This window comes from Lolium perenne, chromosome 4 (genome assembly GCF_019359855.2).
Source record: "Lolium perenne isolate Kyuss_39 chromosome 4, Kyuss_2.0, whole genome shotgun sequence".
Taxonomy (NCBI): domain Eukaryota; kingdom Viridiplantae; phylum Streptophyta; class Magnoliopsida; order Poales; family Poaceae; genus Lolium; species Lolium perenne.
In genome coordinates this window covers 320,053,904-320,198,082 of record NC_067247.2, presented here as the reverse complement: position 1 = coordinate 320,198,082, position 144,179 = coordinate 320,053,904, and positions in this window count along the sequence as shown.

Genomic DNA, 144,179 nt, shown 5'->3' with positions numbered 1-144,179 from the left:
TCGTCGTTTCGAAGCATCTCGTGATGATCGGGTGTTATAGATTCTACATGTGCATACAACGGATGCAAGACAGATTTGCACAAGCGAATACTAAGGTTAAACTTTACGAGCCTAGCATGTACAGACATGGTCTCAAAAAGTCGTCATGATTCGATGGATAAAAATTATGAGTGAAAATGTTCATCACATTAAAAGGTTACTAATAGTGAAATCTGGAACACTTGTCATGTGATGATCAACTTTAAAGTAAGAACCTCAAGGTTATTGTTATTTGAGCAATGGACCTAGAAGTTATTGAAAGTGAAGTGTTTTCTAAGAATGAGGAAAGCTAAAAGAGAAACTACAAAAGATATTTTGGCAGAAAGAAAGAAAAAGACTAGAAAGTCTAGCTCAGGTGTATATAGATGATATACATGTTATGAATGTATTACTAGTTTGGTCACACAATGAAATTATTGGGTATTTGTACTAGATTGGTTGGTATGAGATGTCATACAATACAATTCACTACAAGAATACGATGGCCTAAGTGACTGACAAGGAATATGATAGGAATGCACGTCTGGAACAAAAATAAAGTATTATTATGTTCGTCGTTGCCATTCTATCTAGCCCTTCAGATTTATAATAAAGAACTTCATAATTGTTGTTTTGTTCTGGTCAAATGAAAACAATGAGTTGTTCAAATTTTGACAGTATTCCATGTACGATGGATAAGTTATTATAAATCTTTATGGTGAAACACATATGCATAACACTAACACTAAAATGCTATAAGGCAAATGATTTGAATTCCACTTATTTGTGGAACCGCCATTTAGGTCATGTTAGAAAGGAACACATGAAGAAACTCCATGCAAATGGATTTTTGGAGTCATTTGATTTTTGAATCGTTTGGCGCTTGCAAATCTCTTCTAAAAAGAATGACTGAAATACCGTTCATAGGCCAAGATTTGAACGGGAAACTAACTTAGTGGAAACATACATGATGATGTATGTGCTTCACTGGGCATAGTTGTGTGCGGGAGATTCTTCTACTTCATGAAAACTTCCAATGATGAATTGAGTATATATATGTGGATATATTCAATAAGGAAGAAGTTTGAAACATTTGAATGGATTCAAATAATTTTCAGCATGAAGTGGAAATCATCGTAATAGAAAAGTCAAATATCTATGATTAGACCACGGTGGAAATATTTGAATTACGAGTTTTAGCGAACATCTAAGAGAGTTATGAAATTGTTCTACAACTCACATTTCTTGGAGTATCATAGTGATGATGTAGTATCCGAGAGATGTATCCAAACCTTGTTGGGTTAATGATGAGATAAAATAAAATGATGCCATTATATTTTTGTGGATTATGCTTTAGAGACTACCGCTTTTACACTGAATAGAGCATCATCATGATCCGTTGAAATGACACCATACGAGCTATGGCATGGGTATGAACCTTAATAGTCCTTTCTTAAATTTTGGTATGCATAGCATATGTAAATAAGATTACAACCAAAATCGGATGAATGTCTTTGTTGGTTATCCGAGAGATTTGATTGGGAATTCTTTCCACTATGGAGACGAAGACAAAAGTGTTTGTTGATGTTTCTTACTTATTTCCAAGAAATTGTTTCTAGCGAAGTATTTGAGTGGGAGGACAATAGAACTTGATAAAGTTTATGAACCTGAGCATAATGATCAGAGTAGCGCAACATCGAAAATGGTTCCGGAAGCGGCCACGACGATCATGGCTCCCATGACTACAAAGTGTTTTAGCCATGGAGATCGAAGTACATATTGAACCTTTGTAGGTATGGTTTACTTTGTGATCAAATAAATGATTTGTGGACAAAGGATTGATTTTGAACAATGATAAACCAACTACAAACAAATAAGTTATGATGGGCCCTGACTCCGTTAAAATGGCTATACACCATGAAATCCAAGATAGATGAATACTTTTTGAAAGTGAATGGATCTATAAAATTGATGGACTTGGATGGAATATCCTTGAATAAGCTCGACTTTTCGAAAGATTGTTTACGACAAAGTTCAAATAGTTTACTACGATAAGATTAGATCTTCCGTAGCGATGCTTATAGTCTATGTGGATTATTCTAGTAATCGCTACATATTTCTTTTATGAGATATGCTAGTAGGATGGCAAAATACATTACTTAACAGAAGTGTGTATTAAAGGTGTATACAAGATACAACCAAGAGCTTTGCTGGTCTGTGGAATACTAGATAGGTATACAAACTTCAATTGGATGAAGTGAGTATCGCAGAGTTGGAATCTTCACCGGATGAAATAGTCAAAGAGTTTTTGATTTCATCAAAAACGAGGAAGATGCTTGCATTTGCAAGAAATTAAGTGGGAGCACTGAGACATATTTATAATACTTATGTAGATGACATATAGTTGGTTATAAATGATGTAATTATATACTTGATTATAAAAGGTTTCATTGAGAATTAACTTCAATGAAAGGATATGGACTGAAACATATTTAGTGTCAAGATCTATGAAGATAGATTGAAACACATAATAAGTTTAAGTCAAAGTACATAGAATGGATATTGAAGTAATTCAATATAGATATTAAGAAAGTGTTCTTTTCATGTGAAGGTTTAACGAAACTTGAGTGTATCTGACACTCAATGAGTAAAACCACATGAGTGATTTTAGATCACGATTAATATGTACACAATCAGATATCCTGTGCTCTAAAGTGTTATGAGCATGTACCAGAATGATTCATGTGATGATCATTGATCGACAGTAAGAATATCCCTGAGTGCTTTAGAAGAACCAAGGATATATATAGTTTTATATGGGGTAATGACAAACAAATCGCTGTAATGTGTTGCACCGATATTAGTTTGGTCACATATAAAAATGAAATTCAAATCTCAATTAGGCTAAGTGTTGTTTAAAAGGTAGCACAATGCTAGATTTAGAAGAGTTCTAAATATTGTGACGGATTCCACAAACGAAGGCAGAGTATGTCATTGTTTTGACAATGACTGAGGATGTTTAAGTCGAGGAGTTCTTTGAGAACTTGGTGTAGTTCCGATAGTGTCATAACTTTGAAGCTATATTGTCTGTGACAATATTAGTGACATATTTCAGACCACAGAATTAAGGTTCCTCCAGAAGACTGGACATATATGATTAATGCCGACTCATTTGGAAAATGAGTGATGCGTTGAGACGCAAATGAATTGCAAAATACATACGTTTCTGAGCGTGTCAGATCCGTTGACTAAAACCTCTCCCGTGAGCAAAATATGATAAAGCACCAGAAGGCCAAGGTGTTATATCTTTACAAATGTAAACTATATTATTGACTCTAGTGCAAGTGGGAGACTGTTGGAGATATGCCCAAGAGGCAATAATAAAATGGTTATTATAATATATCTTTGTGTTTATGATAAATGTTTGCATACCATGCTATAATTGTATTAACCGAAACATTGATACATGTGTGTTATGTAAACAATATGGAGTCCCTAGTAAGCCTCTTGTATAACTAGCTTGTTGATTAATAGATGATCATGGTTTCGTGATCATGAACATTGGATGTTATTAATAACAAGGTTATGTCATTAGGTGAATGATATAATGGACACACACCCAAATAAGCGTAGCATAAGATCACGTCATTAAGTTCAATTTGCTATAAGCTTACGATACATAGTTACCTAGTCCTTCGACCATGAGATCATGTAAATCACTTATACCGGAAGGGTACTTTGATAACATCAAACGCCAGTGCGTAAATGGGTGGTTATAAAGGTGGGATTAGGTATTCGGAAAGTATGAGTTGAGACATATGGATCAAGAGTGGGATATTGTCCATCCCGATGACGGATAGATATACTCTGGGCCCTCTCAGTGGAATGTCGTCTGATTAGCTTGCAAGCATATGAATGGTTCATAAGAGATGACATACCACGGTACGAGTAAAGAGTACTTGTCGGAGACGAGGTTGAACAAGGTATGGAGATACCGATGATCAAACCTCGGACAAGTAAAATATCGCGAGACAAAGGGAATCGATATCAAATGGTTTAATCGATCACTAAAGTTATCGTTGAATATGTGGGAGCCATTATAGATCTCCAGACCCCGCTATTGGTTATTGGTCGGAGAAGAGTCTCAACCATGTCTACATAGTTCACGAACCGTAGGGTGACACACTTAAGGTTTGATATCGTTTTTAAGTAGATATGGAATATTGAATGGAGTTCGAATGTTTGTTTGGAGTCTCGGATAGGATCCAGGACATCACGAGGAGGTCCAGAATGGTCCGAAGAATAAGATTCATATATAGGAAGTCACTTTCCAAGTTTGGAAATGATCCGGTGCATTTATGGAAGGCGCTAGAATGTTCTAGAACCTTCCGGATGAAATCACCATGGAAGGTGGCGTCCCGGTTGGACTCCACCAAACCCAACCAGCCAACCAAGTGGGATGGTGTAGTCCATGGAGGACTCCACCTCCTTGGCCGGCCAAAGAAAGGGGGAAGAGGAGAGTCCCTGTCCCTCTAGGTTTCGTCCATAAGGCAGTTTTTGAATTGGGGTCTTATTCGAAGACTTTGGGCTAACCCTTGGGGTTCCACCTATATAATGAGGAGGAGAGGGAGGGGCAGCCCATGACTTGGCCGCACCACCTAGGGCTTCCCTGGCCGGCGCCCTAGCCCCCTCTCTCTCTCAAACCGTAGCACACCTCCCTCCTCATACACCTCCCACAGCGCTTAGGCGAAGCCCTGCCGGAGATCTCCACCACCACCGTCACCACGCCGTCGTGCTAGCGGGATTCCGAGGAGGATCTACTACATCCGCTGCCTGCTGGAACGGGGAGAAGGACGTCGTCATCAACACCGAACGTGTGACCGAGTATGGAGGTGCTGCCCGACTGTGGCACCGTCAAGATCTTCTTCGTGCTTTCGAAAGCGGCAAGTGATCGACTACAACAACAACGAGATCTAATCTTGTAGGCTTTGGAAATCTTCGAGGGTTAGTCTCATGATCTTCTCGTTGCTACCATCTTCTAGATTGCATCTTGACTTGTTATTCGTTCTTGCGGTAGGAATTTTTTTGTTTTCTATGCTACGAATCCCATCAGTAACCTGAGGGAACCTTGAGAACATATGGGCTGACCCTTTTCACCACATACCCTTGATACGTCTCCAACGTATCTATAATTTCTGAGGTTCCATGCTTGTTTTATGACAATACCTACATGTTTTGTTCACACTTTATGTCGTTTTTATGCGTTTTCCGGAACTAACCTATTGACGAGATGCCGAAGAGCCAGTTCCTGTTTTCTGCTGTTTTTGGTTTCAGAAATCCTAGTAAGGAAATATTCTCGGAATTGGATGAAATCAAGGACCACGATCTTATATTTCCACGAAGCTTCCAGAACACCGAAGATGGACCAGAGGGGAGGCCCAGGGCCCCCACACGTGGTGGCGGCGCGGCCAGAGGGGGGGCGCCCCCCTGGTGTGTGGACCCCCCGTGGCCCCTCCGACTCCGACTCTTCGCCCATATAAGCCTTCGTGACCTAAATCTTCGACACCGATTGACGAAACTCCATAAAACCTTCCAGAGCCGCCGCCATCACGAAACTCCAATTCGGGGGGACAAAAGTCTCTGTTCCGGCACCCTGCCGGGACGGGGAATTGCCCCCGGAGTCATCTCCATCGACACCACCGCCATCTTCATCGCCATCGATGTCTCCATGATGAGGAGGGAGTAGTTCTCCCCCGAGGCTGAGGGCTCTACCGTAGCTATGTGGTTCATCTCTCTCTTTGTGATCTAGTTGAATATCATCTATGTGCTACTCTAGTGATGTTATTAAAGTAGTCTATTCCTCCTCCATGATGTAATGTTGACAGTGTGTGCATCATGTAGTACTTGGTATAAGCTATGATTGTGATCTCTTGTAGATTATGAAGTTAACTATTACTATGATAGTATTGATGCGATCTATTCCCCCTTTCATAGCTATTGTTGATAGTGTGTATGCTATGTTAGTACTCGGTATAATTGCAATGGTCTATCATGCACTCTAAGGTTACTTAAATATGAACATCGGATGTTGTGGAGCTTGTTAACTCTAGCATTGAGGTGCTCTTGTAGCCCTACACAATGAATGGTGTTTGTTATCCAACAAGAGAGTGTAGAGTAGTTTCAGTTATGTGATCAATGTTGAGAGTGTCCACTAGTGAAAGTAGGATCCCTAGGCCTTGTTTCCAAACATTGAATCTCCATTTATTTACTGTTCTACTGCATGTTTACTCGCTGCCATATTTATTTCAGATTGCTATTACCACTCATATTCATCCATATTACTTGTATTTCACTATCTCTTCGCTGAAATAGTGCACCTATACATCTGACAAGTGTATTAGGTGTGTTGGGGACACAAGAGACTTCTTGTATCGTGATTGCAGGGTTGCTTGAGAGGGATATCTTTGACCTCTACCTCCCTGAGTTCGATAAACCTTGGGTGATTCACTTAAGGGAAACTTGCTGCTGTTCTACAAACCTCTGCTCTTGGAGGCCCAACACTGTCTACAAGAAAAGAAGCGTGCGTAGACATCAAGCTATTTTCTGGCGCCGTTGCCGGGGAGGTAAGGTAAAAGGTATTCACATCCTCCGACTACTAAGCTATTTCCTAGCACTGTTGCCGGCGTGTGAGTGCTCGAAGCTATTTCCATTAGATCCTACAGTTGCATCTTTTTGTTTCTCGTTTTTATTTTCACTAGTTAGGCATAATGGAAAACAACAAAAAATTTAGTGAGCTTTTTAATCTATTTCCCGAGTTAAGACATGAATTATTTGATGCGAAAATTAAAAAACCTATGGAACCTTGTTTGCATGCTAGTAGCAATGTTATTAGTATGAACGCAATCACTGCTAATGCTATGGAGAAGTCTAAGCTTGGGGAAGCTAGTTTTTATGATCTTTTTAGCTTCCCATCTTTAGGGGAGAAAATTTGCTCTAATAAAACTTTATCTCCCATATGCGATAACTCTAATGATGCTTGCGATATTTTAAATCCACCTACTACAAGTACTGCTTTCAAGATACCCATGAAAATTATTGAACGTGTTATGGATAACCGCTATGAAGGGGATGGAACTGTCCATCCTGGAGATCATTTACTGTTTTTGCATGAATTATGCGGGTTATTCAAGTGTGCAGGTATCTCTATGGATGAAGTGAAGAAGAAATATTCTCTATTTCGCTGTCTGGTAAAGCGGCGCATTGGTATAAATTGCTGAAGAATAGTCATTCTCTTGGTTGGGAGGAAATTGTACCTCTCTTTTATTCTAAATTTTATCCTCCTCATGAAGTGCATACTGATAGAAATTACATTTATAACTTTTATCCTCGTGATGGAGAGAGTATTTCCCAAGCATGGGGGAGATTGAAGTCACTAATGCTCAAATGTCCCATTCATGAGCTCCCCCGTGATGTTATTATTAATAATTTTTATGCAAGGTTTCAGGACACCACAAGGACTATCTAGATGCCTGTTTGGAGGGATCTTTCACAAGCAAGGAGGTTGAAGCTAGGTGGGATCTTCTTGATCGGATTGACGAGAACGCTGAAGATTGGGAGAACGACAAAGGTAAAGAGTCAGGTATAAATTATGATTATGAATGCATTGAAACTTTTATGTATACTGATAAAATTCGAAATATGAGTGCTACTTATGGTCTTGACTCTCAAATTGTTGCAAATCTTTATAAAGCTTTTGCCTCTCATTTTGAATTGCCTAAGAAGAATTTTGATAAGTATCATGAACCTCTTAAAGATGCTTGCATGAAGGGTGAAATTGTTGTTAATGATTGCAATAAACATGCTCAAACTCCTAAGAATGCTATTTCCTATAAGCATGTTAATTTTTGTGGAATGCATAGACCTTGTGGAATTAATCAAATTGAAGATGAATATTGTATCCATCATATTAATGAAAAAACTTGAAAGTAGCCAAAACTAGGATACAGTCAAGGAGAGGCTGTACTAAAGACTGTTTAACCCTGTAGTGATGCAACCATAGGTCACTCTGAAACCCAACTTTCCATCTGCCCAAAGAGAAAGGGATGTCCTGAAAAATGAACTCATTTCGGGCCTTCCAAATATTCCAAACAGCACATGCAAAGATCTCAACAAAGCAGGGCCCTTGAAAGTTGTTTTTGACCTCCCAAAACCCTTCAGCCAGCGTTTTGTTGATCGGCCACTGTCTCTTTTAGGTGTCTTCCAACCTCCTTGTTGTAATCTCCTTTTCTTTTGGGACCTTGTCTCCCCTTGTACAGTTTGCCCTTTTGTGCATATATATATAAAAAAAAATTACACCGTAGGGGATTCCCCTACGGTACAGGTGTCAAAAAAAAAACTTGAAAGTGGTCTAGGGCTCTAGATGATCTTGGTAAAAAAGTTTGTGCCCTCTATCCTTTTATTTGTGAACTTTGCCATAGAGCGGGTCATTTTAATTTTCAATGCTCCTCCAATGATAATTCGAACCCCATGAGTGCTGCAAATTTGTATTGTGATGATGAAATTACTCCTAATCAGCATGATGAACTTACATTATTTTTGTGGTGTGAAGAGTTATCAAAAAAATCTCTTTGTTACATATGAGTGATCTTGATATTGATGATGTCTTGCATGGGTGTTTTTCTTATTGCATTGATAATTTCCATACAAATACTTACATACAAAATATTTTAGAAGATGACACTTTGCCAAAATATGATAGGACCGCTGTGTGTTTTGAACTTATTAATGAAAAGTAGGAATCCTCCCAAGTTTCTTCTATTGTTTCTGGAAATAAATCAGGTTATGTGGAGAAGCCTCCCTTCAAGCCTCTTCCTCGTAAAGAAGGGAACGAGGAGAAGGAAGAGAAGAAGAAGAAGGGAACAAAGAAGAAGAAGAAGGGGAATAAAGAGAAAAAGGTAACGGCATATCCCCGCGTGTATGAGATCACGATAGGTAACCGTAAGTATGTTGCCCCTAATGATTATTATGATAATGAATCTGAGTACAATGATCTTCCTATGCCCTTTACCTACATTAGTGATCATGATTTGAAAGAGCATACTACTTTTGATATTGAAAATCTCTGGGAAACTAATTCTGAAAATGATGATGTTAATAATTGCCATAGTATCAGTACTATCCATGCTTCCTCCCATAATGATATAGAAAGCTCTAAGCTTGGGGATGAGGTGTTTGAAAATCCTTTTGCTACTGGTCATTATATGTTTGATACATCTCCTTCTAGTAACAATGATGGTATGGTCACAGATGAACATACTGTGAAAGATAACTATTCTATTTCTTATGATGACACTATGCCTCCAATCTTTGATGATTATTATAAAGAATGCTATGATATAGGTTATAACTATACTTATGAAACTTGTCATAGTTATGATTGGATTGCCAAAAATAATTCCCTTAGTATGCAACTTGTTTACCATGTTCAAATTCTTGATAATGATCCTGCTCCAATTACTATTAATGAGAAGAATTCTTCTTATGCCAAAATTAATGATACTTTATGCATAAGAACCATGATAAGAATGTTTTAATTGATGGTTATATTGTGGATTTCATCAATGATGCTACTGAAAGTTATTATGAGAGAGGGAAACATGGTTATATGCATCTTAATAATATTAAGTTTCCCCTCTTTATGTTCAGAATCTTGAAGTTACTCGTGTTTTATCTTCCTATGCTTGTCACTTTGCTATTCATGAATTTGTTTATTTACAAGATTCCTTTCCATAGGAAGTGGGTTAGACTTAAATGTGTTTCGAATTTGCTTTTTGATGCTCTCTTTTGCTTCAACTACTATTTCTTGCGAGTGCATCATTGAAAATTGCTGAGCCCATCTTAATGGCTATAAAGAAAGCACTTCTTGGGAGATAACCCATGTGTTTATTTTACTACAGCAAATTTGTTTTATATTTGAGTCTTGGAAGTTGTTACTACTGTAGCAACCTCTCCTTATCTTTATTTTATTGCATTGTTGTGCCAAGTAAAGTCTTTGATAGTAAGGTTGATACTAGATTTGGATTCCTGCGCAGAAACAGATTTCTTGCTGTCACGAATTTTGCCAGGGTTCTCTGTAGGTAACTCATAAAAATCTGCCAATTTACGTGCGTGATCCACAGATATGTACGCAACTTTCATTAGTTTTGAGTTTTCTCATCTGAGCAAGTTTAGTGCCCCAGAAAAATTCGTCTTTACGGACTATTCTGTTTTGACAGATTCTGCCTTTTATTTCGCATTGCCTCTTTTGCTGTGTTGGATAGATTTCTTTGTTCCATTAACTTTCAGTAGCTTTGGGCAACGTCTAGAAGTGTTAAGAATGATTGTGTCACCTCTGAACATGTGAATTTTTGATTATGCACTAACCCTCTAATGAGTTTGTTTTGAGTTTGGTGTGGAGGAAGTTTTCAAGGGTCAAGAGAGGAGGATGATATATGATCAAGAAGAGTGAAAAGTATAAGCTTGGGGATGCCCCCGTGGTTCATCCCTGCATATTTCAAGAAGACTCAAGCATCTAAGCTTGGGGATGCCCAAGGCATCCCCTTCTTCATCGACAACTTATCAGGTCACCTCTAGTGAAACTATATTTTTATTCCGTCACATCTTATGTAATTTACTTGGAGCGTCTGTGTGCTTTTATTTTCATTTTCTTATTCTCTGAATAAATTCATGCTTGTGTGGGAGAGAGACACGCTCCGCTCGTTCATATGAACACTGGTGTTCTTAGCTTTACTTTAATGTTCATGGCGAAGGTTGAAACTGCTTCGTTTATTGTTATTTGGTTGGAAACAGAAAATGCCTCATATTGTCTTGAATAATTTGATACTTGGTAATTGTTTTGAGCTCTCAAGTAGATCATGATTAAGCTCATGCACCATGTAGTTTAAACCTATTAGTGAAGAACTACCGTAGAGCTTGTTGAAATTGGTTTGCATGATTGGTCTCTCTAAAGTCTAGATATTTTCTGGTGAGGGTTTGAACAACAAGGAAGACAGTGTAGAGTTTTATAATGCTTGCAATATGTTCTTATGTAAGTTTTGTTGTACCGGTTCATACTTGTGTTTGCTTCAATAACCTTGCTAGCCTAAGCCTTGTATTGAGAGGGAATACTTCTCGTGCATCCAAATCCTTGAGCCAAAAACTATGCCATTTGTGTCCACCATACCTACCTACTACATGGTATTTTCTGCCATTCCAAGTAAATTGCTTGAGTGCTACCTTTAAAATTCCATTCTTTGTCTTTGCAATATATATATTTCATGGAAAAAATAGCTTAAAAACTATTGTGGTATTGAATATGTACTTATGTATCTTATTTCTTATAAGTTGCTTGTTGAGCGGTAACCATGTTTCTGGGGACGCCATCAACTATTACACCTTTGTTGAATATCATGTGAGTTGCTATGCATGTTTGTCTTGGCTGAAGTAAGGGTGATTTATCATGAGTTGAATGGTTTGAGCATGCATATTGTTAGAGAAGAACATTGGGCCGCTAACTAAAGCCATGATCCATGGTGGAAGTTTCAGTTTGGACAACAATCCTCAATCTCTTATGAGAATATTATCTGTTGTTGAATGCTTATGCATTAAAGAGGAGTCCATTATCTGTTGTCTATGTTATCCCGGTATGGATGTCTAAGTTGAGAATAATCAAGAGCGAGAAATCCAATGCGAGCTTTCTCCTTAGACCTTTGTACAGGCGGCATAGAGGTACCCCTTTGTGACACTTGGTTAAAACATATGTTATGCAATGATAATCCATGTAAATCCAAACTAATTAGGACAAGGTGCGGGCACTATTGGTATACTATGCATGAGGCTTGCAACTTATAGGATATCTTATACATAACACATATGCTTTATTACTACCGTTGACAAAATTGTTTTCTTGTTTTCAAAATAAAATCTCTAGCACAAATATAGCAATCCATGCTTCCCTTTGCGAAGGGCCATTCTTCTACTTTTATGATGAGTCAGTTTACCTATTTCCTTCCATCTTAGAAGCAAACACTTGTGTCAACTGTGCATTGATTCTTACATACTTGCTTATTTGCATTCATCATATTACTTTGCGTTGACAATTATCCATGAGATATACATGTTGAAAGTTGAAAGCAACTGCTGAAACTTGTATCTTCCTTTGTGTTGCTTCAATGCCTTTACTTTGAATTTATTGCTTTATGAGTTAACTCTTATGCAATACTTTTGATGCTTGTCTTGAAAGTACTTTTCATGAAAAGTTTTGCTATATGTTATCTATTTGTTAGCAACTATAGATCATTGCCTTGAGTCACTTCATTCATTTCATATGCTTTACAATAGTATGATCAAGATTATGTAAGTAGCATGTCACTACAGAAATTATTCTTTTTATCGTTTACCTACTCGGGGGCGAGTAGGAACTAAGCTTGGGGATGCTGATACGTCTCCAACGTATCTATAATTTCTGAGGTTCCATGCTTGTTTTATGACAATACCTACATGTTTTGTTCACACTTTATATCGTTTTTATGCGTTTTACGGAACTAACCTATTGACGAGATGCCGAAGAGCCAGTTCCTATTTTCTGCTATTTTTGGTTTCAGAAATCCTAGTAAGGAAATATTCTCGGAATTGGACGAAATCAAGGCTCACGATCTTATATTTCCACGAAGCTTCCAGAACACCGAAGATGGACCAGAGGGGAGGCCCAGGCCCCCCACACGTGGTGGCGGCGCGGCCAGAGGGGGGCGCGCCCCCCTGGTGTGTGGACCCCCCGTGGCCCCTCCGACTCCGACTCTTCGCTCATATAAGCCTTCGTGACCTAAATCTTCGACACCGATTGACGAAACTCCAGAAAACCTTCCAGAGCCGCCGCCATCGCGAAACTCCAATTCGGGGGGACAGAAGTCTCTGTTCCAGTACCCTGCCGGGACAGGGAATTGCCCCCGGAGTCATCTCCATCGACACCACCGCCATCTTCATCGCTATCGCTGTCTCCATGATGAGGAGGGAGTAGTTCTCCCCCGAGGCTGAGGGCTCTACCGTAGCTATGTGGTTCATCTCTCTCTTTGTGATCTAGTTGAATATCATCTATGTGCTACTCTAGTGATGTTATTAAAGTAGTCTATTTCTCCTCCATGATGTAATGTTGACAGTGTGTGCATCATGTAGTACTTGGTATAAGCTATGATTGTGATCTCTTGTAGATTATGAACTTAACTATTACTATGATAGTATTGATGCGATCTATTCCCCCTTTCATAGCTATTGTTGACAGTGTGTATGCTATGTTAGTACTCGGTATAATTGCAATGGTCTATCATGCACTCTAAGGTTACTTAAATATGAACATCGGATGTTGTGGAGCTTGTTAACTCCGGCATTGAGGTGCTCTTGTAGCCCTACACAATGAATGGTGTTTGTTATCCAACAAGAGAGTGTAGAGTAGTTTCAGTTATGTGATCAATGTTGAGAGTGTCCACTAGTGAAAGTAGGATCCCTAGGCCTTGTTTCCAAACATTGAATCTTCGTTTATTTACTGTTCTACTGCATGTTTACTCGCTGCCATATTTATTTCAGATTGCTATTACCACTCATATTCATCCATATTACTTGTATTTCACTATCTCTTCGCCGAACTAGTGCACCTATACATCTGACAAGTGTATTAGGTGTGTTGGGGACACAAGAGACTTATTGTATCGTGATTGCAGGGTTGCTTGAGAGGGATATCTTTGACCTCTACCTCCCTGAGTTCGATAAACCTTGGGTGATTCACTTAAGGGAAACTTGATGTTGTTCTACAAACCTCTGCTCTTGGAGGCCCAACACTGTCTACAAGAAAAGAAGCGTGCGTAGACATCAACCCCCATGTTCTAACCAAGATAAAATGGATGCATAAGTCCAACGGGGAGCCGCCGCTGTTGCCCAATCAATGTTGTAGACCGCGTGGTCAACAACTTAGGGTTTTCCTGGAAATCGAGCCTCAGAGGGAGGGAATGCCCCCAAAACTAACACATGGTGTGTACACTAACATGGTGGGGTGTTTATTGATCCAATGTTGTACCCCAGGGTGCGTCCGGCTACACGCACATGCGCTAATGGCATGTAGGCATGTTCTGGACGTATATTGGGGGACTCCCGGGAGGGGGTAACCTGAGAGAACCTTGAGAACATATGGGCTGACACTTTTCACCACATACCCCCATGTTCTAACCAAGCTAAAATGGATGCATAAGTCCTATGGGGAGCCGCCGCTGTTGCCCAATCAATGTTGTAACCCGCGTGGTCAACATATTAGGGTTTTCCTGGAAATCAAGCCTCAGATGGAGGGAATGCCTCCAAAACTTTTGTGTGAACAAATGGTGTGTAATCTCGCATGGTGGGGTGTTGTTTTATCCAATGTTGTAACCCCCTGTGTGCGTCCGGCTACATTCACATGCACCGACGGCATGTAGGCATGTTCTGGACGTATAGGGGGAACTCCCGAGAGGGGCTAACCAGAGGGAACCTTGAGAGCATATGGGCTGTGTCGGGGGGATGAAACCCGGTAGGTAAAGAGTATGGCGAACATGCCTGAGTCAAGTGACTAGAAACCGGTTTACATAAGTAATCCGGACAAGTCTGATACGCGTACAGCACGCGTCCGTTGGGAACCCCAAGAGGAAGGTGTGATGCGTACAGCGGCAAGTTTTCCCTCAGTATGAAACCAAGGTTTATCGAACCAGTAGGAGCCAAGAAGCACGTTGAAGGTTGATGGCGGCGAGATGTAGTGCGGCGCAACACCAGGGATTCCGGCGCCAACGTGGAACCTGCACAACACAAACCAAGTACTTTGCCCCAACGAAACAGCGAGGTTGTCAATCTCACCGGCTTGCTGTAACAAAGGATTAGATGTATAGTGTGGATGATGATTGTTTGCAGAAAACAGTAGAACAGTTGCAGTAGATTGTATTTCAGTATAGAGAATTGGACCGGGGTCCACAGTTCACTAGAGGTGTCTCTCCCATAAGATAAGCAGCATGTTGGGTGAACAAATTACAGTTGGGCAATTGACAAATAAAGAGGGCATGACCATGCACATACATATTATGATGAGTATTGTGAGATTTAATTGGGCATTACGACAAAGTACATAGACCGCTATCCAGCATACATCTATTCCTAAAAAGTCCACCTTCAGGTTATCATCCGAACCCCCTCCAGTATTAAGTTGCTAACAACAGACAATTGCATTAAGTATTGCGCGTAATGTAATCAGTAACTACATCCTCGAACATAGCACCAATGTTTTATCCCTAGTGGCAACAGCACATCCATAATCTTAGAGATTTCTGTCACTTCCCCAGATTCACGGAGACATGCACCCACTATCGAGCATAAATACTCCCTCTTGGAGTTACAAGCATCTACTTGGCCAGAGCATCTACTAGTAACGGAGAGCATGCAAGATCATAAACAACACATAGATATAAATTGATAATCAACATAACATAGTATTCTCTATTCATCGGATCCCAACAAACACAACATATAGAATTACAGATAGATGATCTTGATCATGTTCGGCAGCTCACAAGACCCGACAATTAAGCACAATGGGGAGAAGACAACCATCTAGCTACTGCTATGGACCCATAGTCCAGGGGTAGACTACTCACACATCACTCCGGAGGCGACCATGGCGGCGTAGAGTCCTCCGGGAGATGATTCCCCTCTCCGGCAGTGTGCCGGAGGCGATGTCCTGAATCCCCCGAGATGGGATTGGCGGCGGTGGCGTCTCTGGAAGGTTTTTCGTATCGTGGCTCTCGGTACTGGGGGTTTCGCGACGAAGGCTATTTGTAGGCGGAAGGGCATGTCAAGGGGCGTCACGAGGGGCCCACACCACAGGTCGGCGCGGCCAGGGCTTGGGCCGCGCCGCCCTGTGGTTTGGCCACCTCGTGGCCCCACTTCGTCTCCTCTTCGGTCTTCTGGAAGCTTCGTGGCAAAATAGGACCCTGGGTGTTAATTTCGTCCAATTCCGAGAATATTTCCTTACTAGGATTTCTGAAACCAAAAACAGCAGAAAACAGCAACTGGCACTTCCGCATCTTGTTAATAGGTTAGTTCCAGAAAATGCACGAATATGACATAAAGTGTGCATAAAACATGTAGATATCATCAATAATGTGGCATGGAACATAAGAAAATATCGATACGTTGGAGACGTATCAGCATCCCCAAGCTTAGTTTCTGCTCGTCCCGAGCAGGTAAACGATAAACAAAGATAATTTCTGGAGTTACATGCCATCATAACCTTGATCATACTATTTGTAAGCATATGTAGTGAATGCAGCAATCAAAACAATGTAAATGACATGAGTAAACAAGTGAATCATATAGCAAAGACTTTTCATGAATAGTACTTCAAGACAAGCATCAATAAGTCTTGCATAAGAGTTAACTCATAAAGCAATAATTCAAAGTAAAAGTATTGAAGCAACACAAAGGAAGATGAAGTTTCAGCGGTTGCTTTCAACTTGTAACATGTATATCTCATGGATATTGTCAACATAGAGTAATATAATAAGTGCAATATGCAAGTATGTAGGAATCAATGCACAGTTCACACAAGTGTTTGCTTCTTGAGGTGGAGAGAGGTAGGTGAACTGACTCAACAATAAAAGTAAAAGAAAGGTCCTTCAAAGAGGAAAGCATCGATTGCTATATTTGTGCTAGAGCTTTGATTTTGAAAACAAGAAACAATTTTGTCAACGGTAGTAATAAAGCATATGTATCATGTAAATTATATCTTACAAGTTGCAAGCCTCATGCATAGTATACTAATAGTGCCCGCACCTTGTCCTAATTAGCTTGGACTACCGGGATCATCGCAATGCACATGTTTTAACCAAGTGTCACAAAGGGGTACCTCTATGCCGCCTGTACAAAGGTCTAAGGAGAAAGCTCGCATCGGATTTCTCGCTATTGATTATTCTCAACTTAGACATCCATACCGGGACAACATAGACAACAGATAATGGACTCCTCTTTTATGCATAAGCATGTAACAACAATTAATTTTCTCATACGAGATTGAGGATATATGTCCAAAACTGAAACTTCCACCATGGATCATGGCTTTAGTTAGCGGCCCAATGTTCTTCTCTAACAATATGCATGCTCTAACCATAAGGTGGTAGATCGCCCTTACTTCAGACAAGACGAACATGCATAGCAACTCACATGATATTCAACAAAGAGTAGTTGATGGCGTCCCCAGTGAACATGGTTATCGCACAACGAGCAACTTAATAAGAGATAAAGTGCATAAGTACATATTCAATACCACAATAGTTTTTAAGCTATTTGTCCCATGAGCTATATATTGTAAAGGTGAAGAATGGAAATTTAAAGGTATCACTCAAGCAATTTACTTTGGAATGGCGGAGAAATACCATGTAGTAGGTAGGTATAGTGGACACAAATGGCATAGTGGTTGGCTCAAGTATTTTGGATGCATGAGAAGTATTCCCTCTCGATACAAGGTTTAGGCTAGCAAGGCTATTTGAAACAAACACAAGGATGAAGCGGTGCAGGAAAACTCACATAAAAGACATATTGAAAACATTATAAGACTCTACACCGTCTTCCTTGTTGTTCAAACTCAATACTAGAAATTATCTAGACCTTAGAGAAACCAAATATGCAAACCAAATTTTAGCATGCTCTATGTATTTCTTCATTAATAGGTGCAAAGTATATGATGCAAGAGCTTAAACATGAGCACAAATTATAGCAAATTACTACATGTATCATTTTCCAATTCCAACCATATAACAATTTAACGAAGAAGAAACTTCGCCATGAATACTATGAGTAGAACCTAAGGACATACTTGTCCATATGCTACAGCGGAGCGTGTCTCTCTCCCACACAGTGAATGCTAGGATCCATTTTATTCAAACAAAACAAAAACAAAAGCAAACATACGCTCCAAGAAAAGCACATAAGATGTGATGGAATAAAAATATAGTTTCAGGGGAGGAACCTGATAATGTTATCGATGAAGAAGGGGATGCCTTGGGCATCCCCAAGCTTAGACGCTTGAGTCTTCTTGATATATTCAGGGGTGAACCACCGGGGCATCCCCAAGCTTAGAGCTTTCACTCTCCTTGATCATGTTGTATCATCTCCCTCTCTTGATCCTTGAAAACTTCCTCCACACCAAACTTAGAACAACTCATTAGAGGGTTAGTGCACAATCAAAATATACATGTTCAGAGGTGACATAATCATTCTTAACACTTCTGGACATTGCACAAAGCTACTGAAAGTCAATGGAATCAAAATATCCATCGAACATAACAAAATAGGCAATGCGAAATAAAAGGCAGAATCTGTCAAAAACAGAACAGTTCGTATTGATGAATTTTATTGAGGCACCAGACTTGCTCAAATGAAAATTATCAAATTGAATGAAAGTTGCGTACATATCTGAGGATCACTCACGTAAATTGGCATAATTTTCTGAGTTACCTACAGAGAATTTTGCCCAGATTCGTGACAGCAAAGAAATCTGTTTCTGCGCAATAATCCAAATCTATTATGAACTTTACTATCAACGACTTTACTTGGCACAACAAAACACTAAACTAAGATAAGGAGAGGTTGCTACAGTAGTAAACAACTTCCAAGACACAAAATAAAAACAAAGTACTGTAGTAAAAACATGGGTTGTCTCCCATAAGCGTTTTTCTTTAACGCCTTTCAGCTAGGCGCAGAAAGTGTGTATCAAGTATTATCAAAGGATGGTGCATCTACAGCGGGGTTTGGAGTTTTCTCAGCCAAGCATAGTATATTGGATACATAAGTTTTAGCGTCTCCCTTTTCATTAGTCTTAGGCTTGCTACTCTCATCAAACAAATTTTCAGGAACAAGCCAAGCATAGTTATTTTCTAGTGCATCATTCATCGCTAGGAGCTTACATGGTATTGGTGCTTTGATCTCCCCACCATCATTAATATTATTAGTGTACCTTATTCTATCCATGTCCATCTTTTCAAGGAGACTAACAAAATTGGTGCAAGAACCAAGCATATCATATTTAGCAAAGACCTTTCTAGCCTCCCTTGCTAGACCACCAAATTCTCTAAGAAGGGTTTCTAAGACAAAATCTTTCTTTTCCCCCTCTTCCATATCACCGAGTGTAAGAAACATGTGTTGGATTATAGGATTGAGATTAACAAATTTAGTTTCCAAGATGCGAACTAGAGCAGCGGCAGCAATTTCATAAGTAGGAGCAAGATCTACCAAGTGTCTATCTTCAAAATCGTCAACGGTACTAACATGGTTGAAAAATTCTTCTATATTATTTCTCCCAACTATAGACCCGCGCCCTACCGGCATGTCTTTTACGGTAAAATTAAAAGGAAACATGTTGAAACAAGTAAAGCAAATATAAGTAACTAATTTTTTTGTGTTTTTGATATAGCAAACAAGATAGCAAATAAAGTAAAACTAGCAACTAATTTTTTTTGTATTTTGATTTAGTGCAGCAAACAAAGTAGTAAATAAAACTAAGCAAGACAAAAACAAAGTAAAGAGATTGGGATGTGGAGACTCCCCTTGCAGCGTGTCTTGATCTCCCCGGCAACGGCGCCAGAAAAAGATTGCTGGCGCAGAGTTGACGTGGGAGTTAGAGATCTCTGTGGTGTAACTTTTCTTCAGGTCCCCGGCAACGGCGCCAGAAAAAGAGCTTGATACGCGTGCAGCACGCGTCCATTGGGAACCCCAAGAGGAAGGTGTTATGCGTACAGCGGCAAGTTTTCCCTCAGTATGAAACCAAGGTTTATCGAACCAGTAGGAGCCAAGAAGCACGTTGAAGGTTGATGGCGGCGAGATGTAGTGCGGCGCAATACCAGGGATTCCGGCGCCAACGTGGAACCTGCACAACACAAACCAAGTACTTTGCCCCAACGAAACAGCGAGGTTGTCAATCTCACCGGCTTGCTGTAACAAAGGATTAGATGTATAGTGTGGATGATGATTGTTTGCGAAAAACGAGAACAGTTGCAGTAGATTGTATTTCAGTATAGAGAATTGGACCGGGGTCCACAGTTCACTAGAGGTGTCTCTCCCATAAGATAAGCAACATGTTGGGTGAACAAATTACAGTTGGGCAATTGACAAATAAAGAGGGCCTGACCATGCACATACATATTATGATGAGTATTGTGAGATTTAATTGGGCATTACGACAAAGTACATAGACCGCTATCCAGCATGCATCTATGCCTAAAAAGTCCACCTTCAGGTTATCATCCGAACCCCCTCCAGTATTAAGTTGCTAACAACAGACAATTGCATTAAGTATAGCGCATAATGTAATCAGTAACTACATCCTCGAACATAGCACCAATGTTTTATCCCTAGTGGCAACAGCACATCCATAATCTTAGAGATTTCTGTCACTTCCCCAGATTCACGGAGACATGAACCCATTATCGAGCATAAATACTCCCTCTTGGAGTTACAAGCATCTACTTGGCCAGAGCATCTACTAGTAATGGAGAGCATGCAAGATCATAAACAACACATAGATATAAATTGATAATCAACATAACATAGTATTCTCTATTCATCAGAACCCAACAAACACAACATATAGAATTATAGATAGATGATCTTGATCATGTTCGGCAGCTCACAAGACCCGACAATTAAGCACAATGGGGAGAAGACAACCATCTAGCTACTGCTATGGACCCATAGTCCAGGGGTAAACTACTCACACATCACTCCGGAGGCGACCATGGCGGCGTAGAGTCCTCCGGGAGATGATTCCCCTCTCCGGCAGGGTGCCGGAGGCGATCTCCTGAATCCCCCGAGATGGGATTGGCGGCGGTGGCATCTCTGGAAGGTTTTCCGTATCGTGGCTCTCGGTACTGGGGGTTTCGCGATGAAGGCTATTTGTAGGCGGAAGGGCAGGTCAAGGGGCGTCACGAGGGGCCCACACCACAGGTCGGCGCGGCCAGGGCTTGGGCCGCGCCGCCCTGTGGTTTGGCCACCTCGTGGCCCCACTTCGTCTCCTCTTCGGTCTTCTGGAAGCTTCGTGGCAAAATAGGACCCTGGGCGTTGATTTCGTCCAATTCCGAGAATATTTCCTTACTAGGATTTCTGAAACCAAAAACAGCAGAAAACAGCAACTCGCACTTTGGCATCTTGTTAATAGGTTAGTTCCAGAAAATGCACGAATATGACATAAAGTGTGCATAAAATATGTAGATATCATCAATAATGTGGCATGGAACATAAGAAATTATCGATACGTCGGAGACGTATCAAAGTCTAATATTCATCGAAGATAAGGGCGACCGGATTAAAGGTCGCCTGGATTGTACGGTCCGGTAGACCAGGAGGGGTATACCGGAATAAGAGATGCCGGCATGAACTAAGCCGGATGAATCAAGGTTAAGCCAAAGTCTCATGAAGGACAAGAGGCGAAGCTCCGGCTTAGTCCGGATAAAACTATAGTGTGATCCGGCATAGGGGCAACGGTCATATACCGGTCCCAGGGTCAAAGATCCGGTCCTATTAAAATAGGACATTGAGGAGATATGCAAGATCCACTTTATGACGAAGCCCCGCTAGCTTCCAACTGAAGCCAGGGCACAGAGGTGACGAAGGTGCTATAGTGTGCAAACCAGCAGAGGTCAGCACACAGAAGACACATGCAAGGACTTCACGGGCTGAGGGTCATGGCTACAATCCAAGACCGGCTAATGTAGGCAAAGATTCCCCTTTTTCCCCTAGTTCCTTCTCTTGTAAGCATCTTCTCCACTATATATGGAGAGGGGTAGCTCCCTTGCGAGGGAGGTTTCCACTAGCTCTATAGTTCATCACACTTTTCCCTCTAGACTTCATATTGCTCTTTTGGACAAGAGCTAGAATAAGACCATATAGTTCCATGTTGAGCTCATATAGTACAAACATGCAGGAGTATAGGTGTTACCTCCTCACGAGGGTCCTGAACCTGGGTAGATCGTGTGTGTTTGTGTTTCATTCATTTTCATCTCCCCCTCCTTCGGATCCCTCAGAGTGCATTTGGCCCCAAAATAAGCGTACCCATGGCACCTGTCTGTTCACCACGACGACAGTTGGCACCCACCATGGGGCTAGCAGCTGCTCCGCCTGGGGTTCATTTCTGAACGGGGTTCATCACTGCCACCAGCGAGCCCATGGTTTGTGGCCTCATCCAGAGGCTCGGCTCGCTAGACTTTGTCAGCGACAATGCCGGCAGCTTCGCCAACGGCACGGTGTTGACAGGAACGACGCCATCATGTTCTTTGGCGCGCACCGAGTCTACGTCGGCAGCAGGTTCCCTACAGAGGTGTTGGTGGCTCCGGATCCACCGGTATCTCACGCCCTCCGCGGGTCGCGTACCGATTGCACCGCTGGCAGCGTCAAGGTGATGATGGTGTCCGCGGTTGATGGCGGCAAAGGAGCAGCTGGTGGCAAGGAATGCCCACAAGTCCGGCCGCACGGCCAAACAGGCACTAGAGCGAGACCAGAACATCGCCGGTACCTCCACAGTGCCTCCGGTAGCGAATCCCCTTCAAGCCGCCATGGACGTGTTGTCCATTCCCGTCGCGCCCAATGACGATGTGGCGGCAACTCAAGCCGAGCTCGACACTTAGCGCAAGACCCTCCTTGCTGGGGCCAATGAGGTGGTTCATGCCTTGCAGGCACTCAACATCACCCTACGTGAGTACAGTGTAGCGCATGGCTTTGCTTCTGTAAGCGCAGATCCAACTAGGGTAGCTGCTACCCTGCTTAGAGGTCGTAACTTAGGTAAGGATTTACGTCGGGAAGGTCATTCCGGTAGATCTATGTCGGCGTCCCTTTTGCTGGTAGAGAAGCCGAAGTATAGCACACCTGATAAAATTTTCAGAGTTGCTCAAGCCGTAGTAGAGGAACTAGAAACTTTGTCGGGTGATGCTATGATAAAACAACAGGCCAGGCATGGGTTAAGGAGTTACTTGCTATGGCTGCGAAACAAACTGCAAAAGCTGCCCGAAGTAAGTCGGGTGCCGCTACGTCCAAAATCGTTCATGCGGTTGGGGGAGCAGGAGGAAAGTCACAGGGGCAAGCATCGTCCCCTCATCCCGATAGAAGAAGAGAAAGAAGCATTAACACCAAACAAATGACGGTGTATGATCCGGTTTTGCTGGAAAACAGAAACCTGGGTTGAACAACGCCGGTGGAAAGAGCCAAGGGGCATTGCTATGCTGGGAATGGTCATGCTGGAAATGGTGAAGCCAGGCAAAACTATCACCTAGGAAGAGCGGCGAATGCCAGTGGTGGAATGCCGCCTCTTATATTTCCATGAGTCGGTGGTGAGATACCAAACCAGCATGATGACGGAGATTCTGACATGGAAAGAGCGGGTTACCCGAGAAACCCTCTGGGTGACCGCATTGGGGAAAGATTCCTACCACCACATGATGCACGGCATCGCTTAGACCGGATTTACCTTTCCGAGATGGTTGAAGCTGAAGTTCCTCCGGGCCCGACATGTTTCCGTCCCCGGATCATGAAGGAAGAACACTGGTTTGCAACTTCCAGTTGCCCCAGGATACAAGAACATATGATGGCAGCACCAAGCCGGAAGATTGACTCACCGATTAAACCACAGCGGTATATGTGGCTCGAGGAAACCGCCGTTGGGCGGTGAGAACCACCAAATAGATGCAAAATATGTGAACTCACAAGTAGCAGCAGTAACACGCAAATGATCAGGATAGCGTAAACATGAAAAGCGTTTGTCTACTTCCAGTTTCCAAGTAAGGTATGCATCGGGATTATATCTGCCCTCAAATGGCGGAATATTCAGTTTTAATTTAGCAACATGATCATCATTACGTACCGTTCGTAGAGGTGGGCGAGCGTTGCGGTTCAGTTGTCGTGGACGACCAGGTGCAGGTCAAACCGATAATTATGCCAAAAGAGACACTCGAGAATTATGCCAACCGAGACACTCGGGGCTCAAGCGAAAAAATAACATAGAATTTTGCCTTTGGCTTTACACAAGTCTCGCAAGGATAAGTTACAATATACACGATTTACAAATATATGGGATGTTGCGGTTTTGTTCAAACTAAACACATCTGAGGAAAGAAAGAATTCCTACACAAGTCTATCTATGGTCACGTTCTCCCTTGCGGCATGAACAAGTTGTGTTGAATCATCATACTGAAACTCCTTAAAGAAATTGGCGTCTACTCGAAGAAATCTCATCGATCATTATTTCGTCTACGGGAGACACAATTGCATTGTGTTTATCAACATTTATCGTCCTCTTCGACGTCTTACGGTAAAAAGTGTCGATAATATTGCTAAAGTCCAGCTTCGAGTGGCAAACCTTCAACCAAATAAGGGCGAACTTAGAACCAGCCATCAGATGAGCCTTCGTAAAGTCATGGATGCTCCGTGAATCCCTGAATTTACTCATAACCTCAGAGGAAACATAGCATTGTATACCATGGCAAGCGAAGAAGTCACAAAATTCCTGAATTTGGGCGGCCCGATCCTGGAATTGAACGATACGGCGAGTGTGTCCTTCATCTGCCCATAAGTCAATGTTATTCCATCTAGCAAGTTGAAGAATGACTTCAACTCGTGATTTCACCTGTTGTTCTTCGGTGGCGGCATCCAGAAACGAACCTACAAGCAACACAAGGAGCAATACATCGTGACAAAGGACCCAAAGAACAGAAAAATAGAGGCAAAGTTAAAGCACAACATACCCACCATATCGTGACTTGCATCAATCACCAGGTCAAGCATATATTTCTCGCGCTCTATAGCCCATGAAGCATCGGCAGTGGCAGATTCTTTTAATTCAATGGCCTCCCGTGCTTGCCGAAGAGCAGCTCGTTCACAATCCGAAGACTTGTGAGATTGGTCCATAACGATGACAGCTTGTTTCTTCATAGTTTGCAGCTGCTGCCGAAGATCGGCCAGTTCTTGGTATAGTGAATCAGCACACGAGGAATCATCCAGGATAACACCACCAGGAGCTCTCGCAGAATGAGAAGTGGCGGGTACAGTGTCGGAAGGTCCAGCAGGAAAAGATTGACATCAATCATTCTGCGAAAGAACATTTTTCATTGATATTCAGAACATTTACATAAAGAAGATCCTTGCAAAAGATGGCCCCTAGCGAGCCCTACAAATCTTCGGAGGAAACAGAAGGTGGCACTAGCTACAAAAGAGAAAATAAAAAAGAAACACGGGTTGGTCTACTTGACCTCCATCCGTGCAGTGCTAGCAGAAGCAGTGGACGTCGGGTCAAGGAAGGCGATGATTTTCTTTGACTGAGGCTTGGATTCTTTCACCAGAGCCTTCCACTTCTCCTTGTTTATGCCTTTAGGAGCTCACCCAGTCGACTTCCTGGCCGCTTGCAGTAACCAAGGCAATTGTCCCTTCGACTCCGATCTTCAGGCTACCCTGACGATAGGTTAGAAGAGGATCTTCCTTCGCCAGGAAGCGGTGGGTGAGCTCGGAGAAGATTTCTGGTTGCGTGTCCTTGGGGAAGAAGTGGGGTGATGACCCACAAGTATAGGGGATCGCAACAGTCTTCGAGGGAAGTAAAACCCAATTTATTGATTCGACACAAGGGGAGCCAAAGAATATTTGTAAGCCTTAACAGCGGAGTTGTCAATTCAGCTGCACCTGGAAACAGACTTGCTCGCAAGAGTTTATCAGTAGCAACAGTTTTATAGCAGTAGCAGTACTAAAATATAAGCAGCGGTGTAATAAAGACAGCAGTAGTGATTATAGTAAACAACAGGATTAAAATACTGTAGGCATAGGGATGGATGAACGGGCGCTGCATGGATAAGAGAACTCATGTAATAATCAAGACAAGGCATTTGCAGATAATAAGAAAACAGTATCCAAGTACTAAATAACCATAGGCATGTGTTCCGTATGTAGTCGTACGTGCTCGCAATGAGAAACTTGCACAACATCTTTTATCCTACCAGCCGGTGGCAGCCGGGCCTCTAGGGAAACTACTGGTAATTAAGGTACTCCTTTTAATAGAGCACCGGAGCAAAGCATTAACACTCTGTGAACACATGTGATCCTCATATCACAGTCTTCCCCTCCGGTTGTCCCAATTTCTGTCACTTTGGGGCCTCGGGTTCCGGACAACAATATGTGTATACAACTTGCAGGTAAGATCATAAAACAATGAATATCATCATGAATCAATAACATGTTCAGATCTGAAATCATGGCACTCGGGCCCTAGTGACAAGCATTAAGCATAACAAGTTGCAACAATATCATAAAAGTACCAACAACGGATACTAGGCACCATGCCCTAACAATCTTATGGCTATTACATGAACAATCTCATCCAATCCCTACCATCCCCTTCAGCCTACAGCGGGGGAATTACTCACACATGGATGGGGGAAACATGGATGGTCGATGGAGAGGCGTCGGTGGCGATGATGGCGATGATCTCCTCCAATTCCCCGTCCCGGCAGGGTGCCAGAATGGAGTTTCTGATCCCGAAATAGAGTTTTCGATGGCTGCGTTGTTCTGGATGTCTTCTGGCAAAATTGCTCGAACCCCTGTGCATTTTTAGGTCAAGGGCTTTAAGTAGTCCAGAGGGGAGCGTCGGGGGCTAGCCGAGGCGGCGTCCCCATATGGCGGCGCGGCCCAGGGGCCCACCGCGCCGCCATGTGGTGAGCGCACCTCGTGGCCCCCCTCTGTCTCGTCTTCTGGCTCCGTAGGTCTTCTGTGAAAATAGGCCCATTGCAATTATTTCCGGGGATTTTCCTGAAAGTTGATTTTCTGCACAAAAATAAGACACCAGGGCAATTCTGCTGAAAACTGCGTTAGTCCGTGTTAGTTGTATCCAAATACACAAATTAGAGGCAAAACAATAGCAAAAGTGTCCGGGAAAGTAGATACGTTTTGGACGTATCATCTCCCACCAAGCTTAGCTTATTGCTTGTCCTCAAGCAATTCAGTTAACAACTGAGTGCAATAAAAGAACTTTCACGAACACATTTTCTCATATGATGTAAATATTCTCATTGTATGGACAAGTACTTAGGCAATTCATGAAAAGATAAATGCAAACAAAGTCATCTAATAGTTATGTCAATCATGAAAAAGATACCAACAAATTAATAATAAGCATCATGAAACATATCTATCAGTAGGACTGCAATGCTCATAAAAAATATGATAAAGGCACCTCTGAATTTCATGGAAAGACTATAAGTAAAGATTATCAAAGATAAAAGCATCAAAGTTATACCACAGATAACCATATTCTGGGACAAACATATTACACTAAGAATGACAATTATGCTCTCAAGAAGGTGCTCAAAGAAAGGATGGTGACTCATCATAAAAGTAAAAGATTGACCCTTCGCAGAGGGAAGTAGGGATTAACATGTGCTAGAGCTTTTCATTTTTAAAACAGAAGTAAAATTGTTTGGAGAGGTGTTTGTTGTTGTCAACGAATGGTAGTGGGCACTCTAACTACCTTGTCAACCAGACTTTCAAGAGCGACTCCCATGAAGGACGTTATCTCTACCAGCAAGGTAGATCATCCTTCTTCTCTTTTGTTTACACATGTATTTTAGTTTCATTATGGATGACACTCCCCCCAACCTTTGCTTTCACAAGCCATGGCTAACCGAATCCTCGGGTGCCTTCCAGCATTCACATACCATGGAGGAGTGTCTATTTGCAAATTAAGTTGCTTACTGATAAATCAGGGAAAAACATGTGAAGAGAATTATTAATGAAAGTTAATTAATTGGGGCTGGGAACCCCATTGCCAGCTCTTTTTGCAAAATTATTTGATAAGCGGATGTGCCACTAGTCCATTGGTGAAAGTCTGTCAGGAGTAAATGACAATGTTGAAAGATAAAACACCACATACTTCCTCATGAGCTATAAAACATTGACACAAATTGAGAAGTACTTCGAAGGTTTTAAAGGTAGCACATGAAAATTTACTTGGAATGGTTTGAAATTCCATGCATAGGTATTTATGGTGGACTCTTTGGAATAACTTAGTTTTCAGGGATTTGGAAGAACAAGCAGCATTCCCGCTCAGTACAAGTGGAGGCTAGCAATAGACTGGGAAGCGACAATCAAGAGAGTAATAACCGTCATAATCATGCTTGCGACAAAATAAAATTAACGGAGGCATAAAAGTGATACAAGAACTCTGAAGCAAAGTAGATCATCGAGGCTTAATTTACTTTTGTTTTTCAGTCATATGCATGCGTGGGCATGTGCCAAGTCAATTCAAATGAATTATTCAGAGGAGGATACCACAAAGTCATACCTATCTATGAATAAAACAATGCAAGCAAATATTTATGACATGCTACTCATTATTAAAATTGAAGCTAAACATGAGAGATCATGAACTACTAGACTTTCATTAAATGACATATACCTCACATGAACCAACTAAGCATGCTCACATGGATGAGTATATGTACAAAAATGAAAACAAATAGAGTTCATACCAGCCTCTCACCAAAGTCGAGTTGTCGTAGATCGTCATTATTGCCTTTCACTTGTGTGGCTCGAATAATATGAAATGAAAAACCAAGCTCCAACCACCGAAGAGCGCTGAACTCCATAATAAACTTTACAAAACCGAAGAAGAGCAACAAATATTTTTCGTGTTTTCGAATTGGAAACAAGAACGAAAGTAAAATCTTTTTGGATTTTCTCATAGCAAACCAATGATAGTAAATAAAGCAAAATAGGAACAAGAAACCAAATAAACAAATGATAAAGAGAAACAACATAAATAATTTTGGTCTTTTTGTGTTTTAGAAAAGAAAGAAAAGCAAAAACAAGAGAATCAAAACTAAAAGAGTCACACAAAAGCAAAGTGGCAGAAATCTGCCAAAACTTGACAGCAGTACAGTAATTATTTTTTTCGAAAATCTTCTGATGTTCAACTCAAAAAGTGCTCAACTAATGAAAGTTATATAATAACCTGGGGAACATGCACAAAAATTGTCCAGAATCTTCTGATGTTCTGGCTATTTTTAGGAACTTTTTAGTATCAGTCCAGAATCTGTTTTTTAGACAGCACTTCCCCAAATATCATCTTCCTCATATTAGAGGCAACCATCGACACACAAATGAAATAAAAAGGTAAAAGTAAAGGTTACTACAGTAGTAACAACCTTCAAAAACTAAAATAAGTACCTACTGAAATAAAAATAACCGAAAGAGAAACAACCAAAGGAAGCGAAACAAGTATATACAAATGACCGGCAATTGTAATATGCAATGAATGAGTGATGCCAGCATACCTCCCCCCAAGTTTAGGATTTTGGCCTAAGTGGAGATCAACCCTAGCGGGGTTCAGGGTTCCACGCCGGTGGATCATACATGGCATGGTCGTAATAAGATCCCTGTGCAGAAGAAAAGGATGAAGGCTCCACATGCCCAAAATGCTGATGTGAAGAGCTTGCTACGTCGGATGACAAGTCGAGGGGTTCCTTGGCCTCCTCCATGCCGTCCCCTGTGTGATGGCCGCACCCCTCTATGTAGGTATCAAGTTCATCTTCTGTGACCGACCAACTTTTCCTGGAATCAAGGTTAAACAAAGCAGGTGCAGGCAATCCAGCTAGCCTTTCAGATTTAATTACTCTCCACTTTTTCTTGAAAAAGGTTATCTCATAGGACAGGTTATTCAAATTAGACCAATTAGAAAGAAAGTCATGTTTTATCATGGAAACAATATCAAGTTTCTCTATAGAGAGCTGAACATCAAGAGAATGAGGTTCTACACCATGCATAGCTAGCAAACGAGGGGCAATGAGACCTCCACAAATTCCTCCTTTATCATGGTTCGTAGCAATCCTAAAAGCTATTGAAGTACCCAAATTATAAGTTCTATCATGTTGCAACGCAGCAGCTAATAAAACCAAGTCATGGATGGATAACTTATTTGCATTCTTTCTAGCAAGAACGCACTTGGTGATAAAGTAAGCAAAATAGCGAATAGATGGGAGTTGAATACTACGAATTTTACCACTCTCATCCGAGAAGCTTCTCCCTTGACAGATCATCTCGTAGATTCAAGAGTTGTCGTGGCAGCCCCCTAATCTTCTCATGTGATCCCCACTGTGGCACTTTAATAGCTGCACAAAAATCATCAAAGGGCAAGTTGATAGTTTTATTGTAGATTTTATATTGAACCATGGGGTTAGGCTGGGACCAATGGAATTCAGAATCCTGCACCACTGACATGATTAGTTTTGCATATTGGTAAGGTTCACCAACAACAAAATCCTCTAACCCTGCATTAGAAATTAGATTTTGAACATCCTGAAAAATTCATGCACTCTTCATGAAATCGGTGCATGGATAGTAGGAGGGAAATACCCCCTCTTCACGGTGGACACTCATAACTTCATGCACCTCCAATTCATGTTGGTTGATTTGGTGTCTATTCCACTCCATTTTCTGAAATTTTTCAACAATCATCATAAAAGTTGATTTTGAGACATATAAATGAGGGAGACTACTATAGGAACTTGATAGAGTACTAAACATGCTTCAAAACTAATTTCTACAACTTAGAACAAGCATGCAAACTCACTTAACATGTCACCTACAGTAGCAAAATACTCAAGATATACTCAACCAAACAAAATTCTATTTGGATAATCGGAGGAGTCACATACCGGAGAACAAATGCACCAAATCTCAGCAGCAAAGATAGGCTGAGCAAGGAGATCGAAAATCTCGAGCAAGAACAACAAGAAACTCGGGTTTGAACAATGGTGGTGTGTTTTCCCGTGGAAGAGAGTGGAGTGGTAGGTGGATAAGTGAGTGGAGGGCCAGGTGGGGCCCTCCCCACAGGGCGGCACGCCCCCCTTGCTGGCCGCGCCGGCACATGGGGTGCAGCCCTGGGGTGCCCCACTGGTCAGCACCAGGCACTCACAGGTTGCAAATTTAAAAATAGGACCAGTGGTATAATTTTTGTAAATTTTTGAAAACTTCGAAAAATGCACATTTTTGGGTGTTAAAATAACTGTTTCAGGGCAGAAAAAGATTTTCAAAGTTTTAAGCAACTAAAGCATCTTGCAAAATAGGTAGTATTACAGAAAGTAAAATAAGTGTGGAGAAAGAAAGAAATGTTGCTTAGCTCTTCCATGCATTTAAAATGTACTTGTTAACAAGGTTGATCAAGTCTTGCCACCAAATAAAATTTTCATGACATAAGAAGAAATAAATCTCAAATCAATCATGTTACCTTATATTGTATTGATATGGACCCAATCATAATATTTTGATATCCTTCTTTAGGCTCATATATAGGACAATCAATAACTCCCACTTTGATAGTTCTCAAATTAGAAATTGTATTAACTCCATATACTTTATCAATCCTCTTGGGAAAATAAACAGTATGCTCCTTGTCATCAACATTGAAAGTAACTTTTCCTTTATTGCAATCAATAACAGCCCCTGCAGTGTTAAGAAAAGGTCTTCCAAGAATAATAGACATATTATCATCTTCAGGCATTTCCAACACAACAAAATCAGTTAATATTAAGCAATTATTAGCAACTTGAACAGGAACATCCTCACATATACCAAAGGAATAACAGTAGATTTATCAGCCATTTGCAAAGATATATAAGTTGGTATCAACTTATCTAAATAAAGTCTCTTGTAAAGAGAAAAAGGCATAACACTAACTCCTGCTCCCAGATCACATAGAGCAGTTCTAACATAATTATTCTTGATGGAACAAGGGATAGTCGGTATACCTGGGTCTCCCAGCTTCTTTGGAACCTTGCCATTGAAAGAGTAATTAGCAAGCATAGTGGAAATCTCCTCATTAGGAATATTTCTTTTGTTAGAGACAATATCTTTCATATACTTTGAATAAGGAGGCAATTTAATAGCATCAGTCAAAGGTATTTGCAAGAACAAAGGTTTCATCCAATCACAAAATTTATTATAGTGTTCTTCCTCCTTTGATTTTAGTTTCTTAACAGGAAAAGGCATTTGCTTGTGAATCCAAGGTTCTCTTTCATTATCATGTTTCTTAGCAATGAAATCTTCTTTAGTGTACTTTTTATTTTTAGCATGCTTTTCAGGTTCATCTTCAACCTCTTCTTTATCAGAAGCATCATTCTTTTCATTATCTTTATCATGTTCATTACCACTTTCAGTTTCAGCATCAGAAATAGAAATACTATTTGGATCATTAATAGGTTCAGAAGATTCTACAACAGTTTTATGTTTCCTCTTCTTTTTCTTAGAAGGAGCACTAGTTTCTTTAGTTTGTTGGGAATCTTGTTCAACTCTTTTGGGATGCCCCTCGGGATATAGAGGATCCTGAGTAGAAACACCACCTCTAGTTGTTACTTCACAAGCATGTTTTTCTTTAGAAGTATTTTTTAACAAGTCATTTTGCACTTTAGTGAGTTGATCAATTTGAGTTTGAACCATATGAAAATGTTTAACAAGCATCTTAACATCATTGGAGGTTCTCTCCACAATATCATGCAATTTACTAATAGCTTGAGAATTTTCCATCAAATGATTCTCTACTCTCATATTAAAGTTATCTTTCTTAACAACATAATTATCAAATTCATCTAAACATTGATCAGGAGGTTTTGAGTAAGGAATATCTCCTTTATCAAAGCGTTGAAGAGAATGTACCTCAATTGTGGATGAAGTGGGAGTTATCTTACATAAATCTTCTATGGGAGGTAAATTCTTCACATCTTCAGATTTAATACCTTTCTCTTTAATAGATTTCTCGGCTTCTCTCATATCTTCATCACTTAATTTAATCATACCCCTCTTCTTCAATATTGGTGTTGGGGTTGGTTCAGGTGTAGTCCAATCATCATGATTTTGGCTTATTCTAGCCATTAATTCTTCAGCTTCGTCTGGAGTTCTTTTCCTGAAAACACAACCAACACAACTATCCAGGTATGCCCTAGACTCAATGGTTAGTCCACTATAAAATATGTCAAGTAAGTCATGCTTTTCCAAATCATGTCCAGGCCGAGCTCTAAGAAAAGAATAAAACCTTGCCCAAGCCTCAGGCAATTTCTCTCCATCTTCCTGGTCAAAACTATAAATTTTCTGCAAAGCAATATGTTGAGCACTAGCAGGAAAATATTTTCGAAAGAAAAACATCAAGCAAACCACTTGGACTATCAATAGAATCAGGAGGCAAACTATTATACCAAGTTTTAGCATCATCCTTTAATGAGAAAGCAAAAATTTTAGCAACAAAATAAGTACGCTTCTTGATATCATCAGAAAACAAGCTACTCAAAGTAGAAAGCTCATTCATGTGCTCTACAGCACTTTCCTTTTCACTACCACAAAAGGTGTTTTCTCAACAATAGATATATGAGATAAATCAAGAGAAAAATCATAATCCTTATCCTTAATGTTAATAGGAGATGTGGCAAATTTAGGATCAGGAGACAGTTTATATCTAACAGCATGTTGTGCAAGAAGCTTTTTAATGTTACTTACACTAGTAGTAGCATTACATTTATCAATAAAATCATCATCAAGTTCCACATAATCTTCATCAAGATCATCACTAGAGTGTTCAACAGACTCAGGTGAATTAACAGGTGTAACAGTATTTTCATTAGGAATTTCAGTATTTTCAATTTGTCTAGACCTAGCAATTGTAGCATCTAGAAAAGGACCTAATGAACCATTATCATCAAGAACAGTAGAAGCATCATCAAGATTATAAGAGGAATTTTCAGATTCAGCAGAAGTACCAACATGTGAAGCTTGCGGTGGTGAAACAAGTTGACTTATCAGAGATGGTGAATCAAGAGCAGCAGAGGTACTCAGAGTTTTACCTTTTCTTGTAGTGGATGGTAATATGGCGACTTTAGTATCGCGAGGTTTACCCATGAAGGAGGATTTGCAGCGAACAATATCAATTCAGGTGAACTTGCAAATAAAGCTATGCTCCCCAGCAACGGCGCCAGAAAATAGTCTTGATGACCCACAAGTATAGGGGATCGCAACAGTCTTCGAGGGAAGTAAAACCCAATTTATTGATTCGACACAAGGGGAGCCAAAGAATATTTGTAAGCCTTAACAGCGGAGTTGTCAATTCAGCTGCACCTGGAAACAGACTTGCTCGCAAGAGTTTATTAGTAGCAACAGTTTTATAGCAGTAGCAGTAGTGAAATATAAGCAGCGGTGTAATAAAGACAGCAGTAGTGATTATAGTAAACAGCAGGATTAAAATACTGTAGGCATAGGGATGGATGAACGGGCGCTGCATGGATAAGAGAACTCATGTAATAATCAAGACAAGGCATTTGCAGATAATAATAAAACAGTATCCAAGTACTAAATAACCATAGGCATGTGTTCCGTATGTAGTCGTACGTGCTCGCAATGAGAAACTTGCACAACATCTTTTGTCCTACCAGCCGGTGGCAGCCGGGCCTCTAGGGAAACTACTGGTAATTAAGGTACTCCATTTGATAGAGCACCGGAGCAAAGAATTAACACTATGTGAACACATGTGATCCTCATATCACAACCTTCCCCTCCGGTTATCCCAATTTCTGTCACTTTGGGGCCTCGGGTTCCAGACAGCAATATGTGTATACAACTTGCTGGTAAGATCATAAAACAATGAATATCATCATGAATCAATAACATGTTCAGATCTTAAATCATGGCACTCTGGCCCTAGTGACAAGCATTAAGCATAAAAGTTGCAACAATATCATAAAAGTACCAACAACGGATACTAGGTACCATGCCCTAACAATCTTATGGCTATTACATGAACAATCTCATCCAATCCCTACCATCCCCTTCAGCCTACAATGGGGGAATTACTCACACATGGATGGGGGAAACATGGATGGTCGATGGAGAGGCGTCGGTGGTGATGATGGCGATGATCTCCTCCAATTCCCCGTCCCGGCAGGGTGCCAGAACAGAGTTTCTGATCCCGAAATAGAGTTTTCGATGGCGGCGGAGTTCTGGTTGTCTTCTGGCAAAATTGGTCGAACCCCCATGCGTTTTTGGGTCAAGGGCTTTAAGTAGTCCAGAGGGGAGCGTCGGGGGCTGGCCGAGGCGGCATCCCCATATGGCGGCGCGGCCCAGGGGCCCACCGCGCCGCCATGTGGTGAGCGCACCTCGTGGCCCCCCTCCGTCTCGTCTTCTGGCTCCGTAGATCTTCTGTGAAAATAGGCCCATTGCAATTATTTCCGGGGATTTTCCTGAAAGTTGATTTTTCTGCACAAAAATAAGACACCAGGGCAATTCTGCTGAATATAGCGTTAGTCCGTGTTAGTTGTATCCAAAATACACAAATTAGAGGCAAAACAATAGCAAAAGTGTTCGGGAAAGTAGATACGTTTTGGACGTATCATGGGGGAAGAAGCGCTTCAGCGCAGCCCGTGCAGAAGAGATGTTGGCGCGCGCCAAGTTACAGTTTAACTCAAGATAATCGAGTATGTTAAGGAGATGATCGTCGGATTCTTCCTGTAGAGCATACTCCTCACTGTAACATCCCAAGAATTTCAAAATAAAACAAATGAATTTCACTTGTTCCAAATTTTGGAACCAACAAAAACTTTTATTAATTAAGTAGGATACATAGTGATCTTGCTTAATTCTTGTGCTATTGCTATGATTGCTTGTTATTAGTATTTGAAGTGATCTTAAACCCTAAACCTCACCCCTCTTTTCACCATCCTAGCTAAAATAATTTAAAAGGAAATAAAATAAGAAAAAGGCATATGTGCCTATGGCTATATTTATAAAACTTAACCCTAAGCTTTTCTACTTTGCTTAGAGATTTGGAAAACCTTCATACACCTTACCTAGTACTTATCAAACCTAATCCAAGTGGTTTCCAAAGAAAATAAAAAGAAAATAAAAATGCCATAGAGGCATATGAGAGTAAAATAGCAAATTTGGGAAACTAAGAATATTGACCCTAGGACTTGTTGTGAATGGTTGGATCACTTCCATATACCATTTCAACACTCAACAACACCAAATGGGTCAATCCAAGTCAAAATTTAAAATGAAATGCAACATATGCATAGAGGCATATGTGACACATAGCCATAATACCCAATTCTTGCCCTATGACTTTAAACCTTGACCAAATGGTGTGCAACCATTTCTAAACTTCATATAACCCTAAATTGACCCTAACCCATGTCCAAGTAAAGCAAGGTGAACCCTTTTCAAAAATAATAAAAAGTGACACATCACCTCTTATGTGTTATGGCCATTTTTGCAAATCTTTGACCAAGACCTTTTGAAATGGATTCAATGGTTTGAAAATGTTTCTAAACCAATAAGAATCACATTAGAGTCAACCAAAGTCAATTCAAATAAAGAGAAATCACATAGTGAGAAAATCCCCAAATTTCACTCACATACACTTAGCCAAAATTGCAAATCTTCAACCAAGGCCACCATTGCTTGATCCCTTGCTTGTAGAATACTTATATATGATAAACAAACACATTTGCATCAAAGAAACAAGAATCAAATCAAAGGAAAATTCAAAACTCACATACATGTGATAATGGTCATATGACCCATTTATAAAATCTTCCCTACTTTACACCCCTGCATTTGACTTTTCTTCAACTAAACTTGGTCAACTATGACCATGTCATCCAAGACCAAGTCAAGGTCAACAACTTTCATGTTGACCATCTCTGCAAATGTTGACCAGGTTGACCAGAATAAGATTGACAAGAGAGGACTTTAAATTAATGAGAAGATAACCCCAAATTTGAAATCTCACAATTCTTCACCAAATTGACCACCACCACCACCATTCTTTCTCTTTAATTATATCTTTGAGCTCCACCAAAAAGAAATCCAAAATTCCATAAAAATGTTCTTGCGGCCATTGTGTCGAGCACCTTGTGTGCATATTCTGGAAATCTGGTTACATGCTATTATCCACTAGATTTTAGCCTAAACCTCTTTTAGATTGTGATGATCACACCCCTCTGCAACCCCTGCATCAATGCCATGTCCTTGCACCACCGTTTAAAGTGGAGAAAATGAGAGAAAGGTTCACACCGTGCACCATGCCGGCCACCATGCCATTCATCCTCTCCATCTCTCTCTGGCCCCTTGTACCATGTCAACTAGCTAGCCTGCTCCTCAATGAACCTGCTGATACGAGCCCTAAGCCAGGAGACACACGCTACGGTCCAGAACGCGCGCGCCCAGACAAGCCCAGGACGTGCCAGCGCACGCGGTGAGCGCGCCCAGACGACACCCTGGACGCCGCAGTACATCCACTCGCCTGCACGCCCTCGTCCTCCCCTCGCCTTGCCCTCTTGCACGCGCAATCACCATGCCTACAGCTAGCTCCTGGACATGCTCGCTAGCTCGCGCACGCCCTATCGACGCCGCCATGATCACAACCCGGCCGCCCAGTACCGTCCTCGTCGCAGAAGCGCCCGAGCAATCCCGTCGTCCCCTGGACGCTCCAGCTACGCCCAAAGCCTCGCCTAGACGTCGCCTACAAGATGCTGCCCTCGCCCCGACCTTTTGCACGCCGGAGCGGCCGCGCCATGAGCGACCCCTCTCAGCACCCGCCGGCCTCCTCACCCTTCTATAAATAGCGCTCCTCCGCCCCTTCTTCCTTCACACCATCTGCTCCCCTACCTCTCCTCGACTTCCTCCACCGCTTCTCCCCACGGATTACTCCACAGTGAGCTCCAATTTCTCGCCGGAGACCCGCAAGCCCGCCGCAGATCAATCCGTTGATCCACGCCGCCCCGAGCTCCGCCACTGTACCAGGCGCCTATTCACCCTCGCCAACGACGCCTCGACCCCCTCCCTCGACCGCCGGCGACCTAGCGCGCTCTCCGACCCCCTACCTCGCCGGTGCAGCAGGCTCTCCTCCCCCGTCGACGACGACAACGCTCGACCGTCGATCGTCCACCTGATCCGACGGCCCTCATTCGCAGGTACCGATTCGGTAGTTAAAGGCCACTGACGCGTGGGACCCCATGTCAGGCGGCCCGCGGCGTGGTCAGCACTAGTGGGCCGGCCCAGTCTGTTTAGTCTGTTTAGCCCGTTTACTTTCCCGCCTATAGCCCAGAATTCAAATTCAATTTAATTCTTTTGGTTCAAATCCAATACTGCTGCCCACTTCAAATTTGAATAGTTCAAATTCTACAAATCCAAATTTAGCAAATCAAAATGTTCTGGAAAGCTTATAAATTTCTCTAACCAACCACACTAGATTCAAACTCATACCTTGTGTAGAATTTGAATAGCAAAATTAACAAAACAGAGACTTTTCAGTATTCAAATAAATCTTAAAAATCAACCACTTTGAATTTTGAAGTGAATCCAATTGCAATAATTCACTTTTAACAAACCCTAATTTACTATGTAAAAAGATGATAGGTGTTCTGTACATGATCATGGGCTAGAATCAAAATATTGGCTATGTAGTCAATACTAGCCCATTTAAAATATATCCAAATTTTAGATTTTAAACCAATGAGGTGTAGCACCTCATTTAAATCATTCTCACAAGTGGTGAAGTAATGTGTTGACCTTTGAATACTTAGGCTCATACTTGCTCACTTGTAGAATTTAAACCAACATAGTTTTTAAATTGCAAAGGTTATTTAAAACACATGAGATAATGAATCTCATTTAAATCCCTTTTCTCAAATACTAAGTGTGGAGTGTTGACCTTGGTCAACATGGGATCATCCCTGGTTATTTGAGAATATTGAATCACCTCAATAATAGTTTTTACTAAATTAGTTACAACTATGTGTTAAATCATATGAGAGGTATTCCTCTCATTTAAATCTTGTTCTCAAGTAATTCAACATGAGGTAGTGACCATGGTCTATATAATCTCATATTGAATTATTTGGTGATATTAAATCACTACCTTGTTAGTATTAAATTGCATGAGGTATGGAACCTCATTTAAATCATTTTCTCAAATGATAAGTATGAAGAGGTGGACTTTGGTCAACCTAGGTCATATATTATTCATAAGAGAAATTAAATCTTAAGAAGAATTCAATGAGAGGAAATTATTTCTCCAAACCAAAGATAAACCCCACTTCCAAATTTCAATCAGAGGAAATTATTTTCCTAATGTTAAATAAGGAAACCCTAGAATAATGGGTTGATAAATGCTAAGTAGTGATGCTAGATCCTTTGTGTGTGAGCCAATAAGGCTAATTAAGATTACTTAAGTATTGTTTGGTGATTGTATCCTCGTATTCGTTTATAGACGCTAGTACCGGAGACTATCAAGAGGAAGAGGTCTTCTACCAAGAGGAAGAGCAAGAAAACTTTGATCACCTCACCAATCAAGGCAAGCTAACACTCTTGCAAGGTTCCCTGGTGCAAAGCTCTACAAGAGCAAGGCACCATTACATTTTACTCTATGAACCTATCCCAAGTTTTTACTTTACAAGCTTTACTTGATTTTATTTATCAAAGTTACTTTTTGGTTTATGATTCACTTGGTTGAATTATAGAGTAGTACAAGAGCATCACACTTAGCCTAGCAAGCTCCAAGATACTTAGCATCCTTCATGACTAGTTGCTAGTGCTCAATATTAAAAGTGACTACTCTAGTTGGGAACTTGTGATTTGAAATGACTTTGAAAACCTTGGAATGATGAGTCATTCTATTGAGAGATTTTGAAGGTGAATGTGACTGGTGAATGACTTGGTGAATTTTACAAAAACACTGATGGTTGGGTTCGGATGCGATACCATTTCCAATTTTACAAGTACCCCCACAATACCTGAATCTGGGTAAGGCTTAGCTGGAAACTTATGTATTTTAGTATGGGTTCCCTCTGAACAAGCGTCATAGGGGTTATGCTTGAGGCTGCCTCCGTACTGGTGAAGTGATGTGAAATGACGTGAAATGAGGTGAATGTCCGGCCCAAGCCCTGTGCAGTTCCCGGGTTGACTGCGGTTTTCACCGGGAGGCCAAGCTCATGGGGAGAGGTGCCTATACTAGAGTATGTAAATGAAAGGTTAGGATTGGTAGTTCGCGTACTGCGTACGATAAATCAGGGCCAGTTACGCCTGACGAACTATTGCAATTGTTGTGGCACAAGTGTACAACCTCTGCAGAGTTAAACCTATTCGAATAGCCGCGTCCGCGGTTATGGACAGTTGGAAAGGCCATACTGTTCCGTCATCAGAACTTTTCTAAAAATATGAATGGTGACTTGTGATTTGAATTGAAAGGTGACTTTGACTTTGAATCACAACTGAGTTGTGGGAATGACACTAATGTTCCCACTTGAGCTAGTTGAGCAAATGAAGATTTTTGATTACTAAAGTGCTTATGAAATAAAACTAGCTTTATGCAAATGAAACTAGAGCTTAGAACCCCCTTACTATAGTTGATAGTATTTACCTTAGTATTAGTTTGCGAGTACTTTAAAGTACTCATGGCTGTGTCCCTGGCTATTCAAATGGCCAGACTATGAAGAGGAGTACCAGAACCCGGAAGAAGGACAGCGGGACGTCTACGACAACTAGGATCACTCCTGACGTCAACAGTTGCCTGTGGAATAGATGGACTACTACTACGCTACTTTCGCTTCCGCTATGTGTTATGTAATGAATAAATAGAACTTCGATTATTGTAATGAGACTGGATCATGTGATCCTTTATTTGTAAGACGATTATGGTATGCAATGAATGATGTGTTGTGATATCAATCTATTATGTCTCGCAAAAACAATATTCCTGGGATTGCGAGGAATGGCATAATAGGCATCTGGACTTAAAAATCCGGGTGTTGACACTCACCCATCCGCCCTGCTGGAGAGAACCAGGAGTTCGTTCATAACAGAGAAAAAAAGTAGAAGCAAAGGCGAGCAAAGTAACAGCTTACTTGTAAATCTGCGGTTCTGCATTTCGAGGCGTGTCACTATGGAATTTTCGCGTTCGATCTGCTGGGCCACCTTATCGCTCAAAGTATCCTCGGCGATGCTGGAGCCTCAGGCGGAGACCTTAGACAGCAGCAGCCTCCTTATCGTCTTTCTCACGAGCTTTCTTGCTGAGTTTCAGCTTGGCGTCCTGTGCATCAGCACGTTCCTCGGCACGACGGAGCGTCTCTGAAGCGGAAAGATCAAAAGGCAAAGAATTCTCGTTAGAAGATAGAGAATCCACTGGCAGAAATAAGAAACATACCAAGAGTAGTGCAAATTTTACCTCTCAGAGTAGCAGCTTCATCGCGGAACCCAAGGAATTGGGAGCCCAGGTGGATCAGATCCTTCATTAAGGGCTGCATAAAATTCGACAAGATAGAAAAATACCGTCAGAAGGAAAAAAACTTGACAAGCAAAAGAGATGGTCAGTAGGGAAAAAGGGGAACTTACATCTTCCAGGAAGGGAGTCGACAAACTCCTAGCAACAACTTCTTGAGTGCCTCCAGCCCCATCCTAGCTTTCTTAGTTGGAGGTGCTCGGGGGCTGGGCACGGGAGTCGACGGTTTCCGATTATGTTCCGGGGGAAGCGAAGTTTCCGCGGCAGTGCGGTTTTCTTCGGAAAGAACCAGAGTGTTGGAAGTGTTCGTAGGAGCTGTCCCGCGAGCTACGGGTTCTTCCTCCTTTGCCGCTTCAGTAGACCTAACAATATAGCAACAACGCAAAAAATGAGAGTACCGAAAGAAGCATAAGACAGATGAAGACAATAAATAGCAACTTACGAGCTAACAGCGCCCCGCATCGACGAAGGGGTTGAAGGCGCCTTCTTCCTCCGGGGAAGATTCTTCGGCAGTTATTTCGGCAAGCTTGGATGCGTCGGAATCTTCGACAGCATCTCTTTTCCTCTTGTGCCCATCCATCGAAGCGGCAGGAGGAGGAGAGATGGAGTGGGCAGAATCAGAGTGTTGCTCTGACTCTGTCTCTTTTATGGAGGAACCCGCGGATTTTTGCGATTCTGCGGCTTCACTCTCACGAAGAGAGGATTCTTGCGAATCGTCGGTCACAACGACTCGACCATCCAACTTTCCACCTTCAGGCAGGGGAGGAAGAGAAGAAAGAATTTGGTGGTCCTACACAGCGCATAACAAATAAAATACAAGAAAGTAAGCACACAAGGGAAAAGGTGGAAGTCAAAAAAATAGCAAACTCGATGCGAAAGAAAACACTTACTTGGGGGAGAGCGTGGCTAGCACTATACGGCTCCACGCGACAGGATGAGGGGACTTCATGTTTCTTGCTCAAGGAGGTGAAACATCGGACGAGTTTCTCCAAGTCCTTCAAAGAAAGATCCTTGGGCAAACGGTCGACATCCTTTGGTCCTGAGTACATCCACAGAGGATTTTTGCGAGCCTGCAACGGCTGCACCCGAATCTTAAAAAAGTAGGAAATTATTTGCACACCCGAGATTTCTTCTCCATCGGTGTTTTGAAGTTCATGGATGCGGGCGATCAGAGCCTCTGTAGCTTCCTTTTCTTCGGCTGTTGCTTCAGCATCCCAAGATCTGCGCCTCTGAATTTCTTCGTCTGCGTCAAAGGGGGCAATGCCGTATTCTTGGGTGTCAGAAGATTCATCCCTTACATCGAGCCACTTTTTGCGCCAACCTTGGACGGAGTCGGCGAATTTGACGTCAAAATAGTCGACATCCGGGCGAACGCAGATAACAATTCCACCTACATTGTAGGCGACGTTTTTGGAGTTGTTGCGCCGGAGATAAAAGATGTGTTCCCAAAGGCCCTAGTGAGATTGGATTCCCAGGAAACACTCGCAAAGAGTGATAAAGATCGAAATGTGGAGAATGGAGTTGGGGGTCAGCTGGTGCAGCTGAATCTCATAGATAAAAAGCAAACCACGAAGAAATTCGTGGACAGGGACAGAAAGGCCGCAGATGAGGAAGTCAATGAATGTTACTCGGAAGTTGATAGGAGGATGTGGAGTACTCTCATCTCCAGGAAAGAGCACAACCTCCTTGTTGAGCAGGCCTAGTTTCTTCAACATCTTGTGGTCTTGGGCGGTCGTCTTCGAGTGCTCCCATCCAGAGTTCTTGGCCTGCTCCATGGATTCCCCGGCGTCTGGGGCGCGAGATGTGCAGCGGTTGGTGCGTGGAGGCATGCGGCAGATTGCGAAAGGGAGCAGTAGCGGCAGGAGAGCGAGAGCGCGAGGAGCTTGAGAAGCAGCAATGGTAGAGCGAGAGAGACAGAGGAGATGTGCGGCGCAACGAAGGGGATGAAGGAGGATGATACGGTGAATTTATAGAGAGAAGATGATACGTTTGGCCGTTGGATGAAAAGGGGGAATATTTTCAGCCCTATGCGTGTCCAAAGGGTAAAAAAGGTCTTATCATTTTTAAATTACTGGACGGGAGTTACCCCGCGTGTGCCTAAAATTACGGAGGACGTGTGTCCCCCACTTGCGTGATGTGTCGATGGCGCAGGGCTTTGGACCCACAACACAGTGAGGTGACAGGAGTCGTGGCTTTCCAACATGGGTGTCATGGCTATCGTCAGCAGCGACATCATTCAACACAGTGGTTTAACTCAATATAGTAACAACAATACTTCGAGTGCTCCAATAGAGAAACTTTGGGAGCCTATGATCGAATGCAAGCATCTGTTCATATGCTCAGGGGCTACTCTTATCGGAAGTAATGTTTATACTTCTGATAAGAGGACAAATCAAAAGACAAAATATAGAGTTGGTCAGAATAGAAAAGGTTGAGCCTACAGCCAAGTGCAAACACTTGACTGTAGCCTCGGGGGCTACTCCCACCGGGAGCGCTGGTCGCGCACCCGATAAAATATGAGAAGGACAACAACAAGAGGATGATAAGACAAAATATAGAAATGCGGATGAAGAATTATCCTCGTACATATTTGAGTTACATATAACTCGTCATGTACTCCCATCGGGAGATCAAGATGTTATCGTTAAACAACTCGAAGAAATTAGCAATTCCAACAGCCGACAAAGGCACTCGATAATATATTCTCAGAGTGCGTCCGTCGCGGTAAAAAATCTAGATGCCGTAATATTTTACGAAGGTAAGTCCCCAGGATCTGTCTTGTGTGGCGTGGTATCGCACCCGAATGTGCTCTACTACTTTATCTGTTGTCGGGGGGAAGACCCCGGGTAGGGCAATGGACGCGGAGCAGCCGGCTTGAGGTTGGCCAGCTCGCGGCAAAGGCCGGCTGAGGAGCAGCCGGCTGGAGCCGTGGCCGGCTGCCTCGGAAGCCGGCTGGCTCTAAGTCCTAGTCGGCCTGGCTACGGCCGTCTGCGCTGTGGCTGGGCCGGCTTCTACAAGCCATATCCGACTTGGGTTTACACTCTAGAACGACTCGAGGCTGGCGAGTCTTGCATGAGAAGGAACTGGGTAGGTGGTCCGGGTTCACAGGTCCACGCTGACCTCATCTCCCGTAAAGCACGGGGCACTGTGGAGCAATAGTGCCACGCGCCGGACAGGCCATCATGGCGTACGTCGGTCCGTACCGGCTACAGGGCATGATGGCGACAGAGACACCTCCTCTCCATACCGCTGACTCAGGCAGTCGGATGGGACAGGCCATGAGGCCTCAACGGCTACTGACGTCAACGCCTCGGGAAGGAGCGGAAGCCGGAGCCGGCCAAGCCGGCCAATAGACCATAGGGACTTCTATGTAAAGTGCTAGCGCCTATATAAGCTGCACTACCCCCTCTCCTGCAGGGGATCGATCATTCTCACTTCATTCTAGTCTTAGCGCTGCCCTGTGAGAGAGACCTTCGTCTACCTTAGCCTCCCAGGACAAGCCGGATACAGCTCAAGGAGCACCATTGTACTGTGTGATCACCATATACACTCATAGCAGGAGTAGAGGTGTTACCTCCACAGGAGGGCCTCGAACCTGGGTACATTGACCGTGTCACTCGTCCCCATACCCGCATCCGGATACCGCCGTGAGACCATCTAGGAACCATCTTCATTAGCCATCCTATGGCATATGCCGTGACGATACCACGATATTTGGCGCCCACTATGGGGCCTTCAGCGTCCTCGGCCGGTGTCTTCATCCGGACGGGCCTCACCACCACCACCGGCGAGCGAGTCGCTTCAGGCTTGATCTGGAGATTCGGCTCCCTCGACTGCGTCAGCGACAACGATGGCTGCTTCGCCGACCGGCCCTTCCCCGCCGGCGGCAGCGTCATCTCCTTCGGCGGCCACGACGTCTACAACGCCACCGTCGCACCGCCGCGCTACCCGCGGCAGGTGCTGCGCTGCGCAAGCCCTCCTCTAGGAGCCGGCGCCAGCAGCGTTCCCGCCAGCCCCTGCGTCGTGCAAGTCATGATGGCTGGCGAGGAGCTCCCCACCAAGTCCACTCGCGTTCGCGGCCCCAACCTGGAGCGCAACGTCGACCACCACGCATCCGGCTCGGGCACAAAGGAGCCCGCGCCACCATCCCGGCTGGACGACGTCTGGGCAAAGCTGAGCTCTCCGCTCACAGCAGGCGGCGACGCCACCGTCGTCGAGGCGGATCTGGAGGCGCATCGCCAGCTCCTCCTCAAGCAGGCTGACGAGCTGGCCACTGCCAAGCGGCAGCTGGAAATCACCCGGCGCGAGTACGAGCGCGCCCACGGCTTCACGCCAGGCGGCAACAACCCCAGCCGAGCCGGCATGATTCGCCGGAGAGGAGGCGGCCTCGGCGCCGAGATCGACCGCGATGGCGCGGAAGCGCCGGCTCCATCCACGGAGCTACCCGTCTACAACACCCCCGACAAGAACATCCTCGCAGCCGAAGCCGCTGCAGAAGAACTGGGCCTCCTCGAGGGAGAAGAGCTGCGCCGCCAGACGAAGCGGGTAGCTGATCTGTGCCGGGCTGCAGCCGAACAGACAAAGGACCCCAGGTACAGCGCTCCCAGAGCTCCTCACGTTCGCGCTGCTGCAGGCAACAGCAAGGACGCCCCAAGGGACACGGCCGAGTCCTCTTCGCCAGTACCAAGCCGGCGCAAAGACTCCCGCGCCACCAACGCAGGTTCAAGCCGGACAAGCCGGCTGGACAGCGGCCACAGCGGCCGCAGCAGGCTTCCACCAAGCCGGAACCAGGAGCACGACTCCGAGCAGGCGGCGCCAAGGCGCCAGCACCAGCCGGCTCCAGAGCCAGCCGGCACGTTCCCAGCTGGGCCCCCGCATCGAGCCCACCGACGCCAGAGACCGCCTTGACCGGCTGGTCAAATCCCGCATCGCGGAGGAAGAGGGGCCAGCCGGCCCAAAGTGCTTCGGGCCCCGCATCGCCAACGAGCCCATGATCGACGGCTTCCAGCTCCCGCGCGACACCCCCGAGTACGACGGCACCGCCAAGCCGGAGGACTGGCTGCTGGACTACCCCACCGCAGTCGGCATCACCAGGGGCAACAAGCGCTGGGCGGTACGATATTCCCCCCTGATGCTAATCGGCTCCGCCCGCACCTGGCTCAGCAACCTGCCAGCCGGCAGCATCAACGGCTGGCTTGATTTTGAGGAAGCCTTCATCAGCAACTTCACCGGCACCTACCGCCGGCCGAGTCGCCCCCAGCAACTAGAGATGTGCAAGCAGGGCCCGGACGAGACGGATCGCGTGTACCTGACGCGCTGGTGCGAGATGCGCAACTCCTGCGAGGGCATGCACGAGATCCAGGCCATCAGCTTTTTCATGGGCGGCTGCCGGCCCAACACCATGCTATGGCACAAGCTGCGCCGCAGCGAGCCCAAGACCATGGCCTCCCTCATGGCCATCGCCGACAAGTACGCGCTGGCTGAAAAAGCCGGCAAGGCGCCGGCTGAGGCATCGCCGGCTCCGTCCAGGCGAGACCACCACAAGTCGGCTGAGAACAAGCCGGCAGAGGGCGCCTCTCATGGTAGCCGGCGGGACAACTACCGCGGCAAGCGGCACAGCGACCAGCCGGACCGCCGGTACGGTTCTGCCCATGTGGTAGCCGTGTCGGACCACGCGGTTGGCGGCAGCCGGCGCCAGAAGCAAGACCGGCCCTGGAAGCCGAAGTTCACCTTCGAGCAGATGCTCGACTCGCCGTGCAAGTACCACAGCGGCAAGAACCCCTCCAACCACACCACCCGCGACTGCCACTTCATGAAGCGGCTGACAAGCGGCGAACCTCTCCCACCTCCACCCCCGCCCCCTCCAGCCGGTGGGCCGGGTGGCCAAGCCGGCGCAGAGAACGCCAACCTCGAGCACCACGAGGCTAACCAAGTGCACCATGGCCGATACCTGGCCGAAGATGCTACCTACATCACCTTCACCTCCGAGCCCGAGGACAAGACGAGCCAGCAGAGCCGTTCCCTCGAGGTCAACGCGGTCATACCGCCGGTCCCCCAGTACCTAAACTGGTCAGAGCAGGCCATCACTTTTCATCGCCGCGACACACCGGCTGTCCTTCCGAAGCCGGGCAGCTACGCCATGGTCCTTGACCCCACCATTGGCACAACCGGGCGCATCGTGCGCTTCTCGCGCGTCCTCATCGATGGGGGCAGCAGCATCAACATCCTCTACCGCGACACCGCCCGCAAGCTAGGCATCCAAGAAGCCGAGTTGTGTCCCACCCCCACCGTCTTCCATGGCATCGTGCCGGACCATTGCTGCCAGCCGATTGGCCGGATCACGCTGGAGGTGATGTTCGGGAAGCCGGATCACTTCCGCACCGAAAGGATTGAGTTCGAGGTGGTGGACCTCGTCAGTCCCTACCACGCGCTCCTGGGCAGGCCGGCCCTGACCAAGTTCATGGCGGTGCCCCATTATGGGTACCTGAAGATGAAGCTGCCTGGCCCTAAAGGGTTCATCACCATAGCCGGCGACTGTCGCCGCTCCACGGACTGCGCCACGCAGAACTCCAAGATGGCCCAGACGCTGGTCATGCCACCGAGAAGCAGCTCATCCACGACGTTGTCGCTTTGGCCAAGGCCGCGCAGACGGACATGCCGGCTGCAGGCAACCCGGCTGGGACGACTCACTTCCAGCCGGCCAACAACACCAAGAAGATCCTGCTGGACCCGGTGCAGCCGGACAAGTACGTCACTATCGGTGCCGGCTTGAACAGCAAATAGGAAAGAGAGCTCACCAGCTTCCTCCGTGAGAATCGGGACATCTTCGCATGGACTCCAAGAGACATGCCGGGTGTGCCGAGGGAGTTGGCTGAGCACCACCTCCACGTCCGGCCTGAAGCCAAGCCGGTGAAGCAGCCCCTCAGGCGCTTCGCCGAAGAAAGAAGGAAGGCCATCGGTGAAGAAATCACCTGGCTGCTGGTAGCCGGCTTCATCATGGAAGTGCTGCACCCGGACTGGTTGGCGAACCCGGTCCTGGTCCTGAAGAAGAACGACTCCTGGCCCATGTGTATCGACTACACCAGCCAGAACAAGGCGTGCCCGAAGGACCCCTTCCCCCTGCCGCGCATAGATCAAGTCATAGACTCGACTGCCGGCTGTGAACTGTTGTCTTTTTTAGACGCCTATTCAGGCTACCAACAGATTCCTTTGAATCCGGATGACGGTGTTGATGAAGCTGCCGATGACATGAAGGGTTCAGCCGATGTCCGATCTTGTGCCGACAGGGTTCCCACAGACGGCGCCAATTGTCGAGGGTACTCCCCGGCAATGCCCTCCGTTTGGGGCTTAGGGTTAGCGGAATCCTGCAAGCTGACACGAGACATCGGTTCACAAACAAGCGGGGAGAGCGATTTACCCAGGTTCGGGGCCCTCGATGAGGTAAAACCCTTACGTCCTGCCTGTCTGTTCTTGATTATGATGATAATGGGTTACAATGGGGTGCCGAATAGTTCGGCTGAGATCTCGTCGAGAGGCTAAGTGCTACGGTGACCTAGCTCTGGACTTTCTGGTGGCTAGTATTGCTACGATTGGTTCTGGCCCTCGGCAGCCCCTCTCCTGGCCTTTATATAGGAGGCCAGGTCTCAAGAGGTCTAACCAAGTACGACTAGGTTTACAACAGCTTTAGATCTAATCTTTCCTTATTCGGCCGCTTCCTTGTCTTGCCCTCCAAGGATTCCTCTGGTGCGCCGCCCGGGTGGCCCATCTTGCCTCCAGGTGTTTTCATGGGCCTCCAACTAATCAATACGGGTTAGGGCAATATCGGTTACCCGAAGGGTAATGCCCACGTCAGTAGCCCCCGAGTGTCTAGCTGAACGTTGTTCGGGTAGAGACTGAAGCATGTCTTCTATTGATGTTCTTCTCCTTGATTGTCCTTGTTCATCTTAAATCATCATCGTCCTTTTTGTCGGGTGCGCGTCAGCGCTCCCGATGGGAGTAGCCCCCGAGTCTAGGTCCGGATGCTTGCAATCCGTGCGTAGACTCAAGTTGTACTACTCGAACATTCTTCTCTGCCGAATTTTTCTGCAGATCTTCATAGGTCATCCGATATATTTTCCACTTGCAAGGGATAATGAATAACGTGCCCAACTTTTTTTTGGTTAACTACCGATGGTAAAACAACGTTACTCTACACAGAATCAAGTCCCCGGGCATGATCCTGGACCGCAAAAATTTTGTCGGGTGCGCATCCAGCGCTCCCGATGGGAGTAGCCCCCGAGTCTGGGCACGGGTGCTTACAACTGGGTGCAGACTCGAGCTAAGCAATCATCTTTTCCTTCATCCTTTTTCTTCGAGTCCTCAGTATATCGGGTGCGCGTCAGCGCTCCCGATGGGAGTAGCCCCCGAGTCTAAGCGCAGATGCTTCGCAATCTGTGCATAGACTCAAGTTCACCATCCGATAGCTTTTTATTCCTTCGAGTGCTCCAGGCATTCTTTATGATGTCATTGATGACGTTTTATCGATGTCTTGATTTTGACTGACAAGACGTGACCCGCTGGGCCCATTCTTTCTCTGTCTTGCCTTATTTTCAAACAATTTCCGCCCCCTACGCACAGTTACCAAGGTGTCTCCTCGATTCCCGCAACCATTAATTGGGAAAAGGTCTGCTTGATGGACTGGCATCAACGACACGTGCCCACGCAACTCTTCTCCTCTTAAGATCTCCGAAGGGCAAGAAATCCCTAATCTTTCCCCACATCTGCCTTTGCCTTTCTTCTTCCTTCCGCAACTGCTGCGCCGCCACCACCGTTTCTCCAATCTCCCCAGATCTAGACAATGGTGAAGAAGAAGAATGTTACTGCCGCCGGCAGTTCTACGACTGGTGGCGCCGCCGCCAAATCTTCCTCCACTCTCTCAAGGAAGAGCCCTTCAGATGCTCCTCCGATGGCTCCGGCGCCGCCGGCGCCGCCAGGTTCCTTAGCCAAGCCAGGAGATTGGCTGGCGTCCTCCATCACGAAACGTGATGAGAAGAGGGCCCGAAGCCTTGGGTTGGTCTCCCTCGACGAGGGGGACGTGATTCTTCCAGGTGCGATCTCTCGGCCCAATCCTCCTGCTGGTTTTACCGTGGTGTTCTTATCATTCCTATATCGGGGTCTTTCGCTTCCTGCCCATGAATTCCTCCTTCGCCTTCTTCGGACTTATGAAATCCAACTATGGCAACTTACTCCCAACTCAATCCTTCACATTGCTGTGTTTATCACCCTTTGTGAGGCATTTTTGGGCATCGAGCCCCATTTCGGATTGTGGAAGAAAATCTTCTACGTTAAGAGGTACAGCAGTAGCAATGGTTCCTTCGTCATTGGAGGTGTGGGGTTCGTGGCTCGCTCGGAGGTTAACTACTTTAGTTTCCCGATGAGAGAATCCGTGCAAGGATGGAGACTGAAGTGGTTTTATGTCAAAGATTCTGTGACAACCGAGTCCCAGCTCCCTTGCTTTGCCGATGTTCTTGAGGCTAAGCCGAAGGATTCCTGGAGGAACATTCTTTCTTCTGACGAAAAGGCAGTAGCCGACGAGTTATTCTCCAAATTCCTTCGGATCAAAGAAGCCGATGGTCAAACCATGATTGGCACGGAGGTAGCAGCGGTGTTCCTGAGGCGTCGAGTTCAGCCAGTCATGGCGAGGGTTCGTCCAATGTGGATGTACATGGGTCCAAAAGATGAAACCAGAATCAATGTCGCTGAACTATCGAAAAAGGAGTTGCTTGATGAAGTCCGCCGCCTTACTCTCTCTAGTCAGGAGGACTCGATCCCATTGGTATCTTCCTACGCTCCTCTCGACGCCAACCATCCGCTGTCAGAGGTAACTTTCTTTCTTATACCCTTGTTATGCTGTTCTTGCTTAGTCGACAATGTTTGTTTAGTAGACATGTTTCCATTGCTCTTATTCACTCCATTCTTCAGCAGGTTCCCATAGTTTCTGGAAACTTGCAAGATTCTCCAAATGACAATTCCGAAGGGAGAGGTTCCTCAATCCCTGTTGATTTTCGCACTACCGAACATGTAGATTCAGAGGATGAATGTGACAACCCGATAGATTCGGAAGCTGCCCATGCCAACCTTCCTTCCCCAGCCGATGATGCTTGCAACACAGAAGGATCAGTGCGTGATGATGACGCTGATCATGATGCCTTTATTGATGCAGCTGTGGAGGAGGCCAGGTCTTCACCCGCAAAGAGATCGACCGGCGGCTTCGCCGATGAAGATGACCTCTTCGATATGTAAGTATCTTCTTCCCTGAAGCCGTATTGCATCCCATTCGTAACTTTTCATCGACCAATTCCCTTCACAGCGACGAAGGTTTCATCGAGCCACCGGCCAAAAAGGCCAAACCCGGAGCCACTCCGCCGGACGTCGCTGCTTCTGAAGCGTCGGTTCCCAAAGCAGCCCCCGCGGCTCAGATATCAACCGCTTCCTCCCTTTCCAAAGGGAAGGATGCTCCTTCAACTGCCGCTACCAAGACTCCTCCTTCTGTAAGTCCCTCTCGATTGCAGAATGAACCTCCCGAATGTGTATCTTGCTTAATGATTTTTCATTGAATAACCCCTTCTTTTTTTCTTTAGGACCTGCGAGGAGTTATCTCCTCTTTGGAGGCCATTGCTTCCCAATTCACTTCTCTTGAAGCAGAGAAAGTTCGACTCCAGAAGGAGATTAAATCTTCTTCCTCAAAGTTAGATGGTGCGGTCAAGATAGCTGCCGCGGCCCGCCAAGAAGTCGACTCCTTGAAGGAGGAGCTGGGCAAGCTGAAAGAGAGATTGAGGGAGGAAGAGGCGACCAAGCTAGCCGCCGAAGCTCGGGCGGCTGAAAAGGATGAACTCCTTCGCCAATCTTCCTTGGCTTTACTTGGTAATCTCTTTTGTTCTCCTCTGTCGATTATCGCACTTATGGGCTCAGCCTTTTATCAATGATCTCTTCTCATTCCGCAGAAGCCGCCAACATTCCTGCCGACGCCTTGGACAAAGTTCCAAACAACTCTCCGTCTAATGGCTTGTCGATGACTCTTGCTTCCCATCAGATCACACGGGAGCTTCTTGAGAAGGGTGCCATGGCGCGGATACACTCGATGATCTTCCCCAAGATCAGTCAAGATAAAACTCTGGGGCAGTTGATCGACGCCTTCGCGATCGACACCAAGGAGGTTATCGAGGTATTCAAACGTACTTCGCGTACCTATGGCGCCGTCCTTGCCTTCCAACTTATGATGGGTCACGGCTTTAAGGCCGATATTGAAGAAATGTCCAAGGAGCTGCCGAAGGAGGAGGATGGGCGGTTGGTCGATTTGAGCACCTTCAAAGCGTCAGCCGTTAGATGTGCACGCCAGCTTCTTGAGTTGGTTTCATCAAGGAAGACATCGGCAGGCCCTAGCTTATCGACCCAGACTCAGGCGCTCTGATCCTTTGTAGCAAACTTTTCCTTAATTGGATGTGAAACATTGTCTTGCTTGGATATCCTTCGGTTGTAATAAACTCTGTGCTAGCAATGTTGCTAGCACACTCTTTGTTATAATATTATCACTTGCATTCTCCCGATGGGAGTATCTTCCGATGTTTCGAGGGATCGGTCTGTCATGCTTTTTGACACAGTTTCTTGCAGGTGTTCCCCGTGCCTGCATTTGTCGAAGATTCTTCGGGTGCTCTTTCTGAAGATGATCGGATCCAACGTATGAAGGATCGGATCACACAGTTGGAGAAGGATCTGCGCAGCACCTACGCCTTGGCTGCTATCATCAAGAAGAAGGATGAAATTGCGGCTGATGTAGAGCGCTACGCCCTTACCGAACTTCATAAAGCCACCGAAAGTTTAAACTGTAAGTCCCCTGACCCTTGTATTCATTACTCTTCCACCAGAAACGTGCCGCCTGATCTTTTATTGATCGCTCTGCCTGTCATATCTCTGAATCGTGCGGAGGAGAACAAGCGGATTCACGAGCGTGTACACGCGCTGACCCAGTTGTCGTCAGCCGAAGAAATTTTCTGGCGGGAGCAGTCGAAGGCGTCGGCTGTTGCATAGTTTCAGGATCGGGTCCAACAGGTTCACCACTTCTTCGACAAGTGCTATAAAGCCCTGAGGGTAGTTTGGAGGACAATTTTTCCCTTGAACAGAGATCCCCCACACTATTAACTCTGATGTCGGAGTTTGGGAATACCAAGAAGATTCGGGACTTGGTGCGAGCTCAGGTCTTTGCAGGGGCCAGATTTACGCTTGCTCTTGTACTTGCGCGTTATCCTTCAGCGAATTTACTGTCCATTGCCAATGCAACTGGTGACTTGGAGACGCTGTATCCGAAGGTTTTACTACCTGCCAATATGATTGTCGACAAGCTGGAGAAGGATTCGAAGGCACCTGAAGAAAAAGACACTCCGCAAGGGTGATTTCAGGAATTAAGGTTGTTTGTATAGATGTTATGACTACTTGATCCAAGTGTTAGGATCATTTATTATTTGGTAGATACATGTATATGTATTTTTACCATGTTGATGCCGTTGGCAAATTTTGAAGGAGCAAATCTTAATTGCTCGTTTAGTTGTGTATGTATTTCATTGGTCGACAAAACTTTTGAGTGATCAGCTCGTGTTGCGGGTTTTGCTAATCCCGTTGTATGCGCAACTTTGCCTTCAACCGATGTATGCTTCGACAGCCACTCCCGAATTATTCGGGTGTAATGACTGCCGGTGAACCCGTTGTTCCTTGATATTTCCGTAAGCAAAATATCGAACGTGGGTTGTGTTGATGTGTACATCCGGACTCTTGCTATTTACGGCGCTCGTAGAGGCATCTATAGCAGAGGGAAGGGTTAATGTCCTTGTTTATTTTGCATCCTATAGCACTCGTAGAGGCATTTTTCGGAGCACGATCCTTTGCCGCGTACTGTGTTGGACCATCGTTTGCCAAGATTTACAAAGATGCGGTTTAGGTGCTCCGGTCAACTGCAAAGCTTTTCAAGGAATCGAAACTTGAGTTCTTATTAATAAAAAACGCTGGACTAAAGGGCGAAAAAAGGGGAAGCCTGATGTCTACGCCCTCCTTTTCTCGTAGACAGTGTTGGGCCTCCAAGAGCAGAGGTTTGTAGAACAGCAGCAAGTTTCCCTTAAGTGGATCACCCAAGGTTTATCGAACTCAGGGAGGAAGAGGTCAAAGATATCCCTCTCATGCAACCCTGCAACCACAAAGCAAGAAGTCTCTTGTGTCCCCAACACACCTAATAGGTCTACTAGTTCGGCGAAGAGATAGTGAAATACAGGTGGTATAAATAAGTATGAGCAGTAGCAACGGTGCCAGAAAATAGCTTGCTGGCGTGTAGTTGATGGTGGTAGTATTGCAGCAGTAGTAACGCAAAGAAACAAGAAACAAGCAGCGATAGCGTATTTAGGAACAAGGCCTAGGGATTACACTTTCACTAGTGGACACTCTCAACATTGATCACATAACAGAATAGATAAATGCATACTCTACACTCTTGTTGGATGATGAACACATTGCGTAGGATTACACGAACCCTCAATGCCGGAGTTAACAAGCTCCACAATTCAATGTTCATATTTAAATAACCTTAGAGTGCATGAAAGATCAATTCGACTAAACCAAGTACTAGCATAGCATGCACACTGTCACCTTCATGCTATGTAGGAGGAATAATACACATCAATACTATCATAGCAATAGTTAACTTCATAATCTACAAGAGATCATAATCATAGCATAAACCAAGTACTAACACGGATGCACACACTGTCACCATTACACCGTGCAGGAGGAATAAAACTACTTTAATAACATCACTAGAGTAGCACATAGATAAATTGTGATACAAAATACATTGCAATCATAAAGGGATATAAATAAGCACTTCACTATGCCATTCATAACAGTGAATAAGTATTCTGTGAAATATAGCCTAAGAGACCCACACGGTGCACACACTGTCACCTTTACACACGTGGGACAAGGAGTCTCCGGAGATCACATGAGTAAAATTCACTTGACTAGCATAATGACATCTAGATTACAAGCATCATCATATGAATCTCAATCATGTAAAGCAGCTCATGAGATTATTGTATTGAAGCACATATGAGAGAGATGAACCACATAGCTACCGGTACAGCCCCGAGCCTCGATGGAGAACTACTCCCTCCTCATGGGAGCAGCAGTGGTGATGAAGATGGCGGTGGAGATGGCAGCGGTGTCGATGGAGAAGCCTTCCGGGGGCACTTCCCCGTTCCGGCGGCGTGCCGGAACAGAGACTCCTGTCCCCCAGATCTTGGCTTCGCGATGGCGGCGGCTCTGGAAGGTTTCTGTGGGTTTCGTCGAACGTAATAGGGTTTTCGCGACGGAGGCTTTAAATAGGCGGAAGGGCAGCCTCGGAGGGGGCCTGGGGCCACCACACCATAGGGCGGCGCGGCCCCCCCTCTGGCCGCGCCAGGGTGTAGTGTGGGGCCCCCAGGGCTTCCCTCTGGCGGCTCTCGGGTGTTCTGGATGCTTCCGGGCAAAATAGGAACCTGGGCGTTGATTTCGTCCGATTCCGAGAATATTTCGTTACTAGGACTTCTGAAACCAAAAACAGCAGAAAACAGGAACTGGCACTTCTGCATCTTGTTAATAGGTTAGTTCCAGAAAATGCACGAATATGACATAAAGTGTGCATAAAACATGTAGATATCATCAATAATGTGGCATGGAACATAAGAAATTATCGATACGTCGGAGACGTATCAAAGCCCTGTTTGGAAAGGAAAATGAAACTAAATGCTAGTAGATTGCTTAAGTATTGAAGGGGTTCTTCTCATCTTCTGGCTTGGTCACCGTGTTGGTGTTTTTTGAAGCGTCGTCGACTTCGCCAGGGATCTGGGCAGCGATTGTCAGTGTCTTGCTGCCTCCTACATCTTCTGCATCGTCAACTGCTGAAGCTTTTGCTGCCGAAACTTGGGCTGCCGAAGTTTGTACTGCCGGAGCTTCAAGGGCGAGGTCGGCAGACTTCTTCTTTGCTCCTCTAACGCGTTCTTCTTCCTTAATACTGCGTGACGAGGTCTTCGGCGGAAGGTCAGCAATTTCCTGCCTCAGGCCAAACTTAGCAGCAATCCTCTGAAAGTCCCGATCACAATTGTTCGAGCGTGAGAAACTTCCATAGAATGTAATGTTTGTCCCTTTGTTCCCAGGCATTTTCAGCTTGAGGTATGCGTAGTGCGGTACAGCCATGAACTTGGCATAAGCTGGTCTCCCAAGTATAGCGTGGTACTACGACTCCCAGTTCACGACTTCGAACTCGATCTTCTCCTTCCTAAAATTGTCGGGTTTGCCAAAGACGACGTTCAGGTACGCTTTGCCAAGAGAGTACGTTTGCGAAGTAGGGAGGATCCCATGGAAGCGAGTGTCTGATTCTTCTAGCATTCTCATGGTGATCCCCATACTCTGGATTGTGTCAAGGAATATCAAATTGAGTCCACTTCCTCCGTCCATGAAGACTTTGCTCATCTTGAATCCTCCTATCTGTGCTTCGACCACTAGGGCAGCATGTCCTGGTTTTGGTATAGTCATCGGGTGATCCGCTCGGCTGAACGTGATGTTCTGAGACGAACACTCGACATACTCAGGGATGTTCGCCATGATGCTTTCTACCAGGTTGATTTCTCGGGTGAGCTTCTTCATTTCTTTCCTTGAAACACCTGTCCTGTGGATCATACTCATCTGCCCACGTGGTGGTGGAAATGCCTCGTTGGGTTGATGAGGTTGAGCTTGCTGGACCTGGTGTTGCGGTGGGGGTGGTGGTGGTGGTGGTGGTAGCTGTTGCTGGCCTGCCTGCTGGATGAGTTTGTGCATATCGATGAACTGCCGACAGTCCCTGAGCAGGTGGCTAGACTTTATTTTACCATCCTTGGAATCGGTATAAGAATGCAGGTAGCAGGGGGCGTCGATCTGCTCAGCGTAGGGTAGTTTGGGGGTTCTCTGTTGTCGTGGTTTATGGTTGCCACGGTTCCCAGAGTTGTTCCGATTACCATCCTATCGATCGTCTCGCCTGTCATCGTACCGATCGTCCTGCCGGTCAGAGTAGCCTGCGGCCACCAAGTTGTTGTCATCATAGCTGCGGTTCTTCCTTCTCTTATTGCGATCCCTTCGACCACCCGAATCATGCTTCGGCTGGTCATCTTCTTCATCGTCGCTGCGCTGTCGTGGCTTTCGAACGTTGTCTTCGCCATCGGCCCAGCTGTTGGCGATTTCCATTAACTTGGTTATAGTTTTCGGCTTCTTGCGTCCAAGTTCTTCTATATAGCTTTCACGTCGGATGCCATCACTGAAGGCGTCGATTGCTCTATCGACAGATACGTATTCCGCAGCGTTCAGGAGCTTGGTGAATCTCCCGATGTATGCGCGCATCGACTCCTTCTGCTTTTGCTGACAGCAGTAGTGATTATAGTAAACAGCAGGATTAAAATACTGTAGGCATAGGGATGGATGAACGGGCGCTGCATGGATAAGAGAACTCATGTAATAATCAAGACAAGGCATTTGCAGATAATAATAAAACAGTATCCAAGTACTAAATAACCATAGGCATGTGTTCCGTATGTAGTCGTACGTGCTCGCAATGAGAAACTTGCACAACATCTTTTGTCCTACCAGCCGGTGGCAGCCGGGCCTCTAGGGAAACTACTGGTAATTAAGGTACTCCATTTGATAGAGCACCGGAGCAAAGAATTAACACTATGTGAACACATGTGATCCTCATATCACAACCTTCCCCTCCGGTTATCCCAATTTCTGTCACTTTGGGGCCTCGGGTTCCAGACAGCAATATGTGTATACAACTTGCTGGTAAGATCATAAAACAATGAATATCATCATGAATCAATAACATGTTCAGATCTTAAATCATGGCACTCTGGCCCTAGTGACAAGCATTAAGCATAAAAGTTGCAACAATACCATAAAAGTACCAACAACGGATACTAGGTACCATGCCCTAACAATCTTATGGCTATTACATGAACAATCTCATCCAATCCCTACCATCCCCTTCAGCCTACAACGGGGGAATTACTCACACATGGATGGGGGAAACATGGATGGTCGATGGAGAGGCGTCGGTGGTGATGATGGCGATGATCTCCTCCAATTCCCCGTCCCGGCAGGGTGCCAGAACGGAGTTTCTGATCCCGAAATAGAGTTTTCGATGGCGGCGGAGTTCTGGTTGTCTTCTGGCAAAATTGGTCGAACCCCCATGCGTTTTTGGGTCAAGGGCTTTAAGTAGTCCAGAGGGGAGCGTCGGGGGCTGGCCGAGGCGGCATCCCCATATGGCGGCGCGGCCCAGGGGCCCACCGCGCCGCCATGTGGTGAGCGCACCTCGTGGCCCCCCTCCGTCTCGTCTTCTGGCTCCGTAGATCTTCTGTGAAAATAGGCCCATTGCAATTATTTCCGGGGATTTTCCTGAAAGTTGATTTTTCTGCACAAAAATAAGACACCAGGGAAATTATTTGTAAGACGATTATGGTATGCAATGAATGATGTGTTGTGATATCAATCTATTATGTCTCGCAAAAACAATATTCCTGGGATTGCGAGGAATGGCATAATAGGCATCTGGACTTAAAAATCCGGGTGTTGACACTCACCCATCCGCCCTGCTGGAGAGAACCAGGAGTTCGTTCATAACAGAGAAAAAAAGTAGAAGCAAAGGCGAGCAAAGTAACAGCTTACTTGTAAATCTGCGGTTCTGCATTTCGAGGCGTGTCACTATGGAATTTTCGCGTTCGATCTGCTGGGCCACCTTATCGCTCAAAGTATCCTCAGCAGTCTGGAGCCTCAGGCGGAGACCTTAGACAGCAGCAGCCTCCTTATCGTCTTTCTCACGAGCTTTCTTGCTGAGTTTCAGCTTGGCGTCCTGTGCATCAGCACGTTCCTCGGCACGACGGAGCGTCTCTGAAGCGGAAAGATCAAAAGGCAAAGAATTCTCGTTAGAAGATAGAGAATCCACTGGCAGAAATAAGAAACATACCAAGAGTAGTGCAAATTTTACCTCTCAGAGTAGCAGCTTCATCGCGGAACCCAAGGAATTGGGAGCCCAGGTGGATCAGATCCTTCATTAAGGGCTGCATAAAATTCGACAAGATAGAAAAATACCGTCAGAAGGAAAAAAACTCGACAAGCAAAAGAGATGGTCAGTAGGGAAAAAGGGGAACTTACATCTTCCAGGAAGGGAGTCGACAAACTCCTAGCAACAACTTCTTGAGTGCCTCCAGCCCCTCCTAGCTTTCTTAGTTGGAGGTGCTCAGGGGCTGGGCACGGGAGTCGACGGTTTCCGATTATGTTCCGGGGGAAGCGAAGTTTCCGCGGCAGTGCGGTTTTCTTCGGAAAGAACCAGAGTGTTGGAAGTGTTCGTAGGAGCTGTCCCACGAGCTACGGGTTCTTCCTCCTTTGCCGCTTCAGTAGACCTAACAATATAGCAACAACGCAAAAAATGAGAGTACCGAAAGAAGCATAAGACAGATGAAGACAATAAATAGCAACTTACGAGCTAACAGCGCCCCGCATCGACGAAGGGGTTGAAGGCGCCTTCTTCCTCCGGGGAAGATTCTTCGGCAGTTATTTCGGCAAGCTTGGATGCGTCGGAATCTTCGACAGCATCTCTTTTCCTCTTGTGCCCATCCATCGAAGCGGCAGGAGGAGGAGAGATGGAGTGGGCAGAATCAGAGTGTTGCTCTGACTCTGTCTCTTTTATGGAGGAACCCGTGGATTTTTGCGATTCTGCGGCTTCACTCTCACGAAGAGAGGATTCTTGCGAATCGTCGGTCACAACGACTCGACCATCCAACTTTCCACCTTCAGGCAGGGGAGGAAGAGAAGAAAGAATTTGGTGGTCCTACACAGCGCATAACAAATAAAATACAAGAAAGTAAGCACACAAGGGAAAAGGTGGAAGTCAAAAAAATAGCAAACTCGATGCGAAAGAAAACACTTACTTGGGGGAGAGCGTGGCTAGCACTATACGGCTCCACGCGACAGGATGAGGAGACTTCATGTTTCTTGCTCAAGGAGGTGAAACATCGGACGAGTTTCTCCAAGTCCTTCACAGAAAGATCCTTGGGCAAACGGTCGACATCCTTTGGTCCTGAGTACATCCACAGAGGATTTTTGCGAGCCTGCAACGGCTGCACCCGAATCTTAAAAAAGTAGGAAATTATTTGCACACCCGAGATTTCTTCTCCATCGGTGTTTTGAAGTTCATGGATGCGGGCGATCAGAGCCTCTGTAGCTTCCTTTTCTTCGGCTGTTGCTTCAGCATCCCAAGATCTGCGCCTCTGAATTTCTTCGTCTGTGTCAAAGGGGGCAATGCCGTATTCTTGGGTGTCAGAAGATTCATCCCTTACATCGAGCCACTTTTTGCGCCAACCTTGGACGGAGTCGGCGAATTTGACGTCAAAATAGTCGACATCCGGGCGAACGCAGATAACAATTCCACCTACATTGTAGGCGACGTTTTTGGAGTTGTTGCGCCGGAGATAAAAGATGTGTTCCCAAAGGCCCTAGTGAGATTGGATTCCCAGGAAACACTCGCAAAGAGTGATAAAGATCGAAATGTGGAGAATGGAGTTGGGGGTCAGCTGGTGCAGCTGAATCTCATAGATAAAAAGCAAACCACGAAGAAATTCGTGGACAGGGACAGAAAGGCCGCAGATGAGGAAGTCAATGAATGTTACTCGGAAGTTGATAGGAGGATGTGGAGTACTCTCATCTCCAGGAAAGAGCACAACCTCCTTGTTGAGCAGGCCTAGTTTCTTCAACATCTTGTGGTCTTGGGCGGTCGTCTTCGAGTGCTCCCATCCAGAGTTCTTGGCCTGCTCCATGGATTCCCCGGCGTCTGGGGCGCGAGATGTGCAGCGGTTGGTGCGTGGAGGCATGCGGCAGATTGCGAAAGGGAGCAGTAGCGGCAGGAGAGCGAGAGCGCGAGGAGCTTGAGAAGCAGCAATGGTAGAGCGAGAGAGACAGAGGAGATGTGCGGCACAACGAAGGGGATGAAGGAGGATGATACGGTGAATTTATAGAGAGAAGACGATACGTTTGGCCGTTGGATGAAAAGGGGGAATATTTTCAGCCCTATGCGTGTCCAAAGGGTAAAAAAGGTCTTATCATTTTTAAATTACTGGACGGGAGTTACCCCGCGTGTGCCTAAAATTACGGAGGACGTGTGTCCCCCACTTGCGTGATGTGTCGATGGCGCAGGGCTTTGGACCCACAACACAGTGAGGTGACAGGAGTCGTGGCTTTCCAACATGGGTGTCATGGCTATCGTCAGCAGCGACATCATTCAACACAGTGGTTTAACTCAATATAGTAACAACAATACTTCGAGTGCTCCAATAGAGAAACTTTGGGAGCCTATGATCGAATGCAAGCATCTGTTCATATGCTCAGGGGCTACTCTTATCGGAAGTAATGTTTATACTTCTGATAAGAGGACAAATCAAAAGACAAAATATAGAGTTGGTCAGAATAGAAAAGGTTGAGCCTACAGCCAAGTGCAAACACTTGACTGTAGCCTCGGGGGCTACTCCCATCGGGAGCGCTGGTCGCGCACCCGATAAAATATGAGAAGGACAACAACAAGAGGATGATAAGACAAAATATAGAAATGCGGATGAAGAATTATCCTCGTGCATATTTGAGTTACATATAACTCGTCATGTACTCCCATCGGGAGATCAAGATGTTATCGTTAAACAACTCGAAGAAATTAGCAATTCCAACAGCCGACAAAGGCACTCGATAATATATTCTCAGAGTGCGTCCGTCGCGGTAAAAAATCTAGATGCCGTAATATTTTACGAAGGTAAGTCCCCAGGATCTGTCTTGTGTGGCGTGGTATCGCACCCGAATGTGCTCTACTACTTTATCTGTTGTCGGGGGGAAGACCCCGGGTAGGGCAATGGACGCGGAGCAGCCGGCTTGAGGTTGGCCAGCTCGCGGCAAAGGCCGGCTGAGGAGCAGCCGGCTGGAGCCGTGGCCGGCTGCCTCGGAAGCCGGCTGGCTCTAAGTCCTAGTCGGCCTGGCTACGGCCGTCTGCGCTGTGGCTGGGCCGGCTTCTACAAGCCATATTCGACTTGGGTTTACACTCTAGAACGACTCGAGGCTGGCGAGTCTTGCATGAGAAGGAACTGGGTAGGTGGTTCGGGTTCACAGGTCCACGCTGACCTCATCTCCCGTAAAGCACGGGGCACTGTGGAGCAATAGTGCCACGCGCCGGACAGGCCATCATGGCGTACGTCGGTCCGTACCGGCTACAGGGCATGATGGCGACAGAGACACCTCCTCTCCATACCGCTGACTCAGGCAGTCGGATGGGACAGGCCATGAGGCCTCAACGGCTACTGGCGTCAACGCCTCGGGAAGGAGCGGAAGCCGGAGCCGGCCAAGCCGGCCAATAGACCATAGGGACTTCTATGTAAAGTACTAGCGCCTATATAAGCTGCATTACCCCCTCTCGTGCAGGGGATCGATCATTCTCACTTCATTCTAGTCTTAGCGCTGCCCTGTGAGAGAGACCTTCGTCTACCTTAGCCTCCCAGGACAAGCCGGATACAGCTCAAGGAGCACCATTGTACTGTGTGATCACCATATACACTCGTAGCAGGAGTAGAGGTGTTACCTCCACAGGAGGGCCTCGAACCTGGGTACGTTGACCGTGTCACTCGTCCCCATACCCGCATCCGGATACCGCCGTGAGACCATCTAGGAACCACCTTCATTAGCCATCCTATGGCATATGCCGTGACGATACCACGATATTTGGCGCCCATTGTGGGGCCTTCAGCGTCCTCGGCCGGTGTCTTCATCCGGACGGGCCTCACCACCACCACCGGCGAGCGAGTCGCTTCAGGCTTGATCTGGAGATTCGGCTCCCTCGACTGCGTTAGCGACAACGATGGCTGCTTCGCCGATCGGCCCTTCCCCGCCGGCGACAGCGTCATCTCCTTCGGCGGCCACGACGTCTACAACGCCACCGTCGCACCGCCGCGCTACCCGCGGCAGGTGCTGCGCTGCGCAAGCCCTCCTCTAGGAGCCGGCGCCAGCAGCGTTCCCGCCAGCCCCTGCGTCGTGCAAGTCATGATGGCTGGCGAGGAGCTCCCCACCAAGTCCACTCGCGTTCGCGGCCCCAACCTGGAGCGCAACGTCAACCACCACGCATCCGGCTCGGGCACAAAGGAGCCCGCGCCACCATCCCGGCTGGACGACGTCTGGGCAAAGCTGAGCTCTCCGCTCACCGCAGGCGGCGACGCCACCGTCGTCGAGGCGGATCTGGAGGTGCATCGCCAGCTACTCCTCAAGCAGGCTGACGAGCTGGCCACTGCCAAGCGGCAGCTGGAAATCACCCGGCGCGAGTACGAGCGCGCCCACGGCTTCACGCCAGGCGGCAACAACCCCAGCCGAGCCGGCATGATTCGCCGGAGAGGAGGCGGCCTCGGCGCCGAGATCGACCGCGATGGCGCGGAAGCGCCGGCTCCATCCACGGAGCTACCCGTCTACAACACCCCCGACAAGAACATCCTCGCAGCCGAAGCCGCTGCAGAAGAACTGGGCCTCCTCGAGGGAGAAGAGCTGCGCCGCCAGACGAAGCGGGTAGCTGATCTGTGCCGGGCTGCAGCCGAACAGACAAAGGACCCCAGGTACAGCGCTCCCAGAGCTCCTCACGTTCGCGCTGCTGCAGGCAACAGCAAGGACGCCCCAAGGGACACGGCCGAGTCCTCTTCGCCAGTACCAAGCCGGCGCAAAGACTCCCACGCCACCAACGCAGGTTCAAGCCGGACAAGCCGGCTGGACAGCGGCCACAGCGGCCGCAGCAGGCTTCCACCAAGCCGGAACCAGGAGCACGACTCCGAGCAGGCGGCGCCAAGGCGCCAGCACCGGCCGGCTCCAGAGCCAGCCGGCACGTTCCCAGCTGGGCCCCCGCATCGAGCCCACCGACGCCAGAGACCGCCTTGACCGGCTGGTCAAATCCCGCATCGCGGAGGAAGAGGGGCCAGCCGGCCCAAAGTGCTTCGGGCCCCGCATCGCCAACGAGCCCATGATCGACGGCTTCCAGCTCCCGCGCGACACCCCCGAGTACGACGGCACCGCCAAGCCAGAGGACTGGCTGCTGGACTACCCCACCGCAGTCGGCATCGCCAGGGGCAACAAGCGCTGGGCGGTACGATATTCCCCCTGATGCTAATCGGCTCCGCCCGCACCTGGCTCAGCAACCTGCCAGCCGGCAGCATCAACGGCTGGCTTGATTTTGAGGAAGCCTTCATCAGCAACTTCACCGGCACCTACCGCCGGCCGAGTCGCCCCCAGCAACTAGAGATGTGCAAGCAGGGCCCGGACGAGACGGATCGCGCGTACCTGACGCGCTGGTGCGAGATGCGCAACTCCTGCGAGGGCATGCACGAGATCCAGGCCATCAGCTTTTTCATGGGCGGCTGCCGGCCCAACACCATGCTGTGGCACAAGCTGCGCCGCAGCGAGCCCAAGACCATGGCCTCCCTCATGGCCATCGCCGACAAGTACGCGCTGGCTGAAAAAGCCGGCAAGGCGCCGGCTGAGGCATCGCCGGCTCCGTCCAGGCGAGACCACCACAAGTCAGCTGAGAACAAGCCGGCAGAGGGCGCCTCTCATGGTAGCCGGCGGGACAACTACCGCGGCAAGCGGCACAGCGACCAGCCGGACCGCCGGTACGGTTCTGCCCATGTGGCAGCCGTGTCGGACCACGCGGCTGGCGGCAGCCGGCGCCAGAAGCAAGACCGGCCCTGGAAGCCGAAGTTCACCTTCGAGCAGATGCTCGACTCGCCGTGCAAGTACCACAGCGGCAAGAACCCCTCCAACCACACCACCCGCGACTGCCACTTCATGAAGCGGCTGACAAGCGGCGAACCTCTCCCACCTCCACCCCCGCCCCCTCCAGCCGGTGGGCCGGGTGGCCAAGCCGGCGCAGAGAACGCCAACCTCGAGCACCACGAGGCTAACCAAGTGCACCATGGCCGATACCTGGCTGAAGATGCTACCTACATCACCTTCACCTCCGAGCCCGAGGACAAGACGAGCCAGCAGAGCCGTTCCCTCGAGGTCAACGCGGTCATACCGCCGGTCCCCCAGTACCTAAACTGGTCAGAGCAGGCCATCACTTTTCATCGCCGCGACACACCGGCTGTCCTTCCGAAGCCGGGCAGCTACGCCATGGTCCTTGACCCCACCATTGGCACAACCGGGCGCACCGTGCGCTTCTCGCGCGTCCTCATCGATGGGGGCAGCAGCATCAACATCCTCTACCGCGACACCGCCCGCAAGCTAGGCATCCAAGAAGCCGAGTTGTGTCCCACCCCCACCGTCTTCCATGGCATCGTGCCGGACCATTGCTGCCAGCCGATTGGCCGGATCACGCTGGAGGTGATGTTCGGGAAGCCGGATCACTTCCGCACCGAAAGGATCGAGTTCGAGGTGGTGGACCTCGTCAGTCCCTACCACGCGCTCCTGGGCAGGCCGGCCCTGACCAAGTTCATGGCGGTGCCCCATTATGGGTACCTGAAGATGAAGCTGCCTGGCCCTAAAGGGTTCATCACTATAGCCGGCGACTGTCGCCGCTCCACGGACTGCGCCATGCAGAACTCCAAGATGGCCCAGACGCTGGTCATGCCACCGAGAAGCAGCTCATCCACGAATCTGTCGCTTTGGCCAAGGCCGCGCAGACGGACATGCCGGCTGCAGGCAACCCGGCTGGGACGACTCACTTCCAGCCGGCCAACAACACCAAGAAGATCCTGCTGGACCCGGTGCAGCCGGACAAGTACGTCACTATCGGTGCCGGCTTGAACAGCAAATAGGAAAGAGAGCTCACCAGCTTCCTCCGTGAGAATCGGGACATCTTCGCATGGACTCCAAGAGACATGCCGGGTGTGCCGAGGGAGTTGGCTGAGCACCACCTCCACGTCCGGCCTGAAGCCAAGCCGGTGAAGCAGCCCCTCAGGCGCTTCGCCGAAGAAAGAAGGAAGGCCATCGGTGAAGAAATCGCCTGGCTGCTGGTAGCCGGCTTCATCATGGAAGTGCTGCACCCGGACTGGTTGGCGAACCCAGTCCTGGTCCTGAAGAAGAACGACTCCTGGCCCATGTGTATCGACTACACCAGCCAGACAAAGGCGTGCCCGAAGGACCCCTTCCCCCTGCCGCGCATAGATCAAGTCATAGACTCGACTGCCGGCTGTGAACTGTTGTCTTTTCTAGACGCCTATTCAGGCTACCAACAGATTCCTTTGAATCCGGATGACGGTGTTGATGAAGCTGCCGATGACATGACGGGTTCAGCCGATGTCCGATCTTGTGCCGACAGGGTTCCCACAGACGGCGCCTATTGTCGAGGGTACTCCCCGGCAATGCCCTCCGTTTGGGGCTTAGGGTTAGCGGAATCCTGCAAGCTGACACGAGACATCGGTTCACAAACAAGCGGGGAGAGCGATTTACCCAGGTTCGGGGCCCTCGATGAGGTAAAACCCTTACGTCCTGCCTGTCTGTTCTTGATTATGATGATAATGGGTTACAATGGGGTGCCGAATAGTTCGGCTGAGATCTCGTCGAGAGGCTAAGTGCTACGGTGACCTAGCTCTGGACTTTCTGGTGGCTAGTATTGCTACGATTGGTTCTGGCCCTCGGTAGCCCCTCTCCTGGCCTTTATATAGGAGGCCAGGTCTCAAGAGGTCTAACCAAGTACGACTAGGTTTACAACAGCTTTAGATCTAATCTTTCCTTATTCGGCCGCTTCCTTGTCTTGCCCTCCAAGGATTCCTCTGGTGCGCCGCCCGGGTGGCCCATCTTGCCTCCAGGTGTTTTCATGGGCCTCCAACTAATCAATACGGGATAGGGCAATATCGGTTACCCGAAGGGTAATGCCCACGTCAGTAGCCCCCGAGTGTCTAGCTGAACGTTGTTCGGGTAGAGACTGAAGCATGTCTTCTATTGATGTTCTTCTCCTTGATTGTCCTTGTTCATCTTAAATCATCATCGTCCTTTTTGTCGGGTGCGCGTCAGCGCTCCCGATGGGAGTAGCCCCCGAGTCTAGGTCCGGATGCTTGCAATCCGTGCGTAGACTCAAGTTGTACTACTCGAACATTCTTCTCTGCCGAATTTTTCTGCAGATCTTCATAGGTCATCCGATATATTTTCCACTTGCAAGGGATAATGAATAACGTGCCCAACTTTTTTTTGGTTAACTACCGATGGTAAAACAACGTTACTCTACACAGAATCAAGTCCCCGGGCATGATCCTGGAGCGCAAAAATTTTGTCGGGTGCGCATCCAGCGCTCCCGATGGGAGTAGCCCCCGAGTCTGGGCACGGGTGCTTACAACTGGGTGCAGACTCGAGCTAAGCAATCATCTTTTCCTTCATCCTTTTTCTTCGAGTCCTCAGTATATCGGGTGCGCGTCAGCGCTCCCGATGGGAGTAGCCCCCGAGTCTAAGCGCAGATGCTTCGCAATCTGTGCATAGACTCAAGTTCACCATCCGATAGCTTTTTATTCCTTCGAGTGCTCCAGGCATTCTTTATGATGTCATTGATGACGTTTTATCGATGTCTTGATTTTGACTGACAAGACGTGACCCGCTGGGCCCATTCTTTCTCTGTCTTGCCTTATTTTCAAACAATTTCCGCCCCCTACGCACAGTTACCAAGGTGTCTCCTCGATTCCCGCAACCATTAATTGGGAAAAGGTCTGCTTGATGGACTGGCATCAACGACACGTGCCCACGCAACTCTTCTCCTCTTAAGATCTCCGAAGGGCAAGAAATCCCTAATCTTTCCCCACATCTGCCTTTGCCTTTCTTCTTCCTTCCGCAACTGCTGCGCCGCCACCACCGTTTCTCCAATCTCCCCAGATCTAGACAATGGTGAAGAAGAAGAATGTTACTGCCGCCGGCAGTTCTACGACTGGTGGCGCCGCCGCCAAATCTTCCTCCACTCTCTCAAGGAAGAGCCCTTCAGATGCTCCTCCGACGGCTCCGGTGCCGCCGGCGCCGCCAGGTTCCTTAGCCAAGCCAGGAGATTGGCTGGCGTCCTCCATCACGAAACGTGATGAGAAGAGGGCCCGAAGCCTTGGGTTGGTCTCCCTCGACGAGGGGGACGTGATTCTTCCAGGTGCGATCTCTCGGCCCAATCCTCCTGCTGGTTTTACCGTGGTGTTCTTATCATTCCTATATCGGGGTCTTTCGCTTCCTGCCCATGAATTCCTCCTTCGCCTTCTTCGGACTTATGAAATCCAACTATGGCAACTTACTCCCAACTCAATCCTTCACATTGCTGTGTTTATCACCCTTTGTGAGGCATTTTTGGGCATCGAGCCCCATTTCGGATTGTGGAAGAAAATTTTCTACGTTAAGAGGTACAGCAGTAGCAATGGTTCCTTCGTCATTGGAGGTGTGGGGTTCGTGGCTCGCTCGGAGGTTAACTACTTTAGTTTCCCGATGAGAGAATCCGTGCAAGGATGGAGACTGAAGTGGCTTTATGTCAAAGATTCTGTGACAACCGAGTCCCAGCTCCCTTGCTTTGCCGATGTTCTTGAGGCTAAGCCGAAGGATTCCTGGAGGAACATTCTTTCTTCTGACGAAAAGGCAGTAGCCGACGAGTTATTCTCCAAATTCCTTCGGATCAAAGAAGCTGATGGTCAAACCATGATTGGCACGGAGGTAGCAGCGGTGTTCCTGAGGCGTCGAGTTCAGCCAGTCATGGCGAGGGTTCGTCCAATGTGGATGTACATGGGTCCAAAAGATGAAACCAGAATCAATGTCGCTGAACTATCGAAAAAGGAGTTGCTTGATGAAGTCCGCCGCCTTACTCTCTCTAGTCAGGAGGACTCGATCCCATTGGTATCTTCCTACGCTCCTCTCGACGCCAACCATCCGCTTTCATAGGTAACTTTCTTTCTTATACCCTTGTTATGCTGTTCTTGCTTAGTCGACAATGTTTATTTAGTAGACATGTTTCCATTGCTCTTATTCACTCCATTCTTCAGCAGGTTCCCATAGTTTCTGGAAACTTGCAAGATTCTCCAAATGACAATTCCGAAGGGAGAGGTTCCTCAATCCCTGTTGATTTTCGCACTACCGAACATGTAGATTCAGAGGATGAATGTGACAACCCGATAGATTCGGAAGCTGCCCATGCCAACCTTCCTTCCCCAGCCGATGATGCTTGCAACACAGAAGGATCAGTGCGTGATGATGACGCTGATCATGATGCCTTTATTGATGCAGCTGTGGAGGAGGCCAGGTCTTCACCCGCAAAGAGATCGACCGGCGGCTTCGCCGATGAAGATGACCTCTTCAATATGTAAGTATCTTCTTCCCTGAAGCCGTATTGCATCCCATTCGTAACTTTTCATCGACCAATTCCCTTCACAGCGACGAAGGTTTCATCGAGCCACCGGCCAAAAAGGCCAAACCCGGAGCCACTCCGCCGGACGTCGCTGCTTCTGAAGCGTCGGTTCCCAAAGCAGCCCCCGCGGCTCAGATATCAACCGCTTCCTCCCTTTCCAAAGGGAAGGATGCTCCTTCAACTGCCGCTACCAAGACTCCTCCTTCTGTAAGTCCCTCTCGATTGCAGAATGAACCTCCCGAATGTGTATCTTGCTTAATGATTTTTCATTGAATAACCCCTTCTTTTTTTCTTTAGGACCTGCGAGGAGTTATCTCCTCTTTGGAGGCCATTGCTTCCCAATTCACTTCTCTTGAAGCAGAGAAAGTTCGACTCCAGAAGGAGATTAAATCTTCTTCCTCAAAGTTAGATGGTGCGGTCAAGATAGCTGCCGAGGCCCGCCAAGAAGTCGACTCCTTGAAGGAGGAGCTGGGCAAGCTGAAAGAGAGATTGAGGGAGGAAGAGGCGACCAAGCTAGCCGCCGAAGCTCGGGCGGCTGAAAAGGATGAACTCCTTCGCCAATCTTCCTTGGCTTTACTTGGTAATCTCTTTTGTTCTCCTCTGTCGATTATCGCACTTATGGGCTCAGCCTTTTATCAATGATCTCTTCTCATTCTGCAGAAGCCGCCAACATTCCTGCCGACACCTTGGACAAAGTTCCAAACAACTCTCCGTCTAATGGCTTGTCGATGACTCTTGCTTCCCATCAGATCACACGGGAGCTTCTTGAGAAGGGTGCCATGGCGCGGATACACTTGATGATCTTCCCCAAGATCAGTCAAGATAAAACTCTGGGGCAGTTGATCGATGCCTTCGCGATCGACACCAAGGAGGTTATCGAGGTATTCAAACGTACTTCGCGTACCTATGGCGCCGTCCTTGCCTTCCAACTTATGATGGGTCACGGCTTTAAGGCCGATATTGAAGAAATGTCCAAGGAGCTGCCGAAGGAGGAGGATGGGCGGTTGGTCGATTTGAGCACCTTCAAAGCGTCAGCCGTTAGATGTGCACGCCAGCTTCTTGAGTTGGTTTCATCAAGGAAGACATCGGCAGGCCCTAGCTTATCGACCCAGACTCAGGCGCTCTGATCCTTTGTAGCAAACTTTTCCTTAATTGGATGTGAAACATTGTCTTGCTTGGATATCCTTCGGTTGTAATAAACTCTGTGCTAGCAATGTTGCTAGCACACTCTTTGTTATAATATTATCACTTGCATTCTCCCGATGGGAGTATCTTCCGATGTTTCGAGGGATCGGTCTGTCATGCTTTTTGACACAGTTTCTTGCAGGTGTTCCCCGTGCCTGCATTTGTCGAAGATTCTTCGGGTGCTCTTTCTGAAGATGATCGGATCCAACGTATGAAGGATCGGATCACACAGTTGGAGAAGGATCTGCGCAGCACCTACGCCTTGGCTGCTATCATCAAGAAGAAGGATGAAATTGCGGCTGATGTAGAGCGCTACGCCCTTACCGAACTTCATAAAGCCACCGAAAGTTTAAACTGTAAGTCCCCTGACCCTTGTATTCATTACTCTTCCACCAGAAACGTGCCGCCTGATCTTTTATTGATCGCTCTGCCTGTCATATCTCTGAATCGTGCGGAGGAGAACAAGCGGATTCACGAGCGTGTACACGCGCTGACCCAGTTGTCGTCAGCTGAAGAAATTTTCTGGCGGGAGCAGTCGAAGGCGTCGGCTGTTGCATAGTTTCAGGATCGGGTCCAACAGGTTCACCACTTCTTCGACAAGTGCTATAAAGCCCTGAGGGTAGTTTGGAGGACAATTTTTCCCTTGAACAGAGATCCCCCACACTATTAACTCTGATGTCGGAGTTTGGGAATACCAAGAAGATTCGGGACTTGGTGCGAGCTCAGGTCTTTGCAGGGGCCAGATTTACGCTTGCTCTTGTACTTGCGCGTTATCCTTCAGCGAATTTACTGTCCATTGCCAATGCAACTGGTGACTTGGAGATGCTGTATCCGAAGGTTTTACTACCTGCCAATATGATTGTCGACAAGCTGGAGAAGGATTCGAAGGCACCTGAAGAAAAAGACACTCCGCAAGGGTGATTTCAGGAATTAAGGTTGTTTGTATAGATGTTATGACTACTTGATCCAAGTGTTAGGATCATTTATTATTTGGTAGATACATGTATATGTATTTTTACCATGTTGATGCCGTTGGCAAATTTTGAAGGAGCAAATCTTAATTGCTCGTTTAGTCGTGTATGTATTTCATTGGTCGACAAAACTTTTGAGTGATCAGCTCGTGTTGCGGGTTTTGCTAATCCCGTTGTATGCGCAACTTTGCCTTCAACCGATGTATGCTTCGACAGCCACTCCCGAATTATTCGGGTGTAATGACTGCCGGTGAACCCGTTGTTCCTTGATATTTCCGTAAGCAAAATATCGAACGTGGGTTGTGTTGATGTGTACATCCGGACTCTTGCTATTTACGGCGCTCGTAGAGGCATCTATAGCAGAGGGAAGGGTTAATGTCCTTGTTTATTTTGCATCCTATAGCACTCGTAGAGGCATTTTTCGGAGCACGATCCTTTGCCGCGTACTGTGTTGGACCATCGTTTGCCAAGATTTACAAAGATGCGGTTTAGGTGCTCCGGTCAACTGCAAAGCTTTTCAAGGAATCGAAACTTGAGTTCTTATTAATAAAAAACGCTGGACTAAAGGGCGAAAAAAGGGGAAGCCTGATGTCTACGCCCCCTCCTTTTCCTGTAGACAGTGTTGGGCCTCCAAGAGCAGAGGTTTGTAGAACAGCAGCAAGTTTCCCTTAAGTGGATCACCCAAGGTTTATCGAACTCAGGGAGGAAGAGGTCAAAGATATCCCTCTCATGCAACCCTGCAACCACAAAACAAGAAGTCTCTTGTGTCCCCAACACACCTAATAGGTCTACTAGTTCGGCGAAGAGATAGTGAAATACAGGTGGTATAAATAAGTATGAGCAGTAGCAACGGTGCCAGAAAATAGCTTGCTGGCGTGTAGTTGATGGTGGTAGTATTGCAGCAGTAGTAACGCAAAGAAACAAGAAACAAGCAGCGATAGCAGTATTTAGGAACAAGGCCTAGGGATTACACTTTCACTAGTGGACACTCTCAACATTGATCACATAACAGAATAGATAAATGCATACTCTACACTCTTGTTGGATGATGAACACATTGCGTAGGATTACACGAACCCTCAATGCCAGAGTTAACAAGCTCCACAATTCAATGTTCATATTTAAATAACCTTAGAGTGCATGAAAGATCAATTCGACTAAACCAAGTACTAGCATAGCATGGACACTGTCACCTTCATGCTATGTAGGAGGAATAATACACATCAATACTATCATAGCAATAGTTAACTTCATAATCTACAAGAGATCATAATCATAGCATAAACCAAGTACTAACACGGATGCACACACTGTCACCATTACACCGTGCAGGAGGAATAAAACTACTTTAATAACATCACTAGAGTAGCACATAGATAAATTGTGATACAAAATACATTGCAATCATAAAGGGATATAAATAAGCACTTCACTATGCCATTCATAACAGTGAATAAGTATTCTGTGAAATATAGCCTAAGAGACCCACACGGTGCACACACTGTCACCTTTACACACGTGGGACAAGGAGTCTCCGGAGATCACATGAGTAAAATTCACTTGACTAGCATAATGACATCTAGATTACAAGCATCATCATATGAATCTCAATCATGTAAAGCAGCTCATGAGATTATTGTATTGAAGCACATATGAGAGAGATGAACCACATAGCTACCGGTACAGCCCCGAGCCTCGATGGAGAACTACTCCCTCCTCATGGGAGCAGCAGCGGTGATGAAGATGGCGGTGGAGATGGCAGCGGTGTCGATGGAGAAGCCTTCCGGGGGCACTTCCCCGTTCCGGTGGCGTGCCGGAACAGAGACTCCTGTCCCCCAGATCTTGGCTTCGCGATGGCGGCGGCTCGAAGGTTTCTCGTGGGTTTCGTCGAACGTAATAGGGTTTTCGCGACGGAGGCTTTAAATAGGCGGAAGGGCAGCCTCGGAGGGGCCTGGGGCCACCACACCATAGGGCGGCGCGGCCCCCTCCGGCCGCGCCAGGGTGTAGTGTGGGGCCCCTGTGGCTTCCCTCTGGCGGCTCTCGGGTGTTCTGGATGCTTCCGGGCAAAATAGGAACCTGGGCGTTGATTTCGTCCGATTCCGAGAATATTTCGTTACTAGGACTTCTGAAACCAAAAACAGCAGAAAACAGGAACTGGCACTTCGGCATCTTGTTAACAGGTTAGTTCCAGAAAATGCACGAATATGACATAAAGTGTGCATAAAACATGTAGATATCATCAATAATGTGGCATGGAACATAAGAAATTATCGATACGTCGGAGACGTATCAAAGCCCTGTTTGGAAAGGAAAATGAAACTAAATGCTAGTAGATTGCTTAAGTATTGAAGGGGTTCTTCTCATCTTCTGGCTTGGTCACCGTGTTGGTGTTTTTTGAAGCGTCGTCGACTTCGCTGTGGATCCGGGCAGCGATTGTCAGTGTCTTGCTGCCTCCTACATCTTCTGCATCGTCAACTGCTGAAGCTTTTGCTGCCGAAACTTGGGCTGCCGAAGTTTGTACTGCCGGAGCTTCAAGGGCGAGGTCGGCAGACTTCTTCTTTGCTCCTCTAACGCGTTCTTCTTCCTTAATACTGCGTGACGAGGTCTTCGGCGGAAGGTCAGCAATTTCCTGCCTCAGGCCAAACTTAGCAGCAATCCTCTGAAAGTCCCGATCACAATTGTCCGAGCGTGAGAAACTTCCATAGAATGTAATGTTTGTCCCTTTGTTCCCAGGCATTTTCAGCTTGAGGTATGCGTAGTGCGGTACAGCCATGAACTTGGCATAAGCTGGTCTCCCAAGTATAGCGTGGTACTACGACTCCCAGTTCACGACTTCGAACTCTATCTTCTCCTTCCTAAAATTGTCAGGTTTGCCAAAGACGACGTTCAGGTACGCTTTGCCAAGAGAGTACGTTTGCGAAGTAGGGAGGATCCCATGGAAGCGAGTGTCTGATTCTTCTAGCATTCTCATGGTGATCCCCATACTCTGGATTGTGTCAAGGAATATCAAATTGAGTCCACTTCCTCCGTCCATGAAGACTTTGCTCATCTTGAATCCTCCTATCTGTGCTTCGACCACTAGGGCAGCGTGTCCTGGTTTTGGTATAATCATCGGGTGATCCGCTCGGCTGAACGTGATGTTCTGAGACGAACACTCGACATACTCAGGGATGTTCGCCATGATGCTTTCTACCAGGTTGATTTCTCGGGTGAGCTTCTTCATTTCTTTCCTTGAAACACCTGTCCTGTGGATCATACTCATCTGCCCACGTGGTGGTGGAAATGCCTCGTTGGGTTGATGAGGTTGAGCTTGCTGGACCTGGTGTTGCGGTGGGGGTGGTGGTGGTGGTGGTGGTAGCTGTTGCTGGCCTGCCTGCTGGATGAGTTTGTGCATATCGATGAACTGCCGACAGTCCCTGAGCAGGTGGCTAGACTTTATTTTACCATCCTTGGAATCGGTATAAGAATGCAGGTAGCAGGGGGCGTCGATCTGCTCAGCGTAGGGTAGTTTGGGGGTTCTCTATTGTCGTGGTTTATGGTTGCCACGGTTCCCAGAGTTGTTCCGATTACCATCCTATCGATCGTCTCGCCTGTCATCGTACCGATCGTCCTGCCGGTCAGAGTAGCCTGCGGCCACCAAGTTGTTGTCATCATAGCTGTGGTTCTTCCTTCTCTTATTGCGATCCCTTCGACCACCCAAATCATGCTTCGGCTGGTCATCTTCTTCATTGTCGCTGCGCTGTCGTGGCTTTCGAACGTTGTCTTCGCCATCGGCCCAGCTGTTGGCGATTTCCATTAACTTGGTTATAGTTTTCGGCTTCTTGCGTCCAAGTTCTTCTATATAGCTTTCACGTCGGATGCCATCACTGAAGGCGTCGATTGCTCTATCGACAGATACGTCTTCCGCAGCGTTCAGGAGCTTGGTGAATCTCCCGATGTATGCGCGCATCGACTCCTTCTGCTTTTGCTGACAATGCCGTAACTCTTCGATCCTGACGGGCCTTTTGTAGGTTGCTTGAAAGTTGGTGACAAAGGCTTCTACTAGGTCGTCCCATGACTTGATGGAACCCTTCGGCAGACCTCTTAGCCAGGCTCGCGCTGAGTCCTTTAGGTAAAACTGCAGGCACTGCATTGCTGCTATCTGGTTCCCTTTTTACAGAATCACTGTCTGTAGATAATCCTCTATCCAGGATCTCGGCTCCTGCTGCCCATCGTACTTGGCGGCGTCGGTAGGGGTGGGTTTGAACTTCTTGGTTGGCATCGCCTCCCGAATTTTGTAGCTTAAACAATCGGCTCCCCTAAGCTCGCCGTCGTTCTCCTGGCTCTCATCCGAAGAATCGTTGTCGTGTTCCTCTCTGGCGGCGCGTCGCCGCCTTGCTTTGTCGATCCTACTCTGAGTAATTTCATCCCGAGCATCTCTCACATGGTGTTTTGAGCCACTAGCTTGCAACGTAGTCTTGTCCTTTCTTGGGACCAGATTGTCTCCCAATATCGCGAGACTTTCTAGGGCACCTCGGTGGGCTTGAGCCATGGAACCTTCAGGGCGCTGATTGATGAGATAGCAGCGAGATTGGCGGTCGCTCCCGCCACAGTCTTTGGTCGTGGCATGCCCGCGGTGTCTGTGGTCATGAAGGACTTGGTCAAATTTGATGTTATTTCTCTAGCATCGTCTTCCGAGAGCCTGGACATTCTTGATCGATGTTTGCCTCCTCCGTGAGTACTTCGAGAGGCACTTCCCTGTGAGCCCCTTCGTCGCTTGCTGGATCGGTCTGCCGCAGATAGGCGTCACTCGAGGGTGGCTTGCTCCTTGGATAGTCGATCCCGATTTTTCTCCAATATGGAGCGGTAAGCATTGAGAGTGCCAACCGTGGTTCCCGCCGGAAGTGGCGTGTTGTTAAGCACGGCTGCCTTGGCTGCTGCCCACTCCTCCTCTGCGATGGTATGGTCGCTGTTGTTGTTGCTGGGGCTGTTCTCAAAACTAGCTCGCCTGCTGGAACGGGGGGTGCGATCTCCATCTCCCCTGTTAGCAACATAAACTTGGAGGGGCGCCACTCTTCGGGTGTCTCCTTGGGTGATGTTGTCGATGTTGTCCTCTCCCGATGAATAGTGGGCATTGCAGATGAACGGTGTGTCACTCGACCCTAGCCCGTGCCTGGTGTCGCAGTTCATGCAGTAGTACGAGGTTAGCTCCGAGGACGCGGGATCATCGGATCCGACCGACATGGAGGATGCTGAACGGGGAGTTGAAGGGGCGAACGAACTCGACGGGCTTGTCAGGCCAGCCGAAAGGTCGAGTGATGACGATGCGCTCGGACTCGTCGATCTGGAGATGGGAGATTCCAGCAGCCGAAGGATTCCTTCCGAGTTGACGTTGTAGTGGACGCTCCCGAAGGTCATCTCCATGTTTCCTTGTAGACCGGAGAAAGTGGAGCGAGACGAGTCGCTATGCGGGGTGAACTCGTAGGAGCTGAAACGAATCGGGCTTCCCAGATGAGGCGATGACGGTGTTGATGAAGCTGCCGATGACATGACGGGTTCAGCCGATGTCCGATCTTGTGCCGACAGGGTTCCCACAGACGGCGCCAATTGTCGAGGGTACTCCCCGGCAATGCCCTCCTTTTGGGGCTTAGGGCTAGCGGAATCCTGCAAGCTGACACGAGACATCGGTTCACAGACAAGCGGGGAGAGCGATTTACTCAGGTTCGGGGCCCTCGATGAGGTAAAACCCTTACGTCCTGCCTGTCTGTTCTTGATTATGATGATAATGGGTTACAATGGGGTGCCGAATAGTTCGGCTGAGATCTCGTCGAGAGGCTAAGTGCTACGGTGACCTAGCTCTGGACTTTCTGGTGGCTAGTATTGCTACGATTGGTTCTAGCCCTCGGCAGCCCCTCTCCTGGCCTTTATATAGGAGGCCAGGTCTCAAGAGGTCTAACCAAGTACGACTAGGTTTACAACAGCTTTAGATCTAATCTTTCCTTATTCGGTCGCTTCCTTGTCTTGCCCGCCAAGGATTCCTCTGGTGCGCCGCCCGGGTGGCCCATCTTGCCTCCAGGTGTCTTCATGGGCCTCCAACTAATCAATACGGGATAGGGCAATGTCGGTTAACCGAAGGGTAATGCCCACGTCACCCGTATGGGGCTTATTGCTACACGACTATGCCGTTCGGCTTGAAAAATGCAGGCGCCACCTATCAAAGGTGCATGCAAAAATGCTTGCAGGATCAAATCGGCAGAAACGTTCACGCATATGTGGATGATGTCGTTGTAAAGACCAAGGAGACGACTACCCTCCTTGATGATCTGAGAGAAACCTTCACCAATCTGCGAAGATTCCGGATAAAGCTCAACCCGGCCAAGTGCATGTTCGGCGTGCCATCCGGCCAACTCCTTGGCTACCTCGTCTCTCAGCGAGGAATCGAAGCCAACCCGGAGAAGATCAGTGCCCTGGAGAAGATGGAACTGCCGCAGTGCCTCAAGGATGTCCAGAAGTTCACTGGTTGCCTGGCCTCCTTGAGCCGCTTCGTCAGCCGGCTGGGGGAGAAGGCACTGCCCTTGTACCAGTTGCTCAAGAAGTCGGACAAGTTCATCTGGTCACCGCAGGCGGAGGAAGCCTTCCGTGACTTGAAGCGCGTGCTCTCAACCGCGCCCATTCTCGCATCGCCGGCTTCAATGGAGCCGATGCTGTTGTATATCGCTGCCACCAATCGAGTGGTTAGTGTCGTCCTAGTGGTGGAGCGCAAAGAAGCCGGCAGGGAGCAGCTGGTTCATCGCCCAGTCTACTACCTCAGCGAGGTGCTTTCCCAGTCGAAGCAGAACTACCCCCACTACCAGAAGGTTACCTACGGCGTGTACATGGCCGCCAAGAAGCTCAAGCACTACTTCCAAGAGCACCCCATCAAGGTGGTTGCCACAGCACCCCTGGCGGAAATCATCGGCAGCAAAGACGCCAATGGCCGGGTTGCCATGTGGGCTCTGGAGCTAGCCGCCCACACCATCCTCTACGAGGCACGCACGGCCATCAAGTCGCAGATCCTAGCAGACTTCTTCGTCGACTGGGCCGAGATGCAATACTTGCCGCCTGTGCCTGACTCCACACATTGGAAGCTGCACTTTGACGGCTCGAAGATGCACAACGGTTTGGGAGCCGGCATCGTCATCACCTCTCCCAAGGGAGACCGGCTGGACTACGTCCTGCAGATCCACTTCGCCGCATCCAATAATGTGGCGGAGTACGAAGCGCTCATCCATGGGCTGAAGCTGGCCAAGGAGATAGGCGTGCGTCGCATACTCTGCTTCGGCGACTCCGACTTGGTTATACAGCAAGCATCCGTCGACTGGGACGCGAAGGACGCCAACATGGCCTCATACCGCTTCCACGTCCAGCAGCTATCCGGCTTCTTCGACGGCTGTGAATTCCACCATGTGCCACGAGCAAACAACGAGGCGGCTGACGCCCTATCCAAGATTGGCTCAACCTGGCAAGCTATTCCGCCAGGCGTTGCCCTGGTGCACCTCAAGAAGCCGTCATCACACCGTCACCGGACTCGGATTCCATATTCGTGCCGGCTGACCCAGGGGCTGCTCAGCCAAACCCGGGGGCTTCATCGCCCAAGTCGGGGGCTTCAAAGCCAAACCCGCCGGCTTCCATGCCGAACCCGGGGGCTTCTCAGTCCAACCCGGGGGCTTCAAAGCCAAACTCGGGGGCTTCCAAGCCGAACCAGCTGGCTTCCAAGCCGAACCCAGCGACCACGCAGTCGAATCCGGAAGCTCCCACGCAGGAAGCCTTGTTGGTTAGCGTATTCGAGATAAGATGCGTACCTTCATGGGCACAAGATTTCCTCTCCTACCTCACCGACGGTGTGCTGCCTGATGATAGAGTCCAGGCCAGGCAGATTGAGAGAAGGGCCAAGGCCTATACCATCATCAACCACCAGCTGTACAACGCAGCGTAAGTGGGGTGTTCCAGCGGTGCGTCGAGCCGGCTGAAGGGATTGAACTCCTACGGGAAATCCATCAAGGAGAGTGCGGCCATCACGCCTCCTCCAGAGCCATAGTGGCCAAAGCTTTCCGGCACGGTTTCTACTGGCCGACTGCGCTCGGAGACGCAGAAGAACTGGTGAAGAAGTGCAACGGCTGCCAGCGCTTCGCAAAGAAGAGGCACTCGCCGGCTTCCGCCTTGAAAACCATCCCCATCACATGGCCGTTTGCCGTATGGGGCTTGGATATGGTGGGCCCGTTCAGAACGGCGCGAGGCGGCATGACACATCTCTTGGTGATGATTGACAAATTCACCAAGTGGATTGAAGCCAAGCCGATCAGGAAGCTGGACGGCTCCACAGCCATCACATTCCTCAAGGAAATCATCGTAAGATACGGCTACCCCCACAGCATCATCACCGACAACGGCAGCAACTTCGCCCAAGGCATCTTCTCTCGCTATTGCGAGGAAATGGGGATCCGGATGGACCTAGCCTCTGTGGCGCATCCGGAGTCTAACGGGCAGGTGGAGAAGGCCAACGGCTTGATCCTAGCCGGCATCCGGCCCCGGCTGGTGGAGCCGCTCGAGCGAGCAGCCGGCTGCTGGATTGAAGAGCTGCCCAATGTACTGTGGAGCCTGCGCACAATGCCGAACTGCTCAGTCGGCTACACACCATTCTTCCTCGTATACGGGGCCGAAGCCGTCCTGCCGACTGATATCGAGCACGACGTGCCAATGATCAAGCTCTACACAGAAGCTGAAGCTAAAGAAGCTCGTGAAGATGGAGTCGACCTGGTCGAAGAGGCCCGACTACTGGCCGTGTCCAGATCTACCATTTACCAGCAAAGCCTCCGACGCTATCACAGCCGAAAGGTCCAGCCATTAGCATTCCGAGAAGGAGACCTAGTGCTCCGGCTGATCCAACGGACAGCCGGACAGCATAAACTGTCATCCCCATGGGAGGGTCCCTTCATCGTGAGCAAGGCGGTAGGCAATGATTCCTACTATCTCATAGATGCCCAAGAGGCTAGAAAGAACAAGCCGGACAAGGCTGATGAGGAGACTAAATGTCCCTGGAATGTCAACTTGCTTCGCCCATTTTATACTTGAGAGCAGGAATGTATGTATCCCTTGTACTCCTTTTGTAAGTTATGAAAAAGCAAGCGCCAAGAGCGCCATTTCCGACAAGTTTTTCGCGTACTCTACTTTGTTTCGCTGATTGGCTAACACCCTCTCACGCGGCCGGCTTAGTAACGTGATCCGGTTTCCGACAGCCGGCTTCCGATCCAGCTACAAACCGCAACCCGGCTGTCCGGCTGGCGGGAGTAAGTGCCTAGGGAGCCGGCACGCGAAAGACGGTTAAGAGAAAGAGTGAAAGCGAATTGACTTGCACAACTCTTCATAAAAGTGCCGGATTGCCGAACTCGGCTCGTTCGACTGAAATACTATCGGCCTCACCCAGCGGCCCGCTCTTGATCCGGCGACGGATCGCAAGTCGGACGTACGATCGGCAAGAGCAAAGCCAAAGAGTGGGGCGGATGGGAAAAAGCGAACAAGTCGGAAGAAAGCAAACCGGCACACAAATGATTAACAAACACATTAAAGTGTGACTTAATAAAAGGATAACAATATTCATACATATGCACTCGGCATTCCGGGGATTTAACAGATTGTCTTGCAAAAGAGACATCTTAGACAGGTACATTTAAGCACCGGCTGGATCAGGGCCAGCCGGGGGAGCATCAGCGGAGCCGGCTGCCGGGTCCTCCTCAGGCATGTCCTCCCCCTCCTCATCTTCTGTCTCCTCGCCCTTGTCTTCAGACGGTGGGTTCGGATCCTCGATGAAGACGCCCTTGTCGACGAAGTCGGCAATGGCGCAGGCTCGGGCCAGCCGGGCAGTCATGTTTTCCGCCGGGAGAGCGTCCTCCACGCCGGCTCGCCGGCACTCAAGCTGGTCGAGGTTGACCTTGTTGTACCAGGAGAACACAAAAGGAGAGCGCCATGTCGGCTCCAGCGCGCGCAGCGGATTCCCTCCAGTCGAGGAAGCGGTCAGGCGCCTTCTCCAGCCAGGTGATGAGGTTGGCGAGGTCCTGCGGCAGCGTCTCAGTCGGCCACAACAGCCGGTCAGTTCTTCCGCCGCCTTCTGGAGCTCCCAGCCAAGCTTTGTGATTGGCACGACGCGGGCGGCCATGGACGCCAGGTAGTCCTCCATGGTGAAGTACTCCGCGTTGCCCTCGCCAGTCTCCCGCCTCCGGGCGTCGCGCGCAACACCAACTACTGCTAGCGCCGCCTCCTGTGCCTCAGGGAAGGCTGCTGCAAAGAAGAAGCATGTCAGAAATCTGTCGAAGCCGGAAAAAGGCAGAAAAATGCAAATTTTCAAAGTCCTAAAGTAAGGCTGGCGGCAGCCGGCAAGAACCGACTGCCCCCAGCCCGAAGATGGAGATTCTGAAGCTCTAAAGTAAGCCTGGCGGCAGCTGGCAAGAACCGACTGCCCCCAGCCTGAAGATGGAGATTTCGAAGTTAAAAGAAAAAAGACTGGCGGCAGCCGGCAAGAACCGACTGCCCCCAGCCCGAAGATGGAGATTCCGAAGCTCTAAAGTAAGCCTGGCGGCAACCGGCAAGAACCGACTGCCCCCAGCCTGAAGATGGAGATTTCGAGGTTAAAAGAAAAAAGACTGGCGGCAGCCGGCATAAACCGACTGCCCCCAGCCCGAAGATGGAGATATCGAAAAAATCAGAGTTTCTGCCGCCGGCTGCCAACCTAAGCCGGCAACCGACAGCCAAAAGCCGGCAAAGGGGAAGGAAAGAGAAAAATACAAGGAATCACCCGCCAAGCCGCGGTCGAGCCCGCCAATCTCATCCACCCACCGTTTGGCGATGGCCGACAGCTCTTCGGACTTGGCGGTCACCTCTTGGCGAAGTGCAAGCCGCTGCTGGTCCACCTCCTCCAGCCGCTTGCTCAGGCCCTCCACCTTCTCCTCCTCAGCCTGTTTGAGGGCGGCGAGCTCCTTGAGGTGGTTATCCTCAAGCCAGCGCAGCCGCGTCAGCTCCCCCTCAGCCACCTTTAGCTTGGCGGCAGCAGCCCGGCCTGCCTCCTCGCTCTCGGCGCATTGGGCGCGGGCGGCCCGAAGGTCCGACTCCAGTTGCGGGACCCGGGCGGCTTCAGCTGCAAGTCGGCAAGAAAAGTCGTTAGCCGAGTGAAATCAAAGAAAAAGAAGTCAAGTCAAAAGGAAGAAAACCCTACACTTGGCGGCCTCCAGCTCACGAGCCAAGCCGGCCCGCTCAATCTTGGCCTTGTGGTAGCGGGTCACGACCTGGTTGTACAAGACGGTGCGTCGCTCCGCAACCGTCTGAGAGAAACAAAGTCAGATACCTAGGCGAAACCCGGACCGGCTCCGAGCAGCCGGCCCATGCCTCGGAGGGCTACCAGGATAACAACAAAATTGCAAAAAACGAGATAAAACACCTACCTTGTCAGCTTCCTCCAGCTTTGCCAGGTTGGCGGCGGTCTCAGCGGCCCTGGCCTTAAGGTTGGCGCGGAAGCCGGAGAAGAACATCTTCATGGGCGCCACGCCGGGATGCCCCTCCCGGCTGGTCACCTCGCAGGTATCCGCCTGGTGCCACGCCTTCTCCATGGTGCCGGCCGAACCAAGGCTGGAGTCGGAGGCGGACGCCACGTTCAGTAGCCGGGCGCCCTTGGCCACGTGAAGGCCTTCAGACGGCTCCGACGGGCCCTCCGTCCTCACCAACGCCCGGGAGCCGGCGTCCCTCGAGCGCGGCGGCTCATCCCTTGCCGGCTCCTTCCTGGCCGGCTCCTCCCTCGATGGCTCCGAAGATGGAGGTGGCGCAGTCGAAGCAGTCGGCCCGGTGGGGGCCACCGACCCTGGCGCCTGATGCGCCCCCTCCGGATTCTCTTCCAGCACTAAGACGCTGGGTGCGGCACCACCGACTCCGGTCGCAGGCGGCGCAGCCCCGCCGGCTCCGGCTCCGGTCGCAGGCGGTGCACCCCTGCCGGCTCCGGCCGCAGGCTCCAAAAATCGAGCGCGGTGCGGAAACAGATCGTCGAGAGTAGGCCGGCGTGCCGGCTCACCCTGGGCGCCGCGGCCAGGCGCTGCAGAAGAAGGTGCAGCTGAAGAAGACGCCCCCGCGGAAGGCGGCGTGGCCGCAGGCGGCACGACGACGAGGGGCGGCGTGCGTGCACGCGCCGAAGGCTGCGGTGTCGGCTCCCTTTTCTGCCACTGGAGCGGCGACCGGCACGACGACGAGGGGCGGCGTGCGTGCACGCGCCGAAGGCTGCGGTGTCGGCTCCCTCCTCTGCCACTGGAGCGGCGACACGACGCGGGGAGCCGGCGAGAGCCGCCGCCCTGGGTGAACTTTATGGCAGCCCTAGTCGGACAAATAAGAGAAGATAAATATAAAAAGAAAGGAAAGAAAAGGAATCAAACAACGAAGAAGAGAAACTTACCCGGCCTGCTCTGGAACCTTCTTGGGCCCCAGCCGGCGCTGCTTCTTCACCTTCGCCTCCAAGGCGGCCGTGGAGTGGTCGCTGACCCGTTTTTTCCCCTTGGGCGCAAAAGTCGTCGAGGCGGTAGGCAGCCTCATGCGCAGGGGCACCGCAGGGATCGGCCCCGTGGCGGACGTCGCCGGTTGTTCCTCCTCCTCCTGCTGCTCTGGCGAAGGCGGCGGGTTGTGCTCCCCCTGGCCGCCCTGGTCGGGCACCTCCGGCAGCTCGTCGTCGCCGGCTTGGTCGCCGGCTTGGTCAGCCGGATCAGCATGATCCGGCGTCCAGATCTTCTACGCCAGGTCGCCGTCCTCGATGCCCTGGCGGTCGAAAAGCTGAAAAACAAAACAAAAGCTATAAGTAACAAGTCGGCCATGCAGCTGCAAGCCGGAAGTCGGCCAAAACACAGAAACTTACCAGCTCAGGCGGCGACGCCCGGCTGTGGGGTACCAGCCCCCAGTCCCAGTTCTCCGGCATGTTGGCCTTGGTGACGTTGTTCACCCGGCGAGCGACCTGGGCCTTGGTGAGCTCCACCTTGGACGTCCGGGTCAGATCAAACCGGCCGGATATGTCCCCGATCTTGTGGACGCGCAGCTGGAGCGGCAGCATCCGGCGCTCGGCGTAGGTGCAGAGGATGTCCTCGGCGCTCAGCCGGCCCTCGGAAACACAAGCCCCCAGGAAATCCCACAGAAGGTTTACCTCTGCGTCCGGGTCCGTTGTCCTGGCGTTGTGGCCCCAGTTGATCCGGCCGACTAGCGGCGCCGGGTTGTACTCCGGCAAGTTCTTCACCGAATCCACCGTTGGGATTTTCGGGAAGGGCGTGCCCGGGCGGGAGTAGATCGAGGCGGCACCGCAGGCCCGCAGGCGGCCGTCCGTCATCTGCGCCTTAATAAAGAACAGCCGGCTCCAAAAGTCGATGTCCGGCCACAAGCTGGCGTAGCCCTCCATGAAGGCCACATAGCAGCTGAGGAGGACGCAGGCGTTGGCCGGCAGGTGATGAGGCTGCAGGCCGAAGAAATCCAAGCACCGGCGGAAGAAGTGCGAAGCCGGCAGGCCCAACCCGCGGTCGAAGTGCGCTCCGAAGACCACACGTTCGCCGGGATTCGGCCTGGGCTCCACTTCGTCGCCGGGAACCCTCGTGATCACCTCCGAGGGAATCCGGCGGAGGCGCACAAGACGCTCGATGTCGTCCTCCCGTATGTAAGAACCCTCCCAAGAACCACTTGGACGGGCCATTGACGAGGAGGAAGAGGAAGAAGACCAAGAAAGAGGAAATGGCGAAGAAGAACCACGAGACGGCGGCGGCGGAGAGCGTACCGTGGACACGCGCGGCCCCGTGGCGCCTGATTGACGAAGTGGCGGCGGTGGATCGGCGGAGAAACGTCGGAGCAGCTGCCCGCCGGAGTTCGCCAGGGAAGCATTGGAGAAAATCCGCCGGAGCAACGAAGAGCTCGAGCAAAGAGGAGCAGTGGAGCAGGAGCGCGAGGAGGAAGAAAGGGGCGAGTGGCCGCCTCGATGCCCCCCCCCCGCGGCATTTATAGCCACCTGCCACGGGCGTTTGGCTTCCAAGTGGCGGACGTGGGCCACGATCTCTAGATTTACTGCGCCTTAACGTCCCCCACGACCGCAGCGGTTACTGGAAATGGCCACACCACGTCCCCCACGACCGCACGAGATCCGGAGGCGACATCGATGTGACCAGACGAAGCGGCAGCAGGAGACTCTGGCGCACCCAAGCCGGAGCCGGACATTAAATTCAATCCGGCCCCAAACTCTCCTAGCAAGGCGGAGACGTCGCCAACACTTGTGAAAAAGCAAAAGCTGTGGAAGCGAAAATAGCGTCCGGCTAGAAGCAGCCGGACGAAGCGAGCCGGATGAGGGCGCAGCCGGCTGAATGAAAATTCTCAGTCGGCCCCTCCGAGCGCCGTCAAACACATTCAACAGATATCTAAAGCCAGGAAAACCTGCCTAGGTCCCTCTTAACGCAGGACCTTGCCAGCTTCGGGGGCTAATGTCGGGGGGAAGACCCCGGGTAGGGCAATGGACGCGGAGCAGCCGACTTGAGGTTGGCCGGCTCGCGGCAAAGGCCGGCTGAGGAGCAGCCGGCTGGAGCCGTGGCCGGCTGCCTCGGAAGCCGGCTGGCTCTAAGTCCTAGTCGGCCTGGCTACGGCCGTCTGCGTTGTGGCTAGGCCGGCTTCTACAAGCCATATCCGACTGGGGTTTACACTCTAGACCGACTCGAGGCTGGCGAGTCTTGCATGAGAAGGAACTGGGTAGGTGGTCCGGGTTCACAGGTCCACGCTGACCTCATCTCCCGTAAAGCACGGGGCACTGTGGAGCAATAGTGCCACATGCCGGACAGGCCATCATGGCATACGTCGATCCGTACCGGCTACAGGGCATGATGGCGACAGAGACACCTCCTCTCCGTACCGCTGACTCAGGCAGTCGGATGGGACAGGCCCTGAGGCCTCAACGGCTACTGACGTCAACGCCTCGGGAAGGAGCGGAAGCCGGAGCCGGCCAAGCCGGCCAATAGACCATAGGGACTTCTATGTAAAGTGCTAGCGCCTATATAAGCTGCACTACCCCCTCTCGTGCAGGGGATCGATCATTCTCACTTCATTCTAGTCTTAGCGCTGCCCTGTGAGAGAGACCTTCGTCTACCTTAGCCTCCCAGGACAAGCCGGATACAACTCAAGGAGCACCATTGTACTGTGTGATCACCATATACACTCATAGCAGGAGTAGAGGTGTTACCTCCACAGGAGGGCCTCGAACCTGGGTACGTTGACCGTGTCACTTGTCCCCATACCCACATCCGGATACCGCCGTGAGACCATCTAGGAACCACCTTCATTAGCCATCCTATGGCATATGCCGTGATGATACCACGACATCTGTGTCAACAGACACGAAGAAAAACCATAGCTGACGCGTTAGGTACTCGATAAAATAACTGGAATTCGCCTCATGGTAAGACCTTCAGCGGCGCATGTCGAAATACGCCAGTATCCTGAGGTCGAGTCTAGGGACTTGACCTTGAAGTAGGTTGAGCAGTTAACTGGTACCTGATCCGTCAAATGAACCAGCCCCATCTACCCTTATCCATGTGCAAGATATAAATATCTTGAGCAAAGTATTATGGAAATCAGAAGAATTTATGGATTGACTTTACGATGGAGATTTTACTCGACTCTATGATACAAGCAAAATTTTGGGGGCTACTGACATAGGCATCCCGAATGGGCCTCCTGAATAAGGTACCTGAGGTTATCTGGAGGCCCACGACCCGAAGATTATAAGGCCCGAAAGCCCAATAAACATCGATATGGAAGTTAGAAATAGATTAGGAATAAAGAGTCTTGTAATAATACGGGAAGGACTCAAATGTCTCCCGATGTTTGTAACTTATACGATACGAAAACCTCGGCTCCACCTCCTATATAAAGGGGAGCCAAGGGAGAAAAAAAGGATCGAAATCATTGTCAACATAAACCCTAGTTTTTCATAGTCGATCACCTTTTTGGCTGAACCTTCGAGATCTACTTGCCCTCTACTTTCCACGAAACCCTAGTCTACAATCTGTAGGCATTGACAAGTTAAACCCTCGTCATCTGGCTTCCACCAGATTCCCCTAAAAAATTAAGATCAAATAAAGACTACATTTATCACCCCGCACGGGGCTTATTGCTATATCACTATGCCATTTGGTTTGAGAAATGCAGGCATGACATACCAGCGTTGTATGCAAAAATGTTTACATAACCAAATTGGTAAAAATGTGCAAGTGTATGTCGATGATGTTGTCATAAAAACAAAAAAAAGATACATTAGTTGATGATTTTAGAGAAACATTCGATAACTTAAGAAAATTCCGGATGAAACTCAACCCGGCAAAGTGTACAATCGGTGTACCGGTCGGAAAGCTACTCGGCTTCCTGGCTGCCGCATGGAAGCTAATCCGGTTAAAATACGGGCAATAGAAAGAATGGAGTTGCCCCAAACTCTGAACGATGTGCAAAAGCTCACCGGATGCTTGGCATCCTTGAGCCGGTTCGTAAGCCGATTAGGAGAGAAAGCTTTGCCCTTGTATGCATTGATGAAAAAATCAGACCAGTTCATCTGGACATCGCAAGCCGGTGCCACATTCAAGGAACTGAAGAAAATGTTAGCAACGGTGCTGGTATTGGCATCGCCATTGCCCAAGGAGCCGATGTTGCTTTATATAGCGGCCACAGACCGGGTCGTGAGTGTTGTGGTGGTAGTGGAAAGAGAAGAGGAAGGAAAAACCGTGCAGAGGCCGGTATACTACCTGAGCGAAATGCTCTCCCTCTCGAAAGAAAACTACCCTCACTACCAAAAGATGACCTACGGCGTGTTCATGTCCGCCAGAAAGCTTAAGCACTACTTCGAAGAGCACCCAATGATGGTGGTGTGTGAAGCTCCTATCTCGGAGATGATTGGCAACAAAGATGCCAGTGGCAGGATAGCCAAGTGAGCGATTGAACTATCACCTTATGTGCCGCACTACGAAAGAAGAGATGCCATCAAATCATAAGCATTGGCGGATTTCCTTGTGGATTGGGCCGAGATGCAGTAGAAGCCACCTAAACTAGAGAACGAGTACTTGAGGATGCATTTGGATGGTTCAAAGCTCAAAGAAGGCCTTGGTGTCGGAGTAGTTCTCACTTCGCCAAAAGGAGACAACCTCATATATGTGTTGTAGATCCATTTTAGGGCATCAAACAATGTCACTTAGTATGAAGCTCTGGCGCATGGGCTCAAAGTGGCAAAAGAAGTGGGAGTACGCCGAATTATCTGTTATGGTGACTTGGATCTGGAGGTGCAGCAGTGTTCCAGAAATTGGGATGCTAAGGATGCCAACATGATGTCATACAGTTTTCATGTGCAGCAAGTTGTCGGCTTCTTTGAAGGTTGTGAGTTTCATAATGTGCCGCGGGCAGATAATGAAGCGGTGGATACTTTATCCAAGTTGGGCTCGTCTAGGCAAGAAATTCTTCCCGGAATAGCCTTAGCTCATCTCCGGAAGCCGTCAATTAAACCGAGCCCAGAATCGGAATCAATATTTGTTCCGGAGTTACATATCATTCCACTGGACATGGATCAAGTAAACCTAGGGACTGCTTCATCTAACCCGGAGACTTCGCATTCGAAGTCGGAAGAAGCTATGTCGGTGGATCGCATGGAGGTCGATATGCCGGTCTTCGTCGTTCGGGAAGCACCATCTTGGGTGAAACCGATCATGGAATTTCTGGTCAACGGTGGTCTGCTGGCTGAAGAAGTTTTGGCCAGGAGGATCCAAAGAAGATAAAAAGCCTACAACATCATCAATGGAGATATGTACAAGAGAAGTGTCATGGGAGTGCTGCAGCGTTATGTGGAACCAGAACAAGGAAAGGAGATACTTCGAGAAATCCACCAAGGAGAATGTGGGCACCATGCCTAATCAAGAGCCTTGGTCGCGAAAGCTTTCCGGCATGGGTTATATTGGCCCATTGCGCTGGAAGATGCGGAAGATATGGTGCGCAAGTGCAACGCGTGCCAGAGATACAGCAAGCAGACTCACACTCTAGCTTCCGGCTTAAAGACAATCCTGATAACTTGCCCGTTTGCAGTATGGTGTCTAGATATGGTTGGAACTTTCCGGCCGTGGTGGATAAGTTTACCAAATGAGTGGAAGTCAAACCAATCCGGAAATGCGATGGACACACAGCTGTGAAGTTCCTGAAGGACATTATCCTGCGGTATGGATACCCGCACAGTATCATTATAGACAATGGTACAAACTTTGCGGTGGGAGAGTTTGCTCGATTCCGTGAGGATAAAAATATCAGCCTTGACATTGCGTCAGTCGCTCACCCCCAAGAAATTGGATGAGTGGAAAGGACAAAAGCCTTGGTGATGTCTGGAATAAGGCCACGGCTCATCGAGCCTTTGAAAAAAACTCCAGGATGTTGGCTTGATGAATTACCATTTGTGTTGTGGAGTCTCAGAACCACGCCAAACCGGTCAACCGGATACACACCATATTTCATGGTATATGAACTACAAGCGGTCATCCCAACCGACATAATCCATGACTCACCATGAGTGCAACTATATACAAACGACGAGGTCAAAGAGGCCCAAGAAAATGATGTCGATCTGCTCGAAGAAGCAAGAGAATTGGCACTCGCCAGATCAGCTGTTTACTAGCAAAACCTCCGACGCTATCACAGCCGGAAGGTGAATCCACGGGTATTCCGGGAAGGAGACCAGTGCTACGTCTGGTACAACGCACTGCAGGACAACATAAGGTAGCACCCCCATGGTAGGGATACTTCATGGTGAGCAAAGCTCTGCACAATGATGCTTATTATATTATAGATGCGCATGAGGAAAAGAAGGATGTATCAGATAAGTCGGGTGAGGAAACCAAATGCCTATGGAATGTAGCTCTTCTCCACGCTTTCTATTCCTATGGACATTGTGTAAGGTGTTCTTGCACCCTTTTATTATATTATATGAATGAAATGTCGGCATCCCGAATGAAACTCGGGGACTGCCTTTACCGTATTTGCATGTTGTATGTTTATTTTTTCTGTGTATGCCGGTTGGCTTGTTCGAAATTTTCTATTCCGTCTTAGTAATGTGTTCAAACAAAAGGTAGATCTTCGACTTAGCTGTTGTCCGCAACCCGGCTTCATGGCAAGCAAGCAAAGCCGGAGGGGATTGAACTAACCTCAGTTATACCGGTTCTTCACAATTTTTTTGGCTTATTCAAAGTTTTTTCTCTAAGTTCAAAAATTGTGTACTTAGCAAAAGGGCTTTGGAACTCATACGTCGAACGCCTAAAATGGTAGACAGAGCCAAAGCCAAAGAACTAAGCAAGCATGAAATTGAACTCGGGGACTAATCCCGGAGTATCCGATAATTAAACCGTCTCAAACGGCAAAGTTTAAAAGTAGCAACAAACCAAAAGGACTTAACTGTATATTACATCACCAACCTGGCATACCGGGTATTTAACGAATTAAGTGTTTTGAGACAGCAAAGAATTAGTCTTCAAGCAGAACCGACATCGGGGTTGCCAGAAGTGGGGCTTCCTGGGGCTTGGCTCTGGGAAGCTGGATCTTGAGGTGTGGGGCCGACCGGTTTCGCGGGACGGTTTTCAACAACGATGTCTTCATCTACGGCTTCCTCGCTGTCACCGGCATGGATGCCCTCAGTATCGCTCTCCTCGTTGTTACTCTACTCATCTTCAATTTCCGGCGGAGCCGGAATGAATTTGCTGATGGAAGCATAGTGCGCGATTTGGTAAGCCCATTTCTGGCGCTTCTCCTGGAGTACCGGATCTGTCATAGTGGGGGCACCAGACTGGAGAGTTGTCAGCGCGTCAAGATCAATGCCCTCGTACCATGAGCAGGCAAACTTGAGTTCGGTATCCACCCCGGAACGTGCAGCAGAGCGCCACCAAAACTTGAGTCCTTGGTTTTAGCTAAACATAAGCAAATCAGTAAATGGTAACCCGACATAAAAAAGATGCTGGTGCAAAAAAAGGACGAGATCAAGAACTAAACTTGGCTCTGTTGGTAAGCAATCTAAAGCAATTTGTGAGCATTTGAAAGCTCTCGGTGCTCATGCAGCAGATCTTCAAAGAGCTTTTTCCTGGACTCTAGCACCACCTGTGGAAAATTAAGCCGGAAAGATGGTTATTCTGGAAAAGGCTATGAGTATCGAAATTTCAAAGAGTTTCAAGCTAAGTGCTACGCACTCAACCCGGAACTCGGGGACTATGAGTAGCGAAATTTCAAAGATTTCCGAGCTAAGTGATACAAACTCAACCTGAAACTCGGGGACTATGAGTAGCGAAATTTCAAAGAGTTCTGAGCTAAGTGATATGCACTCAACCCGAAACTCGGGGACTATGAGTATCGAAATTTTTCAAAGTTTCGCGCTAAGTGTTTCTCACTTAACCCGAAACTCGGGGATTATGAGTATACATATGTCTAACCCGGTTTTGATCAAACCGGAATTTGCTGAATATGAAAGTTCTAGAGGCTATGTATCGAAAGTTATCTCGGAAAAGAGATGTTTACCATGATGTTCTTGTCGAAGTTGTACCACGCCGTGTCGGTTTGACGTAGACAACGCTTATGCCGCGCTAGCTGCTGGTTCATCGGGCGAAGCCCGCGAGGATCGACGATGGGTTTTCTTTCCTTCCCTAGCCCAGAGGTGACCTCAGTAAAGTTGGAGTTGTTCCACACGTTGGCATACTTCTCCAGAGAGCCCAAACTCTCGTCACTCCAGCTCTTCTCTGTCAGCGATATCGTGTCACCGATAGAAGCAGCAGCTCTGCTAGTATGGAGCGTGATGGCCTTGGATCTAGTTGGAGCTGCCATGGAGGGTTGGAGTGCACCGGAAAGCTGGTCAGAGGTGACGACAGGAGGCCTCTGGGAAGAGGACTTCTTCTTCTTGCCGGTGCTAGGAGATACCAGAGGCTTGCCGGGGGAGGAAGGAGTTGGCGGAATCACGGTAGAACCCGCCGGCTCTAAAGTTGCCGGCAGTGGCGAAGTCAAAACCGGCGTAGAAAATACCGGTGGTGCAGTAGGTGAACTGTTGTCAGGGATCAACGGAACCACCACGGGTTCCGACGATCCGGGTTGATCGTTACCAGCGCCCATGTTGCCAGCGCAGGAGTCTTCATCTCATTCTGGAGGCGAGGAAAAGTCAGCACCATCATGGTGATCTTCGATGTTCGGGGCCGTGTTCCCCTCACTTGTTGCGGGCCCTTCGGGAGCAGAACGGGACCCGCCGATATCGAGTCCCGGCGAGGGAACCTGGTCCAAGGGGCGCTTGCCTTTGGAGGATCTGGGCATCTTTAGTGGTGCTTCTTCTTCTTCTGGTGGTGTAGCGGTTATCTTGGGTGGCAGAGGAGTTCTACCCGGGTGATGACCCACAAGTATAGGGGATCGCAATAGTCTTCGAGGGAAGTAAATCCCAAATTTATTGATTCGACACAAGGGGAGCCAAAGAATATTTATAAGCTTTAACAGTTGAGTTGTCAATTCAGCTGCACCTGGAAATAGACTTACTCGCAACAGTTTATCAGTAGTAACAGTTTTATAGGAGTGCTACTAGTGAAGTAACAGCAGTTTTATAGCAGTGGTAGTAGTGAAGTAACAGCGGTAGCGATGATTGCAGTAGACAACAGGATTAAAATATTGTAAGCATAGGGATGGATGAACGGACGCTGTATGGATAAGATAATTCATATAATAAGAAAGACATAGGCATTTGCAGGTAACAATGATAAAAGCATCCTAGTATGAAATAACCATAGGCGTGTGTTTCTATTTAGTCCTGCGTGCTCGCAAGGAGAAACTTGCACGACATCTTTTGTCCTACCAACCCGTTTGCAGCGGGGCCTCAAGGGAATCTACTCGTAATTAAGGTACTCCTTTTAATAGAGTACCAGAGAAAAGCATTAACACTCCGTGAACACACGCGATCCTCACATCAAAGCCATCCCCTCCAGTTATCCCAATTATTGTCACTTTGGGGCCTCGGGTTCCGGACAACGATATGTGTATACTACTTGCAGGTTGATACGTCTCCGACGTATCAATAATTTCTTATGTTCCATGCCACATTATTGATGATATCTACATGTTTTATGCACACTTTATGTCATATTCGTGCATTTTCTGGAACTAACCTATTAACAAGATGTCGAAGTGCCAGTTGCTATTTTCTGCTGTTTTTGGTTTCAGAAATCCTAGTAAGGAAATATTCTCGGAATTGTACGAAATCAACGCCCAGGGTCCTATTTTGCCACGAAGCTTCCAGAAGACCGAAGAGTCAACAAAGTGGGGCCACGAGGCGGCCAGACTATAGGGCGGCGCGGCCTAGGTCTTGGCCGCGCGGCCCTGTCATCTGGGCCCCTCGTGACGCCCCTTGACCTGCCCTTCCGCCTACAAATAGCCTTCGTCGCGAAACCCCCAGTACCGAGAGCCACGATACGGAAAACCTTCCAGAGACGCCGCCGCCAATCCCATCTCGGGGGATTCAGGAGATCGCCTCCGGCACCCTACCGGAGAGGGGAATCATCTCCCGGAGGACTCTACGCCGCCATGGTCGCCTCCGGAGTGATGTGTGAGTAGTCTACCCCTGGACTATGGGTCCATAGCAGTAGCTAGATGGTTGTCTTCTCCTCATTGTGCTTAATTGTCGGGTCTTGTGAGCTGCCGAACATGATCAAGATCATCTATCTGTAATTCTATATGTTGTGTTTGTTGGGATCCGATGAATAGAGAATACTTGTTATGTTGATTATCAAATTTATATCTATGTGTTGTTTATGATCTTGCATGCTCTCCGTTACTAGTAGATGCTCTGGCCAAGTAGATGCTTGTAACTCCAAGAGGGGGTATTTATGCTCGATAGTGGGTTCATGTCTCCGTGAATCTGGGGGAGTGACAGAAACCTCTAAGATTATGGATGTGCTGTTGCCACTAGGGATAAAACATTGGTGCTATGTTCGAGGATGTAGTTACTGATTACATTACGTGCAATACTTAATGCAATTGTCTGTTGTTTGCAACTTAATACTGGAGGGGGTTCGGATGATAACCTGAAGGTGGACTTTTTAGGCATAGATGCATGCTGGATAGTGGTCTATGTACTTTGTCGTAATGCCCAATTAAATCTCACAATACTCATCATAATATGTATGTGCATGGTCATGCCCTCTTTATTTGTCAATTGCCCAGCTGTAATTTGTTCACCCAACATGCTATTTATCTTATGGGAGAGACACCTCTAGTGAACTGTGGACCCCGGTCCAATTCTCTATACTGAAATACAATCTACTGCAATACTGTTCTACTGTTTTCTGCAAACAATCATCATCCACACTATACATCTAATCCTTTGTTACAGCAAGCCGGTGAGATTGACAACCTCGCTGTTTCGTTGGGGCAAAGTACTTGGTTTGTGTTGTGCAGGTTCCACGTTTGCGCCGGAATCCCTGGTGTTGCGCCGCACTACATCTCGCCGCCATCAACCTTCAACGTGCTTCTTGGCTCCTACTGGTTCGATAAACCTTGGTTTCATACTGAGGGAAAACTTGCCGCTGTACGCATCACACCTTCCTCTTGGGGTTCCCAACGGACGCGTGCTGTACGCGTATCAAGCTCTTTTTCTGGCGCCGTTGCCGGGGAGATCAAGACACGCTGCAAGGGGAGTCTCCACATCGCAATCTCTTTACTTTGTTTTTGTCTTGCTTAGTTTTATTTACTACTTTGTTTGCTGCACTAAATCAAAATACAAAAAAATTAGTTGCTAGTTTTACTTTATTTGCTATCTTGTTTGCTATATCAAAAACACAAAAAAATTAGTTACTTGCATTTACTTTATCTAGTTTGCTTTATTTACTGCTGCTAAAATGGGTACTCCTGAAAATACTAAGTTGTGTGACTTCACAACCACAAATAATAATGATTTCTTATGCACACCTATTGCTCCACCTGCTACTACAGCAGAATTCTTTGAAATTAAACCTGCTTTACTAAATCTTGTTATGCGAGAGCAATTTTCTGGTGTTAGTTCTGATGATGCTGCTTCCCATCTTAATAATTTTGTTGAACTATGTGAAATACAAAAATATAAAGATGTAGATGGTGACATTATAAAATTAAAATTGTTCCCTTTCTCATTAAGAGGAAGAGCTAAAGATTGGTTGCTATCTCTGCCTAAGAATAGTATTGATTCATGGACTAAATGCAAGGATGCTTTTATTGGTAGATATTATCCCCCTGCTAAAATTATATCTTTGAGGAGTAGCATAATGAATTTTAAACAATTGGATACTGAGCATGTTGCACAAGCATGGGAAAGAATGAAATCTTTGGTTAAAAATTGCCCAACCCATGGACTGACTACTTGGATGATCATCCAAACCTTTTATGCAGGACTGAATTTTATGTCCATCACTCTTGGTGAAGCAACAAAGCTTCTTGATAATATGATGATCAATTACTCTGAATAGCACACGGAAAGAGCTCCACAAGGTAAGAAGGTAAATTCTGTCGAAGAAACCTCTTCCTTGAGTGATAAGATTGATGCTATTATGTCTATGCTTGTGAATGATAGGACAAATGTTGATCCTAATAATGTTCCGTTAGCTTCATTGGTTGCACAAGAAGAACATGTTGATATAAACTTCATTAAAAATAATAATTTCAACAACAATGCTTACCGGAATAATTCTAGTAACAACTATAGGCCATATCCTTATAATAATGGCAACGGCTATGGTAATTCTTATGGGAATTCTTACAACAATAATAGGAATTCACCCCCTGGACTTGAAGCCATGCTTAAAGAATTTATTAGTACACAAACCGCTTTTAACAAATCTGTTGAAGAAAAGCTTGAGAAAATTGATATACTTGCTTCTAAAGACGATAGTCTTGCTGCTGATGTTGATCTTTTGAAATCGAAAGTTATGCCTAATGAAAATCATCATAATAAAATTGTTACTACATCAAATGCCATCCAAGTTAGAATTAATGAGAATATAAGATTGATGGCCGAATTGCGTGCTAGGTGGGAAAGAGAAGAAAATGAAAAAGAAGAGAATATAGCTAAAGTTTGGACTATTACCACCACTAGTAATGCTAATGCTACACAAGTTGCTGCACCTCCTACTAATAATAATAAAAGAATTGGTGTTAGCAATGTTTCCACTTCTAATGCAAAGCGCGAGAAACTGCCTGAAACTGCTAAAACTGCTGAAATTGCCTGTGATAAAACTGCTGAAATTTTTTCCAACATTGGGGATGATGATCCCATTGCTTTAGATTATAATGGTTTGAATTTTGATGATTGCCACATATCTGAAGTTATAAATTTCTTACAAAAACTTGCTAAGAGTCCTAATGCTAGTGCTATAAATTTGGCTTTCACAAAACATATTACAAATGCTCTCATAAAAGCTAGAGAAGAGAAACTAGAACACGAAGCTTCTATTCCTAGAAAGCTAGAGGATGGTTGGGAGCCCATCATTAAGATGAAGGTCAATGATTTTGATTGTAATGCTTTATGTGATCTTGGTGCAAGTATTTCTGTTATGCCTAAGAAAATTTATAATATGCTTGACTTGCCACCGCTGAAAAATTGTTATTTGGATGTTAATCTTGCTGATCATTCTACAAAGAAACCTTTGGGGAAAGTTGATAATGTTCGCATTACCGTTAACAATAACCTTGTCCCCGTTGATTTTGTTGTCTTGGATATTGAATGCAATGCATCTTGTCCCATTATATTGGGAAGACCTTTTCTTCGAACTGTTGGTGCTATCATTGATATGAAGGAAGGTAATATAAAATATCAATTTCCTCTCAAGAAAGGTATGGAACACTTCCCTAGAAAGAGAATGAAGTTACCTTTTGATTCTATTATTAGAACAAATTATGATGTTGATACTTCGTCTCTTGATAATACTTGATACACACTTTCTGCGCCTAGCTGAAAGGCGTTAAAGAAAAGCGCTTATGGGAGACAACCCATGTTTTTACTACAGTACTTTGTTTTTATTTTGTGTCTTGGAAGTTGTTTACTACTGTAGCAACCTCTCCTTATCTTAGTTTAGTGTTTTGTTGTGCCAAGTAAAGTCGTTGATAGTAAAGTTCATACTAGATTTGGATTACTGCGCAGAAACAGATTTCTTTGCTGTCACGAATCTGGGAACAATTCTCTGTAGGTAACTCAGAAAATTATGCCAATTTACGTGAGTGATCCTCAGATATGTACGCAACTTGCATTCAATTTGAGCATTTTCATTTGAGCAAGTCTGGTGCCTCAATAAAATTCGTCAATACGAACTGTTCTGTTTTGACAGATTCTGCCTTTTATTTCGCATTGCCTGTTTTGTCATGTTCGATGGATATTTCGATTCCATTGACTTTTAGTAGCTTTGTGCAATGTCCAGAAGTGTTAAGAATGATTATGTCACCTCTGAACATGTATATTTTGATTGTGCACTAACCCTCTAATGAGTTGTTCTAAGTTTGGTGTGGAGGAAGTTTTCAAGGATCAAGAGAGGGAGATGATACAACATGATCAAGGAGAGTGAAAGCTCTAAGCTTGGGGATGCCCCGGTGGTTCACCCCTGCATATATCAAGAAGACTCAAGCGTCTAAGCTTGGGGATGCCCAAGGCATCCCCTTCTTCATCGACAACATTATCAGGTTCCTCCCCTGAAACTATATTTTTATTCCATCACATCTTATGTACTTTTCTTGGAGCGTCGGTTTTTTGTTTTGTTTTGTTTGAATAAAATGGATCCTAGCATCCTTTGTGTGGGAGAGAGACATGCTCCGCTGTAGCATATGGACAAGTATGTCCTTAGGCTCTACTCATAATATTCATGGCGAAGTTTCTTCTTCGTTAAATTGTTATATGGTTGGAATTGGAAAATGCTACATGTAGTAATTGCTAAAATGTCTTGGATAATGTGATACTTGGCAATTGTTGTGCTCATGTTTAAGCTCTTGCATCATATGCTTTGCACCCATTAATGAAGAAATACATAGAGCATGCTAAAATTTGGTTTGCATATTTGGTCTCTCTAAGGTCTAGATAATTTCTAGTATTGAGTTTGAACAACAAGGAAGACGGTGTAGAGTCTTATAATGTTTTCAATATGTCTTTTATGTGAGTTTTGCTGCACCGCTTCATCCTTGTGTTTGTTTCAAATAGCCTTGCTAGCCTAAACCTTGTATCGAGAGGGAATACTTCTCATGCATCCAAAATACTTGAGCCAACCACTATGCCATTTGTGTCCACCATACCTACCTACTACATGGTATTTCTCCGCCATTCCAAAGTAAACTGCTTGAGTGCTACCTTTAAATTTCCATTCTTCACCTTTTCAATATATAGCTCATGGGACAAATAGCCTAAAAACTATTGTGGTATTGAATATGTACTTATGCACTTTATCTCTTATTAAGTTGCTCGTTGTGCGATAACCATGTTCCTGGGGACGCCATCAACTACTCTTTGTTGAATATCATGTGAGTTGCTATGCATGTTCGTCTTGTTTGAAGTAAGGGAGATCTACCACCTTATGGTTAGAGCATGCATATTGTTAGAGAAGAACATTGGGCCGCTAACTAAAGCCATGATCCATGGTGGAAGTTTCAGTTTTGGACATATATCCTCAATCTCATATGAGAAAATTAATTGTTGCTACATGCTTATGCATAAAAGAGGAGTCCATTATCTGTTGTCTATGTTGTCCCGGTATGGATGTCTAAGTTGAGAATAATCAATAGCGAGAAATCCAATGCGAGCTTTCTCCTTAGACCTTTGTACAGGCGGCATAGAGGTACCCCTTTGTGATACTTGGTTAAAACATGTGCATTGCGATAATCCCGGTAGTCCAAGCTAATTAGGACAAGGTGCGGGCACTATTAGTATACTATGCATGAGGCTTGCAACTTGTAAGATATAATTTACATGATACATATGCTTTATTACTACCGTTGACAAAATTGTTTCTTGTTTTCAAAATCAAAGCTCTAGCACAAATATAGCAATCGATGCTTTCCTCTTTGAAGGACCATTCTTTTACTTTTATTGTTGAGTCAGTTCACCTATTTCTCTCCACCTCAAGAAACAAACACTTGTGTGAACTGTGCATTGATTCCTACATACTTGCATATTGCACTTGTTATATTACTCTATGTTGACAATATCCATGAGATATACATGTTACAAGTTGAAAGCAACCGCTGAAACCTAATCTTCCATTGTGTTGCTTCAATACCTTTACTTTGAATTATTGCTTTATGAGTTAACTCTTATGCAAGACTTATTGATGCTTGTCTTGAAGTACTATTCATGAAAAGTCTTTGCTATATGATTCATTTGTTTACTCATGTCATTTACATTGTTTTGATCGCTGCATTCACTACATATGCTTTACAATAGTATGATCAAGGTTATGATGGCATGTCACTCCAGAAATTATCTTTGTTTATCGTTTACCTGCTCGGGACGAGCAGGAACTAAGCTTGGGGATGCTGATACGTCTCCGACGTATCGATAATTTCTTATGTTCCATGCCACATTATTGATGATATCTACATGTTTTATGCACACTTTATGTCATATTCGTGCATTTTCTGGAACTAACCTATTAACAAGATGCCGAAGTGCCGCTTGTTGTTTTCTTCGCTGTTTTTGGTTTCAGAAATCCTAGTAAGGAAATATTCTCGAATTGGACGAAATCAACGCCCAGGGTCCTATTTTGCCACGAAGCTTCCGTAAGACCGAAGAGTCAACGAAGTGGGGCCACGAGGCGGCCGGACTACGTGGCGGCGCGGCCTAGGTCTTGGCCGCGCGGCCTGTCATCCGGGCCCCTCGTGACGCCCTTGACCTGCCCTTCCGCCTACAAATAGCCTTCGTCGCGAAACCCCCGGTCTGAGAGCCACGATACGGAAAACCTTCCGAGACGCTCGTCGCCGCCAATCCCATCTCGGGATTTAGGAGATCGCCTCCGGCACCTGCCGAGAGGGGAATCATCTCCCGGAGGACTCTACGCCGCCATGGTCGCCTCCGGAGTGATGTGTGAGTAGTCTACCCCTGGACTATGGGTCCATAGCAGTAGCTAGATGGTTGTCTTCTCCTCATTGTGCTTAATTGTCGGGTCTTGTGAGCTGCCGAACATGATCAAGATCATCTATCTGTAATTCTATATGTTGTGTTTGTTGGGATCCGATGAATAGAGAATACTTGTTATGTTGATTATCAAATTTATATCTATGTGTTGTTTATGATCTTGCATGCTCTCCGTTACTAGTAGATGCTCTGGCCAAGGTAACTCCAAGAGGGGGTATTTATGCTCGATAGTGGGTTCATGTCTCCGTGAATCTGGGGGAGTGACAGAAACCTCTAAGATTATGGATGTGCTGTTGCCACTAGGGATAAAACATTGGTGCTATGTTCGAGGATGTAGTTACTGATTACATTACGCGCAATACTTAATGCAATTGTCTGTTGTTTGCAACTTAATACTGGAGGGGGTTCGGATGATAACCTGAAGGTGGACTTTTTAGGCATAGATGCATGCTGGATAGCGGTCTATGTACTTTGTCGTAATGCCCAATTAAATCTCACAATACTCATCATAATATGTATGTGCATGGTCATGCCCTCTTTATTTGTCAATTGCCCAACTGTAATTTGTTCACCCAACCTGCTATTTATCTTATGGGAGAGACACCTCTAGTGAACTGTGGACCCCGGTCCAATTCTCTATACTGAAATACAATCTCTTTGCAATACGTTTCTACTGTTTTCTGCAAACAATCATCATCCACACTATACATCTAATCCTTTGTTACAGCAAGCCGGTGAGATTGACAACCTCGCTGTTTCGTTGGGGCAAAGTACTTGGTTTGTGTTGTGCAGGTTCCACATTGGCGCCGGAATCCCTGGTGTTGCGCCGCACTACATCTCGCCGCCATCAACCTTCAACGTGCTTCTTGGCTCCTACTGGTTCGATAAACCTTGGTTTCATACTGAGGGAAAACTTGCCGCTGTACGCATCACACCTTCCTCTTGGGGTTCCCAACGGACGCGTGCTGTACGCGTATCACAGGTATGATCAAAAACAATAATTATCCTCATGAATCAATAACCTGTTAAGATCTGAGATCATGGCACTCGGGCCCAAAGTGACAAGCATTAAGCATAACAAGTTGCAACAATGTAAAAAATACTAACAACGGATACTAGGCACTATGCCCATAACAATCTTATAGCTATTGGATGAACAATCTCATCCAATCCCAACCATCCCCTACAGCCTACAGAGGGGAATTAGTCACACATGGATAGGGGAATCATGGATGGTTGATGGAGAGGCGTTGGTGATGGTGAGGAGATGGCGATGATCTCCTCCAATTAATTCCCCATCCCGACAGGGTGCTAGAACGGAGTTTCTGGTTCCCAGATTGGTGTTTCTGGTGGCGGCGAAGCAGCGGAACTCTTTCTGAAAAAACGTCAAACCCTCCTCTATTTTTAGGGTCAGAGGCTTCATATAGTCCGGAGGAGAGGTCGAGGGGGTGGCCTCGAGGACGCCTGATACGTCTCCAACGTATCTATAATTTCTTATGTTCCATGCTTGTTTTATGGCAATACCTACATGTTTTGTTCACACTTTATATCGTTTTGATGCATTTTCCGGAACTAACCTATTAACGAGATGTGATACGTCTCCGACGTATCGATAATTTCTTATGTTCCATGCCACATTATTGATGATATCTACATGTTTTATGTACTTTATGTCATATTTATGCGTTTTCCGGAACTAACCTATTGACGAGATGCCGAAGGGCCAGTTGCTGTTTTCTGCTGTTTTTGGTTTCAGAAATCCTAGTAAGGAAATATTCTCGGAATCGGACGAAATCAACGCCCAGCATCTTAGAATCCCCGGAAGCATCCAGAACACCCGAGAGAGGCCAGAGGGAGGCCACAGGGCCACCACACATGACCCTGGAGCGGCCAAGGGGGGGCCCGCGCCCCCTAGTGTGTCGTCACCTCGTTGACCTTCTCACGCCGCCTCTTCGCCTATAAAAAGGTCCCTGACCTAAAACATCGAGACGAAAAAGCCACGGTACGAGAAACCTTCCAGAGCCGCTGCCATCGCGAAGCCAAGATCTAGGGGACAGGAGTCTCTGTTCCGGCACGCCGCCGGGACGGGGAAGTGCCCCCGGAAGGCTTCTCCATCGACACCGCTGCCATCTCCACCGCCATCTTCATCAACGCTATTGTCTCCCATGAGGAGGGAGTAGTTCTCCATCGAGGCTCGGGGCTGTACCGGTAGCTATGTGGTTAATCTCTCTCCTATGTACTTCAATACAATGATCTCATGAGCTGCCTTACATGATTGAGATTCATATGAGTTTTGTATCACAATTCATCTATGTGCTACTCTAGTGATGTTATTAAAGTAGTCTATTCCTCCTCCATGATGTAATGTTGACAGTGTGTGCATCATGAAGTACTTGGTTTATGCTATGATTGTGATCTCTTGTAGATTATGAAGTTAACTATTACTATGATGGTATTGATGTGATCTATTCCTCCTTTCATAGTGTGATGGTCACAGTGTGCATGCTATGTTAGTACTTGGTTTGGTTGTGTTGATCTATCTTGCACTCTAAGGTTATTTAAATATGAACATTGAATATTGTGGAGCTTGTTAACTCCGGCATTGAGGGTTCTTGTAGCCCTACGCAATTAGTGGTGTTCATCATCCAACAAGAGAGTGTAGAGTCTAGCATCTATCTATTTATTCTGTTATGTGATCAATGTTGAGAGTGTCCACTAGTGAAAGTATGATCCCTAGGCCTTGTTCCTAAATACTGCTATCGCTGCTTGTTTACTGTTCTACTGCATCTGTACTGTCCGCAATATTACCACCATCAACCACACGTCAGTCCTGGACAGCAAAGCACTTTTCTGGCGCTGTTGCTACTGCTCATACTTATTCATGCCACCTGTATCACTACAAGAAAAGATCTGATAGACAACGTCTCAAAATCGTCCGCTAAGGGGTATTTTTCGTCGCCTATGGGCCTAACCCGACGATATGGGTTCTGTTGTGGAAACTGCGTCAGGCAAAGTCCAACGACGTTTTTTTCGGTCCGTCGCGCTTGGGCGCCCTTCCGCCACGGAAAATCGGACCGTTGCGCAAGTGTTTCCGGGAGCCCGTTGACTGCTGACGTCATGCAACCGACACGTGGCGTACGCCGTTAACCGCAAGCACGCGTTAACCGCTAGAAACCCCGTGGTAGATGGTAGGCCCACACGAGGCCTGCCACGTCTTAAGCGGGCCGGGCAGTGACATAGTTTGACCGGTCAACTATATAGTCGGGCTGGTCCATTAGTTACGTGGGCGGGCCTAACCTCTAAGGTTGATCGGTCAAAACTTAAATGGGCCGGCCCATTTAACATGTGGGGTCCACCTTACGAATCGGGCCGGCCCAAGAAGCAAGTGGGCCGGGCCAAAACACGTGGGTCCCACTTTCTGTTAAAGGGCCGCCCATTTAGTGTGTGGGGTCCACCATATAGCAAGTGGGCGGGCCAAAAACACAGTGGGTCCCACTTTCCAGCTTAAAAGGTCGGCCCATTTAGTATGTGGGGTCCACCATATAGCAAGTGGGCGGCCCAAGAAGCAAGTGGGCCGGGCCAAAACACAGGTGGGTCCCACTTTCCTGTTAAAGGGCCGGCCCATTTGGTGTGTGGGGTCCACCATATAGCAAGTGGGCCGACCCAACAAGATAGTGGGCCGGGCCAAAAGCAAAGGTGGGTCCCACCTTCCTGTTAAAAGGCTGGCCCATTTAGTATGTGGGGTCCACCATATAGCAAGTGGGCCGGCCCAACAAGATAGTGGGCCGGGCCAAAAACACAGGTGGGTCCCACTTTCCAGCTTAAAAGGCCGCCCATTTAGTATGTGGGGTCCACCATATAGCAAGTGGACCGGCCCAACAAGATAGTGGACGGGCCAAAAACACAGTGGGTCCCACCTTCTGTTAAAGGGCGGCCCATTTACCATGTGGGACCACCATATAGCAAATGGGCGCCCAACAAGATAGTGGGCCGGCCCAATAAGCATGTGGATCCCACTATCGTGTAATCGGGCCGACCTACTAAAGAAGTGGGCTGGCCCAAAATGAAAGTGGGTCCCACACTCGTAAGTGGGCCGCCCAATCTGTTGTAGTGCCCTACTTGTTTGACTAGTCAACTTGCATTAAATTTCATGAGCCTAAAATCTGATATCAATGATACACACAATTACATACACAAATAAAACAAGTAGGAAAATTACAAGGCAATTAATGTGCCCAAATAAAAAAATTACATAGAATCATTGAGGACTTCTATTAGCATCATCAATAACACGTTGACATTTGGCAATCGCCTTGATTGAATCTTGTGTACTCTTTGTCAACATATCACTACAGATCTTAAAGCGAGAATACCATGTCTTTTATAAAGTACAGCCTTGAGATATTTACTGTTTGATGAAACCAATGGTCTAGGTTGACGGCTATGAGAAGATGCATCGAAGAAATATCGTAACTTTTTGTGGGCCTCACTTCTAATGAAGATTGCTTCATCACAATCGCATTCCGATAATAATGCAAAAAGAGTTAAACGATGAACTATGCAAACATTTATTATGCAATGTAGATATAAGATAATAACAAGTTGCATAAATAAGACAATGTATGGAACTTGTACTAAGCACAAACTTACATCATAATGTTGCACAGATCGCTACAGATCCTTTTTTGGCGACTATCTTCTAATGATGACTCGCTTCATTAAAACTGCATTCTGGTAACATTGCAAACATAGTTACAACAATTAACTATTCAAACATGTATTACGCAATGTAGAGATCAGATAACAAGATGTAGCGAGAAATAAGCACAAGATAAGATAAGATGCATGTACTAAGCACATACTGGCTCGCTGCAGGTCCTTCTCTTGCGTGCACTAGTCGTGGTCAACATGCCTGTCATTTTAGGTTCAGCCATCAAGTGAAATGCTAATCTTCCTGCTCCATTGCCCTTAATCTGTGTTTAGATATCACATTTAAGACCAAGTCAATTTGGTTTCAAATAACAAAAAACTTGAGCTGCCAAATGAATAAGCCAATATTTACCAGATATCAGATTAAAACCAACTAGATGTTGCTTTGCATGAGATACGAATTTCAGACATTCAGATTTAGAGTAGGGTAATGCCAAGGTTTTCCACATAAAGTAAACTGGCATTAAGAATGACCAAATGTCGTGTTCAAATCACCTTCGCAGCTTTCTCCAAGACAAGCATATCAAATAGGCAGTAAACATAGTAAAGCATGAATGGCATTGCTATGGCAGGGTTCCAAGTGTTAATCTCTTGCATAAGGAACAATGCATATAGGTTATAGATAATAACGGAAGTAAACTGCCAAAATTACCAACCAAGAACTCAGATTCCAACCTTCCCTAGCGTCCCCGCTGTTAATGTTGGATGTTCTAATAAGTGGTTCGCATGATCAATCCCTAGGAAAAATAACATTGAAAAGTCAGTCTACGATAATACAAAGACCAGACATGCACGCAGCAATAACTATATAAGCTAAAGACGAGGTATAAGAGCAAGCAGATTGGAAATGCACATAGCATGATTATAAAAGCAGTGTGAGAATAGCAGACACGAGAAAACAGCTAGCAGCTAGCGGTGAGCTAATGACATGGTATAAGAACAAGCAGATTGGAAATGCCCATAGCATGACTATAAAAGTAGTGCGACAATAGCATGCAGTACAAAAACAGTTGGCAGCAAATGAATGGGTATAAGGCTATAAATATGTGGATGCACACAGGTGTCAGTAGAATGAACAGGATGGTAGCGACCGGATAATGCTTTTGTACTGTACAATATTTAAACAAACTTCATGCGAAGCAACACATCAAGAAAGTTAACGGCATATGAGATCTGCAAATAACTACATAAAACATGGCTAAAGAAACACCGCGATCTAACGGGCCAGCGTACTAACCAAGCTGCGGCGGGGTGGACGGGGGCGGCAACTTGCATTCCAGCGGCGACGAACGCGGGAGACGATGAATCGACCCTGTTTCAGTAGAAGCGGGCGTTAGTGAAGCAAATCTGGTTGGCTGGCAAGGGATTCGGTGAAGTTGATACAGCCGCTGCGCCGAGGTAGTCGGTGGCGAGGTCGGCGGTGAAGCAGATCCGTCGGTGGTGAGGTCGGTGGTGAAGCAGATCCGTCGGTGGCGAGGTCGGCGGTGAAGCAGATCCGTCGGTGACGAGGGCGGCGGGGGAGCGGATCAGGTGGGTGGACAGCCAACACGATCAAGGCTACGCTGTGGAGGAGTATGCCGGCGGCGAAGCAGATCTAGTACTGTAGAGAATCAGAGCTTTGGCGTGTGAGAGTATTTTTGAGCTAATGGGGCGAATGGTTGGTGGGTGGGTGTGGGCCTGTGGGGAGGGTTCGGGATCTAGGCAAGATATTTCATTGTTACCGAATGAGCCCTCCATGGTCGGTGGGTTGTAGCTTCCGGACCAGGGTTAAAAGGGTAAAACTGGTCACGGGATTTTTGAATGGATGCGGCAGGATGATTTGGCGCGCGGCCGAAATTTTCAGTTTCAAGCTACGAGCAGAACGACAAAAATAATGTTCTTCCCTAGGGAGCTCTCATTTCTTCCTCTTCTCTTTCTCTCTCGAGTCTCTCCCACTCCCCCGGCTCCTCTCCCCCTTCTCTCCGGCGGCCTCGCCGGCCGGAGACGAGGCCGACTTCTCTCTGTATATTGTACACCCTCCGAACTAAATTAATTGATTCAACTTTCCTTAGACGTGTATGTATCTAGAGTAAAAACATGTGTGGATACATCCATATTTAGATAAGCAAAGTTGAGTCAGCTAATTTGGATCCGAGGGAGTTAGTGTTGTTGTAAGCTTAGATCCAGTGTTTCCCATGAGCAGAATGGCGCAATGGAGTCGGGGATCTCGTCATCGGCTTTAGATCTGGCCTATGGTGAATCTGGCGGATCTTGCCGGCCAAACCCCGATCTGGTGCCATCAATGTGATGGCGCTAACGGTGAGGCTTGCTTTGGTCAGTGCTTCAGATCTGGCCAATGGGGAAGTCAAGCTGCTAAAGTTCACAAGCTCGGGGCATACGACGGCGTCATCCGTCTTGCCCGTGCACATCTTGGCCTTTCAGCGGCCCTTCTCAGAGCCAATATGCCGTTGCTGAGGCCCTTCTTCTCCTTCGTCCTGGCGACTACCGGCGACACCGTCCCAAGTGGTGCGTCCCCGGCGACGGAGTTGCTTTGAAAGGATGCGGAGCGAGAGATCGATGTGCGGTCGAGAAGGACTCGATTGATTTACTTCTATAAGTTTTGGGGTCCTTTTTGTAAAGTTGCAGGTTCTATTAGTTATTGTCTAGTACTTTTGGTCCTCTATGTAATTTTTTGGACTAGTTTCCATTGGCACTGATAAACTTGAATTTTGACAAGTTCACAGGGAAAAAAATTCCTTTGCACATATGGCCTATCATGTATAAACATTCTTGAGATTTAAACTATATGTAATGTGCCATGCATTAACCCTAAACCATATACATGTAACTAACTCTAGCTGATCAAACCCTACTTAATTAAAACAAATAACCCTAAACTATACGCATGCACTTTATGCGCAAAGGCGCGGGTGCCTCTAATAATGTGTGTGCGCACTCGATCGATGATCCCTAAACCTTAAACAACCCTGAAACCCTAATCCCTAATCCCTAAACCCTAAACACCCTAAACACTAAACCCTATACCCTAAACCCTAACCCTAACCCTAAACCCTAATTAAACCCTATATATAGGCCAACGACACTTAATTGTGCATCAAGCAGGCCAGGGGTGCCTCGCGGTCCTCTAATTAAATTAAATGTGCCATGCATTAACCCTAAACCATATATATGTAACTAACCATAGCTAATCAACCCTACTTAATGAAAACACATAACCCTAAAGTATACTAGCTATAACCCGATCTAATAAAAACATGCTCTATATATAGCAGCTAGCTAGCAAACCTTAGATTAACACCAATTAATATATACATGGCCTATATCGATCATGTTGTATAACATATCCCTGAGATTCATTAATTAATTATATAATTATCGTGATAAATTGATTAACTCTAATTTTGACAAGTTCTCTCGAATGAAAACACATTTGATTAAGTTGCCTCATAATATATATATATAATTAGTGTGCATGCATGGCCTACCATGCATTCGTGCATATATTTTAATGTATATTTGAACATATTCTAGGGGATTTCAATCTCTCTCTCTCGATCATCTATATATCGTTGGTGGCCAAAAAAAACACACATATATTTGCATGCAATTTATGCGTAAAGGCGCGGGTGCCTCTAATAATGTGTGTGCGCACTCGATCGATGATCCCTAAACCTTAAATCTCTAATCCCTAATCCCTAAACCTAAACACCCTAAACACTAAACCCTAAACCCTAGACCCTAAACCCTAGCCCTAACCCTAACCCTAACCCTAAACCCTAGCTAACCCTAAACCCTAATTAAACCCTATGTATAGGCCAACGACACTTAATTGTGCATCGAGCAGGCCAGGGGTGCCTCGCGGTCCTCTAATTAAATTAAATGTGCCATGCATTAACCCTAAACCATATATATGTAACTAACCCTAGCTAATCAACCCTACTTAATTAAAACACATAACCCTAAACTATACTAGCTAGCTATAACCCGATCTAATAAAAACATGCTCTATATATAGCAGCTAGCTAGCAAACCGTAGATTAACACCAATTAAAATATACATGGCCTATATCGATCATGTTGTATAACATATCCCTGAGATTCATTAATTAATTATATAATTATCGTGATAAATTAATTAACTTGAATTTTGACAAGTTCTCTCGAATGAAAACACATTTGATTAAGTTGCCTCATAATATATATATATAATTAGTGTGCATGCATGGCCTACAATGCATTCGTGCATATATTTTAATGTATATTTGAACATATTCTTGGGGATTTCAATCTCTCTCTCGATCATCTATATATCGTTGGTGGCCCAAAAAACACATATATACGCATGCACTTTATGCGTAAAGGCGGGTACCTCGATCTAATAATGTGTGTGCGCACTCGATCGATGATCCCTAAACCTTAAACAACCCTAAAACCCTAAATCCCTAATCCCTAATCCCTAAACCCTAAACACCCTAAACACTAAACCCTAGACCCTAGACCCTAAACCCTAACCCTAACCCTAACCATCTGCCCTAGCTAACCCTAAACCCTAATTAAACCCTATGTATAGGCCAACGACACTTAATTGTGCATCGAGTAGCCCAGGGGTGCCTCGCGGTCCTCTAATTAAATTAATTAAATGCGCCATGCATTAACCCTAAACCATATATATGTAACTAACCCTAGCTAATCAACCCTACTTAATTAAAACACATAACCCTAAACTATACTAGATATAACCCGATCTAATAAAAACATGCTCTATATATAGCAGCTAGCTAGCAAACCGTAGATTAACACCAATTAAAATATACATGGCCTATATCGATCATGTTGTATAACATATCCCTGAGATTCATTAATTAATTATATAATTATCGTGATAAATTAATTAACTTGAATTTTGACAAGTTCTCTCGAATGAAAACACATTTGATTAAGTTGCCTCATAATATGTATATATATATATATATATATATATATATATATATATATATATATATATAATTAGTGTGCATGCATGGCCTACAATGCATTCGTGCATATATTTTAATGTATATTTGAACATATATATTCTTGGGGATTTCAATCTCGATCTCTCTCTCTCGATCATCTATATATCGTTGGTGGCCCAAAAAACACACATATATACGCATGCACTTTATGCGTAAAGGCGCGCGCGGGTGCCTCTAATAATGTGTGTGCGCACTCGATCGATGATCCCTAAACCTTAAACAACCCCTAAAACCTTAAATCCCTAATCCCTAAACACCCTAAACACTAAACCCTAAACCCTAAACCCTAAACCCTAACCCTAACCCCTAAACCCTAAACCATAACCCTAATCCCTAAACCCTAAACACCCTAAACACTAAACCCTAAACCCTAAACCCTAACCCTAACCCTAACCCTAACCCTAACCCTAGCCCTAACCCTAACCCTAAACCCTAGCTAACCCTAAACCCTAAACCCTAGACCCTAAACCCTAGACCCTAAACCCTAACCCTAACCCTAACCCTAACCCTAACCCTAACCCTAACCCTAACCCTAAACCCTAGCTAACCCTAAAACCCTAATTAAACCCTATGTATAGGCCAACGACACTTAATTGTACGTGCATCGAGCAGGCCAGGGGGTGCCTCGCGGTCCTCTAATTAAATTAAATGTGCCATGCATTAACCCTAAACCATATATATGTAACTAACCCTAGCTAATCAACCCTACTTAATTAAAACACATAACCCTAAACTATACTAGCTAGCTATAACCCGATCTAATAAAAACATGCTCTATATATAGCAGCTAGCTAGCAAACCGTAGATTAACACCAATTAAAATATACATGGCCTATATCGATCATGTTGTATAACATATCCCTGAGATTCATTAATTAATTATATAATTATCGTGATAAACTAATTAACTTGAATTTTGACAAGTTCTCTCGAATGAAAACACATTTGATTAAGTTGCCTCATAATATATATATAATTAGTGTGCATGCATGGCCTACAATGCATTCGTGCATATATTTTAATGTATATTTGAACATATTCTTGGGGATTTCAATCTCTCTCTCGATCATCTATATATCGTTGGTGGCCCAAAAAACACACATATATACGCATGCACTTTATGCGTAAAGGCGCGGGTGCCTCGATCTAATAATGTGTGTGCGCACTCGATCGATGATCCCTAAACCTTAAACAACCCTAAAACCCTAAATCCCTAATCCCTAATCCCTAAACCCTAAACACCCTAAACACTAAACCCTAGACCCTAGACCTTAAACCCTAACCCTAACCCTAACCATCTGCCCTAGCTAACCCTAAACCCTAATTAAACCCTATGTATAGGCCAACGACACTTAATTGTGCATCGAGCAGCCAGGTGCCTCGCGGTCCTCTAATTAAATTAATTAAATGCACCATGCATTAACCCTAAACCATATATATGTAACTAACCCTAGCTAATCAACCCTACTTAATTAAAACACATAACCCTAAACTATACTAGATATAACCCGATCTAATAAAAACATGCTCTATATATAGCAGCTAGCTAGCAAACCGTAGATTAACACCAATTAAAATATACATGGCCTATATCGATCATGTTGTATAACATATCCCTGAGATTCATTAATTAATTATATAATTATCGTGATAAATTAATTAACTTGAATTTTGACAAGTTCTCTCGAATGAAAACACATTTGATTAAGTTGCCTCATAATATATATATATATAATTAGTGTGCATGCATGGCCTACAATGCATTCGTGCATATATTTTAATGTATATTTGAACATATATATTCTTGGGGATTTCAATCTCGATCTCTCTCTCTCGATCATCTATATATCGTTGGTGGCCCAAAAACACACATATATACGCATGCACTTTATGCGTAAAGGCGCGGGTGCCTCTAATAATGTGTGTGCGCACTCGATCGATGATCCCTAAACCTTAAACAACCCCTAAAACCTTAAATCCCTAATCCCTAATAATCCCTAATCCCTAAACCCTAAACACCTTAAACACTAAACCCTAAACCCTAAACCCTACCCCTACCCCTAACCCTAACCCTAACCCTAAACCCTAGCTAACCCTAAACCCTAAACCCTAGACCCTAAACCCTAGACCCTAAACCCTAACCCTAACCCTAACCCTAACCCTAACCCTAAACCCTAGCTAACCCTAAAACCCTAATTAAACCCTATGTATAGGCCAACGACACTTAATTGTACGTGCATCGAGCAGGCCAGGGGGTGCCTCGCGGTCTGCTAATTAAATTAAATGTGCCATGAATTAACCCTAAACCATATATATGTAACTAACCCTAGCTAGCTAATCAACCCTACTTAATTAAAACACATAACCCTAAACTATACTAGCTAGCTATAACCCGATCTAATAAAAACATGCTCTATATGTAGCAGCTAGCTAGCAAACCGTAGATTATAACCAATTAAAATATACATGGCCTATATCGATCATGTTGTATAACATATCCCTGAGATTCATTAATTAATTATATAATTATCGTGATAAATTAATTAACTTGAATTTTGACAAGTTCTCTCGAATGAAAACACATTTGATTAAGTTGCCTCATAATATATATATAATTAGTGTGCATGCATGGCATACAATGCATTCGTGCATATATTTTAATGTATATTTGAACATATATATTCTTGGGGATTTCAGTCTCGATCTCTCTCTCTCGATCATCTATATATCGTTGGTGGCCCAAAAAACACACATATATACGCATGCACTTTATGCGTAAAGGCGCGGGTGCCTCTAATAATGTGTGTGCGCACTCGATCGATGATCCCTAAACCTTAAACAACCCCTAAAACCTTAAATCCCTAATCCCTAATAATCCCTAATCCCTAAACCCTAAACACCCTAAACACTAAACCCTAAACCCTAGACCCTAAACCCTAACCCTAACCCTAGCCCTAACCCTAACCCTAAACCCTAGCTAACCCTAAACCCTAAACCCTAGACCCTAAACCACCCTAGACCCTAAACCCTAACCCTAACCCTAACCCTAACCCTAACCCTAAACCCTAGCTAACCCTAAACCCTAATTAAACCCTATGTATAGGCCAATGACACTTAATTGTGCATCGAGCAGGCCAGGGGGTGCCTCGCGGTCCTCTAATTAAATTAAATGTGCCATGCATTAACCCTAAACCATATATATGTAACTAACCCTAGCTAATCAACCCTACTTAATTAAAACACATAACCCTAAACTGTACTAGCTAGCTATAACCCGATCTAATAAAAACATGCTCTATATATAGCAGCTAGCTAGCAAAACGTAGATTAACACCAATTAAAATATACATGGCCTATATCAATTTTAATATATATTTGAACATATTCTAGGGGATTTCAATCTCTCTCTCTCGATCATCTATATATCGTTGTTTGTGGCAAAAAACACACACGTACATTTATACGCATGCACTTTATGCGCAAAGGCGTGGGGTGCCTCTAATAATGTGTGTGCGCACTCGATCGATGATCCCTAAACCTTAAACAACCCTAAAACTCCCCTAAACCCTAAACACCCTAAACACTAAACCCTAGACCCTAAACACCCTAAACACTAAACCCTAAACCCTAGACCCTAAACACCATAAATACTAAACCCTAAACCCTAAACCCTAAACACCCTAAACACTAATTAAACCCTAAACCCTAGACCCTAAACACCCTAAACTAAACCCTAGACCCTAAACACCCTAAACACTAAACCCTAAACCCTAAACCCTAGCTAACCCTAAACCCTAATTAAACCCTATATATAGGCCAACGACACTTAATTGTGCATCAAGCGGGCCAGGAGTGCCTAGATCGCGGTCCTCTAGTTAAATTAAATGTGCCATGCATTAACCCTAAACCATATATATAACTAACCCCTAGCTAATCAAACCCTAGTTCATTAAAACACATAACCCTAAACTATACTAGCTAGCTATAACCCGATCTAATAAAAACATGCTCGATCTATATATAGCAGCTAGCTAGCAAATTAAACGGTAGATTAACACCAATTAATATATACGACATGGCCTATATCGATCATATGTTGTATAACATCTCCCTGAGATTCATTAATTAATTATATAATTATCGATGATAAATTAATTAACTTGAATTTTGACAAGTTCTCTCGAATGAAAACACATTTGATTAAGTTTCCTCATAATATATATATAATTAGTGTGCATGCATGGCCTACCATGCATGCATTCGTGCATATATTTTAATATATATTTGAACATATTCTTGGGGATTTCAATCTCTCTCTCTCGATCATCTATATATCGTTGTTGGCCAAAAAAACACACACATATACACATGCACTTTATGCGCAAAGGCGCGTGTGCCTCTAATAATGTGTGTGTGCGCACTCGATCGATGATCCATAAACCTTAAACCCTAATTAAATAAACTCTAATCCCTAATCCCTAAACCCCTAAACACCATAAACATTAAACCCTAGACCCTAGACCCTAAACCCTAACCTCCTAACCCTAAACCCTAAACCCTAATTAAACCCTATATATAGGCCAATGACACTTAATTGTGCATCAAGCAGGCCAGGGGTGCCTTAGCTCGTGGTCCTCTAATTAAATTAAATGTGCCATGCATATATATATGTGTTTAATTTGGGGATTTCAATCGCTCTCTCGTATGTAGATCTCTCTCTACCTCTCTCTCTCTCTCTGTCTCTCTCTCTCTCTCTCTCTCTCTCTCTCGTTAATTGGTGGCCAACAACACACACATGCACTTTGTGCGCAAAGGCATGCGCCTCTAATAATGTGTGCGCAGTCGATCAATCTAGTTTCGATTAATCATAGCACACAAATATAGAAGTTGTATTTGAATCCACACAACCTAATCTAAAACACATAACCCCTAACATGGCCTAATTAATTAACCCCTTCTCTCTACCTAATTAGTGGAAATTGCACAAAATCAAAAGGGGGGTCCCTCACTAATTGTGCATATCTGCTAGATTATGATAAACTTTTGCCCCATATATATTTGGTGGATGGGTGCATCTTGGCATGTAAAACAATTAGTGTTTGGGAGTTTTAATGAAGAAAGTACAAATAAAACAGCTCAACATGCTTCCACACCCCGATTTCCACACGAAGTAGAGCATATTTAAAGGATAATTCCAGAGTTTTACTATTTTTCAAGCAACTTTGCTAATTTTTCCCCACTCACATGACTTTATGTCGATTTAACGAAAATATGGCGAATTTAAACTACATGGGCGGGATAGTTTGAATTGTGCGCGCGGCAAAGGGAACCGCCTATTCCTCAACCTTGTGCACGGCAAATTACACACGCAACTCCATTAAACGCCACCTACCGACCTTAATTATCACCCCGGCGGCCCGGCCGCATGACCCCCCACCCACCCCTACACAACTTATCCCCGTCCGTGCGAAGAGCTTCCCCTCCCCGTCCCGTTCGTGCGAAGAAGAAGCTTCCCCTCCCCGTCGTTCTTCTCGAGACGCACCGGCGGTCAAGTTGATCCACGGTAGGGCTGCTATCTCTAGCTCAATCATGTATCGGGCAAGACGGCCTAACGATTTATATTTTCTTGATGCTGCTAAAAAAAATCGTCAGTATGCTCGAACTAATTGGCACTTTATAGTTTTCCGCTCGATTTGTCATCGATCAATTTGTTCATTTGCGTGGGCATATAGAGTCAGTTCTACACTCGATCCGTTAATTTGCTGAAATGCCATGGCAGAGTTTTGTACACGATCTGTTTGCTAAAATGTCGATGGGCATTTTTTGTTTTGTACTCGACATGATTGCTGAAATGCATAATCATGTAGTATAGTTTTGTACTCGATGGATATACATTTCCTACTTCGCCTTAAATTAATCACCAACCACTGTATCTCATAATTAAACAGATGGACAGAACTTGCATACTGCATGGACACTTATGTTCCCCTTCATATATAAATGGTGTTCAACCCTTTATGGGGTTTATTAGAGCTCATGAAGGTCACAACCTGGACGTGTATTGCCCGCGCTGCACATGTATGAATGGTGAGAAGAGGCCTCACCCTGTAGTGGCAGATCATTTACACATTTTTGGGATGGACCGCACATATGTTAGGCGGGTTTAGCATGGTGAACCATATAATGATCCTTTAGCAGGAGAAGCAGATCTTGCTCACACTGTATGTGTGCTGGCATATGTAGTTAATTATTTATATTGATGCTGTCGCTGTTTCAATCAATAGTTTGCATTGCTGTGCAAGGTTCTGTACTCAAATTTAACTTGTTGCAGATGGATGGACGGGAAGGAGAGAAAAAGCGCTTGCTTCAGGAAACGGGTTTCAGCTCTGGGACATGTGCTGTGCTAGATGAGAAGGTAAATATGTAAAACGGCATTTGTTCAGGTTGCATCCCTTAGATGTTTGTCTAATCGGTTGATGTACTAATTGCAGAAGCATAGAGTTGAAGAGGTCTCTCAGTTTGATGGGAGATTTGAAGATGAATCTCAGTTTGATGCACCTGTGGATGGTACTGATGACGAGCCTTTCATAGACGAAGGTCCTGCACCTGAGATTATCCAGCCTACAGAAGGAGGCCATGGACCGAGTACACAGCTTTGTGTTGAAGAGGATGCACACCCGGAGATCATCAGGGGCATCCCGGTAGTCTCAGGACCACCCAGCCCTGATGCAAAATGTTGAGCTACTTTACGATTCGTACTCTTATGTTCTGGTGCTGTAGTATGTTATGATTTGTACGCCTTTGGCGCTAGATTAAGCATTCAGTGGATGATCGCGTTGCAAAATTCGACACCCACACAATCAGTTCATCGTATGAGTAGTAGCACAATTACTTCTACAGCGATTCCCGCGCCGCATTAGTTGGTAGCATGAAACACTTTCAGGTACTCCCCTCTGATTCATATTAATTGACTCAATTTTGTCTAGATATGGATGTATCTAGATGCATTTGTTAACTAGACTAACAAACTTGAGTCAGTTAATATGAATCCGTGTAAACCGCCCAGTCCTCGAGCAGCTAGTTTATTGACTCTGGACTCAAAGCCTCTCGCGGCAAGCCATCGACGAAGCTTTGACCAGATCTTGGCCCGCAATTTTTTGTGTGTGGCGAATAGCAAAGCTTTGACCAGTTCCTCTCGGGATGCAGCACGCCGGTGAGCTTGCACGGTTGCCATGAGCACTTTCCGGCGGAACTTCCTCTTCAGCGCCCTCAAGCCGCTGCTACGAGACAGCACGCAGTGCCTCGAGGTGGACGGAATTCTGGATCTCAGGGCGGGGGGTCCGCATCGTCCGGAACGATCTCCGCCGGGTTAACGAGGACATGGATGGCGGCCCTGGGCTTTTTTTTTTTTGGTTTGAGCTTGGGATTTGGGGTTTTTTCGGATAGGGGAGGAGGAACCGAGGAAGAGGAAGGAACAGCCGCGTGCTTGGCGCGTGGCGGTGTGCTTGAATTTCGAATTTTTGTGAAATGTTTCATTTCCCCGCTACAATTCGGGGGTTTCTTGACGCGCCAATGCGTCCCGCCGGGCAGCTTCAAGTGAATTTGGGGTGCCACGCTATGGGCCCTAGTTTCAGTGAGACATGTAATGACTAGTCACATCGCAAGTTCACCGTGTAATAAAATATGTTACCCCTCCCCTTTATGTAGCACCCCTTCTCTCCCGATCGAGTGCCGATTGCCGACGGATGCAAGCCGCTAGCTCGATCCCCTCCTTTCGCCTCCACCGTCCAGGCATCCAGCTTGGAGGGGCAAGCTGCATCTAGACCAAGCGGATTAGGTAGGACTAGTAATGTTCTTTCCTTTCTCGAGATCGGTTCTTTTTTCCTCTCCTCGATATCTTGCACATCTCTTTCCTATTCTCGCGAAGGGGTGTCTTTCTCGGGTCACCCTCGAGCTGGGAGTGATTGATGGGGGTGGGGCGGGGGCGACCTTTGCTTGGATTGGGGTGTTCTTCCTTTATTTGTCGACATTTGCAACCTTTGTAGTTTCTGCTGATCCTCACCGTATCTTTTGTCGCCTTGTACAGAAAGGTAAGACCTCGGCGGTGGGGGCAATGGAGCGTAAGGCCACCACGCATGTGGGCAGTTGGCTGAGCCTGAGCTGCGTCCCCAGCCCCGCGAAGCAGGTACTCCGTTTGCTTATCCACTCTTTACCTTTTAAGTGTCTCTCTGCATCCTCAATCTGTCCCCTCGTTCGGAATATGCTTAAAGTAGCACATGTCTTCAGTGTTTGTGCGTAAAGCCTCCGTGACACCATGCTCTATATTCTCCGTATCAGGTTGGTACCTCCGGGTTCCGTGCCGAGGCTATGGGGAACGAGAATAGCGCCCCACCCGCTGCAGAGCATGGCCCGATCTCGCAAAGCACAAGAAGCGAAATGCCATCGCCGAGCTGGGCAGTGGACCGCCTGTGGGTAATTTTTTAACCAACTTACCATGATGTAGTCTGAATCGATACTCCCTCGGATCCAAATTAATTGACTCAACTATCTCAGAGATACGGATGTATCTAGATGTGTTTTAGCTCTAGATACTATCGCCTCCATCCCAAAGCTTTGGGCTTATATTATTTTTAGAAAGTCAAACTATACCATGTTTGACTAAGCTTTTACCAAAAATCAGTAACATGCAAAATACAAAATTAATATCATTAAATAGATAATAAAATATATTTTCCTACGGTATCTACATGTATTATATTTGTTGATAGAATGTTCTAAAATTTTGGTCAAACTTTGCTTGTTTTGATTTTTCAAAAATAAATAAGGCTTAAGCTTTTGGATGGTGGTAGTACATTCATATCTAGACAAAGCTGAGTTAACTAGTTTTTGTCTGTCCATAGCTAGTGTTCACGCTGCAAAAGGCTAAGAGCATCCACTATATGCATTAGTCTATCTCATACAGTAATTCAATATCACCGCCGAGGTCTGCCTTTTGTTTTGCTATTCATATGCAGATCGAAACTTTAGGGCCTTTACTCAAAAGGAAGATCAAAACTGCGGCTGATCAAAGCTGCCAAGTATGTTGATGCCGCCCCCATCTTCTAAATGCCTCTACAAGCACAAGGCCACGCGCCACCGGGTGGTGATCTTTTAATGAATATGGTATATTTTCTTAATCCACAAAACATGCCTTGATTTTTCTCTGTTTATTGTCCTGCTTTTTTCTATGCTTGCCAAAAGTTTACAACAACAACAACAACAACCAAGCCTTTCAGTCCCAAACAAGTTGGGGTAGGCTAGAGTTGAAACCCATAAGATCTCGAAGCCAAAAGTTTAGAAACACCAAATTCGTTTGCTTACAATCATCATACAAAGTAATGTTCATCTACTCCAGTTCCCCTAACCCAACAAAAAATGATGTTAATTACGATTTTTAGATTAAAAGAGCACCATTAGGCGCTGTTAATTACGACTTTGAGATTAAAATGTCATTTGCAATTGTTAATTACAATTTTGAGACAAATGGTTAGTTTAACCTCGATCTCTTCGCTCTCCATTTATCCCAACCGAACAAAAATTTAACCATTCCATTCCTATGAAATGGAACCATTCCATTCCATTCCACGCTGTTTCGTAACCGAACACACCCTTGCATTGTTGTGAATCGTTGTCCATACACGGCCATACCCTTCCACTTACATCCAGCACTATATGCATCATCTGTCTCGTAGTCATTCAATATCACCGCTGAGATCTGTTCCCATTCTTATGCAGGCTGAAGTCGCTGCGCCTTTACTCAAGTGGATGCAAAATGAGGCTAATGAGGCTGCTGTGAGGACGATGGTGCCGGCACCATCTTCCGAAAACCTCTACAAGCACGAGGCCATGGGCCACTGGTGGTGACCTTTTAATGAATCTGGTATATTTTCTTAATCCACATACATGATTTCATTATTATCTGTTTAATTATCGTTGGCTTTGTCTAATGCTTACCAAAAGTTCAGAACACTGCGTTTGCTTACAATCATCATACACTAATTTTTCACTTTTCATCTGTCTCATCCAAAGATATAAATTGTTGATTTCCATTGGCTTCTTTTGTAATCATTTGCATTGTTGTCAATCGTTCTCTATGCACAACCCTATTCTTCCACTTACACCCGCACTATTTGCATCAGTCTATCTCATAGATTTATTAAATATCAATGATGAGTTCTCATGCTATTCATATGCAGGATGAAACTTCGTGCCTCTACTCAAATGGATAAAAAATGATCCCGATGAGGCTTCGTGAAGACGATGGTGCCGCCACCATCTTCGAAAACCTCCTCAAGCACAAGGCCACGGGCCAGCTGGGTGGTACCCTTTTTAGTAAGCAGGTATATTTTCTTAATCCTCATACATGATTTGATTTTTATCTGTTTATTGCCGGCTTTGTCTAATGCTTACCAATAGTTCAGAAACACACACACCTATTCTTACACTTACATCCGGCACTATATGCATCGTTGTCTCATAGATTCATTTTATATATCACTTGATGTCTCGTTGCTCTTCAATTTTCATATGCAGATCAAACCGCTAACCCTTCATTGGTCAAAAGGATTGCAACTGCCGATGAGGCATCTGCAGAGGCTGCCACCAAGTTATCGTCAGCCCCACCTTCGGATGCTTATATAAGCTCAAGTCCAAGGACCAGCCGGGCCGTAACCATCCAAGGGTTCGGGTATATTTTCTTAAGCCACATATACATGCCATGATTTATGTCCGATATTATCACCGGCTCGTTCTAATGCTTTTTGGAATTGAAACACCAAATTAGCATGCTTATATTCATCATACACCAATTTTTCACTGCTCAGTTTGTAACATAGTGTTATGCACTCGCTTGTCAACATTTGCATTGCTCTGAACTATGCACTTTACACAACCTAATTCTTCCACTTACATTCAGCGCTACGCACCAGTAGTACCTCCCATGTTTCCTTCACCATCCCGATGCCGAGCTTATGCGGAATATGGCGGGCCCATGTACATACCCCGCATACAACACCTCCTATGGCTCTATCTACCTTTCTAGTAGCTCCTTCACAGAGTTACAGTGTATGTATTCTCAGTGGTTTAGCATGAATTGGCATATAGTAAAGTCTTGTTTTTAGTCTTCCCGCTTCTTACATTTGTATCAATTTTCACATGCAGATCGTACCTTGTGAACTTCGTCCAATGATTAACCAGATGTGTCCGCATGAAGGGTCTTTCACTATGCATGGCAATGGCAAATTGATGAACACCTACACGGTCTATGAGGTGTATGTCTACAAGACGCAGGCCATCACATATTTGTATGGACATGATTGGAGAAAGTTTGCTTTTGACTACGGTCTCAAGAAGGGCGACGAGCCGAGGATCGAAACTCAAACGGGCAGATATACGTAATCGCTACGTAGTTGGAGACACTTCCAAATATATAATATGTAACTTTTTTCTACTCATATCTTTTGATAACTGTTCGAGCAGCTTGTTCTAAACCATTCCCTCTGTTCTAGCTTGCTGGGTTTAACATGATCAAAGCTGCAGATCCCCCGATGGAACATGAGCGGATGTCACAAAGGGCAACCACACCGGACCGGCACCGCTTCCCACTCTCCCGCATCGCACCGGTTCTGTACCAGCTCCGATCGCATCTACCCAAAGCAGTCCCCTACATCAGCATTGGTTCCTCGTAGAGGCCAAATATACTACACCTGCCCAGCAGTTCCCGCATCAGCACTGGTTCCTCTAGCTGCACCGTTTATCGCACCTGCCCAACAGTCTCTGCATCAGCACCGGTTCCTCTAGAGGCACCGTTTATCGCACCTGCCCAGCAGTCTCCCTGCATCAGCACCAGCTCGTGTACCAGCCTCAGCTCCCGCACCTGCCCCACCGGATCACCGAGGTCTCAGCTCATTGCCGTGGCCACCCGTGTGGTGACCAGGACGCATCTGAAGGCTATGTTCGTGAGTATATGACAGCATAACTGCTCTTATCTTGATGTCTTCTCTGCTCAAAGTCTCACATGGTTCAGTGCATTGGTGCCATTGACTATTTTTTGGTGGTATCTCTTGCTTTGAATCAGAAATTGCCTAAAAGTATCTCCAAGGATCTCAATGCTGGCCGAAGGGGCAAGATATCCCTCGTCATGGAGAGTGAAGGTCTCACCGTGGAGGGACGGTACTCCGTCACCCCACGTATGGCCGCTTGGCTGTTACTTCCAGGTGGAAAAAGTTCATTGACGGTGCCAAACTTCGCATTGGATCAAAGTTGAAGGTCAAGATCTTTCGATGCCGCCGTGACATGCTGGTCATAAAGTTCGCGGTTGTCTAGTTCTGTTGCCCCATGAGCCCTTAGCAAATGCATTTGTAGTTATACTTATATAAGGTTATCTTATCTCGAATCGTTAATTAATTGTATGGGTGGTAAAACTCTGCAAGCTTTTGCTCTTAGCAAGTATGTATGTATGATCAGCTATTATGATAACTAATGTTTGTGTTCATCTTAATTTGCATTTCTGTTTTAGAAAAAACTTAATTTCTATTTTGGCTGACCTGTTAGAGAACTATCAGATTGAACCCACAACATGATTCATATAGATTCATTACACCGAGCCACATGTCTTGACCTTGCTATACACTACTTCCATTAATCAAGGCAAGAAGGCTTACCCGAGCTGCCTGAACCATGGCAGATTCGAATCCACCTTATCTATCTAGAAATACAACCTTTGCAGAAAGAGGATTTGCAGTATGGGGAGGCTGACATTGGGGACCCATGAGCCAGCAGCGTCGTCAACGTTTTAAAGGTGGCAGGAGATTGAAAGAAAAAATAAGCCAAAAATCAGTTGGTAAACAAATTCAAGAAAAGAAACATTTACCTTTCTGAGAGGATGACATGCGGGACCCATGAGGCAGCAGCATCCTCAACTATTTCAAGGCGGCAGGGGATCAAAAGAAAAAAGGAAATAGCCAGAAATTAATTAGGGTCAAAAATAAATCCATCAAAGGAAACTTTTATTGTTCATAGAGGATGACATGTGGGACCGACTTGCCACTGCGTCGTCATCGTTTCAAAGGGGGCAGGGGATCAAAAGAAAAAGGCAAATAGCCAGAAATTAGGGGAAAAAATAAATCCAACAAAGGAAACATTTATTATTCATAGAGGATGACATGCGGGACCCATGAGCCAGCAGCTTCCTCAACGTTTCAAAGTCGGCATGAGATTGAAAGAAAAAGGCAAGTGACATAATATCAGGAGCCAAAAATAATCCAAGAAAAGAAACTTTATTGTACATAGAGGATGACATGCGGGTCCCATTTTGTAGCAGCGGTCTCAACGCTTCCAAGGCGGCACAGGAACGAAAGAAAAATGAAGTAGACATAAATCATGGAGTGAAAAAAAATCCAAGAAAAGAAAGATTTCAATTGGGCTGTATCTGGACATCTGGGCCTTCGAACTATCCTGCTGGGCCTTTTGACTCGTACAATTTCAGCCCACTCCAAAACAGGAAAGGTCGGATTTTTCTCAAAAAAAAACAGGAAAGTCCTATGCTTCGCAAAAACAAAAAACAAGGAGATTCAACATATAAGTTTGTTTATGTAGATATAAAGATTTAATTTATCCGTTTGCAATAGCTCAGAGCGAAATACAACGTTTATTGTCTGCAAAATAAAATATCACATGTTTCTTGTACGGGAGGTCGACATCGGGACCCATGAGCCAAAGCGTCGTCAACGTTTGAAAGGCGGCAGGGGATCGAAAATAAAAAAAGCCAAAAATCAGTTGGTAAAAAAATACAAGAAAAGAAAACATTTATCGTTCTGAGAGGATGACATGCGGGACCCATGAGGCAGCAGCATCCTCAACGTTTCAAAGTCGGCATGAGATCGAAAGAAAAAGCCAAGTGACATAATATCAGGAGCCAAAAATAATCCAAGAAAAGAAACTTTATTGTACATAGAGGATGACATGCGGGTCCCATTTTGTAGCAGCGGTCTCAACGTTTCCAAGGCGGCACAGGACCAAAAGAAAAATGAGGAAGCAGATTCTCAACAATTCCAAGGCAGCAGGGGATCAAAAGAAAAAAAGGAAATAGCCGTAAATTAATTAGGGGTCAAAAATAAATCCACCAAAGGAAACTTTTATTGTTCATTGAGGATGACATGTGGGACCGACCTGCCAACAAGCGTCCTCATCGTTTCAAAGGGGGCAGGATCAAAAGAAAAAGGCAAATAGCCAGAAATTAGGGGTCAAAAATAACTCCAAGAAAGGAAACTTTTATTGTTCGTAGAGGATGACATGCGGGACCCATGAGCCAGCAGCTTACTCAACGTTTCAAAGGTGGCATGAGATCGAAAGAAAAAGGCAAGTGACCAAATATCAGGAGCCAAAAATAATCCAAGATTTATTGTACATAGAGGATGACATGTGGGTCCCATTTTGCAGCAGCGGTCTCAATGTTTGTAATGCGGCTTGAGATCAAAAGAAAAAGAAAGTAGCTAGTAATTAGGGGTGAAAAAATCCAAGAAAAGAAAGTTGATGGACATAGAGGATGACATGCGGGTCCCTTGAGCCAACAGCTTACTCAACGTTTCAAAGGGGGCAGGGGATCAAAAGAAAAAGGCAAGCCAAAAATCAGAGGGTGAAAAAAATCCAACAAAGGAAACTTTTATAGCACATAGAGGATGACATGCGGGTCCCATGAGCCAGCAGGTTCCTCAACGTTTCAAACGTGGCATGAGATCGAAAGAAAAAGGCAAGTGACCAAATATGAGGTGCCAAAAAAAAACTCCAAGAAAAGAAAGTTGATTGCTCATAGAGGATGACATGCGGGTCCCATTTTGTTAATCTGTCTCACTGTATGAGAGTCGTCAGTTGATCGAAAGAAAAAGGCAAGTGACCAAATATCAGGAGCCAAAAATAATTCAAGAAAAGAAAGTTTTATAGTCCATAGAGGATGACATGCGGGTCCCATTTAGCAGCAGCGGTATCACCGTTTGAGAGGTGGCAGGGGATCGAAAGAAAAAGGCAAGTGACCAAATATGAGGTGCCAAAAAAAATCTAAGAAAAGAAAGTTTTATAGTACATAGAGGATGACATGCGGGTCCCATTTAGCAGCAGCGGTATCACCGTTTGAGAAGCGGCAGGGGATCGAAAGAAAAAGGCAAGTGACCAAATATGAGGTGCCAAAAAAAATCCAAGAAAAGAAAGTTTTATAGTACATAGAGGATGACATGCGGGTCCCATTTAGCAGCAGCGGAATCACCGTTTGAGAGGCGCAAGCGCCTCGAAAAAAAAGGCAAGTGACCAAATATGAGGTGCCAAAAAAAACTCCAAGAAAAGAAAGTTGATTGCACATAGAGGATGACATGCGGGTCCCATTTAGCAGCAGCGGTCTCAACGTTTCCAAGGCGGCAAGGGATCAAAAGAAAAAGGAAGTAGCCGTAAATCGGGTCAAAAAATCCAAGAATAGAAAGAATTTTGGTTCATAGAGGATGACATGCGGGACCCATGATCCTGCATCGTAAACGGCTCGATCGGAGAACGTTGAACGAGATGGCGCGATCTAGAAAAAAAAACAATGCCAGAGAGGCTGCCATCTGGGCCCTACATCCCTCGGCGGTGCGGATTTGCGTTGACTCGGCCGGCGAACCCGAGATTTCGAGATGCACCACGTCCCGGGCCACCATACGCGACGTTTTGGCCGCTTTCATCGGGCTAGGTGGCCTCAAAAACGAGAAAAAAAAAGTTTTGACATGCACCACGGAGGGACCCAAAATCGTCGGCCATGGTACACCAGCAACCACGGCGCGACTTCAACTTTGTCGGCCATGGCAACTTTTCTTGTAGTGTATTTCACTATCTCTTCGCCAAACTAGTGCACCTATTAGGTGTGTTGGGGACACAAGAGACTTCTTGCTTTGTGGTTGCAGGGTTGCATGAGAGGGATATATTTGACCTCTTCCTCCCTCAGATCGATAAACCTTGGGTGATCCACTTAAGGGAAACTTGCTGCTGTTCTACAAACCTCTGCTCTTGGAGGCCCAACACTGTCTACAAGAATAGAAGCTCCCGTAGAGATCAAGTACTTTTCTGGCGCCGTTGCCGGGGAGGAAAGGTAAAAGGCACTCATACTCCGGTTCCAGGTAACAGTACTTTTCTGGCGCCATTGTATGTGTGCTCGAAGCTATTTCCTTTAGATCCTGCAATTGCATCTTTTTGTTTCTTGTTTACACTAGTAAGGCATAATGGACAACAATGAGCTTCTTATTCTATTTCCTGATTTAAGACATGGATGGTTTGATCCGAAAATTAAAAAACCCATGGAACATATTAGTATGAACGCTTTGAACACTATTGTTGCTAATGCTATGAAAAATTCTAAGCTTGGGGAAGCTGGTTTTGATGAGCATGATCTTTTTAGTCCCCCAAGCATTGAGGAGGAAATTTTCTTTGATGATACTTTGCCTCCTATTTATGATGATTATAATGATAATAATCTTTTAGTACCGCCTGTTATGAAGGATAAATTTTATTATGATTACAATATGCCTCCTATATTTGATGATGAGAAAAATAATGATAGCTACTTTGTTGAATTTGCTCCCACTATTACTAATAAAATTGATTATGCTTATGTGGAGAGTAATAATTTTATGCATGAGACTCATGATAAGAATGCTTTATGTGATAGTTATATTGTTGAGTTTGCTCATGATGCTACTGAAAGTTATTATGAGAGAGGAAAATATGGTTGTAGAAATTTTCATGTTACTAAAACACCTCTCTATGTGCTGAAATTTTTGAAGCTACACTTGTTCTATCTTCCTATGCTTGTTACTTTGCTCTTCATGAACTTGTTTATTTACAAGATCCCTTTTCATAGGAAGCATGTTAGACTTAAATGTGTTTTGAATTTGCTTCTTGATGCTCTCTTTTGCTTCAAATACTATTTTTGTGAGTGCATCATTAAACCTGCTGAGCCCATCTTAATGGCTATAAAGAAAGAACTTCTTGGGAGATAACCCATGTGTTTATTTTGCTACAGTACTTTTGTTTTATATTTGTATCTTGGAAGTTGTTACTACTGTAGCAACCTCTCCTTATCTTAATTTTGTTGCATTGTTGTGCCAAGTAAAGTCTTTGATAGTAAGGTTCATACTAGATTTGGATTACTGCGCAGAAACAGATTTCTTGCTGTCACGAATCTGGGCCTAATTCTCTGTAGGTAACTCAGAAAATTATGCCAATTTACGTGAGTGATCCTCAGATATGTACGCAACTTTCATTCAATTTGAGCATTTTCATTTGAGCAAGTCTGGTGCCTCAGTAAAATTCGTCTTTACGGACTGTTCTGTTTTGACAGATTCTGCCTTTTATTTCGCATTGCTTCTTTTGCTATGTTGGATGGATTTGTTTGTTCCATTGACTTCCAGTAGCTTTGAGCAATGTCCAGAAGTGTTAAGAATGATTGTGTCACCTCTGAACATGTGAATTTTTGATTATGCACTAACCCTCTAATGAGTTTGTTTCGAGTTTGGTGTGGAGGAAGTTTTCAAGGGTCAAGAGAGGAGGATGATACAATATGATCAAGAAGAGTGAAAGCTCTAAGCTTGGGGATGCCCCGGTGGTTCATCCCTGCATATTTCAAGAAGACTCAAGCATCTAAGCTTGGGGATGCCCAAGGCATCCCCGTCTTCATCGACAAAATTATCAGGTTCCTTCTCTTGAAACTATATTTTTATTCGGTCACATCTTATGTACTTTACTTGGAGCGTCTGTATGTTTTTGTTTTTGTTTTTGTTTGAATAAATGATTGCTTGGGAAAGAGACACGCTCCGCTGGTTCATATGAACACATGTGTTCTTAGCTTTTAATTTTCATGGCGAAGGTTGAAACTGCTTCGTTAATTGTTATATGGTTGGAAACGGAAAATGCTACATGTAGTAATTGGTAAAATGTCTTGGATAATGTGATACTTGGCAATTGTTGTGCTCATGTTTAAGCTCTTGCATCATATACTATGCACCTATTAATGAAGAAATACATAGAGCTTGCTAAAATTTGGTTTGCATAATTGGTCTCTCTAAGGTCTAGATAATTTCTATTATTGAGTTTGAACAACAAGGAAGACGGTGTAGAGTCTTATAATGTTTACAATATGTCTTTTATGTGAGTTTTGCTGCACCGCTTCATCCTTGTGTTTGTTTCAAATAGCCTTGCTAGCCTAAACCTTCTATCGAGAGGGAATACTTCTCATGCATCCAAAATCCTTGAGCCAACCACTATGTCATTTGTGTCCACCATACCTACCTACTACATGGTATTTCTCCGCCATTCCAAAGTAAATTGCTTGAGTGCTACCTTTAAATTTCTATCCTCTACCTTTGCAATATATAGCTCATGGGACAAATAGCCTAAAAACTATTGTGGTATTGAATATGTACTTATGCACTTTATCTCTTATTAAGTTGCTTGTTGTGCGATAACCATGTTCCTGGGGACGCCATCAACTACTCTTTGTTGAATATCATGTGAGTTGCTATGCATGTTCGTCTTGTCTGAAGTAAGGGAGACTTACCGCTAGAATGGTTAGAGCATGCATAATGTTAGAGAAGAACATTGGGCCGCTAACTAAAGCCATGATCCATGGTGGAAGTTTCAGTTTTGGACAAATATCCTCAATCTCATATGAGTAAATTAATTTTTGTTACATGCTTATGCATAAAAGAGGAGTCCATTATCTGTTGTCTATGTTGTCCCGGTATGGATGTCTAAGTTGAGAATAATCAATAGCGAGAAATCCGATGTGAGCTTTCTCCTTAAACCTTTGTACAGGCGGCATAGAGGTACCCCTTTGTGACACTTGGTTAAAACATGTGCATTGCAATGATAATCCAGGTAATCCGAGCTAATTAGGACAAGGTGCGGGCACTATTAGTATACTATGCATGAGGCTTGCAACTTGTAGGATATAATTTACATAACACATATGCTTTATTACTACCGTTGACAAAATTGTTTCTTGTTTTCAAAACCAAAGCTCTAGCACAAATATAGAAATCGATGCTTCCCTCTGCGAAGGGCCCTTTCTTTTACTTTTATGTTGAGTCAGTTCACCTATTTCTCTCCATCTCAAGAAGCAAACACTTGTGTGAACTGTGCATTGATTCTTACATGCTTGCTTATTGCACTTGTTATATTGCTTTGCATTGACAACTATCCATGAGATATACATGTTACAAGTTGGAAGCAACCACTGAAACTTAATCTTCCTTTGTGTTGCTTCAATACATTTACTTTCAAATTATTGCTTTATGAGTTAACTCTTATGCAAGACTTATTGATGCTTGTCTTGAAAGTACTATTCATGAAAAGTCTTTGCTATATGATTCATTTGTTTACTCATGTCATTTACCATTGTTTTTATCGCTGCATTCATTACATATGCTTACAATAGTATGATCAAGGTTATGATGGCATGTCACTCCAGAAATTATCTTTGTTATCGTTTACCTGCTCGGGACGAGCAGAAACTAAGCTTGGGGATGCTGATACGTCTCCGACGTATCGATAATTTCTTATGTTCCATGCCACATTATTGATGATATCTACATGTTTTATGCATACTTTATGTCATATTTATGTGTTTTCCGGAACTAACCTATTGACGAGATGCCGAAGGGCCAGTTGCTGTTTTCTGCTGTTTTTGGTTTCAGAAATCCTAGTAAGGAAATATTCTCGGAATCGGACGAAATCAACGCCCAGCATCTTAGAATCCCCGGAAGCATCCAGAACACCCGAGAGAGGCCAGAGGGGGGCCACAGGGCCAACACACATGACCCTGGCGCGGCCAAGGGGGGGCCCGCGCCCCCCTAGTGTGTCGTCGCCTCGTTGACCTTCTGACGCCGCCTCTTCGCCTATAAAAATGTCCCTGACCTAAAACATCGAGACGAAAAAGCCACGGTACGAGAAACCTTCCAGAGCCGCCGCCATCGCGAAGCCAAGATCTGGGGGACAGGAGTCTCTGTTCCGGCACGCCGCCGGGACGGGGAAGTGCCCCCGGAAGGCTTCTCCATCGACACCGCTGCCATCTCCACCGCCATCTTCATCAACGCTGTTGTCTCCCATGAGGAGGGAGTAGTTCTCCATCGAGGCTCGGGGCTGTACACATGGTGGCAGCGCGGCCAGAGTGGGGGGCGCGGCCCCCTAGTGTGTGGGTACCCCGTGGCCCCTCCAACTCTGCCTCTTCGCCTATAAGACTCCTCGTGACCTAAATCTTCGACACGGATTGACGAAACTCCAGAAAACCTTCCAGAGCCGCCGCCATCGCGAAACTCCAATTTGGGGGACAGAAGTCTCTGTTCCGGCACCCTGCCGGGACGGGGAATTGCCCTCGGAAGGCATCTCCATCGACACCACCGCCATCTTCATCGCCATCGCTGCTTTCCATGATGAGGAGGGAGTAGTTCTCCCCCGAGGCTGAGGGCTCTACCGTAGCTATGTGCTTCATCTCTCTCTCTTTGTGATCTAGTTGAATATCATCTATGTGCTACTTTAGTGATGTTATTAAAGTAGTCTATTCCTCCTCCATGATGTAATGTTGACAGTGTGTGCATCATGTAGTACTTGGTATAAGCTATGATTGTGATCTCTTGTAGATTATGAAGTTAACTATTATTATGATAGTATTGATGTGATCTATTCCCCCTTTCATAGCCTGACGGTGACGGTGTGCATGCTATGTTAGTACTCGGTATAATTGCAATGGTCTATCATGCACTCTAAGGTTACTTAAATATGAACTCCGAATGTTGTGGAGCTTGTTAACTCCGGCATTGAGGTGCTCTTGTAGCCCTACACAATGAATGGTGTTTGTCATCCAACAAGAGAGTGTAGAGTAGTTTCAGTTTTGTGATCAATGTTGAGAGTGTCCACTAGTGAAAGTAGGATCCCTAGGCCTTATTTCCGAACATCGAATCTCCGTTTATTTACTGTTCTACTGCATGTTTACTCGCTGCCATATTTATTTCAGATTGCTATTACTACTCATATCCATCCATATCACTTGTATTTCACTATCTCTTCGCCGAACTAGTGCACCTATACATCTAACAAGTGTATTAGGTGTGTTGGGGACACAAGAGACTTCTTGTATCGTGATTGCAGGGTTGCTTGAGAGGGATATCTTTGACCTCTACCTCCTTGAGTTCGATAAACCTTGGGTGATTCACTTAAGGGAAACTTGCTGCTGTTCTACAAACCTCTGTGATACGTCTCTGACGTATCGATAATTTCTTATGTTCCATGCCACATTATTGATGATATCTACATGTTTTATGCACACTTTATGTCATATTTATGCGTTTTCCGGAACTAACCTATTGACGAGATGCCGAAGGGCCAGTTGCTGTTTTCTGCTGTTTTTGGTTTCAGAAATCCTATAAGGAAATATTCTCGGAATCGGACGAAATCAACGCCCAGCATCTTAGAATCCCCGGGAGCTTCCAGAACACCCGAGAGCCGCCAGAGGGGGGCCACAGGGGCCCCAGATGATAGGCCGGCGCGGCCCAGGCCCTGGCCACGCCGCCTTATGGTGTCGTCGCCTCGTTGACCTTCTGACGCCGCCTCTTCACCTATTTAAGCCCCCTCGACCTAAAACTTCGATACGAAAAAGCCACGGTACGAGAAACCATCCAGAGCCACCGCCATCGCGAAGCCATGATCTGGGGGACAGGAGTCTCTGTTCCGGCACGCCGCCGGGACGGGGAAGTGCCCCCGGAAGGCTCCTCCATCGATACCACCGCCATCTCCATCAACGCTGCTGTCTCCCATGAGGAGGGAGTAGTTCTCCATCGAGGCTCGGGGCTGTACCGGTAGCTATGTGGTTCATCTCTCTCCTATGTACTTCAATACAATAATCTCATGAGCTGCCTTACATGATTGAGATTCATATGATGATGCTTGTAATCTAGATGTCGTTATGCTAGTCAAGTGGGTTTTACTTATGTGATCTCCGGAGACTCCTTGTCCCACGTGTGTAAAGGTGACATTGTGTGCACCGTGTGGGTCTCTTAGGCTATATTTCACAGAATACTTATTCACTGTTATGAATGGCATAGTGAAGTGCTTATTTATATCTCTTTATGATTGCAATGTGTTTTGTATCACAATTTATCTATGTGCTACTCTAGTGATGTTATTAAAGTAGTTTATTCCTCCTGCACGGTGTAATGGTGACAGTGTGTGCATCCGTGTTAGTACTTGGCGTAGGCTATGATTGTGATCTCTTGTAGATTATGAAGTTAACTATTGCTATGATGGTATTGATGTGATCTATGCCTCCTTTCGTAGCGTGAAGGTGACAGTGTGCATGCTACGTTAGTACTTGGTTTAGTTGTGTTGATCTGTCGTGCACTCTAAGGTTATTTAAATATGAACATCAAATGGAGCTTGTTAACTCCGGCATTGAGGGTTCGTGTAATCCTACACAGTTAGTGGTGTTCATCATCCAACAAGAGGGTGTAGAGTATGCATTTTCTATTCTGTTATGTGATCAAAGTTGAGAGTGTCCACTAGTGAAAGCCTAATCCCTAGGCCTTGTTCCTAAATACTGCTATCGCTGCTTGTTTACTGTTTTACTGCGTTACTACTGCTGCGTTACTACTGCTTGTTTACTGTCCTGGGCAAAGCACTTTTCTGGTGCCGTTGCTACTACTTATTCATACCACCTGTATTTCACTATCTCTTCGCCGAACTAGTGCACCTATTAGGTGTGTTGGGGACACAAGAGACTTCTTGCTTTGTGGTTGCAGGGTTGCATGAGAGGGATATCTTTGACCTCTTCCTCCTGAGATCGATAAACCTTGGGTGATCCACTTAAGGGAAATTTGCTGCTGTTCTACAAACCTCTGCTCTTGGAGGCCCAACACTGTCTACAAGAATAGAAGCTCCCGTAGACATCAAGCTATTTTCTGGCGCCGTTGCCGGGGAGGAAAGGTAAAAGGCACTCATACTCCGGTTCCTGTGTAACGCATTACTTTTAACGCCATTGTGTTTGTGCTCGAAGCTATTTCCTTTAGATCCTGCAATTGCAACTTTTTGTTTCTTGTTTACACTAGTTAGGCATAATGGAAAACAACAAAAATATGAGAGATCTTTATGAACTTTATCTTGAATTAGGACATGATGTGTTTGAAGAGAGAATTAAAAAACCCATGGAACTTTATATGCATGCTAATGGGAATGTTATTAATATGAATGCTTTGAACACTATTGTTGCTAATGCTATGGAAAATTCTAAGCTTGGGGAAGCTAGTTTATATAAAAATAATCTTTTGTGCTCTTCAGCTTTTGAAGAAATATTTTGCTCTGATAATGCTTTATCTCCCATATGCTATAACTCTAATGATGCTTCTGATATTTTAAATCCACCTACTGCAAGTACTTATTTCAAGATACCCATGAAAATTATTGAACGTGTTATGGATAACCGCTATGAAGGGGATGGAACTGTCCATCCTAAGGATCATTTACTGTTTTTCCATGAATTATGCGGGTTATTCAAGTGTGCAGGTATCTCTATGGATGAAGTGAGGAAGAAGCTATTCTCTGTTTCGCTGTTTGGTAAAGCGGCGCATTGGTATAAATTGTTGGAGAATAGTCATTCTCTTGGTTGGGAGGAAATTGCTTCTCTCTTTTATTCTAAATTTTATCCTCCTCATGAAGTGCATATTGATAGGAATTATATTTATAACTTTTATCCTCGTGATGGAGAGAGTATTTCTCAAGCGTGGGGGAGATTGAAATCACTAATGCTCAAATGTCCCATTCATGAGCTCCCCCGTAATGTTATTGTTAACAATTTTTATGCGAGGCTTTCAGGACAACACAAGGACTATCTGGATGCCTGTTCGGAGGGATCTTTCACAAGCAAGGAGGTTGAAGCTAGGTGGGATCTTCTTGATCGGATTGAGGAGAACGCTGAAGGATGGGAGAACAATGAAGGTAAAGAGTCAGGTATAAATTATGATTATGAATGCATTGAAGCTTTTATGGATACCGATAAATTTCGAAATATGAGTGCTACTTATGGTCTTGACTCTCAAGTTGCTGCAAATCTTTATAAAGCATTTGCTTCTCATTTTGAACTGCCTAAAAAGAATTTTGATAAGTATCATGAACCTTTTAAAGAGGCTTGCATGAAGAATGAAATTGTTGTTAATTATTGCAATAAGCATGCTCAAACTCCTAAGAATGCTATTTCCTATAAGCATGTTAATTTTTGTGGAATACATAGACCTTGTGGAATTAATCAAATCAAAGATGAATATTGTATCCATCATGCTAATGAAAAAACTAGAAAGTGGTTTAGGGCTCTAGATGATCTTGGTAAAAAAGTTTGTGCCCTCTATCCTTTTATTTGTGAAGTTTGCCATGAAGTGGGTCATTTTAATTTTCAATGCTCCTCCAATGATAATTTGAACCCAATGAGTGCTGCAAATTTGTATTGTGATGATGAAATTACTCCTAATCAGCATGATGAACTTACTTTATTTTTGGGGTGTGAAGAACTGTCGAGAAAAATCTCTTTGTTACATATGAGTGATCTTGATATTGATGATTTCCTGCATGGGTGTTTTTCTTATTGCATTGATAATAGCCATACAAATACTTACATACAAAATATTTTAGAAGATGACACCTTGCCAAAATATGATAGGACCGCTGTGTGTTTTCGACTAATTAATGAAAAGGAGGGATCCTCCCAAGTTTCTTCTATTGTTTCTGAAAGTAAATCAGGTTATGCGGACAAGCCACCCTTCAAGCCTCTTCCTCCTAAAGAAGGGAACAAGAAGAAGAAGGGAACGAAGAAGAAGAAGAAGAAGAAGGAGAATAAAAAGAAAGAGGTAACGGCATATCCCCGCGTGAATGAGATAACGCTAGGTGACCGTAAGTATGTTGCTCCTAATGATTATTATGATAATGAATCTGAATACGATGATCTTCCTATGCTCTCTACATACATTAGTGATCATGATTTGAATGAGCACACTACTTTTGATATTGCAAATCTCTGGGAAACTAATTCTGAAAATGATGATGATAATAATTGCCATAGTGTCAGTACTATCCATGCTTCCTCTCATAATGATATAGAAAGCTCTAAGCTTGGGGAAGAGGTGTTTGAAAATCCTTTTTCTACTGATCATTATGTGTTTGATACATCTCCTTCTAATAACAATGATGGTATGGTCATAGATAAACCGACTGTGAAAGATAACTATTCTATTTCTTATGATGACACTGTGCCTCCGATTTTTGATGATTATTATAAAGAATGCTATGATATAGGTTATAACTATCCTTATGAAACTTGTCATAGTCATGATTGGATTACCAAAAACAATTCCCTTAATATGCAACTTGTTTACCATGTTCAAATTCTTGATAATAATCTTGCTCCAATTACTATTAGTGAGAAGAACTCTTCTTATGCCAAAATTAATGATACTTCTATGCATATGAACCATGATAAGAATGTTTTAAGTGATGGGTATATTGTGGATTTCATCAATGATGCTACTGAAAGTTATTATGAGAGAGGGAAACATGGTTATATGCATCTTAATAATATTAAGTTTCCCCTCTTTATGTTGAGAATCTTGAAGTTACTCGTGTTTTGTCCTCTTATGCTTGTCACTTTGTTCTTCATGAATTCATTTGTGTACAAGATTCCTCTTCATAGGAAGCATGTTAGACTTAAATGTGTTTTGAATTTGCCTCTTGAAGCTCTCTTTTGCTTCAAATACTATTTCTTGCGAGTGGATCATTAAAACTGCTGAGCCCAACTTAATGGCTATAAAGAAAGAACTTCTTGGGAGATAACCCATGTGTTTATTTTGCTACAGTAACTTTGTTTTATATTTGAGTCTTGGAAGTTGTTACTACTGTAGCAACCTCTCCTTATCTTAGTTTTGTGTTTTGTTGTGCCAAGTAAAGTCGTTGATAGAAGGTTCATACTAGATTTGGATTACTGCGCAAAAACAGATTTCTTTGCTGTCATGAATCCGGACAAAATTCTCTGTAGGTAACTCAGAAAATTATGCCAATTTATGTGAGTGATCCTAAGATATGTACGCAACTTTCATTCCATTTGAGCATTTTCATTTGAGCAAGTCTGGTGCCTCAATAAAATTCGTCTTTACGAACTGTTCTGTTTTGACAGATTCTGCCTTTTATTTCGCATTGCCTCTTTTGCTATGTTGGGTGGATTTCTTTGTTCCATTAACTTTCAGAAGCTTTGAGAAATGTCCAGAAGTGTTAAGAATGATTGTGTCACCTCTGAACATGTGAGTTTTTGATTATGCACTAACCCTCTAATGAGTTTGTTTCGAGTTTGGTGTGGAGGAAATTTTCAAGGGTCAAGAGAGGAGGATGATACAATATGATCAAGAAGAGTGAAAGCTCTAAGCTTGGGGATGCCCCGGTGGTTCATCCCTGCATATTTCAAGAAGACTCAAGCATCTAAGCTTGGGGATTCCCAAGGCATCCCCTTCTTCATCGACAAATTATCAGGTTCCTTCTCTTGAAACTACATTTTTATTCGGCCACATCTTATGTACTTTGCTTGGAGCGTCTGTGTGCTTTTGTTTTTGTTTTTGTTTGAATAAATGCTTGTGTGGGAGAGAGACACGCTCCGCTGGTTCGTATGAACACATGTGTTCTTAGCTTTTAATTTTCATGGCGAAGGTTGAAACTGCTTCGTTAATTGTTATATGGTTGGAAACAGAAAATGCTACATGTGGTAATTGGTATGATGTCTTGAATAATTTGATACTTGGAAATTTTTGTGCTCATGTTTAAGCTCTTGCATCATATACTTTGCACCTATTAATGAAGAAATACATAGAGCTTGCTAAAATTTGGTTTGCATAATTGGTCTCTCTAAGGTCTAGATAATTTCTAGTAAGAGTTTGAACAACAAGGAAGACGGTGTAGAGTCTTATAATGTTTTCAATATGTCTTTTATGTGAGTTTTGCTGCACCGGTTCATCCTTGTGTTTGTTTCAAATAGCCTTGCTAGCCTAAGCCTTGTATCGAGAGGGAATACTTCTCATGCATCCCAAATCCTTGAGCCAAACACTATGCCATTTGTGTCCACCATACCTACCTACTACATGGTATTTCTCCGCCATTCCAAAGTAAATTGCTTGAGTGCTACCTTTAAATTTCTATCCTTTACCTTTACAATATATAGCTCATGGGACAAATAGCCTAAAAACTATTGTGGTATTGAATATGTACTTATGCACTTTATCTCTTACTGAGTTGCTTGTTGTGCGATAACCATGTTCCTGGGGACGCCATCAACTACTCTTTGTTGAATATCATGTGAGTTGCTATGCATGTTCGTCTTGTCTGAAGTAAGGGCGATCTACCACCTTATGGTTAGAGCATGCATATTGTTAGAGAAGAACATTGGGCCGCTAACTAAAGCCATGATCCATGGTGGAAGTTTCAGTTTTGGACATATATCCTCAATCTCATATGAGAAAATTAATTTTTGCTACATGCTTATGCATAAAAGAGGAGTCCATTATCTGTTGTCTATGTTGTCCCGGTATGGATGTCTAAGTTGAGAATAATCAATAGCGAGAAATCCGATGCGAGCTTTCTCCTTAGACCTTTGTACAGGCGGCATAGAGGTACCCCTTTGTGACACTTGGTTAAAACATGTGCATTGCGATGATCCCGTTAGTCCAAGCTAATTAGGACAAGGTGCGGGCACTATTAGTATACTATGCATAAGGCTTGCAACTTGTAAGATATAATCTACATAACACATATGCTTTATTACTACCGTTGACAAAATTGTTTCTTGTTTTCAAAATCAAAGCTCTAGCACAAATATAGCAATCGATGCTTTCCTCTTTAAAGGGCCATTCTTTTACTTTTATTGTTGAGTCAGTTCACCTATTTCTCTCCATCTCAAGAAGCAAACACTTGTGTGAACTGTGCATTGATTCCTACATACTTGCATATTGCACTTATTATATTACTCTATGTTGACAATATCCATGAGATATACATGTTACAAGTTGAAAGCAACCGCTGAAACTTCATCTTCCTTTATGTTGCTTCAATATCTTTACTTTGAATTATTGCTTTATGAGTTAACTCTTATGCAAGACTTATTGATGCTTGACTTGAAGTACTATTCATGAAAAGTCTTTGCTATATGATTCATTTGTTTACTCATGTCATATACATTGTTTTGATCGCTGCATTCACTACATATGCTTTACAATAGTATGATCAAGGTTATGATGGCATGTCACTCCAGAAATTATCTTTGTTTATCGTTTACCTGCTCGGGACGAGCAGAAACTAAGCTTGGGGATGCTGATACGTCTCTGACGTATCGATAATTTCTTATGTTCCATGCCACATTATTGATGATATCTACATGTTTTATGCACACTTTATGTCATATTTATGCGTTTTCCGGAAATAACCTATTGACGAGATGCCGAAGGGCCAGTTGCTGTTTTCTGCTGTTTTTGGTTTCAGAAATCCTAGTAAGGAAATATTCTCGGAATCGGACGAAATCAACGCCCAGCATCTTAGAATCCCCGGGAGCTTCCAGAACACCCGAGAGCCGCCAGAGGGGGGCCACAGGGGCCCCAGATGATAGGCCGGCGCGGCCCAGGCCCTGGCCGCGCCGCCTTATGGTGTCGTCGCCTCGTTGACCTTCTGACGCCGCCTCTTCGCCTATTTAAGCCCCCTCGACCTAAAACTTCGATACGAAAAAGCCACAGTACGAGAAACCATCCAGAGCCGCCGCCATCGCGAAGCCAAGATCTGGTGGACAGGAGTCTCTGTTCCGGCACGCCGCCGGGACGGGGAAGTGCCCCCGGAAGGCTCCTCCATCGACACCACCGCCATCTCCATCAACGCTGCTGTCTCCCATGAGGAGGGAGTAGTTCTCCATCGAGGCTCGGGGCTGTACCGGTAGCTATGTGGTTCATCTCTCTCCTATATATGTACTTCAATACAATAATCTCATGAGCTGCCTTACATGATTGAGATTCATATGATGATGCTTGTAATCTAGATGTCGTTATGCTAGTCAAGTGGGTTTTACTTATGTGATCTTCAGAGACTCCTTGTCCCACGTGTGTAAAGGTGACAGTGTGTGCACCGTGTGGGTCTCTTAGGCTATATTTCACAGAATACTTATTCACTGTTATGAATGGCATAGTGAAGTGCTTATTTATATCTCTTTATGATTGCAATGTGTTTTGTATCACAATTTATCTATGCGCTACTCTAGTGATGTTATTAAAGTAGTTTATTCCTCCTGCACGGTGTAATGGTGACAATGTGTGCATCTGTGTTAGTACTTGGCGTAGGCTATGATTGTGATCTCTTGTAGATTATGAAGTTAACTATTGCTATGATGGTGTTGATGTGATCTATGCCTCCTTTCGTAGCGTGAAGGTGACAGTGTGCATGCTACGTTAGTACTTGGTTTAGTTGTGTTAATCTGTCGTGCACTCTAAGGTTATTTAAATATGAACATCGAATATTGTGGAGCTTGTTAACTCCGGCATTGATACACAGTTAGTGGTGTTCATCATCCAACAAGAGGGTGTAGAGTATGCATTTATCTATTCTGTTATGTGATCAAAGTTGAGAGTGTCCACTAGTGAAAGTCTAATCCCTAGGCCTTGTTCCTAAATACTGCTATCGCTGCTTGTTTATCTTGTTTTCTTTAACGTTACTACTGCTGTGTTACTACTGCTTGTTTACTGTCCTGGGCAAAGCACTTTTCTGGTGTCGTTGCTACTACTTATTCATACCACCTGTATTTCACTATCTCTTCGCCGAACTAGTGCACCTATTAGGTGTGTTGGGGACACAAGAGACTTCTTGCTTTGTGGTTGCAGGGTTGCATGAGAGGGATATCTTTGACCTCTTCCTCCCTGAGATCGATAAACCTTGGGTGATCCACTTAAGGGAAATTTGCTGCTGTTCTACAAACCTCTGCTCTTGGAGGCCCAACACTGTCTACAAGAATAGAAGCTCCCGTAGACATCACTCTGCTCTTGGAGGCCCAACACTGTCTACAGCAAAAGAAGCGTGCGTAGACATCAAGCTATTTTCTGGCGCCGTTGCCGGGGAGGTAAGGTAAAAGGTATTCACATCCTCCGACTACTAAGCTATTTCCTAGCATTGTTGCCGGTGTGTGAGTGCTCGAAGCTATTTCCTTTAGATCCTGCAATTGCATCTTTTTGTTACTTGTTTATCACTAGTTAGGCATAATGGAAAACAACAACAAAATTAGTGAGCTTTTTAATCTTTTTCCTGAGTTAATACATGAATTATTTGATGTGAAAATTAAAAAACCTATGGAACCTTATTTGCATGCTAGTAGCAATGTTATTAATATGAACGCAATTACTGCTAATGCTATGGAGAAGTCTAAGCTTGGGGAAGCTAGTTTTTATGATCTTTTTAGCTTCCCATCTTTAGGGGAGAAAATTTGCTCTGATAATACTTTATCTCCAATATGCGATAACTCTAATGATGCTTGTGATATTTTAAATCCACCTACTGAAAGTATTCCTTTCAAGATACCCATGAAAATTATTGAACGTGTTATGGATAACCGCTATAAAGGAGATGGAACTGTTCATCCTGGAGATCATTTACTGTTTTTGCATGAATTATGCGGGTTATTTAAGTGTGCAGATATCTGTATGGATGAAGTGAGCAAGAAACTATTCTCTATTTCGATGTCTGGTAAAGCGGCGCATTGGAATAAATTGCTGAAGAATAGTCATTCTCTTGGTTGGGAGGAAATTGTATCTCTCTTTTATTCTAAATTTTATCCTCCTCACGAAGTGCATACTGATAGGAATTACATTTATAACTTTTATCCTCATGATGGAGAGAGTATTTCCCAAGCATGGGGGAGATTGAAGTCACTAATGCTCAAATGTCCCATTCATGAGCTCCCCCGTAATGTTGTTATTAATAATTTTTATGCAAGGCTTTCAGGACATCACAAGGACTATCTAGATGCCTGTTTGGAGGGATCTTTCACAAGCAAGGAAGTTGAAGCTAGATGGGATCCTCTTGACCGGATTCAGGAGAATACTGAAGATTGGGAGAACGACAAAGGTAGAGAGTCAGGTATAAATTATGATTATGAATGCATTGAAACTTTTATGGATACTGGTAAATTTCGAAATATGAGTGCTACTTATGGTCTTGACTCTCAAGTTGCTGCAAATCTTTATAAAGCTTTTGCCTCTCATTTTGAATTGCCTAGGACGAATTTTGATAAGTACCATGAACCTTTTAAAGACACTTGCATGGAAAATGGAATTGTTGTTAATGATTGCAATAAACATGCCTAAACTTCTAAAAATGCTATTTTTTATAAGCATGTTAATTTTTGTGGAATGCATAGACCCTGTGGAATTAATCAAATCGAAGATGAATATTGTATCCATCATATGAATGAAAAAACTAGAAAGTGGTCTAGGGCTCTAGATGATCTTGGTAAAAAAGTTTGTGCCATCTATCCTTTTATTTGTGAACTTTGTCATAGAGTGGGTCTTTTTAATTTTCAATGCTCCTCCAATGATAATTCGAACCCCATGAGTGCTGCAAATTTGTATTGTGATGATGAAATTACTCCTAATCAGCATGATGAACTTACTTTATTTTTGTGGTGTGAAGAGTTATCAAGAAAAATATCTTTGTTACATATGAGAGATCTTGATATTGATGATGTCCTGCATGGGTGTTTTTCTTATTGCATTGATAATTGTCATACAAATACTTACATACAAAATATTTTAGAAGATGACACTTTGCCAAAATATGATAGGACCGCTGTGTGTTTTGAACTTATTAATGAAAAGGAGGAATCCTCCCAAGTTTCTTCTATTGTTTCTGGAAAGAAAGCACATTATGTGGAGAAGCCTCCCTTCAAGCCTCTTCCTCCTAAAGAAGGGAACAAGGAGAAGGAAGAGAAGAAGAAGAAGAAGAAGAAGAAGAAGAAGGGAACGAAGAAGAAGAAGAAGAAGAAGAAGAAGAAGAAGGGGAATAAAGAGAAAGAGGTAACGGCATATCCCCGCGTGTATGAGATAACGATAGGTAACCGTAAGTATGTTGCTCCTAATGATTATTATGATAATGAATCTGAGTACAATGATCTTCCTATGCCCTTTACCTACATTAGTGATCATGATTTGAAAGAGCACACTACTTCTGAAAATGATGATGTTAATAATTGCCATAGTATCAGTACTATCCATGCTTCCTCCCATAATGATATAGAAAGCTCTAAGCTTGGGGATGAGGTGTTTGAAAATCCTTTTGCTACTGATCATTATATGTTTGATACATCTCCTTCTAGTAACAATGATGGTATGGTCACAGATGAACATACTGTGAAAGATAACTATTCTATTTCTTATGATGACACTATGCCTCCGACCTTTGATGATTATTATAAAGAATGCTATGATATAGGTTATAACTATCCTTATGAAACTTTTCATAGTTATGATTGGATTGCCAAAAACAATTCCCTTAGTATGCAATTTGTTTACCATGTTCAAATTCTTGATAATAATCTTGCTCCAATTACTATTAATGAGAAGAACTCTTCTTATGCCAAAATTATTGATACTTTTATGCATATGAACCATGATAAGAATGTTTTAAGTGATGGGTATATTGTGGATTTCATCAATGATGCTACTGAAAGTTATTATGAGAGAGGGAAACATGGTTATATGCATCTTAATAATATTAAGTTTCCCCTCTTTATGTTGAGAATCTTGAAGTTACTCGTGTTTTATCTTCCTATGCTTGTCACTTTGTTCTTCATGAATTTATTTGTTTACAAGATTCCTTTTCATAGGAAGTGGGTTAGGCTTAAATTTGTTTTGAATTTGCTTTTTGATGCTCTCTTTTGCTTCAACTCTTATTTATTGCGAGTGCATCATTAAAATTACTGAGCCCATCTTAATGGCTATAAAGAAAGCACTTCTTGAGAGATATCCCATGTGTTTATTTTACTACAGAAATTTTTGTTTTATATTTGAGTCTTGGAATTTGTTACTACTGTATTTATTGCATTGTTGTGCCAAGTAAAGTCTTTGATAGTAAGGTTGATACTAGATTTGGATTTCTGCGCAGAATCAGATATCTTGCTGTCACGAATTTGAGTAGTATT